Raw genomic sequence first — 142,026 nt, 5'->3', positions numbered from 1 at the left:
GAGTACATTGCGCTGTCTGGCTCACGTTAATACAATGAACAGGAACAGCGCTCAAAGGATGGATAGTTGGGTGTATGCATGGGGCTGGTGGGTCTCAGTGCCTCCCTCCAAAATGCATCTGCACCCATTGTCCCACTTCCATTCCTCAGCCAACTCTTTTACCCTCAGTGGGTGCTCTGCTATCTATTAACCCAAGCAGACACAAGCCTACTGCAGTGCAACCTTTGTTATTTTGTACATTCAAGCCACACACTGTCTGGGTCTGAAGCTTCATAAATGTGGCTTATGCAGAACACATCCACTCTGAAAATGAGCCCAGCTTCAGTTTTCCAAATATGCCCAAATTTACAGGAACTAACACAGCCCTTGGGCAAAAGAGAAAACCAACAGCTTGCAAAGACTTTGAGAAAGGGCTATGCAAGAAATCCATGTCCAGCGATCCCCAGCTAAGTTTGCTTTGATGGCTGCAGATGGCTCCAGGTATGCTCAGTGTCTAATTAGCTCTGAGAAGTAAGTTTTATACTGATTGCTAATTTGCAGACATGGAGCCCCATAAGAAAGATTTGCTGCTGAAGCACTGCAGTGCTCGCTGGTTGAAAGACCTCCTCTGAGAACTTTAAGAGAGTTTTTCTAAGAAAATGAGCCCACAATGTTGGGAAACTGAAAACATTAGTGGTCTGAAAGAGTGTCATTATTTTTGCTGTAAAAATGTACTGGGTAGTTTGGCATCTCTATCTGACATCTGCTCCTCATTGTCTTCTGCCAATGCAAACTCATCAAGTCAGAAGAGATGAAATATTCCCCTTTGCTCCCAAACCCACCTCTCCCCTGGCTGCAGCTGTCAGCAGCTCGGCCACCTTGGCTTCATTACTGAGCCATCCCCCGCCAGGCACTTCTGCTGCTGACAGCTATGCTCCAAGTCCCACTGAGCAAATTTAAGATGCGGCTTCCCTGCAGCTCTCCAAATCTCATTCCCTCCCAGCAGCATCACAAGGGACAAATCTCATAAGAAAAGCCATCGATATCATCTCAATTTTCAACCCAGTTTACGTCTTGCTCTTATGCAACTTGCTCTTATGGCAGCGCTCTTTTCTTTGGAGTATTCCTTCTCAAATAACCTGTGCTTGGTTGTGAAGATCAGCCATGAAAATGATCCTCTCTTCCCTTTTACTAGGGAAAAAGCAACGGGAAATAAACAAGATCAAACAGAGAAACTGAGAAACTGGAGGTTGAGAAAGATGGAGAGCAGAGGAAAGCAATCATGAAATAAGAGGCATCAGGGGTAAGACAAATGGGAAGGATAAAAGGCAAATGGTGCAATTTTAAGCACACTAAAGCCTTTCAGCTTTGGCCCAAGCCTACCTGGTTGCTTATCTTTGTTTAGCAATTGTTTTGTTGCCCACGCACGTGGTGATCCAAGAGGAAAAGGTGGGAGGGGAAGGTGGGTTCCCAGGAGATGTAGAAGAAATGTATGGAGAAATCCTAGAGTACCAAGGTTTGGAATTGCCTCAAAGAGCTTGAGGAGGCAAGCTCAGAAGGTTAATTGTGCTGAAGAAGAGATGTGTTTTCAACTCCAAAATAAACTGTCCTTAAGGCAAACTGGAGACACAGCGGATCAAAGCATCTGGATAGAACATTTGAAAATGTTGGCTGAGCGATGCCTAAATAAATGCATTGTAAAACCTTCTAGTTGCACGTATCTATGCACAAAGAGGGCCATAAAAACTCTGTTTTGCAGGAGCCAGGCTTGAGCTCAGAAGCTCGAGGAAGCTGCACATCATGTCTCTAGGCCCATCTGCACAGCACAGACACTTGCTGCTGGGTGTGAGAGCAAAATGCAGCTGCAAAGCAGCTGTGCAGGGCACCTGAGCTTTTGCATAGCACTGAGGACACACGTAGGGGTAAGAACTGCAGGTCAGCCCTATAGAAACCCCACTGATCCCAGCTATGTGGAGGAGCCCACAAGCCCACCCTGAGTGCAAGCATAGTCAAGATTCTTTTCCAGCACCTGGCCCTAGTCATCACCTAGGCAGTACACACAGATGAAGCTCACCCTGCCCATCCCAGAACTGAGCCAATCCCATCACCACTGTAGGTGGAACCTGTGTTCCTGGCTCTATTTCTACCAGCTCAGAGATAAAGGCCCTTTTTGGCTTTGCTCTTGCTGCAACTGGTCTATCTAGGATGGACTTCTGGAAAGTATTTTGCTGCATGGGTGTTGCTGGTTCTTCACATTGGTTGGACTCCTGGCTGTGTCTCCAGCTTGTATTGAGTGAGTAATGCCTTTAATTTCCTCTATATTTCATTCCTGTTATCTCTGATGTTGGCACCTGGATTTAAACATGGCTTTGATTGCTGAGCTGGACTTTCCTTGTCTTGGTTAAGTTTGTTTTGTGGGCTTTGTTCCCAGTTTGCTTAAAGTCTGTGCCTAAAAGTTGAGTGTGGTCTCGAGGGCAGGTCCAAACCCAGTCCCATCCAGCTGAGAAATCAGTGTGGCTGTGAGGGCATCCTTCAGGAGCTCTCTGGAGTCATTGTGTGACCGTGTATTTGTTCTGGAAGGAGGGAAGTGTTGGTTGAGATGCCTCTATCGAGGTCAGTTTAACTTTCTTGAGTGCCATGGTCATGTGTATAGGCAGCAGCAATGAAGTGCTGAGATATGTTTTAAGACCTGAGCTTTAGGGAGACAAGCTATTGAGCTCCTTTCTTGGCAGAGAGCTCTTCAGTTTCAGATTTTTCATGGCTACTTGCATCTGTCCTACTTTAGGCTTTTCCATGTTGTTATTCCCATTTATTCAGTACCACTTCAGAACTGCCTCTAAGAAGTGCAGCCTTCCCGCAAGTTTTGTAAGCAAACCAACAAGCTGTCTATTACTCAAAACTGGAATACATCCCAAACCTTTCACCACTCATCTCAGGGTATTGACAGCTCCAAGCGTTTTCTCTAAACTGTTGATGTTGTTGGTATGGTTGTGATATTTTCTCTTTAGTCTCAAACTGCCGTGTTTCATTTCTTTGTTTATATAAGCCTCACAGTGTTCATTAGGAAAGTCTGGGCTGGAAAAAAAGACGTCTCATGTATGGAGCAGCTTATGAGAAGGAAGGAAAATCAAATGTGTGGTTATGATAGAGTGCGTTTGCACTGTGTGTTGTACTGGTGGATGAGTCTGGAGTTGATGCTGGCTTAATGGGGTGCCCAGGGCTAGCAGTTTTCCATCCCTTTCAGTGCAGTCAGCAAAGGTGTCCACATCTTCAAGTTCCATCCCACCAACAGGTCTTGCTGTCAAAGCCAGTATGGAATTGATTATTCCCCTTCTGCTCCACTAGGACCGCTTGTGTCATCCTGCTTATCTATGGAGGGGTTAAGTTCCCTATTCAAGATGCTGATTTCACTACACCCCTCAGCCATAAACACCGCATGCTGCGGCACTGACAAATTGTTGGGTGCTATTGGCAGATGGAGAAATGCGTGTGCGGGCCAGGAGATCAATTCAGCCCTTTGCTGCTTGCCAGCAAGTGAGTTATCTCCATCTCAAGTGATTTTTATTTTGCTTCTTGATCATGTTTGTAAATGTGATCCCCCAATGACACAATGCATAAAGCCTTGGCGTGCAGCTCCATGTTGCTGAGATAAAGCTGGAAGGAGCTCCAAACTGCATAAAGTATTTTTAAAACATGAACTTAACATCTTCCTTCTTCTCTCCCTTTGGGCTTGTTTGGAAATGGGATGTTGCTTTGATTTGAATAAGAGCAGAGGGCAAACATGCCTTGTCCCTGGATGAGGGCTTGGTGGCAGCTTCTTCTCCCATTTCTGCTGCTTTCATGGACACTACCAAGGGAATCAGATCTCATTTATCTCCAGGTCTCCTGCTCTCTCTGTCAGATTTAGCCCATGAGAAGAGTTGCAAGGGTGATGGTTGTTGCTTTCCTATCTATAGGCTGCTGGAGTTCTTGTTTGTCTTACTGCTGTTTGCATTAGTTTGAGGTGATGGAATGTGAAGGAAGGTTTTAGTCTGGTCTTTACATATCTTTATTCAAGGATGTTTGTTTAAAGCCTATTTATGCCTTCTAGCAAATGCACATTGGAAGTACTATCTCAACCTGCTGAAGTAAGGCTTTGGCTGCAATGGGAGCTATAGTAAAAGCCTTCATTAATCTAGTTTTAATTGAGTACCTCACCTTGTGGCTGCCTTTGCTCAAGTGAGCAATTGTCTTAAACTTAGTGGAGCTTAGCAAAAACTCACATGAATTTGACCCATGATGGCCACTCAGCCAATTGGCTTGTGCACTGCTAGTGCTGCACCAACTGCTTTAGCAGCATGGAGAAGGGTTGGATGCTTCTGCTGCCCAGGCCCTGCCTTGCTGCATAGCAGGGGTAAGTGGCACCCATAGATGTAACTGACTCATTGAATATAACCACATGTGGGATCTGGTCTGAGATGTGCAGGAATGGAGGGCAGAGGGCATCCTGCCCTGCACCAAGAAGAAGGTCAGGATTGAGACTCCAGTAATCCCTCCCAGCCTTTCTCTGCATTCACATCCAGATAGGGCTGGGAGATAATCGCATCCACCATCCAACTGCTAGGATTTCCTCGGAGCATGAGAAACAGACTTTTTATGCCTCTGACCTTGATCTAAGTTAGTTTCCTTTTGAGCTGCTATTTAAAGGGGAGGGTGGTTGAAAGAGAGAAGGAAAGTTTGATTTCTTTAATGTTCATGGAAGCGAGCGATTGATAACACTTGCAAGAGGCAGGCAGGGAGCCAGAGGGATCCTGCACAAGGCAGCGCTGCCAGCACAGCGTGGCTGGCTGGGGATGCAAAGATCTGCTTGTTTACAAACCAGGCCACCCCTTGAGATGCTCTTGCCAATTGTTTCAGGCTGGAGGGAGTGCTGTGTGCTAAGATCCATGAGCTGAATAAATGCCCACCAGCTTCAGAGGCTGCAGGTAGATGGGCTTGGGGGAAGCAAGTATTAACTCCTTCCTCCTCGCTTGCTGCTCTTATGACAGCTTTGTTTCCTGGGAGGGGGAAGCTGAGATTTTTCTTTCTTTACAAGAAAAGAAATTCACAAAAATATTTGACATTGCAGCTTAGAAAATAGCTCTTATCACAACACTGGGAAACTATTGTTCTGATCTTTATAAATACACTCGTATTCCCCTTGACTTTTTCCCTCTCCCTCCCCACTCGTTATCTCCCCAGCTGTTTGCCCTTGGCTGCTTCCCACATGCTTCATGATGCAAGAGGAGATAAGCTGCCACAGGGAATTAAAATCAGGGGTGCTGTGTGTCCTGTACTCCCCATAATGCTTATAGGGCTGGAAATTCGCATGCATTTCATGTAAAGCCCTGTATGACATCCACTGCAAGACACAGAGATGGTCCAGTATGGAAGTGGTCAGATCACTATGGGGATGTCATGCCCTGCACTGAACAAAGCCTGAGAGCCTTCCTGGCACCTGGCCTCTATTGTGCTTGAAGGTTAGAGATGAACAGGAACCAGGAGCCCTCAGGCAGAGCAAGATTTCCAGTGGTGATAAGAAAGTTGAGTTTTGGGGGGGGGGGGTGGGTTTAGAGTTTGGTAAGGTGAAATCCACGATGTCTCTGTGGTGTTCTGAAGGACCATTTTGGACCACTCAGTAACTCTGGGACACTGACAAACCAGAAATCCCTTGCAATGCTATTTACAAACTTTGGCCCCAAAGATTTGAGTTTTGCTTTTCTGGCGACTTGCAGCATGACATTGGCTGTGTTCCCTCTCCTCGAAAAGGAAGCAAATAAGTCTAGCAATCTATCTTTAAATATATTTAGCATTTCAGATTCCCTTCTGTAAAGTGTAATAGCTGCCTGGGGTGGAAAGAGCCGTGCACAAAGCTGAGTAAACTCAGAGGGTGTCAATCACTGCAATGGGATGAGGTCTGTAAGAGCTGCTCTGTAGCTGACATAGGCTGCATAGAGAGATACTGGAGTCACTGGCTCTGGAGATGTTCAAGAACCATGGAGATGTGACACTGAGAAACATGACCAGTGGGCAGTACTGTTGGCAGGTGCATAGTCTAAACTAGATGATCTTAGAAGTCTTTTCCAACCTTAATAATTGTATGGCCTGGATCCTTGACTCTCAGTAGGGCACATCCACATGCTTCAAGCAGTGGATTGGTTATACTTAAGCACTGCTATGGCTTCTTGTGCTGGTAGAAAGCACCTGTAGGAACACTGATGGTAACCCATGCTTATCTTTACCCTTAGAGATCTGAAGAGCATGTAGTGATGTCTCGTGCCCTGCTACAGCATGGGAAGGTCACTGCAGAAGGCAGCCAGGCTACAGAGGTTAGGTGGTGGAGTTATCTCCCTGCACTCACAGAGCAAATGGGGAGGAGGAGGAGGAGATGTTTTATGGAGAGGGGAGGAGGGGAAGAGCTGACCCCGCTCATGCTGTCATGCTGGGTGCCTGCTCTGTGTTAAGTGAGCAGAGAAGCTGCTGTGCTTCTGCCCAGCTCACTCTCAGCACTCTGCCTTGCCTTAAAAGAAGCAGAGATCTAAATCCCTGGGTAACTTCAAAGCAGCTCAAGGGAGATTAGGCTCCTTCAGAGCCAGTGGATGAGAGAGAGGGAGGGGTTCTGGGGCTCAAATGCTGCTGAGAACCCTCAAACCCCCTCTCTTGTGAGTAAAGAGGACCTAGCCCTGCTGTGTTCTGATGCCTACAGCAGATCAGGCCCCCTGCATCACCCCTGTTCTCTGCTCCCAACTGCTGTCTCTGTCTTACCAGCTGCTTCCTGCTCCTCTTCATTAGCAGCTCTCAGCAGTGCAAAGGAATCAGACTTCGCCGCATGAGTTCATCTCCAAAAACTTTGTACTGATGCCAGTGGGTCAGTCGCTTTGCAAAATAGAAACTTCCCTTCGAGAAACACTATCCCTTTTGAGAAAAGGCCAACAAGCCAGAAAAACAAACTATCAAAAATGCTGCCTTCAGAAACGCTCCTAAACTCGAATCTGTTTCTGCTCTCGTTCTGTTGGGTGGCTGTGAGTGGAAGCAGAACTTCCCATGCTCCTGTCCATCTGCTGGTGACCCACGAAGCTGCTTCTGTTGGGTGATTTCACCTGGCTGCCACATATAAAGGCTGGGCAGAAGTTTTTGGTAGAGGTAAGGGCAAGTCTTGCACTGTTTCTGTCCCATTAGAGAAGTGCAGATGGTGTAAGTTATTGATCACATGTATCCATGACTTGCCGTATCCTGACTTTGGTCTGCAGAGGCTGGTAGATACCAGCAGACTGTCTACATGGACTTGTGGCCATCCCTAGTAGTCCCATGGACCAGGATGCTTCTGGGAAGGGAGCTGTGGGGCTGGTACGGGCACTGTCTGTTCCTGAGCACTACATGTCCTTAGATTAGAATAACAGAATCATTAATACTGGAAGAGACCTCTCAGATCACCAACCCATCCCACCATGCCCATTGACCACATCCTTCAGTGCCACATCCCAATGGTTCAGGGATGGGGACTCCACCTCCACCCTGAACAGCCTGTCCCAACATCTCACTGCTTCTGAGTAGAAACATCACTGAATGGATTGAAAGAGTTGTGACTTCAGCACTTCTTTTCTTGCTGTTACTTCTTCCTAGGAGGAGTAGCCTGACTAACGTTTCCTTTTAAAAGCATTCTGCACCTCCACGTCTTGAACAACCCCTCTCCAATCTTGGATTTTCTTTCAGAACATCGTTTCATTTCCCCACAAAATCCTTTCTCTGCTGGAAGGAATTTTTCAGGTTGAGCAGCAGCAAAGGCAGCTGAAATGTATTATTCCTGTAGTGGAATAAAGCTTTCTTAATCTCAGCATCTTTTTTTATTAAGCATGTCCACATGTAGTGCACTTCCAGAGCAATTCATGTCCAAGGCACAGCTGTGGAGGATACTGAGAAAGGTTTAATTGCTGGCACACTCCCTGTGCTCCTCTGCTTTGGAAGCTGGTAAGAAACCAGACAGACCAGTTGCATGTCCCTCTGCTTCAGTGGCAGTTGTACTCTGGTTCTTTGCTTACTTTTTGTTACAACCAACTTATGGAAAGCATCATTGGAGTCATTTGGATGCTAACTATGCCATATGTGGGACAATCTCATACTCATTTTTAGCCCTCTGAGATCTTGTGTCCAAGACCATGATGATGGAGGGGAAAACATTCCATCTGTGCTTTGGGTATGTGGTGGCTACTGCAACAAATGTGGTCACCTGGACCTGCTCACAACTCTACTGGTGTCTGCTGACATGCACAGGGATTAATGCCACATCAGGATGTGTTGGTGTGGTAATGTTGTTTTGAAGGGTGACTTCAAAAATGGGCCATGCTGGTCTGAGCATCTTCAGCTTTGAATACAGATGGGGACAACTTGGAGCAACATGCAGTCTTGCCAGTGTCTCACACAGCTGTTATGTCTCATTACTGCCTTTTCTCTTACCATCACCGAGTGGCATGTTTATGTATTTATCTTGTCAGATTCATCCTGAACTGGTTTTGATTGCTCTTATTCAGTCCTAGAGACTGTAGAGTGCAAACTGGTGCATTGAATTCTGCTTCTGATTTCTCCCCTTCAGAACTGAAGTGTTGGTCCCTTCTAACTCCTACAGTTCTGTGATTCACTAATTCCCATTTTTGCTCTCATTTCCACCTAGTTGCCCACATTAGCATATTCCCAGTTAAAAAAGAAAGTTAGCTTTGAGTGCTTGGCTCCTTCTAAGGCAAAGACTCGTCTCTATTGATAACTTTTGATGGCTGTAGGGGACTCTAAATAAACGGGGGTAAGACCCATTAGATCTAACCCTTGAGCTTCTGAAAATGATACCCTCAATGTGTTAAAGAATTGTGTTTTTCTTTGAGATGGATAAGCCTAATATAACGTAGTTATTCACTTGTGAATTTCAGGCTTGTAATGCAGTAATGAAATACAAAAAGGAACACGCAGATTTGATCCAGCAGGTCCATTTATTTATTTTTTTCCCCATAGGCAGATACGAAAATACAGCAATCTTGAAAGTACGTAGCACATGCTGCTGTTTGGAGCCCAAATTGACTTTGTGTCAACCCTTACCCCCTGTGCTCTTTAGGCTCTTAGGCTGATGTTGTATATCACAATCACACTTAAATCTATAGGATATCACCTCATTTGTCAGTTGCCACAAAGCATTTCTGCTGTCAACCAGGACAAAATCCATATTCAAGCTATGATCAAACCTTGGACACAGAGCGTGAGCAACAGCTCCAGTGAATATTGCTGTCAGTACATGGATTAGAGTCTTCTCTAAAGCACCTCCTGCCAAGGGTCTGATGTCATCTGTCTTCTCAGATCAGGAAAATGGTGTGAGCTCAATTTTTGTGATGAACAAATCCCATTCTATGAGAGCACTCAGGCTTGGTACCAAGAATTCAACTGATTGCTTTTTTTTCCTCTTCTTTCCTGCTTCCCCCACCCACCCTTATGAGGTAGATGTTGGCACTGACTGTGGTTATGGTGTATATGAGGAGATGCTGATTTATTGAATGATAACCTCTTGAAGGACAAGATTTAGAAAAGCAAAGATGGAGCCTGAAATTGAAGAGCTGACAACACTGAAATCTTCAGGGGGGAATAAAACAGCATCTGGTGGGTGACATTACTCCTCTTCAGTCATATTAGGCCCAACAGATGCATACCAGGATATGGTTGGACTGGGTGGCCTTAGTCACCTATTCCAACCTTAATGATTCTACAGTATGAGCTACAAGTGCTCCTGCTGCAGCTTAGGCTGCACCCCAGGCTTTGCTCTAGAAATGATACACCAGGACTATAAGTTTCTACTGCAAAACCTTACACTACTATCTTCAACCCATTTTGGACTCATAGCACAACTAAAAAGCCCTGTAGGAACAGGCATCATGGATTTGTTTTCCCTAGTGTTGATACCCCAAGTAGTTCTAGGCTTCTTGTTCAGCAGTAGCAACTCCAAGATCACACTGGAAGTCAGGGGCATTGCCAGGTACCAAAGCAAGTTACTGGATCAGTGCCTATAGGACATCTTCCTGCCACCTGGATGCCGTTCTGTGTAATCTCAATCTGGGGTCCCTGCCTACAGTAACAGTAGTTGCAGAAATGTACAACGAGTAGATGTGGGGAAGTGTGTTCATTGGAAAGGGGGGAAAGAAGGGTAGTTTTTAATAGGAGACTGAGTATTTTCTGCATACAGCTGAGTTTGGCAGGTGGTTTTACTTTATGGATTGAGATATTGCAGGAAACAAAGAATCATTGTCAGACAGCAGTTTGGGAATTTTACATCCAGAAATGGATGTATCTTCTCATGAGTTACATCAGAGGAATTTGGAGGTGGAATAAGACCCAGACAGCCTATTTCAGTCTGTCCATAAGTCATTTTCCCCCTCCTTCTGTAGGCACTGAACTGCCCTTCCAGCAGCTTTCCAATCTGCTGCTGCAAGAGAGGGTTGCTCCACTGATTTTGTGCAGTGTGAGGTCTGAGGAAGCACTTCACAAGAAGATGCAAAGTGACTTGGGATGATGCAATGTTATTTGTCATAATAACTACTAATCCCTTAAGAAAGCAGAGCAGTGTTTGGATTGGATGTACAAAAAGATTAAAATTTCAGCCTGTACTCGTGGTTAATTCTCCTGATTACAAGCTGTTCGTTAGCAGCTTGTAAGACTTTTTGACCTGCAGTATTTAAGAGACCAGAGGGTTGGCTTTGCCTTTAGCACACCCTTACCTAACTGAATACCCTCCCAACTGCTGGAGGGAATGCTCTCATCGGAAACAGCTAATCCTTCCCCAAACAAAGCCTTCTTCCTTCTTTTCTTCCTCCTTTTGGCCACTGCCATGCAATACGTCATATTGTGTTACATTATCATAACTCGTCAAGTTCTAACATGGCATAAAGCGGCTTTAATGTGGTGGAAGGAATGCAGCGCTATCTGAAGCCATCATCTGCAGTAATCCCCTTTTGTCTTTGCTTTCCAGAGCCTGTTTGGTGTGTTTTGCATAGAGTAGAATCAATCAAAGCTTCTTGTTGTGGTATCTATGTGGTATAATGTTACCTAAGCAAGAAGATGAACCTGTGTGAGATATCAAAGAGCAGGCCTCTTTCCCAGAAGTATTTTTGTTGGACCAACACCTCCTGCCTCTTGCCAGGGATGCAGCTTAAGCCATAATGCTGAGGCTTTTTGCTTTACGTAGACTTGAAATGTGTCAAATGTTGGTGGTGCCTCAATCCTCGCTGCGTTTCCATTGACTTTGATAACAGAAGTCCAATCCTTCACCAAAATGGGGATGGTCTGCAATGACTCGATCCAAGTCAGAGCTAGTTTTCAAACCACCGCAGTCTTTTAGGAGATGGAGAGTGGATTTAAACAAATACCTCTGAAGTCGCTTCTTTCAGACCAGTTTCTCCCATAAATATTTCCCGACTATCTACTTCTGCTTTAATTGCACAGGAATGCCAGTGACATCTTAACTTCCCAGTAAAGTGCACAGGGAGGGATGCCTTACGTAACTTCCCTGCCCGAGTTGCATAAAAATCAGTTCTGCCAAGAACGTGAGTGCATTTTGCACGCATGTGAAGCTTCAGATGGGTTTATATGGTTCTTGTTTCACTCGCTGGACCTGTTATCACATTTCATCCTTAAAAGTGGTTGAACTTTTCTTTATTTCTCCTTGGTGGTGGGGATGGTAACGGGAGAACAGTACATTCTATTCCATTTTATTTTTAGGTATAATATCAGAACATTTTAAGGCTTGGCCCCTGTGGATCATAAACTTCTGAGTGAAGCAGGTCTTGTTTCGGTGCTGTGTGCTGGTGCAGCACAAGAGGATTCTGGCAGATGGTAGCAAACATTACTTGAATGCAGATGATGACAAAGAGAGCTTGCTCTGGGCAAGACGTGATTTACCTCCTGCTCACTTCCAAACATCCCAAAGCTTTGCCAAATCCTCTATTTTGAAGAAAACTGGGATATCATATTTAAAGCTTTCAGGAGAGAAAAAGCTGCGTTTGAAAGAGGTAAACTAAGGTCAGCTGAAAAAGAAGGAAGAAATCCACTGGCTGCTGAGCTGTGTGCAATGTGTATGGACAGATCTGATGTTGCTGGCTGGGTATGGAGTATCTCTAGGAAGGGGCTTCTGTAAGATCAGTGCTCTGCTGCCCTGCAGCAATCCTACTGGGTGCGACAAAGTGTTCTCAAGGAATGCGTAATCCCTTGATGCATTTAGGGATGAAGCATTGAATCTGTGCTGTTGGAAGAACAGTCTGTGCTTTCTAGATGTAGGAAGGTTCTTTATTATTTTATAATTCCAGATTTTCCAACCATGTCTTACCCCTGATTCAAACTACCGTGTCAATGCTTCAAGCTACTGCTTCCAGGTCCTCTCTGCAGAGTGCTGTTGCTCTTTCCAATGGCAGGACTCCAGCTCTGGCAGGACACAAAGATCTCTCCCTTTAATCACGTTTATTCTCCAGACAAATGGGTCCAGTGCCTCCAGACTGGCACTGCCCAAAGGCAGCTAAGGGAGAATCTCTACAAAGCAGCCAGCTCTGAGTTCACCAGCTGCAGGGCTGGGCAGGATACACTTATTGTCTGAGCTCAGGCTAACTAAGAGAAGGCCACCTGCAGCAAAACCAGCTCCTGGGCCACAGTTCAATACAGAATGCAAACCAAATTCCACTAACATCAGTGTGGATGTTTCTTGGCAATCTGAAGTTGAATACTTCTAATTTATTATATATATATATACACACACACACACACACACACACACACATATATATATATATATATATATATATATAATCTTTTATTTTATTTTTATATATATATATATATATATAATCTTTTATTTTTTATATATATATATATATATAATCTTTTATTTTATTTTATTTTTTTCCTAATTCTCACTGAGTTAACATATCAGCCCAAGTCCCCAAGCTTGCAGGTCTCTTTAGGCTTCAGCTGCCCATCCAGCCTCAAACCCTCAGATCTCCTTTCAGCAGCAGCTTTCAGTGCACAGTGATGCATGTGAGCTGAATCCCATGGATGTGGGAGTGCATACACAGAACAGAGGTGTGCAGTACTTGGACGGTGTGGTCCAACAGCTGAAGTCATGCTTGCGGTATCACAAAAATGAGCGTCCAACTGTTTAAAGGGTTTCCAAGTCAAACACTCGAGTGAGTTTTGTTGCTTTTGAAATACAGCTGGCTGAAAACTCCTGACAGTGTGATCTATTAGGCTGTGGAATAGTTTCCCCAGGGAAGTGTTGGAAGGGCTATCATTTGAATCATTTAGTTCTGAGGGGAATATACCACAGGGAACAATCCCTCATTAGCTGAACTAATGGATCTTGCTGTTTCGAATTCTAGTGCTCCTACCAAAAAAAGAAAGAAACATAAAAATCCATCGACATCTTCTTGTTCTTCCATATGCTTGAGTTGGCAGGGCTGTGGGGCTGTTGGCTTCGTTTTCTAGCTTGTGTTTATAAGACATATCTATTTATCAAAGGGGGAGGGGGTGTTGTTCATGTGTCAGACAAAGTGAGTAGTGTCAAGAGCAATCTAAAGAAAACAGTCAGAAGGATAAATGAAACGCACATACATTATTTTTCTAAAAGCAAGGATGACATGTCGATGTTTCTTGAGAAGCCCCATCTCTGAACAAGCTTCAAGAAATGTGGCTGAGTCCAACTGAATGTCAAGTCCACCAGCCACTGGTTGATAGCAGCTCTCTGGGTTTGGCTGCTCCTTGTCCAGTACATCCCCACTGCTCTTTGGACTTGTGCCTGAGGTGACACAATTAGGTCCTGCGTTGCCCTCAGAGCAAGTGCAATGTGTCCTTTTGGTCCTCCGTCATTCCAGACTAGTCATTCTCATGTTCTGGATGCAAAAGCATCTCAGCTTTGGTCCTCTGGCAGCGGGTGTGGGAACTTTGGGCTGACTTTGGTAATTCTGAAGACAAGATAGCTGCTTCTTGCATGACGACAGCTTCCCTCTTGTGCTGTCTTCCAATGTAACCTTGGAGATGACAACCAAGCCTTTGAGATCACTTGTTTTAAGGTGTAAAATAGTAGTTCTAAAAGGTGATTCACTGTCTTGGCAGGCTGAATCACCACTGGCTTTGACCCATCAATGGAAAACATGGAATCTGCCTCCCCAAACCTCATTATTAATACCTACCAACAGCACTGTGGCTTAATTTCTCCTTTTAGGCTGTATGAATTATCCAAGATGTAGATGTTTTGGAAAGAACAGAGTCACTTACTGCTTCTTGTGACTGCAGTTGCCATCAAGTCATCGTGGCAGTCTGGCTTTTTGGAGGAGCAAAGGTTATACTGATGTAACTCCAGAGTTTGCAGTGGATTTGGTTAAGAGCTATACTTTGAGTGAAACAACCTTGGCTTCCCAGTGTTTTGAATGTTTTCAAGCAATGATGATTTTCCCTTTTGTGCTTTTTTTAACGTTATATTTTCCAAGAGGATGATCCCAAAGGTGGCCAGCTGAACAGAGGGAAAAAGAAGAGAGTCATAGAGATATTTTAAATGCGACAACAATTTTATGCCAAAAAGTGTCTTTTCCATATTTATAAGCTCCTGTCATCCCCTCTCCCTCCGCCTCCTCCTGCTTAAAAGGAAACTCCATTACAAAGGCAGGAAAGAACATCAAACAAACCCCGCTTGGCAGCCATGTCTATATGTGAAATTACTGTCAGAGTACAAAGGGAGACTCAAGATTTAGAAGGTAGCATGTGACAAGAGAATGCCGTCCTTCTCAATGTCTTTACCTTTTGTTGGTGAGAACTGGGAAGGGATTGTTGGCTCTTTTTTGTTTTTATTTTAAAAAAAAAAAAAAAAAGTCTTGCCAATTATAGAAATCCAAAGACTCAAATCACAGCAAAACCTTGTGGGTTGTTTTGCTTGCTGGAAGCCACAGCTTAGAAGGCAGCAATTGTAACTTCGGCAGCATTTGTGCACAGACGTGTTCATGTTTGGCTCTGCCCTTTGGGAACTGAGTGTGTGTTTGGGTTGCCCAAGAATGAAGCAGCCATTTGTATGGCCACACAACCACTCTGGTGGAAGCTGACTTTGAATGGTCTCAGCTCACCTTGGTTCTGACATAAAACTGTGTTTAGATGAAGCAGTCGTGCATGTTTTATGCATCACTTTTGCAACTGTTTAAGTCAATGTGTTTTGCTTCACTACTGAGGCAAGTTACGAGCTCATAGTTATCCCTGCTCAGTGAATGGGAAGAAATAGATGCATGAGCAGAGCTTTGGAGTGGGGGGGCTGTATCCTATGTCTTGAAGTAACCATTGGGTTGAAATCATCATTGGGAATCCAATGATAAGCAATCTGATCATGTTGAAATGGCAACCATTTTCCACCCTTCCAGCATGCACATGCTATAGGAGATCAGAGCAGACGTTATACTCCTATTCGTGGATGCGTAGGATGAGATTGCTCCCCCTAGCCTTGTCTGTCTGCTCCAATGTTCATATTCAGGTGTTGTGACAGTATCTGTTACTGAGGAAAACACCAAAGCACAGAGCTGGCACTCTAATTTGGGTGCCTATAATGGAAGGGAATACTTCCCCTGCTGCTCCCCTACTATGCAAGTCCCCAGTGAAAGCCAAGCTGAGACACGTTCCCAGCCCTGTGTTTTCCACTCAAGCATTTATAAAATACCTTAATTTGGCATCTGTTTTCTGCCCTACGTGTTGTATGATCCATGTTTTTGATGATCCTTTGGTCCCATGTCCAGAATTTCCTCTAAAAAGTTGCTTCCTACTTTAGTTTTTGAGGTGCAAGAATCTTGGGCTAGGAGATCTCCAGAGATCCCTTCCAATTCCTATGATTCTGTGATTGATTCTTAGAAATAGGAATTTGCCTTAAAAACAAGGCTTAATACAAGAGACATCTTTAATCATTCTGTCCTGAGAGCTATCAAACTCATTCGTAATTAAAAGTGAATTTAATTTCTCAAGGAAGAGAAGCTTTTTCTGTCTGCTGAAGCTGCTTGCACTACAAGGCCCTTCCTCCTCTCTTAAATGATGGAGTCATTGCTTGCTTGGTTTTCTTTCCATTTTTATTAATACAAACTGGATTGTGAGCTACAAGTGACACTTGTAAAGCTCAGGCCAGACATTCAGAAGCACTATACCAGCATCGTCGGGAAAAATAACACCTCTTCCTCCTCCTTTGAGAACAATAGAAGTGGGTCTTTCTCCTTTTCCCCTGTAGTAGCAGAGCCCTTCTGACAATCTGACCAGGCAGGCACGTGTGCGAGCCCAGCTTGCAGCTCATTTTCTCTCTGAAGCTTTCTTGAACGAGGTGCAAAAAGCAGCTGAAAGCAGAAGGGGGGGAGGGAGAAATCCCTCTTCTGAACATGCACGCACACACATGCACACACGATGGAGACACTGGTTAGCAACATAAACAAAAGGTGGGTGGTAACCCCCGAGCTTTTTTTTTTTTTTTTGACAGCCAGTGGTGGCAGTGATGAATTTGTGAAGTTATCTAATTTTCCACTGTTTTAATTAGAGGCCTGGGCTATGAGACCTAACAGCTGGGTTCTTTGTACTGCTTTCTGTTGCCTGACAGAGAAAAATTTCTACGGCATCTTCAGCCAAGCTTTCAGTCTGACCTGAGCAAATGAAACTTCTGGGACTCATAAACTGTGGTTTCTGGGCAGATTGCTTTTTGAACTGCTCCTTAGCTATCCTAACATGCAAAGAACACAAAGGCTTACCAAGCAAACTCCCTTTGTACTTTAAAGCCGATGGCAATGCTCATTAAAGGAGAGGGAGGAGAGAGCAGGAGAGGAGGGAGGAAACCTCCCTGGCATATTAGAGGACTTACCAAGTGTAAAGTTTGTTCTGATCAGACATGAGGCCAGTTGCAAAGCTGGAGCCCTCTGAAGACAATGGCTTTGGTTGCAAAGTATGATTGGTTGTGCGGCTTAATTTACAGCTTGGCTCTTGCCAAGTGATTTTTAAAGCTTTACATTAAGGCTGCATGTGCATCACAGTTCATCACCCCTTTCTCTCAAGGCACGCACTGTAACCGCTTTCCTTCACTGCAATCCAGAAGGAAAAATGTCAAGAGGAATTTTTAGACCTGAATTCAGCGAAGTCTGAAGTCCTTGCTTAAATCCCATTGGAGTCAAAGGAATTAAGCAAGGCTTTGACTTAAAGCACGTACTTAATTGCTTTGCTGAATCAGAGCCCATATTCTGATTCCTTCCTCAGGAGCACATCATCCACACAGAAATATGTTCTCGACCTATAAAGGGCCAATGTTCCTTTTTTCCCCACCTGCACAGCTGTGGCAAACTTCCTTGGAGCCGTTCTGCTGTTAGAGTTAAGGGACATAGTGATAATAAGTGTACCCTCGAGCCAGAGTGATTCCAGTAAACCAGAACATCATCTGATTCATGAGAAACTTCATAAAAACAGCTCTTTTTTTTTGCAAAGAAAATTGAGTAATGATCTATCACTCAAGCAGTTGTGAAAGGAGAGCCCTTTGCAGCACATAGGTGAAGAATGCTGCTTTTAATAGCCATGATTTCAGCCCTGGTTTGGGCAAAAGCATAAGGCATGTCCAAGTATTGCAGCAGATGAATTGTGCAGCCTGGTTTGTGATTTCAGACCTTTTGTCATCCATGCAGGGCTTGGACCACGATCTGCCAGCCCCACTTGCTTGTGCTATCCCCCCCAGCCACAGGAAGGGGCCAGAGGGAGCAAGTGGACAACTCTTCTGTTCTATGGACAAGGTCCAAAACACCCATTTTGGCTTGGGAACAAGGAGATATTTCAAGGGAGTTTCAAGCTTAAACATAACCTCTGAAAATGAAACACTAACCTTGTGATATTTTCAATCTCAGGAACTTAAGGCAGTCTCACATTTCTTGATGTCTTGAGTTCTGGTCACTTCTCCAGTTCAAGAGCTGATTCATTTTAAGAAGTGAGATAAGCCTCATTTTTTGTGACATTTTTTTTTCCTTATATTTTCCTACTACTTCTCTAATTCTTTTCACTTTTCTGTTTTCTTACTTCCCTGGTTGGGAAAAAGCGCTGTGATAGGGACCAAAGGTGGTAGTGAAGTTGGTCAAAGATTAATGGAAAGCAAAGATTTACTCTCAGCAAGAAATGTCAGTTCAAAATATTTACAGAAGCACAACTTTCTTTTTTCATTGAAGAAAATCCCATTTTCTTTTGTGATAGGATGCGGGGCTTGGTGGCGATAGGGTCATTGTGCTGTTTTTCCACCTAGCTTTGGATATTGTTGCATCAGATGGATTCAACTCTGCAGTGGAAAGGATGTGATACGACAGTGGGGCGTTTGGGGTCTGCTGATTCATTTCATGTGTGTGAAAAGAGTGAGAAGAGGCTACAGGGCTCATCTGCTGGAGGGAATCCCTGCTTTGTGCAATGTGAGACTCCCTGCATGCACTGACTCTGCTTTCTCTTCCTATGCAATAGGAGAAGGTAAGAGAAAGTCTGTTGTGACCTTCCTATGAATTCATAGGTGGATCCTTTCCTTGGGAAAGAGGAGATATGGACTTTTTCCACCATCCATGTCAGAAAGGTCTTAAATCAAAACTCCCACTTTCCTGGACAAGTGCTGGCTTTACTGGGCAAAAGTTCTTCTATTTTGCACTCCTATCCCTTTAGGTTTATCCTGTGATGTCCTTATGTGCTGGGTGTGATTTGGGCTCAGCTGTGCCCACCTGCTGCTTTAGGGTAGAAAATAGGGATTTTTGCCTACCCTGAGTATAATTAATGGTAGAGTGCTGAGTGCATATTAGCATAGGTTACTCTGTCGCCCCGTGTGGAAACATCTGTATTTTTCTCCAGGATGAAGTGATGGCTGATGTTAAGCAGTTTTCAAGTCCCAGGTGCTGAAAGCCCAACTAAGATGGGATTTGAGCCAAATTCAGGTTACATTCCAGTCTGTGATGAAAGGGAATTTCGAAACGTTTGAATTTCTTGCGGAGCAGAAATTCTATTTCCCAATCAGCTCTAAATAATCATTTTAAGATGGACTCTAAATTAAGATGGTTTTAATGTGTCATCTCGGTTTTAATTGCTTATAGTCCTGAATAAGTGTTATCAGACCATCAGAGTCTAAGGATGAAGCAAGACCTGAGTGGTGATTCAGATGAGCCTGCCTGCTGCCAAAGAGGAAGTCCTGGGATGGAGATGACTCTGTTGCTGGAGCAAAAGACAAGACAGTGAACTCTCTGTTTACAGTGTGCCACTAAAAGAATGGGATAATTGCAACTATCAGAAGTGAGGCGTCGTCTTAATGATTCTTTCACTTAAAAAGCACATATGTAGATGACAGTCAGTGGAGAGATGTCTTTGTGCCCTGTCTGTGCGCTGGCCCTGCTATCTCTTTCAAAGAGCTGGAGGCTTTGCATGTGGCAGAAAAGCCAAACTTCAGGGCAGGCTGTGCTCTGCTCTGTTAATGAGTCACGGCATCAGGCATGCACAGACCACAACAGGAATCGAGGGAGAGAGACCCACGGAAACAGAAAAGAATATCTTTCTGCTTTCTGTTATAGTAATAATCTCAGTCGACTGCTCTGGATGAGGAGGATGTGGAAGTTTTTGTACAACATCCTACATTTATCTGTAGGAGTGTGATCTTGGGGGTGACATGAAATAGAGAGTTTCTCATCCACTGTAGCAGGTGGTGAATGAAAAGAAGTACTTACCACCCTGTTCATATCAACCTACCTACTATCCCCAGTTCAGGTGGCTTTACCTTACCAGTATATAAGTAGTGACCTTTCTTTGGGGTCCAAGTGACCCACGTTCCTCAAGTCAGTTCAGGCTGCTCAACTCTGTGCTTTGGCATAAGAAAGCAAACCTCCCCTGAGCAGGACTTTATTATAGTTCCTCCCTCAATGCTACTGATGCTGAATTTCTGAGGAGGCCCAAAGAATGGGAGCCAGCACCAGCTGGGTTAGGTGTTCTCTGGGACCTTTGAAGATGCTTGGTTGGATTGCTTGTATAGAGCTCTGCTGCTTACTTGTATACATACAACATGTTGAGAAATCAAGATGCTTTAAGGGATAAGATGTTTTCATACATGGGTTTTGGCTGAATTCAGCTCTGTGCTGTGAGTAACTGAACAGGAGCTGTGCTCTTAATGCAGAATTTATTAGTAGTTTTGTTTCAAGGTCTTTGGTAATTACCATCATGTGACTGGGGTTGGTGGAGTTAAGAATGTTACACGTCCTGCTATCTGGTGTGGGAGTTCTCATGTACACAACCTAAAAATGTAGGGAAACCGCAGATTTATGAGATCATGCTTTTTAAGTATGCCCCTGTCCAAGAAATAGTGGTTTCTATATCACTAGCACTCTGCATTCTTACCGACGTTGAACTTGCTTTTGTGAAGTAGGCACTGATCCATGATATTAATTGCCATATTAGTGAAATATCTTTAGAGAGGACTGGAGATTTGCCATGTCACTTTCTTACTCCTTCTCTCTCCTTGACTCCTGGAGGGGAGGAAGGGAGCTGCTGCCTGGATGCTCGCCAGGCCAAGAGGATGGTTTGACGTGCTTTGGATAGCACGAAAACTCTCCTTATTAAAATATGCTAAATACACTTAAAATGGCTGGCTGAGTTCTTGTTCCCCATATCATCTAACATTACAGTCTTCCTCCCACATTAAAGAACAAACCTCTGATTTCTTAGGCCCCAAATGTGGCCGTGATGTGGTCTGATGTGTCACAAGGAACAGATCTCCGAGCAAATTGATCGCAGCTCCTCTGAGTATACAGCTGTACAGTTTGCAGCTGCTGAGGATCCTAGCTGAGGTATTTTGTATAGGAAACTTTGCTAGGAAAAATGATGTACACCTACCTATTAGTCACTAGCTCTGTTGGGCTAATCAAGGGCATCCCTACTCAGCTAGGGATCTGCAAAACGTGTTGGGAAAGGTGAGAGTTAAATTTTTGGATCACCAAAGCTGTAAAGTTTGTCTGTGCTTTGCAAAATCTGCTTAGCAAGTTTCTTCCTCTGCTTTTTTTGTTGTTGTTCTTCCTTTCGTTATTGTTATTATTGTTCTTTTCCCCAGAACAAGGCTTTAAAATGTGCAGCTTGGCAGTGAGGATGAGATAAAAGATGCAAAAACAGTTTCTGGCACCCAATGTACAATTTGTACTCAAGACACAAATTGCCTGTTGCAAAACTTCTTGGCAATCTTGATCGACCCTTACCAGTGGGCAAAGGGGTCTGCTTTAACAGCCTTGGTCCTTGACTACTCACATTTAATAGAGTAATTGAACACGGAAACCCATTTGTATTCATTAGTGTGATTAAGCAACTGAGTGAGTGGGACTTAAACACATGTTTAAAGTTACATGTGACTCTGGTGCTTTGTTATATTGAGCTTTGTGGGCCATGCATGCTCATGTGGGTGATGTGTACAGCTACTCTCTGTCCTCCCTTGACTTGCGTTATTAATCTGATGCACTTTCCCAGCACTTGCTGATTCATTCTTTTCCTGTTTCTTCCTTGGGCTTGCTGTGTGGAAAAGAAGAAGGGGGAAAATAAAACAGCAGCTCTAGCTCGCTGACTTTTAACATCTAGGAGATGATGGCTCCTGTGAAGGCTTAGGAAGCATTAAACATTGAGCTTCTGTGTCATGATAGCATGGCTTAGATGATGTTGCATTAAACAAACAGTAGAATCAGAAAGGATTTCAGTGATGTTGACCTAACATTAGAATGCTGTGAGTGGAGTTCAACAGCGTAAACTGTTGCCCCACTTCTGTCTTTCTGCTATCCCTGCTGTTACCCCCATCCTTTCCATGTTGCTGGCCCAAGTTTGATCTGAGACACAATTGGATGTTTTTGAAGCAAAGCCCCAACAGAAGTTGGGTGAGTTCTGGCTAAGTACGTATTTGTCCCCTGAGTTTTCAGTTTGGGCTTTTGATTCTGCAAAACCGCTCTCCAAAATCACCAAACCTCTGCAAATTCTATTCAGATATTCTGTTCAGGTTAATTCATGCCCCTAATGATTGTATTTCACCTGCTGCAACAAGCTCACTGCCATTTTCACTGGAGCTTTTCAATTCTCAAGAGATCTATGGCTTCTGCAATTCCCTACATGCATCAACCACATAAACATGGAAAGGAATATTGCTACCCACGTGTGGGCCTTTAGCAGAAAAGCTTGCATCACTCGCTAGAAGAAACCCAGAACTCTTTCCCTACCGTGTCCCAAGCCAAGATGCATTTTCTGCCTATAGGACACCTGTCAAAGAGGAACAGACTTTATATAAAATAAACAAAAATCATTTGGTGAGCAAGCTCAGGGAAGAGAAAAGAACCAGCCAAGTTCCGGATATCCTGGACAGCAGTTTCTGTGCTTCCTTCAGCTGTCTTGAAGAAAAATATCACCTCTTTCTAGCCAATTCTGGTTTTATTTTCAGCCTAAGGATCGTGCTAGGAGTAACTGGATAACATAGATGAAATTTTCTTTCTTGCCTAATGTAATCAAAGGCTTAGCGGACAAGGTAAATTATGGCATGAGCTATAATTAAATGTTCTAGGGCTCAAGGTATGTAACTGATCTGAATGTTAAGAGAAGGGCAGAAAAATGAGCTGAAACGTGTTGGATGCTCAGAAAGCATGATGGACCTGCACAGTGATTTCCCTTCCTTGGGGATGGAGTGGAACAAAAAGGTCTCATTCCAGCATCACTAAAGCATGGTGCATGACTTGCAGCACAGATATCCTTGCTTCTTCTAAGTTTGGGGTCTCTTTTAGTCTCTTTGACCCTGTCATGTCTCAAATTCAGATACAAAATGGGAGGGATTTATGTGATCAGTTGGGTATAATATGTCTCTATGTTTAGCTCCTACTTGCTTTTTCCTTCTTGACCTCAGTTGGACTTTTCCCCTGCCCTGTGCTCTCTAAAAACTGTACGTTTAAAAAACTAAGAAAAAAATCCCATATTTTGTGTTCCTCGTTCAGTAGCTCAGATTAAATCAAGCAAAGTAAGGGAAACAAAGACCAGAGTGGTTTAACCAAAGCTGACTCCGCTGCGTGTTTCACTTTGCTGTGAATTTCCTTCATGCAACTTGGGAACCTCTGGGCGTTTTATTTGGTGTAGTGTGAAATTACATTAAAGTTGGGAGGTGGAGGCCTTTCTGTCTTAAGGAGATACTGTGCGACTGTTTATCCACAAGCTAAGAAAATGTTTTTGCAGTTGGCTGATGTTCAGTCCCATGAATAATATTTTGCTCTCTGATTAGCACAAAATGATCCGTGCATGTCTAGGAACAGCTTTATGGTTATTCTGCTTGAGAGCAGGGCAGGTTTCTGAAATCCCTCCCTCTTGTCCTTTGGAATATCTGTGTTTGCCTTGGCATCCAGGCAACACAGAATGTAGGAACCTCACAGCTGAGGTTGGAAGAGCAGGGAAAAATTCACTTTGTCCTATGCGGATTGCGAGTGAAACGTGATCTGAACCAACTATCTCATTTCTTAGAATAACTGAAAACTATTTAATTACTCATGGCAGGGTGGAGCCATTCTGCAGTCTGGCTTTCTTGCAGTTGAGACCCATCAGTGTTCAGTTCAACACCCCCCTCCTCCCCTTCAATTAGAATGACTTTGTTGCATTTGAGCCACCTGAGCCCAATACTGATCCTATGTTGGTATGAACTGTTCAGCATAGTGGTATTCCTTGGTGGTTCTTCACCCCAGTGAATGTCTTGTGAGGTTAGTGCAGTAGGGCAAGATGGGGGGCTTCCTTGCACTCTGTTGTCTTATTCTTGTATAGGGAAGAAACTCAACTTTCCCAAATCAATATGGGATTGTGTAAAACTGGAGTTAATTAGATCTGTTCTGTGTTTTTCCAGTTTTATTCTTTTTTGATGAAGGGTAGAATATTTCCAACTATTGAAACAGTGGTTTCTTCCCATCTTTTTCTTTTTTTAATGAGGTCTTTACTGTGAAGCACACAAACGCTTCTATGCTATGCTGAAACATGGGCTTGCACCGGGGCTGAGATCATGTTATGCTTTGCTCGTGGCTTTTTAGCTGGCTCTAGAGGCTGAACAAAAACCACATGCTCAGCTTTGGGAAAGCTCTGTTTAGGATGAAAGTCAGTAAATGCATCCAGGAAAGTGGCATTGAAGGAAACTTCATGTTTAAGTTTTGTGGTGTTACAGTGCTTCTAGGATGCCTGTTGATAAACAAGTGTTTCTGTGCTCTGCTTACTTTACATATATATATATATATAGATATATATATATACTATACATGTGTAAATATACCACATATCTGAGGAAGGGGGAAAAAGAAATGGGAAAGAAAGGCATCAGAGGCAGTAACTTGGGAACTGATTTTAAAGGACCTGTTTGTCAGTGTTGTTTTGGGAATAAATGTATGTCAGGTGGAGGTGGTGAAGTTACATTGTGCTTTGTGACTGGATTTAGGTCTAACCAAGAAAATGATATTAAATAAAATTAAAAAGGGGGGTTTAAAATCCCTCTCATTGTGCTGAAGATGTGAAGTTTCCCAGCTGAAATTTCTCATTAGATTCTGGAGATGCTTACACACATGAAAGTAGGCTGTGCACCCTCATTAACAGCTGCCTGTAATGATGGGATCAGAACTAACATCACTCAAAAACCCTACTAAGGCTCCCCTATTCCACGATGCCCCTTTGTTTAAAATGGTTGTTTTTCTTATTACTTTTTTTTATTGTCATTATTATTATTTTGTAAGTAGAGGACAAACTTGGTCTTGGGAAAATATGTACTGAAACTTTGGCAAGGGCAGCCTCAGCTTTGCCCTGTGCTTCCTGCAGCTCCATGGGGAACCTGGCGTCCCAAACAATGGGCTCCAGCTCTCAGCCCCTGACCTTTCCATGTTTCGGCTGCAAATCTGTGTTACACACATGGCCTCAACTCCACTTTCAGAGCTCCAATTGTTTGAAACTGCTTAAAAAACTTCCTATGGAGCAAACGGATTAAAATGACCGCATCGTTTTTTCCCTCCCCTGAGCTGTTTGTTACCTGCAAAACAACTCTGTTAGTACAAATTGTAAAAGGAATTCCTACAATGGTGGGGTGCTTTGTTATTTCCTGCTCACACACCTGAATGTATTGCACTCTTTGCTAGATGGGGAAGAGCTGCTGATGCCATTGGTTTCTGCAGGGCTGTGCACATTAGCTATGGGATGTAGCTAGACTTGTATTTGCTTTGCTTTTGGTATCTGCTATTGCTTCACTCAGGACACATAGGGTTGTAGGAAATTAGGAGTAGGATAGCAGTGGTTCTGTTTGGTACCAACTTCTTATTTGAGACTGTACCTTCTATGGGAGCATCCTCACTGTGGCCTCTGGGAGAAGTGCTGCTGCCCCCAAGCAAAGCCATATTGGCTGCTCTGAATTATTAAGGCTGATAAAGATCTCTATGCTCATCAAACCCCAACCCATCCCACCATGCCCACTAACCACATCCCTCAGTGCCACATCTCCATGGTTCCTGAGCATCTCCCGGGATGGGGGCTGCCCCACCTCCCTGAGCAGCCTGTGCTAATGCCTGACCACTCTCAGAGGAGGAACCTGTCCTATTATCCAACCTGACCCTCCCCTGGTTCAACTTTGAGGCCATTATCTCTCATCTTTCCAAAGAAACAAAGTGGCAAATCTTGGTCAAACAAAGCAGTGCTCAGGAGCTGCTGTATTTGGTAATCCCTCCTCCCGCATCCCCAGCTCTGTGCTCAATGCAGGGATCCACTCACTGGGATGCCTGGTGGATCCCATCCTGCCCTGACAAAACAGCTCTCTTGATATATGCCTTCAGCAGTGGATTTTTTCCTTCTTTCTTTCCTTTTTTTTTTCTTTTAAAGAATACTGAGATTATCAGGGTTTGGATTAGCAAGCAATTTCCTGAGTTTCTCAACATCATAAATGAGGTCAAAAAGGTCTTTTTGAATGGAACCCATTAATCTCCTTGTTGTTAGCAAGGAAACGTTGAAAAGTGCAGGTGTTAACAGTCGCTGTGTTATTTTTGGGAGAATGTGAACTGAAACATTCACAGGAAGCATAGTATTCCCCTGCCAGCATCCTGGAGTATTATTTTAGGCAGCAGAACTAAGGGTTATGCGCAGGATTATGCTTTCATCACACCTTTAGGGCTAGAGCACTTCGTGTGCAAGAATTTTGCCTGGAGCATTACTTTTCTTTCTTGTTTATGAAAATTAACATAATCCCTGTGGACCCCATCCACCAGCAGTACTATGATGCAGGTAAAAGTGGGACAGAATTTGGTCTCAGAGTAGCCTCCCTTCTGCCATCTGAAGAGACTGTTGCAGCTTGCTCTGCAATATATTGGAGCAGAGGGGTATTATTCCTCCTCCTGGTCATTACAAGGCTTCTTTAGCAAAGCCTTTTCAACAATATTCAACTGAAAATGAGCCCATGTTGGAGCTTTCAGCTCGCGGTCCAATACTCAGCCTGACTGCTGATTTAGGACTAGATTATGGAGTGGGTGAGGTAAATGGGAAGGCACTGGGAACATGGAAGTGGCAGGGAGGGAGAATCAAAGAGGAGAGAAAAATATTCAAAAGAAGTTCAAATTAATGGCAAAGATAAGGGTTGCTGTTGGAGCCTGGTTTACCAAGAATTGATGCTGTAATGTTATACAGCAAAGAATTGCTGTGTGGCCTTGAGGTCTACTCTAGCAATGCCTACAGACTTCAGTTTGGATGATGGGATTTCTGTGTGGTTACCACATCTGTAAATATGCTGTTAAGTGACTATCAGTTATCATTGCCTCAATAATCACCAAGTTTTCCTTTAATTATGGGACTAAAGAGGTATATAACAGGACTCTATGGGGTTTTTCATTCTGACCAAGAAATGTCAGAAAAAGCTTGTTTTTTCCAAGTGTATTTATCAGACAGAGAACAAGGTGCAGCAGCAAGCTGCCAGTGTAATGATGGGCACTGTATAGCAATTCAAACTGAACATTTTCCCCAGACAATAGGCCGATAGGGACTAAATCTTTTTAACCCTCTCTTTACTTAGCATGTCAAATGCTACTTCCCAAGGTGATGGAGAATTAAGCTGAGCAAGCTGATGGGCCAATATCCTAACCCACCACCACTGTGTTCCTGATAGAGAAACTAGAGAGTGCTGGCCACTAAAAGGCAAAGGGAGGATAGCTTCCCAGCAACCAAAGTCATAAATACTCGCTTTCACCTTCAGCAGGATTAACAAAGATACTCCTGTCTCTTAAATGCACTAATTTAAAATAATGCGCTAACTCCCCAGCACATATATTTTTTTTCACCTGACATCTGTTCAAACATCTGCTCAGCAGGACAAGAATGAATCATATTACACTGATTATATTTGCTTAATTCTACCATGTAGCCTTTGATCCACATCAGGTTGACATGCCTAGCCAGATACCGCGAAAACCAAACTTCAATCTGTGTTATTGTGCTGAACAATTACAGTAAAATGCCCAGATCTTGATTGCTGGCTGTTATGGACACAGCAAGGAGAGAAGCCACGTCTTGTTTGCGGGCTGCTGTTTGCAAATAGGCTGCATCTGTTGGGGGAAATCTCTTTCATTTTGTTGCTTGAGTTTATCCTCATGAAGGGTAATCTATGGCAGGCTGTTGGGGTCCTCTGAAAGAAGAGATCTCCCCCATGAGGTGTGAGGCTTTGCCGTGCACCATTTCCTGGTGCTCCTCAACACTTGACATCTGTACCGGGCTCCCCTAGGGCTGCTCCTTCATCAGTTGTTCCAAAATCCTCGTTAAGACTTTGGAAGGGGAAATCTTCCTTTCCTCATTACATCATTCTGACAGGGATGCAGTAAGAAGAGGATCATAAGTAATTTGATTTTTTCCTGTGTGTACTGTAACCTTTGGCATCCAGTCTAAACGAGCTCTACACACATGCGTGACAACTCTCTTAGACCGCTATATAGGATTTCCAGTGTGTGCCCTTTCCAAAGTGCTGTTTGGAATAATCCCCTGGATATGTGACTCAGAAGGTTTCTTTTGATTAAAAAATAAAAGGAGGAAGAAAGAGGAATTAAAAATCACCTAAGCCAAATGATTCTATTCTATGGTTTTAATTAGGTGGTTGGGAGAGTACCAAAATCCAGTTACCGCACATTTGGAGGCGTCTCAGGCAGTCGTACAAATTACTTGGTTAAAACTAAAAGCTTCAGAAATCCCATGGATTATGTGGAGGCCCAACTAAATCTCCATGGGACGAGTCAGAAGAGGCAAAGCTGTTTTTATTTATATTTGTTGAAGTGCTCATTGTTGTAGAATACACAGAGCCGCAAGACGATAGCCTTTTCAGTAATTATTGTAATCTGTATACACATTTTTATTCCTGAGATGGCATCAAAACTTTCAGAGTCCTAGACAGTAAAAAGGATTGGAAAAGGAAGCTGGAAGGACCTAAACGAGATCTTCATCCAGCTCGTCTTGGTTGCTTCCTTCCAAGGTTTCCTGTGATGTGCTGAGATGTTCCCACACTGCTGTAGTTCATGGAAAAAAAGTTGTTCCTTAACTGAGAAACAATTAACCAAAGTGTGGGGTAGACTTAAATAAGGTATATTATAAACAGCCATTAGATGTTATTTTATTTATGTATTTATTTATTTTCGTGGCAAGTGCATCTAATCAGAATCTATGGAAAGGACTACTGTAAAATTAATCTGGTAAAGGGTAAATGTGTTTCTGGGATGCCCATACATGCAAAAACTTCTCCCAAATGTCTTTGGTTAGTCACAGCCTTGCTATCTTGGAAAGGGGGAAAGTATGTGCTGAATAGTTTCCAACTAGATTTAATTGGAATATCTCTTACTGATGTTCCTTCAAGGCTTGTGTCAGGGTCACCTAAAGTGGGTAGAGGAGCAGCTCTGTAGCATCAGCATGAGGCCAAGGTAAATAGTAATGAGTGTTCTCACTGCTTCTTGTTTCCAGCCACCATCTGTGGGGGAGGGATGGGCCTGATGCCCATCCAGGGCATTGTACAGCTTCTTCATCCTAGCTTGTTTGGGTGTCTTCTCAAGCCAAGCCCTCCTTCCTTTGTCCTGCTCCCCTCCTCCTTTCCTGGCATGTTTCACAAAACTAAAAGCCACTTATAGTGCCTGAGATGCCTCGTAAGTAAGCCAGGAGGTCTGTAGGAATTTACTGCAGCTCTGCTGCTACCTGCCAACCTCTCGTATTAAGATGTGGGTGTCCTTCAAAGGGATTTCTGGTTTATTTCAGGATTTGATTTTATTTTATTGTTAGAAGGGGCCTGTAACATAGATTTGTTTGAGTTGAAAGGGACCCTTAAATGCCATCTGATCCAACTCCTGCAATGAACAGGGACACCTACAGTTCTATCAGGTGCTCAGATGTCCAGCTTGTCCTTGAATGTTTCCACAGGTTGTCTTGTATCTCTGGCCAACCTGTTCTAATGCCTCATCTCATTTATCATAAAAAAAGCTCTTTCTTATCTCCAGTATCCCCAGTTTGTTTGCTTCCCAGTCTGTGCTGCTTCCTTGGGCATGGCCATGCTATGCCATCGTCTGCTTGCACATCAGAGCCTACCTCTGGGATTTATCATCTTATGAATACTGAGATTCCTATGCCAAAGCAGTCGTAACAACCACATAATATTTATCTTGGAAGGGACTTCTGGAGACCCTCTGGTGCCAGCCAAAAGCTGGCATCTTTGAAGCTACACAGTGTTGCTCAGGTCACTGTGATGTCCTGTAGTCATCATGCAGTAGAGCTTTCTGTAAGAGCAGCTTTTTTGGCTGAAGGACTGAGCGCTTTAAGCATCCCACAAGGCCAGATGGTTTCCTCTATTCCCCTGGAGTGAAGGCTCCAGGCTGGGCTGGAGGCAGCTCAGAAGCAGCAGGGTGGAAGGAAGCTTTCATTCCTGGTTCCAGAGAGTAACACTCATAACACCTTACCCTACTCAGAGAGAGGGGAAAAAAAATATTAAATATTAATGAAAAGCAAAGATCATTTGGCTGGTTAAATCATCCAAAATCAAAGCAGATGCAAAGGGGTGACAGTTTCTTGTTTGCCTGCTGGCCAATTCTCTTCCTCAGGATTTCAATTACAAACCTCAATGTCTGGAGGCGGCAGGAAAGGCTTAAATTGTTCCACGCAGGATTGCAGCTCGGATGGAAGAAAATGTATTTATTTTTCCTGACGAGGATGGGGTCACGGTGATTTCTCCTCACTGGGTTCCTCGCCATGAACGCACTACAGGGGGAAGTGTGGGCTCTTGTTGGGCTTCCAGAGAATTTACTTTGAAACTTTTTGCAATGCCTCTGAAAGCAAGAAAAATGTTCCCATTCATTAATGCTCTGCTGCAAGGGGGAGGGAGAGGAGAAGGAAAGTGCGTGGTCGACTAGAATCAATGCAGCATTGCTGGGATTAAAGTAGAGAGAAGGCAGGGGGAACTGTCATTTTTCATGGGGAGAGAAAAGAATTAAACTTTCACAGAAACGGCTTTGCCAGAGCTCAGTGCAGCCTTTTTATTATTGTAACTCTTGTGGGTTAAAAGTGATCTCCAAAGATTTATTCTAGTCTGTGGTTTTGGATTCCTAGCTGATAGCTGACCACCTCTGAAACACAAGAAAACCAGATCAAGCCTCAGCCCATGTGTAGAGCTTCAGCAAGATGGGGTACGTGGTGTCCTCATCTGTCGCTTTTCTCTGTCCTTTGAAATGTTTTCTATCCAGGCCTGACTACATTCCTGTCCTAATGGTGTAAATAACAATACTTCAGACAGGTCAGCCAAATTTTCGTTTATAAGAGGGAGTTCTCTGGTTGTTGTGACTGCTCCAGTTGTTGTCACGGTGTAGAGAAGCCACCAGTTTTTCATGTCTGAATAGGAGGGAGGAAAAAGTGATAGGTTCATAGATAGGATTTTGGCTGGTGCAGACAGGGATATGCCATAGTGTTCTCTACATCCACTCTTGCCACCAGATGTACCTGTCCCAGACCACACTTGGTTCAATATATCCAAGGCTCAGCCCATTGGCCTCAGGAGATGCTGAGAACTGTCAGCAGAAACACCCATTTTCTCAGCTTGCCTGGCAAAAGAAAATTCATTATCACGTCCTTCATAACCATAATTAAGCTGTGATGAAGAGGCACCACATGAAGCTGCCGGTGTTGGAATAATCAGCAGTTGATTAAATACCTTTATTAATTACCCATTTAACCTTCACGTAGGGGAAGAGGAAAGGTTCTGCATGCAGAAGTTTGATTTGCCCCACACAGGCTGAGCTTGGCATTCATTCTACCATCGGCAAAGGCCTCGTTTTGTATTCACACATACATATATGTATATATATGTGAAGAAACTTTCCTGTTTTTCTGGGCATTGACATTAGCAGGAAATGTATGACCACATGAATGTTTTACTTTTCCAGGTCTGCAAGCACTTAGGTGCTGATGCAGAGCCCTCACTTCACTCACTGTTCCCGTCCATTTTTACCCACGTTCAATATATGTGATATCATCAGAAAGTATCGAGGATGAAAGTGACACTTCTGGCAGCAAGACCTCCACCGAGCAGCTTCTTTGCCCTCGTTTTGCTTTCAGTAAGCCTATAAATTACAAGAGGAGTCAAAGCAGAAATTTCCAAGAAAAAAAGAATTAATCTCTCCTAATAAACATGCCATTATTCTGAGCCCTCGAAAGCACCGGGGCATCAAATAAGGCTTTGTATTTAAACTTGAAATGCAAATCATGGGGAGATGGAGCTCCAACACCCAATCCAAGGTCTTCTCTGTTGTATGGCCCCCATCCAGCTGAAACAATGTCAACGGTTTTTCCATTGGGTTGTGTCCTGCAAGGATGGATTCACTGAAAATAACAGGAATTTGTATGAGCACATCCACAGGAAGAATTTATTATCTGAAAGTGCTGGTTCATTGGCACAGGATGCTGGTGGAATCACAGTCCCTGGAAGTGTTCAGGAATAGGGTAAATGTGGCAGTGAGGGATGTGGTTAGTGGGCATGGGTTGGACTTGGTCAGCTGAGAGGACTTCCCCAACCTTAATGACTCTGTGATTCTATGTCTGCATGAGTTGTCCAGCTGGTTGAGTCAAAGCCCTGAGTTGTGCTGACATCTGGAGTGACTGACAGCTGTCATTCAAAGGCAATAACTTCATTTAGGACTGGAGAGGTGATGCTAAAGATAAAGGAAGTGTGAGCAGGTTGGTGAGGAGAGAAAGAAACAGACTTATTCAAGTCCATGGTCCCAGCACATTGGATAGGACAGGGCAATAGTGAAGAGATGAGGCTCCTCTCCAGGAAGAAGAAAGACAGGGTTGGAGTTTACACTTACTCTTGCATACATAACATATTTTGCAATGTGGAATAATGGGTTAGTGCCATCCACATGCTTCTCGTGGCTCTAATTTCAACCCCTGATGTCAGTGGGAAGCTTTCCACCAGGCTCAGAAAGGCAGGGAAAGGACCCTACAGCCGTGCTGTTGTCAGGGAGATGCTTGGTCCTGCCTTGACCTGGCATACAAACCTTGTGCTGGCCATGCTAATAGGAAGGCAAATACCCAAGGGTGTTCTTAATGCATCTGTCACCACCTCTCAATGTTCCTGTAAGGCACAGAAAGGGATGCTGCTCTCTAGAGTGCTCCCAAGGTTGTGTTGCTTAAGGGTGAGATAATCAAAACCCTTTACACGAGCCTAATTCTGCTCTGGGAGTAGTTCCAGTGTGTGGGAGAATCAACCTTAAGCACACGCTGCAATTTACTTTTTGCTTAAAAATCAACACTTTTTGTTTTCTTGGTTTTTTTTTTCTTTTGTTTTTAGTTGTGTTGTTGAGGTTTTTTTTGTAAGTTTGAACTGGGACGTTGCAAAAGCATAAAAGCTCTGAAATCAAAGGTTTCCTGTTCTAAATAATCTTGTATCCCTTAGGCATTGGAGGGGAAAATACAGCCAAGATTAGATTAAAAGATTTTGGGGGCTTTCTGTTATGTTTTGCTTTTTTGTTTTCCCTAAATATATATAATATATATACACATATATATATGTATACCTAAAAATAACCTGTCAGTGGGAGGTCAAAGTAGAAGTTTCTTTGCTGTTGTTTCAGAATATATTTATTACTGTTATTAGTCAGTTTGTCTTTCTGGCATAAATATGTACGTCTGTACCTCCACAGATGCTGCCATCTGTGCGTCCCTCTGTTTTCCCATCTGTAGGATAGAACCTGGATAGATTCTTGATTTGCAGTAAAAATACCTTACTATCCAATCCCTACAGCAACCTCCTGCCAAACACTTGTCCAAGACAAGTGCCACATGCAGTTAGAGGGACAATAGGCTGCACAAAGTGGGAGGGTATGGTCTCAGGTCACCATTTCCAAAGCCATCAGGATGTTTCTCCATAGTGATCATATCCTCAGCTCTCTTCCCTTTTGCCTACATTGGTTTGCAGTTTGAAGGGTCGTATAGCTGAGACTTGTGTCATCACAGAGTGATTAGGAAATCCCACAGCCAGGGATTTCCATTATCTTCTATGGATATATGGAAAATGAGCCCTGTTATATAGATATCTGTAGGTACAAGTGTCCTTAGATTTTTCTGGACATCCTCCAGAATGTTTTGGTAGGATTACGTTTCTGTTTTATTTCCAAAGTTTTATAGAATTGTAGATAATATGAAGTTAAATAAACTGGTCTCGCTCCTTTGGTCTGCAGTTATTTAATATGTGCCATTTCCACGAAAATCAAGAAAAAACACACAGAGTCAGAGTCTCATTTCATATTGAATTTGCTTGAAGCTAATTGAATTGCAGGGAATATCTAAGTAACTCTTGGAGAGAGTAACCTGAACGTTTTGGGGGATACATTTTCACTAGGTATAAAAACAGTACCCACTCATCAGAATTATTTACTCTTTTGAGTTTTCTTTTTCCCCCTTTTTCCCCCCTGTGTTCATATATATATTTAAAAGGAATGAAGTTTGAAGTAACTTTACCAAGTTTTTCTCCAGTGAAAATGAGAAAATATTAAGGATGTGTGCCAGTTTGTTGGGATGAATGGACTTTTGAGATTAAATCCAAAGGAAGAAATTCTTCTTGGTAAAATAAGCTGGCATCAATAGACCTGCAGCCAGCTACAAAGCACTGGGATCCTTTATGGCACAGCCGCAACGGGAAGCTGTTAAAAATGGTTAAATAGTTAGAATAATAATAATATCCCAGTAATACATGTGATATGGGAATACTGAAATACATAATGTGAAAATGGTACTGTAAAAAGTCCTGCACATTGCATACACATCCATACACACACATATGGTTTCATAATATATACTAGATTGCAAAGAACAAATGGAATTTAGGAATGATTTGGTTTACAGTTCCCTTAAGTAACATTATCTTGTTAAAGACATTAACCTCAGGCCTTTACTGTTATATATTTGCTTTTATTGTTTTCATCCTGGGGAGCAACCTGTAGGAGAGACGCTCAACAGGAAAAGAAGGTTCAAAGGGCATCAAAACATTGATTTTCAAGATGGCTGAACAGCTGTCTTGGGAGCACTGTGCAATTATGAAAAACAGACATCTCTGTTTAGCCTTCCTTAATATTAAAGATCTTCACATACCTTTCAAGCACTAATAACCAGGCAAAGGTTTAGCTTGGCATCATGAATTTGCTAGACAGGCATCAGTGTCCCCACTAGATGAAATATATCCTCCTGCATGCTATAGTGCATGGGCAAAAGGGTTGAACATGAGTCAAGCAGCCTTTTCCAAAGAGATTTCCTCCAATGCAACCGTAGCGATCTATGTGGGTTTTGTTATTTTTATTTACCCGTGGGGCTTTTATGCAGTGTTTGTTTGCTGTGGGTTTATGAGTTAAGTATGTACAAATCTTAGAATAAACTTCAGGAATAACATTTCTATTTATGTTGCTTGACAAGTCCATTTTAAAACCCCTCTGGAAGCCTCTGCATATGCTCTCCAGAATTGCTGCTATTCCTTAAAACAGGTGTTCTTCCTTGTGTTCTCTTTTCCTTGCTGAAGGCCAGGGAAGCTTTTTAAATGCATCTGGCAAACCATGCATTGGACAGGATGCTGTCTGGGGACAAACTGTAGAGCGTGATGATCTGTGTTGTTTCCAGAGCATTTGCCACAGCTTCTCACCTGTGCTTTAAATGAGTTGGGGATGGGATAATGTTGTAGTGTCTCAGATGTGCAAATGCCTCTGGTTTGACTCTGTGTGTGTGCATGTGTGATATCTGCTGCCTCCTCAGGTGCTTTCCAGGAGGCCATTGCCCAAAGCAATGTACTTTTCTTGCGAGTAAAAGAGAGGCTCATGTTGGTACAGGTTGCTCAGAGTGGTTGCAGGTGCCCCATCTCTGGATGTGCCCAAGACTAGACTGGACAGTGCCATGGACAGCCTGATCTACAGACTGATTTGGTGGCTGGGGTTGCTCATGGCACGGGGTTGGAACTGGATGATCTTTGAGGTCCTTTCCAACCCATCATTCTGCGATTCTCTTGGTGAGCTGGAGGTGATCTGTTGATCTGTCCTCTTGCAATGAAGGGTTCTGATTCCAGCAGGAGACTTTGGCTGTGGATTTCATTCGTGCGCTTCTCACATGATGACAAAATAGACCAGGCCATGAGAATGGGATATTCTGGGGGAAACCCTTCTGCCCCAAGGGAAAGAGAGAAGAAACAAGAAGTAATATGAATCATTATTTTTTGAGTAAGTGAATTTCTTTCACAAATAAAATACCTTTCTCTGGAGAGTAGTTGGTATGCAGGTGCCCCAGACCAATCACTTCTGAGCTCTTGCTTCAGGGTTTCCAGCCTGGGGCAGCTCTTCATGTCATCATCACTTTTTCAGAGGTCACATTAAGTACACAATGCCCATTTCTATTTATGATTGTCCTCTCTTAATGAAGGTAAAGATGTAACTAAGTGACATCCCTTCAGAAGTCCTTGGTACATGACTCACAGGGACAGGCAGGCTCTCCAAACCTCTACCAGCTCTTTTCAGGCTGCTTGCAAACTCAGGCATCACCCTTTTTAATCACACACACAGCTGAAGGGTTATTTTTCTCCCATGAACCACAGGAGATAGATTGAAAAACACATTTCTGTGCTCTGGAACGGAAAAGAGCAGCTGAGAAGATGGGCTGTCAAGTGGTGTTGCTGTTCCTGCCTGCACTGGTGTGTGTTCAGGTCTGTCTTCTCTGTCGGTCCCCAGGGATGTAATTAGTATTACAGGGCTGCATAGGTCTCTGCTCGTGGAGTTTCCTGGAGACCAGCAGCTATCCAAGTCATTTTCCTTGTACCTTTTCAATAGCTGAAGGCTGGGGAGTTCTGAGTTTTTTATTCCTTACTATCATAGCAATTTGCAACAGAGAGAAAGTGATCCGGTCCTGCATCAATCAGCTAAGGAAATAATTGATACTAATTCTGCTTCGGTTATGAATAAAGGTGTTTCCTAAAGAATAAATGAATAATCGTATAGTCAGCTGCCAACTCTTGTCTTTAACAGACTCATCCCCACTATCTAAGAATTGAAAAAGACTGAATTGCAATTGTGCCAATGAATTGTATTGTTTCCTTCTTCAAAAATGAAAGTATCAGCTTACAAGATTAGCCGGAATGTGAAGATCCAGGAATGTGTGTATCTGAAGGCAGGAAAGTCAAGTCCTCAGAATCCCCTTTTCCCCTACTTACGCACTTTGCTCCCCAGCATGTTTAGAACGGGACTGTACGGTTGCGTCGCTGGATTCTGACTGGTGGAAAACCGGCCATTTAAATTCCAGGAAATGTCTGATTTTTCAACTACAACTGGTTTCTAATTAGAGAAGAATCCAGCTGTCAGCCAGCAGAGGAATTATGAAATGCTAAAATCACTGGGGGCGATGGAGAACAATTAGCATTCTCAGCCCTGGCGTTGTTGTGCTCTCCAAACGCTGGGCTGCTTACCTTGCACACGCTCATGGTCTGTTCCACTGGGAGCTCCTCTGGGAGCTTCAGAGGACAAGAGAACAGTTTGTTGCTTAAACTCTTCTGGGGTCAGCGAGAAGTCATGGAGGCCCAGCGTTTCTTCCCATTGAAGTCAATAATCAAAGGGTTAGAGCCAAGTAAGTCAGGTGGTGCCTTTCTGTGCTGCTCCGTTGGCTTGGGTGAGGCTTGCAGCCACGGAGGGCCTGACACTGGCTGTGATAGGAATGGGGTTTTTTGAAACACAGCTCAAGGTTTCTCAGCAGCTTAGGCAGAGCTGCACGTTGTTGTCTGAAGAATGGAGAGGCAGAGCCAAGCTCAGCTGTGCTGGAATGGGGAACTGGAGGGGGAAGGTGAAGGTGGAGGTACAGAGCCAGGAGGTGGTGGCCAGGGCTGTGGCTGTGTTCTCCAGGACCTGATATGGACAAATCAGTCATAGCTGCTCATCCAGAGCATGCCCAGGTTTGTGGTCCCTTGGTAGGGCTGCCCAGATCAATGTGGACCACTTGCCCATAATGCTTGAAGTTGAGCTACAGTGGCTGCTCCCTTGTTAGCCTATAGAAACCAGTGAGAGGCACAAAGCTGTGTAACTCCATCCCCAGGCAGCCAGCCTGCCCAGCAGGGATCTGTAAGAGGCAGCTCAAGGAAAAGCTATTTTATTCCAGTCTGCATTTGTTATCTTCTTTTTCTCTCTTAGTTTGTACCTTGACAGCCTGGCTTTCCAAGAACCCTGAAAACAAAAGTTTGTATGAAAGTACTGATGCCTTTTGAACAGCTATTAATTTACAGTGTTCTTTGTATTAGCCCAGTGCTGAGTTCTATGTAAGGTTTTGGCACAGTGGTATTGTGCCCCAATGCCTAGAGTTAGGAGTCAGCCTTATGAGATACGAGATGCACACATCTCCCATCAGATTGAAAAGGTACTGGCAGGAAGACAGAGTAGCTTGGAAGAAGTTTCAATGTTATCTAAAAAGTCAAAAAAAATCAAGAATGTGTTATAATTGGAAGCAATCAGCAGAGATAATGCTGGGCTCCAGGAGATGGGAAAGAAGCAGCCAAAAGGTGACCTTGAGGGAGTGTGTCTGTATAAATACAGAAAGCACTGAGTGTTAGGAACAGCAGCGGTTGCCTGGGACAATGATGACTCCTTGGACAGGCTGGGAAAGGAGAGATAGACATGCGAGTTGTGCTCTGCTTCTCTCATTGCCCAAGTTGGACGTTAGTTACAGGAAAGCTCGAGCCAGCAAGTTGGATCTGAGCACCCCTGTCCAGATCCAAGTTTCATCCACTTGATTTTGTTCTTGTTTATATGGGAATGACTTGGCTAACGTCACTGCTTTTTGCAGTGTTGCAAAATCAGTGGATGTGGGCTCAGAGTTTGATCTGACCTGATCCATTGCAAGTCAATCTTACAGTGCCATGCTAGAAACTCAGAGCTGATGGTGCAGTCGTGTTCTCTCCTCCCAGAACTCCTGCTGGCAATGGGACCTCTGAGATGTTGTGGTTGCATGGCACCCAAGCATCCTCCTGTCTCTTAAAAATCTGCTGCAGGAATGAACATGCAAAGTGTATCCTACACGCACCTTGTGTCCTTGCTTTGCTATTCCCAAGACAGGAATGGGAATTCTTTTCCAACCTTGTGCAGGAAACAGTACAAAGGCCTCTGAGTAGAGCTGTTCTGATCCAGCCCTCCTAGAAAGTGCAGCATAAGCTGAGAACTTGGGATCTAAACCTGGATACAAATGCTGGCTCAGACCTAATGATACTAGGCCTATCTCTCTTCTGGGGATGAGATAAATATTTAAGAGTGCTTAGCTGTGTGTTTTTGTAAGGAGTATGTATAGTCTTGGATAAGAAGATGAGTCACTATTATGACATGGTGCCTGGCTGTTACTGGAACACAGTAAAGGAGCTATATTAAGACTATGCTAAGGAACAAGTTGAATAAGTATTTAAAGATGAAATGCCAGATTTCTTCACAAAGAGAAAATGTTAAGAGCTTTGTGACTTACTGTCTGCTTCCCAGCATGTACATGGAGTGTTCCACAGAAAAGTCAGATAAACCAAATGAGCAAAGAACAGGGCAGAAAGCATGTCCTACACGCAGCCAGGAAGCCAAATTACAGTTAATTTGCTCTTTAAATACCACTGACTAGATAGATAAGAGAGATGGGTACAAATTAAGAAGAACTGTGTGTGGACAAGGCCTGATACAGCTGAGCAGTGGGTCTCTTAGTGAAATGCCCACGTGCTGAGCACAGACTCAAGAGAAGGGGAAGTGAGTGGCTGTGAAACATCAGGCAAAGTCAGTGAGGTGGAGCAGGACCTGGAAAGGATGAGAATTTTTTTGACCCAAGTGGGTTGTGAGCATTAATTAATATGATAAAATACATAGAATAAAGAGAAGATGTAATAACACTCGGGCAAATTTATGTGAAGTGAGTGCATAGACTACTGTGTGTAGTTGGTGAACTTGCTGGTCTGGAGGACGATGAGACTTCCATCATCTATATCAGCCCATTGGGTTAGGACTGAGAGCAACCCTCTCTGCTCTGCTGTACCACAGAAGCATCATGTCTTGGTTTGATGTGTAGCTGCAGATATCACTGCAGGGAAGTTGGTCTAGATGACCTTTAAAAGTGCCTTCCAATTCAAATGACTGTATGTCTCTATGACTCTATGGATCTGTGATATGGTAATAAAGGTTGTCTCAGGTTATTGTTTGGTTTGGTGAGGGTGCAATGTATGGATATGGGATAAACTATGCTTTTCTTGGTGTCTGAGAGCTTCTGAAAAATCAGGCAATGAAGCAAAAACTTGGAAATGAAACAGCCCCCTCCCCTTCCAGCACAGCAGTCCCCATTCCTCCCTCTGGATTTCCGAACTTGGAACAGGGCTAAGAACAGGGAGATGACATTACACACAACCTGTCAGCACGCACTTACAAAGCCCAGGCAAACAAGGCAGCCTCTCTCATTACAGGTGGAAAAAAGTATTTTATTTTTTTTTAGCAAAGATTTCGGAAGAGTTACAACCATACACGGGGCGGAAGAGAGCGTTTCTCTTTGCGTGTTATCATCTGCAGTCCCAGTGTGCAATGTCAGATTATCAGCTGGGACTGAATGTTGGGTGGATGCATGGTTGGTGTTCTGCTGGAGTCTTCTTCAACTTCATTGAGGCAGACATGCTGAAATCCAAGATGCAAAGATATGAAGCTAGATGCTTGAATAGGTGCAGGCTGGCGTGCATCCACAGCTTCAGTGGAGCTAGGCTCTTGTATGAGGAATCTGCTTTATGGTATGCTGAAATGAATAATATTCCTCTGCCTTGCTATTAGATGAGGAAAAACTAAAATGGGGATCAAATTGTCATGATTTTGAATGGCTTTGAAGATTCTTCTCCCAGTCCACGGGGAATGTCATTACTCAGGATGGAGAAGGCCATGTCTTCTTCTACCTTGCTTTTGGAAAAGTCTGTGTTCATTTCACCAATTTCAGTCGTGCTACACAATAAAACAAGTCATCAAATTTACATCCCTATTACTGAATACCGGGGTATCTCCTAGGTTACCTCCCCACAGGCTTCTGGGCTGTAGGGATATCAGGCGGACCTGACAGCACAGCAGTCCAAGCCAGGGTTGTTGGAGGTCTTCCATTTGCAGTTGGACTCGAACTCTGGAGGTCCCTTCAATTCTGTGATTCAGTGATCTCTCTGCATTGCTTCAGAGCTCACCCTAAATCACTGCTGGATCACAGACTTTCCTGAGATGGTTTTGGGTGGTTGTTTTGAGAAACCTTTGTGAAACAAAAAAAAAAACAGGCAGAATGAAAGGAAATGACATAACTGATCTTGTCGCATTAGGTTGGTAATTAGCAAAGATACTGTGGATCTTCATGTTGTGGCAGAAGATGCGTAATTAATTTGCGGAACCCACCACCACAAGACACCATTGAAGCCAAAAGGCTTAATGGTTTCATGCCCTGTCTGTAGGATCATCTGCACGCAGTTGTGTTCAATTTGATTTCTTCGGGAGAAAAATCAAAACCGCAGCAGTTTGGAAGAAATCAAAGCCTACATATTTTGGTGCAGGACTGAAACATGAGCTAGGGAGTAGAAGGAAGACAGAGAGATTTGCAGCAGTTTATTCCATAACTTCCTGATTTGGGGTTTCTTCTTGGAAGTGAGATACCAGAGAACAGGGAAAACTGCTCCAATCTGGCTGAGAAATTATTTGGGTACGTTCAGACCTAAACTGTTCCTTGTTGCTCTGCTAACCTCCGGAGCAGAAACCATGGGCACTCGCTAATGCTTTTGCTTATCACAGCCTTCTTCCATCAACAAATGTGTGCCGTGCACTTCAACTTGAACTTGACCACAAGTCAACGGGAAGCCTTGATAGATAGACAGATAGCTTGTGCGTGTTCTTTGCGAGCCGGTTCCCTCCAACAGGTGTTTGCTGTGTCTGAGGTTACTTTGTTTATATAACCCTTGTTCCATTTGGAAGGATGAAAAATATCACTCTGTTTTATTGTAAACAGACTTCGGTTCTCTTAAACACTAAAAGGAAAGGTTACAAGATTAGTCAGAGCCTTCTCCCCACCACCACCACCACGCTTTGCTCTCAGCTCTGAACGATGAGGAGCCCCCACCCCATAAGGGTACAGTGTGGGGTGGACAAAGCCTCTTTGGGGCTTCAGCTCTGTGGGATGCTCCAAATCACAGCACTGCACTCTGTGGGAGGTCTTTGTATGCTGCATGAGCGCTGCCTATCAGTTTTCAAACATGAGCTTGGATGAGCGTCCGGGTTTTATCTTCCTTTTGCTGCCAACAATTCCCATTTTTACTTTCTTTTCTCTTTTCTTTTTTGTTTCTTTTTTCTTTTCTTTTTTTTTCCCTGAATTGTTTTACTTCTTGACAAGCAACCCTGAGTGAAAGCTTGGGGCCATCTTTCATGCTGACAGCAGCAGAGCTGGGGATCTTTGTTGGAGGGATGAGATACTGCCTTGCTGAGCAAGGGCTGAGCTCCATGCGTGTTTAAGGTGCATTTGGAGAAGATGCACTTTGCTGGGAAGCAGCAAAATCAGGCCCAAACTGAGAGGATTTACTGCAGTCCCACTGACCGTGACACAGTCAGAGCCTTTCTGCAGGAGGTGGGCAGAGTGAAACCTCTGGGCTCAGGTTTCCCCCAGAATGGCCCCAATGATGTGTATAAATGATCTCTGTGCTCGAGTCCTGGAGAAAGGGGCATGAGCATCTGACAGGGCCTTCTAACATAAGGCATGTGTGCATGAGCCGTGCTATGAATCATCGGGGCCTGGAACGGAGCTTTATTTAGGATGCAGAGTCAGAGAAAATTCCACCCTTGCCCTGGGAGTAGGAGAAAGCAGGTGTTTTTTTCCATAAACTGTCCTTAGCCCTAAAGTTAACGGCCATAAATTAAAGAGGGGAGGGGAATAGCAGATGTTACTATAGGAATCCTCACGCTGTGTCTGAAGTTGGAAGCTAAATATAGGTTTTCTGTTATTCCTTAATATCTTTTTTTCATCAAAATCCAAAGCAGCATCCATACCTTCTTCCTTTCTGGTGGGCAATTGTGTCTTCTGAGAAACACACCTTTCCCCTTTACTCTTATCTGACTTGATCAGCATCCTGCTGCCCTGCTCTACCACTGCCTTGTGCCTGTTGTAAGAGCCACATCACAGCCTTGTTGTAGAAACTACATTCTTGATGAGGTCTAATCTATCCCTTTCTCCCTAATATCACACAATTTCCCTTCTCCCAAGCCCTCTTCCCCTTGAACCCTGGTCCATCAGGGAGGATGAACAGAGCCCAGCAGGTAGCCAGGCACCATCCTGCTGTTGTTACCCACCTAAGGCTTCACATGCCACATGTCCCCAGTGGGATATACTCATGTATCACCTCCCCTCCCCAACCTGGCTGCAGAGCTCACTCCCATCCTGCATCCCTTCTCTTCCCCCTTCCCGTGGTTGGTTTACCTAATGGTCTGTATAAACACAGGAAATGGGGTTACTCGGTTATTTTCCAAAAAAATAATTAAAAAGAAAAATAAAAATGGGGCATGGCTGTTTTGTAAGAGGTGGCTTCATCAGGACAGGGCTAGTGGGAACATGGGGGGGACACAGCAGGGGGACACAGTGTGCCGTCCTTGGGGCTCTCTTTGGTATTGCTATGATGGGGTGGGAGGGAAACTGAGGCATGCCAGAGGGGCATTATGGAGTGGGCAGTACAGCTCCTTAGTGCCACCCTGCCCTCACCAGCTCCAACCACGGTGGCTCCCATTGCTCAGCAATGAGCCTTGCAGGTGTGCAATACAAAAAGCAGATGCCCAGAAGTTGGGTGATGGGGTCAGTGTGCCATCCTCTATGCACGCTGTCCTGCAACAGCAGCTGGTGATGCTGCTAAGCACAGGCACGTGCTCTCAGCTTTGCTATTCTGGGTGAATTGATTTTAATTGATTTCTTGCTGACTGGGACGGTGATACAGGACAGCATCCAGAGCCACCTTCAGCCCTTTGAGACCATATTTCCAGCTGGTAGTTCTGCTGCTTTCCCATGCACTGCAGCTTCCAGCTTCTCTAGAGCAGGAGGAAAGGAAGGGAGGAAGAAAGAAAGGAAAAAAAAAAGAGTTTAAAAAAAAAAAAAAGAAAGAGCCCTGGGGGCTAAATTGAAGCCATTAGTAGCCTCGAACTGATGACAGCGCAATAAATTACTAATTAACCTTCAGGGTGAGTTCAACACCTTGGGGATAAGTGCGAAAACATGGAGTAATAAGCCCTGACAAAGGCGGGGAGAGGCAGCTCCCACAGGGCTGGAGCACACAGGCTTCAATATAAGGGAATTCTGCTGACTGTGGGGTGGGCAGAGGGTAATAGGGCTGAGGTGTCATGGTTGGGGTTATATGGCCAGCCCTAGGGAAGTCTTTGGCCAGAGCTGAGTGGCCCAGACCTGGGTGGACCACCCCCAGTTGAGACCTTACAGTGATTTCAGCATAGAAATGTTTAATGTCGAATGCTGTGCAGTGGTGTGATTAGGGCTAACTGCCTCACTGGGAGAGACAATCGTGTATTGCAGAAGATTTTGCATGAATATATATCATTTTAATGTATAGGTTAGGTAATATGTCATTACATCCCTACATAATTCTATCATTTTAATTGGTGTTCTAAAAGATATATGCATGTGTTTGTATATGTGCGTATATAATTTCTTGCATTGCAAGAAGCAGGAGATTGTAATCACCCCAACCTGAGCCCAGTGCCTACAGGTTTTCTGTGGCTGTTGTTTGGATTTTGTTCTCCAACAAGAGGGGAAATGTGAGCCCGACCACCCATGGAGTGCTCTTGGGAATGTGGCAGCACAGGGCCAGGAGCAGTGATGGCTGGGGACACCAATGGGGCTTCCTCTGTACCGGGCAAGGATAAGAAGCCCAATGCAATGCACAGCAAAGGGCAGCTTTCCATATTAATAATAATGGCATTCAAGCTTTCAGCTCTTGCCTACCCTTAATAGAAGCCGCAGTCCACTCCAGCCTCTGCAACCAGCAGCTCCCATTCTCTTCTGCATTTCCCTACTGATGGTGAGGCGAGTATTTGTAAGGTTCATTCTTAGGCATCTTGCTGCTGATCAAGCAAGGGGCTTTGCCAGCAGCATTGCATCAAAGTCTTTTCAGTCGTAATGGTGTATGACATTTCTGAGACCAGATATGGCTCAGCTAATCATATTTTAATAGCCTTACCTTTTAGGAATGGAGTGGCTCGGAGTGTACAGAGTAATATTTTAATTTCTGAGCTCTGATGAGCATAATTTTGAGCAGGTATTCAGTTTCTGTATGTTATAAATCGTGCTCCCAGATGTTCAGTGCCAACGGGCTATGGAGAGCAACTGCACAAATATAATATTTAATACCAAATGTCAGTTTGGGTGTTCCACTCAATTTCCTGGAAAGATCTTTAAACTCGTCTTATTTAGCCTGAATACCCAATCAGTTCCATACTCCAGCTCGAGCTCTGTAATTCTGCATAACTCAGTTCTCTAATTTCTGAGATGCAAATGTAGAGCAGATGTAAAAGGGGAAGGGAGGAGGGATGTTCCAGTGCGCTCAGCAGTGTTGGTTATCAGTGCAGGTTGGATCTGTGTGAAAGCACAAATCTCTGGGGCTTTGCAGCCTAAGTAGGGCTGTTGGAAGGGACTTGGTCAAGCTCAAAGCTCATGCTCTGAGAAATCATCCTGCTGATGCAGCCAGTTCTTAGCGGGGATCACTGGTGGACCCATCCATCACCACTTGGATCACTGCTGGACCTATCCATCTCAGCTCTTAGAGCCGGGTAAAATTATTCAAGTGTTTTCCTGCTTTAAAAAGAAATACAATAAAAATCTGATTCTGGCTGCAGCCTCTGAAGCAGAACTGACCAAAGACCATATATAGTATCAAGCTAGGACAGCCTCAGACTTCCTTCCATCTTTTCAAGCCATCCGCCTTCCCACAGCACCATCCAAGTTGCATTAATCACAAGCTTCTTCAGGCAGATTAATCCACCCTCTCGCCACTTCCCTAATGTTTTTCAGCAAACACTGGATGCACACAGGGATACGATGCACCTCACAGCTCCGTGGTGATGGGATGCAAAGGAAACAGCAGCTATTTCTATCAGGTCAACCTCACGGTGTTTCCTGCTCCACAGAGCAGATCAGTCCCAGGTGGTCACTCTTAGGACAAAAATGCTCACTTTCTCCGTGCTCAGAGCTTGCTTGCCAAGAATAAAGACTGTCTGCTGAGTAACCCATCCTATTTCTTAGGTTTAAATGTCTCAGTCGTGAAAGCTGTTGTAGTCGTTCTATCATATGGGGTCTGCATGTCCTTCATGTCCTGGTATCATCACAAATGAAACCCCTCTTTTTTTTTTGTTTTGTTTTTTGTTTTTCGTTTTCATTTTCATAGGGAACCTACTCACGTATTCTACCACATGAAAGTAGGTTTGCCCTCATTTGTGGCCATGCTGATTACAAAGCCTGGAGATCTTCAATTATATTGGTTGACTCATTACAATTCTAACAGTGGTGTTATCTTCTTTGCCTTCTTCCATTACCCATTTTCATCCAGCAGGCGTATTTTGTCAAGGATTGAGGATGCCCCAGACCCACGATGTTCCTTTGTCCACAGCCCTTGTAGGATCCAGCAGCAGTGGCTATGTAAGCCAACCATGGCTCTTGAAGCAATCATGTCTAGCTGTGGGGAATTGCATATCCTTCTTCTCACTGCTGCTACCACCTATTGTAGCAAGTAACAAAGCAGTGCTGGCCCCAGTGGACTGAGGATTGCCACCATCCCGTGTTGGGTTTCTGATACTGAGGGACATCCTTGTTGCCTGGAGAGTGCCATGTGGGTATAATCAGTCTCAGGCAATTTATTTTTACTACCCCATGTAAACACTGCACTGAAATTGTCACTCTGATTTAGGAGGTGCCAGATTTTTTTGTTAGCCTTTCCACCCCCCTCACCCCTCCCTCCCTTTTCTTCTTTAACAAACTTTATCAACACCTTCCGCTCTGTCTCTGGAGCAGCACTTCTTGAACAGCTTTCACCAAGTATTTCCATGGTGAAGGGATGTGCTTATGAGGTCTGAGCTCTGCCTCTCCAAGCTGTCTAGGTGCTTACTTGGCGACCACAAGAAGGAGAGGACAGAATCGTTTTTCACCCATTTGGTGCACTGGAACTTGAAATATCATCTAATACAAGCCTCTCAGAGGGACATGATCACCCAAATACAGATGAAATCACTTAGAAAATTTGAAGCTGGCAGCCTCGTATGTTTTAATTACAGACTACAGTGATATCTGCTGAAAGCAATTACGTTCCAGCCCTTCCCACACACACAGGCAGTCCCAGCTGAGCTCCATGAAGGCTCACAAATATCAACTCTAATATTTTCAAAATATAAAAATAAAAGTTATGTTTTGTTCAGCCCTTGAAAATAAGGCAGAGGTTCACCATTCTGGACACAGCCTTGGTGCACATGCATGGTGCATGTAGGTAGATGAATGCTGGTGCATTGATTGAGCAGAACAGCCTTTTTTCCCCTTTTTAAATGGCCTCTTGTTCTTGCCATGAAAATGGCCGTCTCTGCTTCGTCAGTACTTCTCAAACTTGCCACGGCCAGAAAAGATACCTCTGTTTAGAACCAGAGAAATGATCCACTAAAAAGCTTAAAATGGAGGATATCCATTTCAGCGGCTGGAACTGGCCAACAAGCATGGCTTGCTGAAATGCGGTCGAGACGCTCAGATACAGTTCATGCTACTGATACCCCTTGCTCTCCAGTCAAAATTAGCCCAGATGAATGGGGCCTTTTGTAGTTAGGAAAGAAACAGTCAGAAATCACAATAATCTCTTTCTAGCCAGGCTTCTGTAGCAAGGGTTGAGTCAACGGCTCTGCCCGGTGCTGCAGAAGAAGGAAAACAGCAATTTCTCAGCGGTTTCCTTGGCATGTTGGAAACTGAAGGCGATCTTCTCTCCCACAGCCTATTGCACCTTGGGCCGGGCACTCCCATTGACTGCGTTCCAGCCATTCAGGCATCAATCACATCCTTCAGAGCCCAAAGTTGTGCCCAAGGTGCTCATTCCTGTCCCCATCCTATGGCTTGGGAGCCCATTGGCTTTACATGCATGAGTCCCCATCCAGAGACTTAGCTCTTGGTGAGGAGTTAGACTTCTTTCCTGTTATTCTAAAACTAAGTGCTTTGCGCATTTGGGGAGAATAATTAAATAATGGTCTGAGTGACAGTCTGTGGTCGGAGTTAATTTCTTCCAGTCCTCAAAGTGTCTAATTACACTTTCTTCAATGCTAACTGTACAGTTTGTTTCAAAACTGCAAAGATCTCTTGTTTTTAAAAAAAAGAAGAAGAAGAAGGAGGAGGAAAGTATCATTTCAGCCCTCTGAAGTGTCTGGGCCAAATGTCTTCTGACTTCAGCACAATTCGTGGGTATCTTATGGTTCATCTCTCCCTGAATGTCCTTGAAGGAATAAAAGCTATCTGGTGTAAATCCAGACCACTGCTTCTGTACCACTGCTTTTGTACTCCCAGCTTAAAGCTAATCTGTTTTTATCTTAGACCTGTGTTAACTGGAGACACAGCTGTTGTAATCTGGTCACATTTAGAGATGGTTTGAGCCTTCCTGAGCAACACAGCTCTCATACGGAGACTTCTCTCGGGAGAGGAAGAAATGCTATTTGAAGGTGTATTTCTACCTCTTTGCCACGGCCAATTGAGAAAAACAAACACACCCTGCTGCTGATTTTTCTGGTTCCAGTTTAAAAGGCATTAGGTGGGTGTCAGGGGAGATGAGGGGCAGAGTTTTGGGATGAGCCAGCTTTACTCAGTGCCCAAGGGATGAAAGCTGGGAGCAAGCCAGCAGCACAGTCCCACTCCTGACCATTGCTAGCCATCACATCAACCATGATTCAGACTGATTGTGGCAAGCTTTTATCCACTCTTGACTTTAGCCACACTTAATATGGTGATTTCATGATTACTAACTCTTTGTCCTACCAGCAGGCCATAGAATGGAAAAGTAACATGGTGAACTACAACAGCCTGGCTCATGGCACTGAACATGGCTTTGTTTTTGGAGCTGGCTTCATGTCACAGCTTGGGCTGATGCTGCTCATTAATTTGCTGCATTCATTGATCTCTCTGAGGGATGGACACCTCCAGTTTGAGCGGTGGCCTTTAGGAGTAGCATGGTATCCCCCAAGAGCGGGTGAGCTCAAGTTGTGATTTATTTTTCTTTCCTGGGGTTTGTGACTGAGAGAGGAAGTGAAGGTTTGTTCTTTCCAGAGATTTATTTCGTTACATCTGCAACAAGTCAAGGAGAGAACAGGGTAGAAAGGCTTTTGGTTTTGGGCTTGGAACAAAGCTCAGTACTCGAGATAAACAAATGGGGGGAAAGGAATTATCAAAGAAAGAGCTGGCCACAGGCTTTGTTATGAGCTTCACTGTAAGACAATGAGAAACTCTGGTAACTTAAAACAATGTGAGTGCGGACTGGACTCTGAAAGGAAGAGCAGATGAGCCCAGGTATCTTATAGAAGAAAATGTCTTGTCTTTCTGTCTACCTACCTGGCTTTCCAAGCTTCCAATGTTGCTCTTATACATGGGACAATGGACGTGGACAAGCCTCAGGTGAGGGGACTCTCAGCCATGAGCTCAGCCAAGCTGTGTAGCACACCTGCCTCTATGAAGTGCAGTAGTGATGTTTGCTGAGCATCAGCAAGCTCTGAGTGCAAGATAACATGAAGGTGCTGATGTGGCCAGTGTGTTTTACCTGCCATATATGATGTAGAAGCTGTATGTCCTGAGGAGCCCATATACCTACCAAAAAATATCTCTGTGTGTGAAAATTCCAAGTCATTTACCAAGAATGCTTTCAAATAAGAACACCTTATCCAAGTCTCTTTTTTAGCAAGCAGGTGATAGTAGTCCCTACCTGGTGCCAGTGTGGGAGCTGAATTGCTTCAGGTAGGCCAGCAGAGATGGGGAAAAATAAGAAATGAAGTGAGAGAGACAGCGTTTGTTAAAAGAACAGCGTTTATTACTCTGTGGGAGGGGGGAAATAATGGAGAAATGATGAAACCTCCATTTCCACAGTGCTGTGTTAACAACAATTAAAACAGCTCATACGAATAATCTGCATGCTAAGTGAATTTAAAGGAATTACTATGAAATGAATGCCAGGTTGCTTCCCTGCAGTCACCAAAACCCATTTCCCAAAAGGCTTACAGTTGTATGTCGGTCTCTGCACACATCCTTAGGACCTCGGTGTCCTCCTAGAGGAAGGTGATAGGCTTGATAACCCTTCCCAAAGTTCTGTTACCTGTGCTATCTGGGTGCTCCTTATCTCACTGATACTCTATCAGCCCTGCTCAGGGTGCGGCTGGAGAGATTGTCAAGTGGTACAATTAGCAGTAATTAGTCTAGTGGGAAACCTTGGGACAGAACAGGTTTGTGTCTCTTGCTTCTTTTGGAGAAGCCAGTAGGGTTGTGCAGCCTGGAAATCAGGATGAGTTTTGTGCTGCCAGTTCCCTTTTTATCATTGTACATGATGGGGCTGGGTTTGGGGTTATGGAAAACATGGGGATGGAGAAGGTGACCTCCACCCCGGAATGGCACAAACCTCCATGCAGCTGCTCACTGTGGTGTTACTGGGGCACTGCTCTTATTGAAACCAGAGTGGATGGCCCATGGCATTTGGACCACAAGGCATTTAGCTACAATCTGCTGCTCCCCACTGAGCTGCCAGCATGAGGAAATCCACATATGGTGGGAGCTGGCTCAGTCATCAGTGCACCCTACAGCCAGAAGAGCCTCCATAAGGTTGTAGTTTAGGTCATTTGGGGCACACATGGGCTGATTTGCTTCTCAGGGAGGACTGCCCCCATCACTTGCTCCACCTGCTGGCTTTGCCTCCACTCCTAAGCACTCACCCTTGAGGTGAGAGTTGTTCTTATCTCACCTATAGTGGGGCCAGGATGTCCTCCAATCACAGTTAAAACCCCATTGCATGACGTTCCCAAACGCACATCATGGCTGTGACAGTCTTTGGAGCTGCTGGCCAGAAACCTGTAAAGCAGAAGGGAAATTGTTTTGGTGGCAGAACAACAAATACTCAATAAAGCACAGCTTGTTTCTGTGCTTTTTTTTTTCCTGTGGTTCAGTGCTGACTTTTTGTCCCTTAATTCACAGCAGAAGTGAGGCTGAGTGTAGTAGAGATTGAGCATGAATCCTCTGTGTTTCACTAATGGGAACAATTACAGCAGTTTCTTCTTTTTCTTTTGCCAAGCTGTGATACAAAATAATTTGCCGGGTTCCTGTTTCTATGGAAACAATTAGTTTCATACTATTTTTATATTGCACATCAATGAAGTGATTAACTAAATGAAGGCCAACACTTCATAAATGTACTGTCTCACGCAATAACCATGCAGCTACCAAGTGCCACAGCTAAATGCTCTTGAAATGTAATGAAACCTACTCCGCAAAGCACTTAGGAGTGTGTGAATACTTATTGATCTGATATGGCACGTGGCTCGTGAGCCAAAAATACCAAAAATACCAAATGTGGGTGGTTAGGTGCCTGTTTTGGGGGGTTTCTTTTAGCAGAAAATCCCATTTTCTGGAAGGGTGCTTTGAGCCAGTCAAGGGGACCTGCTGTGTAATGCAGATGGGCTTCAGCTGCTGATGATGCTGAGAGCTGCCATCCCACAAGCAGAGAAAAGCCAAGGGTGGATAGCTTGCAGTCCCTGCTCTCGGTGTGATCACAGGGACGTGCCTGGTCCCCAGCCTTTCTCTGAGGACTCGATGCATATTTTCTCCTTAAAACAAAATATACAAAGAGTCTGCTCAGCACGGAGTGGAATTCAGGACTCTGCCCGCTCCCTCTCAAGCACATCTGGGAGCCTTTCCCTCGCAGAGCCGAGCAGCTGCACCACCAGGGAGGGTGGAGGGAGGAGGGAAGGATGCAAGCTCCCATGTAGGAAAGCAAAGCTTGGAATGGGAATTGTACTCATGGATGCTGCAGTGGGTGGTTTGGCTCCAGGGCTGTTGGATGGGGATGGGACTGCTAGGGATGGCACTAAGCCCCAGAGAGGCGCAGCCGGGGCTGGGATGGATGGGGCTGGCTTCCCGGAGCTCAGGCTTAGTGATTCAACCACTCGCTGAAAGGCTCAGTAGCAGTTGGGATAGTTTACTGCAATGAGTAGTTAGGGAAGAATTCACCACACAACCCACTCTATTGGACAGCGAACCCTTAACTTAATTGGGAAAAGCTTGGAGTCTTCATCTCCTGTGTTGAGATCAGCTCGTATAGGAAAGGAAATTACATTTTTCTCTTCATCCGGGAAAAAAATTTACACACAAATGTCTGTGCAAAAAGTCTTTTTGTAAGCCCATATTCCGCTTAACTGTTTAAGAAAATCAGCATTTTGCTTGGAACGCTCTCTCTTAATCAAAATGTCTCCTGGAGTGATGCAAGCACAGTCTCTCCTTGTTCCTGATGATAGTCAGGCCACATTCCGCGTCCCATCTGCAGCTGTTTCTTGGATGAAGGCGGTTATTTGGCCCTTCCAAACAAATACAAGCAGAAATTTCAGAGAAAAAATCCACCTGAAATCATCCTTTGACCCAGTCATAGAACCATAGGATGGCCTAGGTTGCAAAGAATCACAATGATCATCCAGTTTCAACCCCCCTGCTATGTGTGAGGTTGCCAGCCACCAGACCAGGCTGCCCAGAGCCACTTACAGCCCTTCTTTCACCTCTCTTCCATATGGCTTTTCTGTATGACTTTTATACTGGTGCTGAAAGCATTCTTCTTGCCCTGTGAAGGACCCAGAGATGCCCAGCAGGGCTGGTTGTCTCATTGCTCCTGCCTTGCTCCTCTTGGCCCAAATTGCACAATCAAGGCCCAAGGGTACAGAGCATGCATGGACCACCCTCATCCATAAGGCTTTGAAGCTGGGACCGTGCCTGTGCCTCATGCATGCTTGCATGCAAACAGTGCAGATGGGTGGTGAATCTGGAGAAGAGAACAGGCTCAAGCCTGCATTTAATGGTGAGTGTAAACATCCTCCTGAAATCCCTTTGCAGAGCCAGCCTTCACTGTTCCCCTGCTATTCTCCACTCCCCTTTTACCACCCAACCTCCTGACCTTGCAAAAATATGTCTCTAAAGGGTCAGAGCTTGAGCCTGGAGCAGATGCTGGAGTCTGGGATCAGGGGTGGGTGGCCTGAGGGCTGGACAGAGCAGCATTCCTGCTCAGGGGCTCTGGCTGAGATAAGGTAGCCCCATGCTGTGATTTACACCAATGAAGCAGAGTTTGAGTGAGGCCTGCTTGCTCCCTGGCAGATGAGGCAGGAAAAATCCTGCGGAATAAAGCCCTTTCAATCTGTCAGTAATGGTTTGCAGTAGAAAAAACATCTAATTATATATAGCTAAAAGCACCATGCTGGTCTGGACCACAAGACATCGCCCACATCGTCTCTAAGCCCAAATGCACTGAAACACACCAGTGACTGAGCTGATTTATTTCTGCTTTGGTTAAGCTTGGCCCAGATCCTACTGGTTTTGCAGTTTTTAACTGGATATCCATAGTCTTCCTCTCCTAAAACTGCTCTGACAGAGGCTGGATAACATATCTTCAAACGATCCTCTCTTCTGCCACATCTTGCTGTTGCCCCCATGCAGTGTGGATGAATCTGGGTTCAGATGACAGGCAAATTCAGATTTTAGGATTGTATTTTTGGGCTGCAATGCCTTAAATCCAATCCTTTTACCAATCTTATAAACCCCTGATTTACTACATCTACACAAAGGGTCTGGGGAGAGGAGCACCTGTGATAGGAGATCTATAGGGAGATTATCTCCATACCACAACCCAGCAAGTCCAGGGAGATAATCCCACTGCTAACACAAAGAGAAATTGGAGGTATTGGTAACAAAACATGGTTGGCACAGCTATGAATAAGGTTTTGGGCTGTGCACAACATGTCTATCATGTGCATATGCAGAATCACTCTGGCTTGGAGCCCATTGATGGCTCAAGATTCTCATCTAGGAAACACATTTCCACACTGTTGGGTGATTGTTGAGAAACAGGTTCAAGGAGAGAGAAATCCAGATTAGTCTGAGTTACAGCTACACTTTTAAGGTCACACTGAGAATGTGACACCAAAACCAGGACCGAATTCTTTTGATATATAAAGAAAACCTTCATCAGGCGCAGCAGATGACTTTGGAATTTGAGCACTTACTTCTTTTTTTCTCCCTGTATATTTTATTACTCAATTTCTGCTCCCATGAAGAACACCAAATTCTCTTCCTTCTTTCCAAGCAAGCCAAATAGAGGGAAAACTGTTAACCAGGTCCTCAGCCTCCCAGATTTTCTTCTGTTGCTGCAGTGCAGGACAGCAGACAGCCTTAAGCCTATCTAAGGGATTCCACTGAAACGAATCAGGTAACAAATCGAAAACATACAGTTTACACGGCAGCATGCAACAAAGAAATCTTCCCTTAGCAAAACAATAGGGCCATTGTATTCCCGTCTGAGCAGTCAGCAAACTCTGCCATCCGGGGCTGCAATGAATTAAAGGCTGTTCTGCAGCAGATACAATTGCTGCTCATTACACAGAAAAGCACGTTGTCTGGGCGTCTGCAGCATGCTAAGTGCATGTGTTCTTGTTCCTAGCATAGTAAAAACCTACTAAATGGTTGAGGAAAAGGCGATTAGCAGACTTGAGTGACTCAGCTCCGTGCTCATTTCTCCCGTTCTGTGGGATTCTCAGTAATGCAGTGTAGGAATGCTTATAGACAAAGCAGCCACTGAGCTGATGGCAGAGTCTGAGAGCCTGGCTGGATGGGCACAAGGGCACCAACAGCTCCCCTGCTGCCTGAACTGCCTGTATATGTGGCTGTTGGGCTTTCTCCTTGGAGGTTTTCAAGGCTCAGCTACACAAAGCCACAGAGGACTGATCTCACATGGGCCATGGACCAGCTTTGAGCATGAGGTTGCGTTGGAGCCATCTGAGGCCTCCCTGCAACCTGAGAGCATCTAGGGCAATAGATTATGCAGGACAGGGTATCAGCAAGCTGTCTTCCTTCTGCCATTGAATGCTTGTTGGCCTTGGGCAAGGTACTAAAGCTTTCCTTGAGTGTATCTCCAACTCTAGTTGGCCAGCATGCTCTGGCCTGAGTGTACTGTTCTCTGTTGGTGGCAGTGGGTGCTGGGGCATTTCTATTCGGGTCCCCAAAGCCTGCTGCTCCTTGGACACCAGAAAAGGTTAAAGCCAACCAGTTAGCAGTGATGTGCCCTCAACAGTAGTAAGGGATTATTGTGGGACCCGATGGTGTGAGTTAGGAAGTGAAATGGAAAGAGCAATAGCTAGAATGATTTGGATTTCTCCATCTCAGCTCTGAAGGAATGTGACAATGGGCCTAAATAATTCAGAGCCTTGGTTTCACTTGGGAAATTCCAACCAAATGCTCTCAATGCTTATGTTTTGTCTTCGGATGTGAATTGCTGCTGGGGTTCTCTATCACCAGAGCTCATCCTGGGCTCCTGTCTTGCCTCTCCAAACCTTAATGGAGATGGGAAAAGGGAGGTGAGACCTGTGAAAGCACTTTCTCCTGCATCCCCGTTCCCAGAGCACGCACATACCATGTGTCATGTTGAAACTGGATGCACCTGCTAGAGGAGCTGTGTGGGGGCAGGCATTATGAGCCAGTTATAAATCCTTGGGCTATCAACAGCCTTCAGTAAACATTTGGACAATCCTTCCTACCTCTCGCTCGTCCAAATATTTGCATCAAGTGGGGCTGCGAGCCGTTTCCTGACATGCTGCGTATCTAAGAATATCCCCGGATCGTGGGTCGGTTCCAACGCACCGTGATGGATCGTCTTATTGGTTGAAATAAATGGATGGGGAGAAAGAAGCAAAAATCTATCTGTCTCCCGATAATAAATCCAGGTCAGGATGGAGGGAAATGGCTTACGGTTGTGAATGGTGTTTTTAGAGGGCTTTTAGGATCTGATCTGAAGCACCCAAGGGTTAATGACGAGCAGCCCCAAGTGCTAGCAATGGGCACACTCCTCTTGGTAACTCTCTTGGAAGAGCAGTGGAGGATGCCCTGAAAGCTTCCTTCCTGCAGTGCTGAACACAGGGCTGGAAGCAGCCCGAGCCAACTTCGGATGTAAAACTGGAGCCTGCTCCAGCAGAGCCGGGTTTGGCAGCTCTTCCTGCAAAGCACAGCATCCCCCAGGTGAGCTGCAATGCATGGGGCTGATGGCTGCGTGCGAACTGCTCCATGCAGCGAGCTGCCAAACCAAAATACATGTGTATATATTCCCTTTTTTTCTTTTCTTTTCTTTTTTTTTAATGCAGGAAAGCAGCTTACACTCCACTTTAGTGGTTCGTAGGGTTTCCTGCACGCAAAACCTGTGTTTAAAACTACTGTGTTAAATAAGAGCACTGGGAGGATGGAGCACAATAATTTCAGCCTTCCACTCAGTGCTTAGTGGGAACTTCACGGCTAAATATACACTGCAATAAGCCAGTGGATTTTCTGATAGCACAGCAAAGGAAATGTTTGACCCTCGGCTTAATTGCAGGATAAAGCTGCTCAGGGTGTAATGTGGCTTTTCCACTGCAGCTTCATTTTTGCGCTACGCTTTCGTCCCCTCTCAATGAAACCAACAATGCAGCGATACATAAAAGCAATGCAACCGTCGTGCAAGCATCGAGTGCCATAAATGCAGTTATTCACAGTGACGTGAGCAAACCCCAAGTTGGGGAGGGAGGAAGGGGGGTGTTACTCATCCCCCATTTACCCCCACCCACCCCAAGGTGATTTTCTCCAGCATCCCCTCCCCACCTCCCATCTCTTCCATTTGGAAGCCCCCAGCTCTGCGCCCTCTGTGCACAGACTAAACAACATCTGCGAAGCCGCCTCTCTCCCTTCCAGCCCTCCCAGGGAAGGAGCTGCTCCCAGATGGACAGGAGAGAATCAGTGTCACCGAGGAGGGCTCTGGGGCTCGGTGGGGTGGAAGGGTTGGGGGGGATGCAGGGGAGCAGCGATGTGGCGGAAGCATAAAGCACCTGTTGGGAGGCTATTTAGGGATTAGCTGAGTGCTGACAGACAAATTGGCAAGATTAATAAGAGCAATCAAGGCTGTGTGGGCTCAAGTTGTGAGCTGACATTAATGTGACATCACTTTCATCTGCTTTTTGCCTCTCACCGCATCGCTGGTGCTGCGGCATCATTAGCGCTGCTCGGGAGCGGCGCGGTCGGATGCGGGGTTAGAGGAGGGTGTGCGTGTGAACACGTGTGCATATGTGTGTGCACATGTCTGCATGTGTGTGCCAAAGTGGGGGCAGCCCCATGTCCCCATCCTTCAGTGGGTCACCCCATGGGGTGAGCACCTGGGGGTGAGTGCTGGGGGTCGCCAACTCCCACACTGCTGCCCCCCACCTCTGCAGGGCCTACCTGGCTCTGACAGCAGTGGTGTTCTCCCCAAAGCCAAGTGCTGTGGTGTTGACTGTCCCTCTGCAGCACTGTTTAATGCTGATAGGTAAGAAAAGTGAAGGATTGCCCCCCAAAAGAAAGGATGCAAAAATACAGTATCACAGGGGGGAAAAAAAAAGCTCAGTCCAGGTGGGAGAACCAAGGAACCCCCTCAGCCTCATGCTGGAACCTCTTTCTGTGGGGAGGCAGATCGATGCCATCCAGATATTGTAAAGGAGAAAAAGCCATTTTAGGGCTCTCCTCTGCCCCAAGAAACATGGGGAAGAAATACCCTGCACAGCTCCAAAGTGATACTGCCATTGCATAGAGAAAACCTTGCACAGGATTGTCATGTTTTCCCCTTGTTTCCGTTCTTTCCTTAAATCCCTTCTAAGGTTTTGCTTGCCCCGAATTTCACCCACGTCCCCTTCAGACGGCAACTTGTTTACACGGCTTTTTTCTTTGTGCTTTCAGTCAATGAGGAATCATAACAGTAGTAAAACATTGGAGAGCACAAATCCTCTGGCTGGCCGTGCCGGAGAGCTCTGCTCCACAGACAGCTTTTGCCCACAAAAGGCAAATATTGGGAAGGAAGGCGATGCCAAAGCCGCCGCACGTTTGCTTGCAGAGCTGTCAGGGGGGGAGAAACCCTTTTGCTTGGACCCCAAACGCATCCCTCTGTGATGGGAGTGATCGATCAGCAGAGGAATGTCTGCAAAAATCGGGTTGTTTTCTTTAAACCTTCCCCAGAACACCAATGTAGGCAGAGATAGGAACAGCTGAGCGGGTTCCAGGAATGATTTTTCTGTTAACAGGAATCAAAGAGATCCTGAAAGGCTCTGAAACCAAAGAAAATCACAGCTCCCTCCTGAATGTAAAATCAAACAGCCCTCTGGATCTCCGCTTTTAAGCAATAGATGAATTGATTCCTGCTCACTTTGCATTTTCAAGGGCTGAAATTCTATATATATATTCTATATATACCTGTCTGTCTGTCTGTCTGTCTATCTATCTATCTATCTATCTACCTCAGTGTGTATTTTTTAATGTGACAAATTGTAAACGGTATTTTTCACTGCCGAATTAGAGGGCATTTTTGATGTGCATCTCAGGTTGTACCGAGCAACACCCGGCAAAGTAAAAAACCCAAACGTAACCAATCCCGTAGCTGAGGCTTTAGGGACGAGCACCCGTTTGCCTCCGGCGCATGAAAACACCTCTATGGGGTCGGAGAGAGCTCGGGGGGGTTGAGCTGAGCCCTTCCTTTCCCTTTCCAGGAGCAGTGGGATCGTTTTCGTTGTTTTGGGGGTAATTCTCGGATAGCTGCTCTGATACCTCGCCCTGCATCCCTACTCCCTCCCCAACCATGCAGGGAAAAACACCGCTCTGAAATCACGAGGTAAAAGGAGAGGGGTGGCACGGGGCTCCCCAAACATCCCATACGTCTTTGTGCTAAAAATAATGCGCACACACACGGGGTGGGGTAGGGGGGTGGGGGGGAGTCATATTTGCTTCTGATTAGGTTTAAAATACACAACGTAGACCAATCCGGCAGCAACATCCCGGGCGTTCAGTGGTCTGTTTGTAATCTCAGCCTTTTTCATTAACATAAACACTACTTCAACAAAAATATACACGGCCACCTACGGAGCCCGGCCGAGAGAATGAGGGGCCGACCGCGGGCAGAGAAGGCGAAGAGCGGGCGCGCAATTTGCGCGGAGCCGCCGGGCAGCAGCGGAACGGCAACGCCGGGGAAATGGGTGTGAAATGGGTGTGAAATCGGTGTGAAATGGCAGTTCTCGTTTGTGGCCCTACCCGAGTTTAAGGGGGGCGGTGAGGAGTAGGGGGTGCTCACACAGAGTCGGTTCCTCTCTCTAGGAAAAGACGGGCGAGGCAATAAAACACTAAACCGAAATTTCAACCTCCCGAAAGCGCACAGCGCTCCCCGAAAAACGAAACGTGGGGTTCGGGGTTTTTCTCTCCCTGTTGGAGGTGCGGAGGGATGCGGTGAACGGCACCTCCCGATGGGACGGGATGGGGCCGCGCAGCTCTGTCCCCGCTGCACTGCCTGCCTGAGAAACAGCACTGACTGCGCCCTGAGATGGGCTTTGCGGGGGGTTCATTTGCCTTTTCTCTTTCTTTCTTCCTCTCTTCTTCCTTCTTTCCTTCCTTTCTCTCTTCCTCTCTTTCTTTCTTGTCCTTCCTTTCTCTCTTGCTCTCTTTCTTGTCCTTCCTTCCTTCCTTCCTTCCTTCCTTCCTTCCTTCCTTCCTTCCTTCCTTCCTTCCTTCCTTCCTTCCTTCCTTCCTTCCTTCCTTCCTTCCTTCCTTCCTTCCTTCCTTCCTTCCTTCCTTCCTTCCTTCCTTCCTTCCTTCCTTCCTTCCTTCCTTCCTTCCTTCCTTCCTTCCTTCCTTCCTTCCTTCCTTCCCTCCCTCCTTCTTTCCCTCTTTCCCTCCTTCTTTCCCTCCTTTCCTCCTTCCTTCCCTCCTTCTCTTTCCTTCACTGTTTTCCCCTTCTCCTTTCTCCTCCCACCTTTCTTTTCTTCCTCTCTCCCTTTCCCCCTTTCTTCTTCTTTCCTCATTTTTTCCACCTCTTTTTTCTTTATTTCTTTCTTCCCTTCCCTTCACTCTCACTTATTTCTCATTCTCTTCATTTTTCTTCGGTTTTTTTCCCCTCATTTTTTCAGTTCCTATTCCCTTCTTCTTTCTTTCACTATTTCTCACTTTCTCATTCTCTTCCTTTCTGTTTTACATGTGATCATTCTCTCCCTTCTTTATTTCGTTTGTTTATGCACTGTTCTGCTTTCTAATATTCACTGTTTCTTTCACACTCTGATTTCTATCTTCTTTTTCTTTCCCTTTTTCCTTTCTTTTCCTTATCACTTTCTTGTCCTTTTCCTTCATCTTTCCTTTTTTTCTTTCTTTCCTTTTTTCTTCTCTTCTTTTTTTCCTTTTTCTTTTTCATTTTCTTCTTCTTTTCTTTCTTTTTCTCCCTTTTTCTTTCTCTTCTTACATTCCCATCTTTTCCTTTCCTTTCCTTTCCTTTCCTTTCCTTTCCTTTCCTTTCCTTTCCTTTCCTTTCCTTTCCTTTCCTTTCCTTTCCTTTCCTTTCCTTTCCTTTCCTTTCCTTTCCTTTCCTTTCCTTTCCTTTCCTTTCCTTTCCTTTCCTTTCCTTTCCTTTCCTTTCCTTTCCTTTCCTTTCCTTTCCTTTCCTTTCCTTCTTTTTTCCTCTTTGTTTTGCCCTTTCCTTCCTTTCTTCCTTCTTCCATCCTTCTGTCTTCCTTCCATTCATTCTTCCTTTCTTTCCTTCTTGCATTCATCCTTCCTTTTCTCTATATATTTCTTCTTTCATTCCCTCCTTTCTCCTTTCTTCTCCTCTTTGATTCCTTTCTCTCCTTTCTTTTTCTCACGTTTTCTTTATTTTTCTTTCTCTGACTTTCACTCTTCTTTCTATTTTTCTTCCTTTTCTTTTTCCTCCTCTCTTTCCCCCTCTTTCTATTTTCACGCCGTTCTTTTTTCCCCACCTTCCTCCTTCCCCTCTTGCTCTCTCCCCTCACTCCCAGCGCTACGTCCTTCTCCATTTCACATCTCCACATCCTCCTCTTCTCAGTGACCGAGCTCAGGGCAGCCCAGACCCGTCTCCCACCGACAGAACGAAATCTCCCCTTCCCAAAGTGCGGGAGCTCCGTATTTCCCTTCATCCCCACGGCTGCACACAGCCGGGATCCCCTGCCTGCCCGTAGGACCCCCCCGCCCACCGGAACGTTGCAGACGGAGCATTTCGATGCTCTTTACCATTCCCCGACGACTGCCCCGTCCCATATGCGTGGGGAGGGACACGGACGGCCCCGTCCCACTCGGAGCTGCGGGTGGGATCGTTCTCATAGAGAAAACGAACGATTCTGAGTGACGGTGGTGGAGGGAGATATTTCTATGCTGTCACGCAGCATCTTTGCTAGCAGACAGCCCCCAAATACGGTACGGGAACGGGCAGACGGTTCCACGCACACCGGTTTAAACGGGATTCTTTGCAAAACGGGTTTGTGATGGTTTTAGAACTGAGATTTAAGGGAGGGTCGGAGCGCGATGCCGAAGGTGTTCTGCAAAACGCGCTGCGACGTTTTAAGGTTCAGCAAGAGAGTCTGAAATCGGGAAGAACCGCATCATTTCCAGCTTCGTTATTCGAACTTGTAGCGAATTCTGAGCCGATATTTCTTCGCCCTCAGCTTTCTTCCCCTTTCCTCCCCCCATTCCCACACCCTCGCACCCCCTTTCTTAAGAAACCCGGGGGAAATGGTTGCGCCGTTCCCACGATGCTCGCAAAAATACGCCATGATTTTGCTGCAGAAACCACATAACTCCGGGGCACGATATAAACCCTTCCCACTTCGGGTCGGATATTTCATGCACTCACCCAACACCTTCCTCAGAACGCCGAGCAACCCTGCACTCTATTCCCTGCAATTCATTTTGGAAAGCACGTATGTGCATATATGTCTTCTTATATATATATATCGTTGATAATATTTAGCTTAGTGACCAACAAGTATAATTTTACTTCTCACACTTTTGGGGTTTGTTTTTTTTTCTAAGGAGGTAGGAAAAGCAATTAACCGATTTTTCGGTGTTTATATAAAACACACACATATATAATTCTGTGCTGGGAAATTGAAAGCAAAAGCGGGGCTCATAAACCCACAGTGTGGCCCCAGAGCTCTCGTTGTGGTGCGTTACGGAGCCGTCGGATCCCCCAGATAAGGAATAAGCCGTTAATTGAGAATTTTCTCATTAAGAATAATGCTGGAAAATAGTTTCTGCCGGGAGGGTTTCTATGGAAAACCTAACCCGCCTCTCTGCAAAGAGAGGAGAAGCGAACGGGGAGCCGCAGCTGTTTGCAACGGGGATTCTTTTAGTTGTTTATGAACGCCAGTCCTGAAACTCTTCTCTTTGGGCTCTGGAAGGGGAGGTTTGGAGCGGGGCTGAGATTTATTATAGAGGCAAAGTTAAGAACGCAGGAGGTTCCACTCGGATTCAGCCCCTCCGACCTTTCCCTGCCCGGCGCACCCCACGCGTGCTGTCCTTTGCACGGAGCTCTGCATCCTATGCTTGAAATGAAGTGGCTCCAGCGACCGTTTTATCCCCTAAAACCCAGAGGGATGCTCCGAGCTGCGGGGATGGATTTGCAGGTGGATCCCTGAGCAGAGCAGGACTTGACCGTACAGGCAGGGGGCAAAGGGACAAAGGGACTACTACCCCAGGGACCTTATCGCAATCCAAAAGCCACCGCTTTGGGTTTTCCCCTTGTACCCCGAGGGCCGGCACAGTGATCTCCCTGCCCTCAGCATCCTTCGCTGGGAGCCGCTATGTTCTCCGTCTCCCCAACGGGGAACGGAGGCGTCCCGGGTGGGTCGCTTTGCCGTGTTGTCCCCGCGGACCCCCGTGCACCTCTCGCCCCCCTCCGGGCCACCCTACACGACAGGTGACACCTCAGAAAGGGTTGGCAGCCCCGATACCCTTCACCCCCGCGGAGTGAGCGGCTGTTTTACAGACGGGGTTCAACGTGGATTTCATTTCACACCTCGATGCTGGGAAGCCCGGGGACATTTGGTGGTGGGGCTGTCCCCTCCTGTACCCTCAGGGCCGGGTGATGCTTCACAAAACACCTTTATCCCTCCGAGGATCCCAAACTGGGGAGGGCACCGTAGGGTCCTCCCGGGCTCCCTGCCATTTTCCCTATAGGAATCCTGAAGTCCACGTTGTCACCCGAGGCTGGCAGGGGACAGCAGCCCCATACCGTACCCTTTAGTGTTCGTTCCGTTGTGACTTCCCGCAGCTCCCAGTGCGGATTTATACAAAACCCCGAACCGACGATGCCCGGTGGTCTTCCCTCCGAAGGTTCTACGGGCGAATTTCAACGGGCATTTTAGTTTCGAGTTAGGGGGGGAAAAAAAAGAAGAAAACAAAACCCAACGAATGGAGATCAGTAATGCAGGGATCCAGGAGGGGCCGGGCGGATTGAAGACGCAGGGAAGCCCCTCGTTGTCCCCGTTTCGCTCCAGTGCACGTCGGGGAAATGGAGGTGATTTCCAGCCCTCCAAAGACTCGGAGGAGCGAAATGTTTTGCAGGCAGCGAAGTTCCCGTGTTAACTTTCACCCACCTCAATGTGAGGCTAAAAAACGCTGCGAATGGCGTTTATTTATGCGTGGCACAGAGCTCTGCGAAGGAGCTGGGAGAAGCTGGGTGCCTCAATCGGGGATTCAGCTTTTCTTATGCCCCGGTACCGGGAATACAGCCCGGAATATGCGCCGGGGCTCGGGCTGAGCTGAGGAAGCTCAGGAACCGAGATGGGGGTCCCCAATTACTCTTCCTTAAAGACACACATTCCCTCTCTTCTCCCCTCCTGAGCCCCAGTTCTGTTCCTATTAGGGTCGCTGGAGGGAAACCCAGTAGAGAAACCGTGTCGGAGAAAGCCCTGACTCCCCAAATCCATTTCAACCCGCATCTGCGCTTCGCCTTTAGGATCAATTGTTTTATCGGGGGCGGCCGAGAGCATTTCTTGGTGCGCTCCGGCTCTGCTCTATTGCTTCTCCCGATATTCCCACTCCCACAGCATCCCTCCTGGCAAAGCATCACAGCTCCCCGTCCCAGAACAGGGTTAGAAACACCCGCAGATATATATATAAGATCTCTGGTGTGTAATAGGCAGCGGCTGGGGCTGCTGGGCTCTGGGACACGGCCATGGAGAGCGGCTTTTTCCTGCTCTGCAACGTTTAACCGGAGGACGTCGTGGAAAATGTGGGGTTTTATTTTGTTTTGGTGGGGGGTTGTTTAAGGAGGGTGGGGGGGAAAAGAGGGACAAAGAGAGGGAAAACCTGTACGGTTCTCCTGTTTTATTCTCCCTTCTGACCAACGCCTGAACTTCTGCTTGGCACAACTCTGCAGTCCCCAATTTCGCTGTGTTCTGTCCCCAATATTCCTCCTGGATGCCCGTCTCTGCGTGCACATACGGACACGCGTGGGGCAAAGCTTTTCCCCAAGGCCGTGGGTTCTGGGGAGGCGCAGGGGGGGTTAGTTTTGCATTCAGGATCTGAGGGCGATTGGAGCAGGGGGGGGGGGGATTGGAACAGAGAGACACCTCGCTCGGTTCTAAGGGAGATCTCAGCACGTGGGCCGAATAAAGCCTAAAGCCTTTCGGCGGAACGCATCCCTCGGCCCTAAATAAACGTTTAGGGATCAATTCGCAACGGACCAGGGGCGGCGGGGACTGAGAGAGCAGCGCAGAGCGGGGGCAGTGAAGGGGGAGGTGGGGGGGGGGGGGGGGGGGGTCCGCGGGCGGCGTTAATGCGAAGCAGCGGATGGGGATGGAGGGGTGGGGGGGGAGGGGGATGTACGGTGGTCCCTCCCCTCTCTCTGGGTGGTCTGGGCGGCAGGAACACCCCGAGCAGCGCCCGCCGGTCCCACCTAGATCCATTTCCATCCTCGGGTTACACGCGGCCTGCTCGCGGGGTTGACTTCACTTAAGCAATTAGCGAGGAAAAATACCTTCGGCGCAGGAAAAGGAAGAAAGCTCGGATTTGTCTATTTTTACACAAAACACGGCCCGCTTTCAGGGAAGGGAGGGGGGGAAGGGACCGGGAGAGAAGCGGGGTCCGGCGGAACGGGGCAGAACGGGCCGGGATTAGAGGGGTTCATTGCTCCATTGCTCCCCATCATCCTTTTCTTTTTTTCAGTTCTTCTTCCTTTTTTTCCTGCTCGTCCCTACCCCCTCCATCCCCTCTTCCCCTTCGCTGGGGGCGGACCCGATGTAAACACCCAAACCGACAGCAAACAACAGCAAACAGCGAGCCCCGCTTATCCACCCGGCCCAGGCAGCTCTTCTTTCCCTTATCCATGACCCTAAGATTCTATTTCAGGGGAGAGCAATAAAGACTCGTAGTTCCCCCACCAGCCACCCCCATGTCCTGCACTCAACTCCCCGTTTCTCTGTGCCGTATAGAAAACCTTCCAGCTTTCCTCCTATTCCAACCGCGAGGCCTAATAAAGATCGGAGCCATCTATTTCCACGTCAGCGTCTTCGGGACGGGATAAAATCCATCTGAAACCGAACCTTCACGTCCCGGAGAAAACAACCTACACTCTGAGGGGGGGAAAAGGGAGCTTTGACGGGAGTGGAACGCTTTGATTTCAGCGCAGAGATGTATTTCCCGATGGCAGCGGTGCCCGGGATGGGGGGGAATAGTTGGGGGAGGGGGGGGGGAAGTTTGGTTCTGAAGGTGGGTTTTGCACCGACTCTTTGTGCCGCTTCCCGAGCTCCATCCCGAGTGTCTTTTTGGTGGCTGGGTGGGGAAGAATAGGGGATAATCGGTCTCAGAAAGGTGAAAAATACCCATTTGGTGGCTCGGGGTGTGTGTGTGTGTAGGGGGTGGGGGGAGGGATGGGGGATGGAATCGGCGATGCGCTGCTCCCGAGATAAATAGAAAGCAACGCTGAGCGGAGGGTTTATCTGCACTGTTCGAGCAGACAGGAGAGGGGTGACTTCCTAACAATGTCGTTTTGGGGTTAAGGTTTGTCCCCGTACCCTCCCTGTTCTGGGGGTTCTCCTATCCCCAAAGTTCCCCCTCCGTCCCCCTTTCTCAAGGGGATTCATTTTTTTCGCGGAGTGGGAGAAAACGATGGGAAGGGGAAGGAAGGGAGGGTTTAGAAAAGAGAAAAAGAGGGAAGGGAGGGAATAAAGAAAGGGGGAAAAAAGGCAGAAGAAAAGAAAGCCCCCGATGCGAAATCCCCGCCGGTACAGGCAGCTGGGACAGGCGCCCTGCAGGCTGCTCTCAACTGCTCGCCAATAACTCGGAGGGAGTTCGGAAACCCGATCGGTATCCGCTGCTCCTCTTTTTAAGAAGGCTTTCAATTATCATTTAAAATAAGAATAATAATAGCAATTAAATATATGTATGTATATATATATATATATATACTTTAAAAGCGAAGCTGAAAGAGGATGCTCTCTATAGCGATGGGGAAGATCCGCAGCCCTCCGGCTCGGCCTGCATCGACCGGAGGGGTGGGGGGGGTTAGGGGGGGAAGGTGGAAAAGGGGAAATTTCTTTCTATTCCCTGTTTTCTCTTTCCTTTCTCTCTTCCTTTCCCCGACCCCACAACGTTGGGCAGCCGCACATTGCCCCGCTCGCACCCTACAGCAGCCAAAGCCCGCATTGCTGCCGCCGTGCCCCCCCCCCTCCCATCCACCATCCTAACAGCCCCCATCAGGAGAGTGGATTTAAACGCGCAAGAAGGTGACAAAGCTTTAAAGCGACTTACCTCGAGCAAGCGACAGCCCTGCCGATGGGAAGATGCTCGAAAAGGGCTTTTTTTTTCTGGAGGGCTGGGAGGAAAGGGGGTGGGGGGGGGCGGTGAGGACTATTCCTTCCCGTTCTCCTTCCCGTTCTCCCCGCCTCCCTCCCCCCTAACCCGGTGTATGTGTGTGCGGCATCCGAGCACGGGGCCCTCGGCATTCAGCCGTTTGTGAAGCAAACAACCTACCCCATAAAGGAAAAAAAAATAACTAAAAATATAATAATAAGGGAAAAAAAAAAAAAAAAAGAAAAAGAAAGAAAGCGAAAGAACCCTAAAGAAACCTCGGAACAGGAGAAGGGACCGAAGCCCGTTCCCATCCCCGGACCGGCTGCGGAGGCAGAAAAGGGCATTTCGAGAGGCAGAGGGAGTTTTCGCCGATTTCTTTTTATTAAAGCACCCCCGAGCCCGTGTTTACATTGCTCAGTATAAACATCCTGCCCGGGCCCGCCGAGCTTAAAAGAGCGCACCAAGAGGGGGTTTAAGTGGGTGAAGCTCCGCGTTGCGCGGACACTGAAGCCGGGGCAGCGCCTCCTCTCCTCTGCGTGGCCGCGGATGTTCCGCGATGCCCTCGTGGGGCCCTCCCCACCCCGATGGTTTCCAACAGAAGCAGTGATGGAAGGAGGGGAGCGGGAGGGGGGAGCAGGAGGTGGGTGGGTACGGGGTCCCCACGCTCGGCCGTGGTCACGCATGGCCCCCCATTCCCCCCCCCCCCCCCCCCCCCTCCGTGGATGTGGGCAGGGATGCGGAGCGCTGCGTGGAAAGGGCTCTTTAAAAGCTGCAGAGCAGAAGGAGAGGGGCCGGGACAGGAGGGCCGAGGGGGCCGCCCGGGAGGGCGTGGGGGAGTCGCTCGGGGCGGGGAGTTCCTCTCCTCTCTTACGTCTGTCAAAGGAGCGGCGGACGCCGCGGAGAGAGATAAAGCAAAAGGCGAGAGAAGGGCCCGGGACAGACTCTACAGCCACCGAGATGGGAAGCAGCTCCCCGCAGAGCCGGCCCCGCTAGAGGTGGGGGGGCCCGGCGGGACGCGGACTGCCCCGGAGCACGGAACGGGACGGGAGGAGGCCGCCCTCTTTTCCTCGCGGCAGCCGAGAGCAGCTTTCCCCCCCTCGGCCCCCCCTTCTGCAGCCAGGCTCGGATTTAGGGATAAAGTGGGAGGAGGAGGAGGAGGAGAAGGAGGGAAAGGCGCGGGGGGGGGTGGGGGGGTTGCTGCCATTTGTTTATCCTCTGAGGGGTGAAGGCTCCCGGTGGAAACAAACCCCACCGGGGGCCGAGAGGAGGAGGAGGAGGAGAAGGAGGAGGGTCGGGGGGGATCGCGGCGAGCCCCCAGCAGCGCGGTGGCCTTTTGGGGGGGCGCTTAGGGGGGGGGCGGCGGAGGAGGGCCGGGGCTGGCCGCCGCGGAGCTGCCCGTAGATGACTGCAGAAGCGCAGCAGGCTCTGTCCTCTCAGCCCCCTCCTCCCGCGGTGCACAGCAGCTACGGCCCCATGTCCTCCGTGGCCGAGAAACAGCCGCAAAACTCGGCCATGGACGCCGCCTCCGCCGCTCCCTCCGGGCCGGGAGGCAACAGCGCTCCGGGCAGCGGCGGAGCCCCGGGCAGCGGCGGCCCTAAAGCGAAGAAAACCAACGCGGGGATCCGACGGCCGGAGAAACCGCCCTATTCCTACATCGCTCTCATCGTTATGGCCATCCAGAGCTCGCCCTCCAAGCGACTGACCCTCAGCGAGATCTACCAGTTCTTACAGAGCCGCTTCCCTTTCTTCCGCGGTTCTTACCAGGGCTGGAAAAACTCCGTTCGCCACAATCTCTCTCTCAACGAGTGCTTCATTAAGCTGCCCAAGGGGTTGGGCCGCCCGGGTAAGGGCCACTACTGGACCATCGACCCGGCCAGCGAGTTTATGTTCGAGGAGGGCTCGTTCCGCCGCCGGCCCCGAGGCTTCAGGAGGAAATGCCAAGCGCTGAAACCCATGTACAGCATGATGAACGGGCTCAGCTTCAACCACCTCCCCGACAGCTACAGCTTCCAGGGCTCGGCCGGAGGGCTCTCCTGCCCTCCCAATAGCCTCTCCCTCGAAGGTGGTTTGGGAATGATGAACGGCCACTTAGCCGGCAACGTGGACGGGATGGGCCTTGCGGGACACTCTGTGCCCCACCTGCCCTCCAACGGTGGGCACTCCTACATGGGCAGCTGCAGCGGCTCCTCGGCGGGGGATTATCCGCACCACGAGAGCTCCGTGCCCGCCTCCCCGCTGCTGCCCGGCGGAGGGGTGATGGAACCGCACTCGGTTTATTCCAGCTCGGCTTCTGCGTGGGCTCCCTCCGCCTCGGCCGCCTTAAACACGGGAGCTTCCTACATCAAACAGCAGCCTCTGTCTCCTTGCAACCCCGCTGCCAACCCGCTGTCCTCCAGCCTTTCCACGCATTCCCTCGATCAACCCTACCTGCATCAGAACAGCCACAACACCGCCGAGCTTCAAGGTGAGGAGCGGACGCGAGTGGGAGAACCCTGCGGGGATGGAAACGGGGGGGAATCCGCAGCCACCGGCTCTGAGGATTGATTTAACGTAGCTCCCCCCGAGGGGAAGCAGCGTCCTTTCACTCTATGCCGAAGGATGCGGCTGTTCGCACCGTCGGGGTTCGCTCCGTTTCTGCTGCGGGGCTGGGAACTGCCGCATCCCGAGTGGATGCTCCTTGTACCGGGCCCGGTGGGTGAGGGAAGAGGAGGCCGGGGATGGGTCCTGCGGGGTCAGAGCAAATAGGAGGTGGTGGAAGAACAAGGAAAGGGCATCAATAGAGGCGAGGCTACCGCAGCGAAGCGGGGGTTTCCTACGGGAGTGGCTGCCGCTCGTGTCCTTAACTATCCTCCCCCGTCCCTCCAGGCTCACGCCGCAGCAACCCGCTCCACTCAGGCTTGTATTTTCCAGGCCCTTTTCTCCTCCCTCAGCCTATACGGAAGTCGGTGGTGGGGTCTCCCCTCTCCCCACGGCTCCTCTGTGCTACTGTAAGGGGGGACAGCAGTGTCCGGGCCGCCGTCGGACCGCAGGGGCCGTGAGCCTGGGGAGGAACAAGGAGCTCGGAGCTGGGATTCGTCCTGTGGCCCGAGCTCACCTCGGGGCCCGGGGAGGCTCTGGGGATGCAGGGAGCTCTCCGCATCGTTCTGGGGCCGTGGAGGGGAAGGGTTTGGGGTCGCTGTGTTAGGCCCCCGGTTTTCAAGTAGAGAAAAATTACCGCAGAAACGGTGTAGAGTGGAGGGTGGTTGGGGAGAAGCACGAATGCAGGGCGGAAAGGCGCTGCCCAGCGCAGGGCCGAACAGGGCCGAGGGCAACGGAATGCAACCGGGACCCGCAGCCTCCATCTCGGCCCTACTCCGTCAATAAACCGGAGATGAGCGCATCAATTTCGCTGGGAAACGAAGCAAAAAATCATTCCTAAAGGAGCTCCCAGGCCCGGCCGAGTTGTCCCAGATCAACTCCCAAAAATGAACTGGGGTCCTCCTGAGGCCGGCGCAGATTTGCGCGGCTCCTCCTGAGATCAGTCCTGATTTTTTGGGGCCTTTTTCCCGTCCCGAAGTGGCTGCGGAAGCACCGGGGGGTTGGGGGGGGAGGAGGGGTTTCCATGGGCGGCTTCGGCCCCTCCGCTTGATCTGTCGGGTCGGGAGCAGCCGAATAACTCCGCTCTGCGCCCCGCGGGCATTGCGCGCAAGCGCAACGTGGAGAAATAAATACAAATAGAAATTAAAAACCAAACCAAAACGAAATGTCGTAAGGCCGAACGGGGTCGGAGCTGCGGGCTTTTCTCCGGCACCTGCCCGTATTTTCGAGGAGGGAAGGGAGTGTAACAAAACCTCGATTCGAGGGCGGCTGGGTGTTCCCCTCCCGACATCGCCTTTATGCTCAGCCTTTATTATTTCTTTGGCTAAATAGAATGATGATGGCTGACCGTTTTCTCTCCCCGTCCCGCAGGCATCCCGCGGTATCACTCCCAGTCTCCGAGCATGTGCGACAGAAAGGAATTTGTCTTCTCTTTCAACGCCATGGCCTCCTCCTCCATGCATTCAGCGGGCAGCGGCTCCTATTACCACCAACAAGTGACATACCAGGACATCAAGCCGTGCGTTATGTGAGACGGGGCGGAAAAGCCACCACCACCTCCCGGAGGCCGCCGAGGTCTGACCCGGTGAACGACCCCCCCCTCTCCCACCCAGGACCCTGTGGGAGGAGGAAAGAGGGATGGGGAGGGGGGACTCTGCAGACTGTGTTTGTCCCCATAGATGGGACCCCCGGGGAGCGGACCGCTGAGAGCGGCGGTGCCGTATATACGGGCGGCAGAGCATCGGCCGGCCCGGCCTCCACCATGTGTCTTTAATCAAAGACGCTCTCTGCCTTCTTCTGCTTCTTCTTCTTCTCTTGGGTCGGGGTAGGCTGGAAGAAAGGGAGGGTGGGGGGGAATAAAAGAAGTTCCCCCCCCAAACCCTCCGTTGCCCCTCATCTTGAAATCTCCGACTGCGAGTTTGGGTTGAAAGGTTTGCTACGTGAGGTTTGGGGGTTATATCCCTTAAAAAAGAAAAGAAATCGCAAACAAAGCTTTCTAAATCAGTTCTCTTCAATAGAATGCGTTGAGCGATATCATCGTCCCATCCCTTAGGGGCAGAGCCGGACTGTGAGCACCCCGAGCACACAGAGCGGCGCTGCTCCGGCCCTTCGCTCCCATCGAGCCCTCAAACCTGAAAACAATCTTTTTTTTTCATTATTTTTTGGGATCATATATATCTATTTTTTTAGCCATCGGTATCTTCTTTTTCTTTAATTTTTTTCCTTTTTTTTTTTTTTTTCCTTATTATTATTAATTTTTTTTTGCCTGCGTAAAGACTGCAGGACCGGACCCTATGCAGAGAGAATAAGGCACTTTGAATAGAGACAGCCACGCTCCTTCTGTTATTTATTCTACATTGTCGTCGTCGTTGTTGCTAATAATGGAGACACGAGGAGTCTCAGTTGATCAGTATTAAAGCGGTGGAGCTCTGTTGGCAATATTTGCCATATAGATGTTGGGGTTTTGTTTTTTAGTTAACCTCTTGTAAATGTTAAACCCAGCCCGGTCTCTGTGTAAAGACAATCCTCCATATGTTTTTATAGAAATATATATATAATGAAGGATTATCCCCCTCCCTTTCCCCATCTCTTATTGGGTTGGTTCTTTTGTTTCGCCCTGACTTTGTACAGTTCGGTGTCACCTATTTGAATTCCTTTCTGCACTGTATAAAAACTGTAATGATGCGGTTGGTTTTGTGTTCTATTTTATTTTATTATTATTATTATATATAATATTTTTTTTTCCACCCGGCCCTTTTGTGTATGTTTTGTCCCTAAAAAGGGGGGAAACAAAGAAAAAAAAAAGAGGGGAAAAAAAAAATCAAGCCGAAATAAAACATGTACGGCCTTTGTATGTGGGCTTCACGACTGTATGAGCAGCAAATAAACGAGCAATGCGGTGTGAGACGCGGAGTTCTATCTGAGGAGTCCGTGGGCTCCGCGTGTTTGGGGTGAAAACGTCCTGTTTTGGTGCAAGATTTAATGGTCTCCTATTGGTTTTGGCTCTCGGTGGGTCTCTTGGAGTTTCCATTTTGGTGGTGCGGAGCTGTTTGAAATGGGGGCGTGGAGCGGAGGAAAGCCCAGAGGTAATTTTCTTATTCATTGCCTGTATTAGAAAAAGCGAAAGGCGGCATCCGATGGCTCTGGGCTTTTTAGTGGAGTCACAGATCTCAGCTCTTCCTCCTCTCCTCCACTCAGTTGGACCCCACGGAACCCAGGGCAGCCGTTCTTCACCATATTAAACGTATAAAATCAAAGCAGGTAACCGCGGCCTGGCATTCGACTGAGGAACAAATCCATGTGCTGTGTTCGGGTTTATTTGTTAGAGGGTACATCCAACCCCAGACATTCTGCTTCAACCATCTCTGTAGGCCGATGTGCCCATATTCATGCATACTACCAATAGCATGCGTGTACAAGTAGATGTATACGAATTAATCTAGTTACTGAGTTGTGCACGTCTATCTTCATCCAGGCCAATTAGGTTACTAATTAGCTGAGCGTTGTGTAATGAGTTTAATTAAAAGCAAAGTTAGCTGGTAACACACACATATACACACACAAAAGCTTTCTAATTAAGGCAGGTGGGAAGGGCTTGATGAGAGTTACTGCAGGCCTCTCTCTGGGAAGCTTAATTAATTTGGGGGTGGTTTTTTCTTTCCAAGGATAGTTTATGGTTAAGCGAGCAGCTTGCAATGCCTATTGGGGTTCCCCTGTTTTTGTGCCTTTGTGGACTGATCCTTCTCTTCACTGTGTTGGCTGTCCATGCTGGATGTGAGCCACGCTGTTACCAACTCAGTGTGTGAGCTGAAGGCTGAGGTTTGACTCCTGATGCACATATCTGCACTAGGTGTGGCCGAGATAAAGGCTTGGGGGTTAGGAGTTCAGTCTCTGCCAAGTGGGTTCTCCCTTCCTTGAAATCTCACTATCGCTTCTAAGATTCTTTTTCATCCTTCAGATTCACTTTGGACTCGGGCACCTTATCGATCTGCTCACAGCTTGAGGTCTGCAGGGCTGGGAAGGGTAGGCAGACACCTCGTGATCTGCCCTTGCAGGGTTTGATATCTGGTCCCCAACAAAGGTCTGTGTGATTCATTTCCCTCCCTCCCATCGGTTCCCTTTACCCCACGCCACCAAACCTGGATAAACAGAACCATTGCATACCGTGAACGCCACATATTCCTCAAGCCAGTGAGCACAGCCTAAACAGGCAGCTCTCCATCTCCGACACCGACAGCAGGGAGGAGAGGGTGAAACCCTGCAGGCTCCTGCTCCCGGCTCTTGTTCTGCACAAGACAAACCTGCTTTTTTTCCCCCTTGTAGTCCCAGGGGATGGGAAAATTCTAGCTGTTATCCCAACCAGAGCCTTTGTACAAGCTCTGTGCTTGTGAGTAGGAGAGCTCTGCTGGGACGTGAGGAGGAATAAGCTTGTTTGGAAATGCTGTCGGAGCCCTCTAAGAGGACAGGAGGAATAAGTTTGCTCAGAAATACAGGACTCGCTAATATAACAACCTCCCCCTAGCCAGACCTGAGCTGTGTTCAGCTGATAAGGCTCCGTTCAGTAGTGGCAATTTGCTCACTGTTGTGCTGCACTTTTGGAGCACAACCAGAATCAGAGCCTGGTGTTTCTCACCAGATTTAGCTCAAGATGCACCAGTGGCTCAGGGGACCCAGAAGTCCCCAGATATACTGCAGCATGGCCATGCTATGCCATAGCGGAGCAAGACGCATTGGCAACCTCTCCACTTCACTCATCTCCAAGTGTTTCCTCCCAGCCTCTTAGGGCTGCCACGGAGCTGCATGTGCACATCTACCGCCCTATTGCTTGTATACATCTGGGTCCCCGTGTGACGATGAGGAAGGACCCGGGGGCGATGCGGGGCTCAGCTCGGGGGCGGCGGAGCTGAGTCGTTCCCTTGGAGGCAGCGCCATCTGGTGCTGCGCGCTGCGCAACGCGCTCCAAATGGAACGGGTTTTCCCCAGCAAACCCGGCTGCTTTGGGAGGTTTCTACCCCTTTATTTATTTCCTTCCTTCTTTTTCTTTCTTTCTATTTTCCTTTCTGGCATCTAGAACCCCATGAATATAGATACTCTTGGTACAATACAAGATGCTTCTGGGCAGGGGGGTTACCCAGACTAGCAGAAAATCAAGTACTTCATGAAACTTCACTGGTAGAAATAGATCCTCTGAATCTTATATGGGTATTTGGAAGGCTGGGTGCTGAGTTTGGTCCATATTTCTTGGCAGGGGAAGGCTCAAACTGGGCTCCTGATCTCTATGTTAAATCCAAGAAGCTTTGGACTTTGATGGATCTGAGTCACAGCCTTTGAAAAGGGGACTTTGACTTCTCTGGGATGAACACTGGCTTTTAGATAAGCCAGATTTCAACATTTCTTCACTTTCCATGCATTCTTAGAAGCAGAACTGCCGCCTGACATCAGGCTCTGAAGGAAGAGCGCCAGGGTGGTTCAAACAAGCTTGGCAATAGCACATTTGAGCCAAGGAATCTTTGGCAGTGGGAGTCACATTCAGGTACATAATAACTGATGCAGGTGACTGTATCTGGCTGAAGGAGATCCCTATGATGAGCAGGAGATGCACAGGGTGCCAGCAGCTCTGTAGTCATGAGCTGATGCTTTCCATTGACATAGTTATCAGATTGGCTCAGGAAGTGGAGAGGGAGGCAGCTCAGTTGTTTTCAATAGCTTCCATTGCCAGAATCCATCCTGCCCAGTAAGCAGTTAAAATCAGAAGATTATTAAAGAAAGATCACAAGGAATAAAGCTCATTAGTGATATTCTGGGATGCAGGGCTGTCTATTTGCACAGGCTTAAGAAAGGCTCTTTGAGACCAGTTCCCCCATTATTGGGGTAAACATCAAATCTCCTCTTCATAGACACCTGCAGGTTCACGTATCAGTTTCACATACTGCTATTGGCACACATATCAGAGCAAACTTCCATTCTAAAGATCAAATCTGCTTGATCACAGAATGAGATACATGGGAGCTGGCAGTGCTTCCACACTTCGATATCTCTTACACTGAACATAGTTATTTCTTTCTTTGAGGCAACAGGAGTTGAAAGACCTGGAACGGTACAGAAAGTGCAGTTCTGTGGCTCAGCTCAGCTTCAGGCTAATTACTGAAAAAATAAGCAAACACACCTGGAAAAGCAAGATGTCAGAGCCTGGAAAGTTTTGCAGGGACTTAAAAGTACCAAGAGTTCACTTGGAGTCAGACTTTGCTACAGCAATTGTGTTCCTGTATGGTAGAAAAGATACTGCAGATACACTACTGGGGTAATCACTTCCCTTCAGAGAGATGGAAACACCAACCTATGGAACCTGAGCAGCACAAGTGCCTGGAGATGCTCTGAAAACATGATATCCCCCTGGAAAATACTGCAAGTATTAAACACTTGTCTGCATGATTAGCTTCACTCTAACAGATGGCTCAAAAACACCAAGGAGTGGCTGCAATGGATACGTTAACACTGAGAAATGTAGAGGTTTTTGCAGCATGTCTTGAATGTTTCCCTTCCTTCCCTGCCCTTTTTCTTTCCCTCTCATCTCGCCGTCCTGAATGTTTGCTTTATTCCTTAAAAAACCCCCATGCTTTTAGCTCCTTGTGCTTCTGCATGGGATGGGTGGACTGCAATACACTGGCGTGATTTGCTAGACCTGGGAAGAAAGAAGCTGGGTGAAAACGAGGTGCCCACCCATTGCATTAAAAAGGCTGCTGTGCTACGTGGTTTTACTTACTTATTAGAAAAGCAAGCAGTTGATGGGTTTCTAACCTGTCTTTCCAGCTGTTTCCCAACTCTGCCTTCCTCCTTTTTCCATCTGTAAAACATGGATGTCACCGGGGCCACTGTAAAGATGGACCAGATAGGTCTGTATCCTGAAGTCATTTCTCCCAGTGACTTGAGTGAGATGCCCAGCCCAGAACAATGGCAGGATACACGGCCCTAAACATTGCTGCTGTGCTTTAAAAGATGAAAAGCAGTGACTTTTATGTACCCATGTAAGTGGAGGGGCAGAGAAATTTTTCATGATGTTTATAGCAGACATCACAGGCAACACACGTGAAAACATGGGAAATGGTGCACTTTTCTCATAGAGAGATAATCTTTAATAGATGGCAACGAGGAAACAGAGGCATTCATACACAAGCACCTACCTCACAGAGGGGTATGTTTGCCTGGCTGACATGGCCACAGTCACAGATGTTTCCTCCAGAGCCAGAATTGCTGCATGGGGTTGTTCCTTGTAAGGAACCGGAATGAGAGAAATCTCAGCACATGCTTTTCCTTCCCCTCCTCACCCCTTGAAGAGAAAAATGCAGTGACTGACTTTCAATGAAAGCACTCTGCTAAAAAACGTTTGTTTCTTCCTTTGCTGGAAGATAAAATTAAAAAGAAAAAAAAATAAATAAATAAAGATATGATTTGAAGCCAGTATTTAACCACCCCTTTTATTCTACCGGCCTCTGATGATAGATAATGAGCTAAATCATCTGTCCTTAAAGACTGCTTCCTGTGAGGGAACAAGGGACTGATGTGAATGGGTGCTGGAGGGCTGCATGGGGACCTGGCTGTGTCACATAGGAGCAGACTTTGCTTTCTTCCCACCCTGATGTTGAGAGATTTTTTTGTTCCCTTGTTCTCTCCATGGAAACAAATAATCTCTGACTCTTGTCACTTCGAGAAGACTACACAGCAACATGGCTTGTTTACTCACTGTTGTCTTTGGTGGATTGAAGCTGTGTGGCCTTGTCCGTGTTCCAGGAAATGCATGGACATAGCTGTCTGAAGGAAAACCCTCACGATTGTATAGTTTTCAGCGCTGAGTGGCAGTTAGCCACCTCATTTTTATTGTTAGCAGATCACAATGTTGCCTCGCTGCTCTGTGCCACACACCACGCTGTGACTAATATCATCCAACAAAAGAAAATCCCCTCCAAATCGACCACGTTCTCAAGCCTAACGGATCTGGTAGAGGCTCCATCCATCTGATGGCGTTTTCTCTTTGCATCTCCCCTGTAAATGACGATAGAAAAGGACAAACAGAGGGGGTAGAATCACTTTGGGAAGCTCATATAGCACCTAGGGTGGTCGCTGCCAGGCTCTGCACCCTCTCAGCTGCCATAGGATCTGGGCTGGGTTTGCTCACTGCAACCAGCCTCCGGAGCTGTTCAGCATCTTTCCCCACTGAACCCTTGAAGAGAGGGGGCACGCAATAACGACATCCTAACTTGTTTTGTGCCATGAAAGGAACTGGAAAGAATGCATCGAACCACATGACAAGTGAGGACATCGGGCTGCAGAGAGAATAGAAAGACCTCATTTTTAATTACTTTCTGAACAAAGTTGGCTCAGTAAAGTATTTCCCATTGTACTGCTGAACTTTTCTTCTCATCGCGCAGCAGTGAAACACAGGCTCCTCCGCTGCTGCTGCAAGTGGGCTGAAATCTGTCTGCGTTAGGGATCACTTCATTTCCTATTGAATGCAGACCATCCATTTATCAAAGGCGTTTCAGAGTTTTATGCAACATCCAGGCACTTCTTTCTCATCGTGAATGTTTTTAGCATGAGGGTCTTAAAATACGAAGATACCTCATCCTTCGTACAGAAAGAGAATGGGGGTTAAGCAGTTAAGATGTACATTCCCCCTGTTGCTCTGGATATTTACAGAGAACAGGGTTGAAGCATTGAGACTTTGGAAGTCCCAGACTAGTGCTTGAGTCACTGCAATAAAGAAGGGCTGTGTGCATTGGTAGGCACCTGAGATGAGACAACATATCCATGTCTATGTAGCCAAGTTCATCCTAGGTGCTAGCAGCAGGGCCACAACTATAACTGACAGAAAAAGAAGAATTATTACGTTAGTAAAGGTTCTCATCTTTAAAGCTTGTTAGTTCAGACAGTAAATCCCTTAGGGCATGGACTCTGTGGCTTGATCGTTAGTAAAATATCTTGCACAGTCTTGATCCGGGCCAAAGTAAAAAATAAGCAGGCTTCAGTTCCTCGAGTTTCATTATGAGATCAGAGCCCAAGGATTCACTGAAAAGTATTACATTTCAGAGCTCTGTGGATTGAGAGAAAAGTCAGAATTGACTCATGTACAACTGATGTCTTCCTGAGCGTGCAGAGAGCCTGAAACAATAGACCTAAGAGATGCAAACTGCCCCCATTCACTCTTCCTTCAAAATCTGCTGTGTCCCCAAGCAGGAACTTGGGCAGCCTGTAAGAATAAAATCCACATCATACAGCTGGAGATGCCAGAAAGTCATGTAGGCGTGCGCCTTCGGTAGTCTTGTATTACTTAATTAAACAGCAATTTAGCATCTTGCATTGAAATGTCACTTAGCTAAAGAAGACCAGCTTCTTAAACAGTGGTAAGAGCCTCATTCTTAGCACAGCTTCTCTTGCTTCAAGACAGAAATCACACCGACTTCAGCATGCACGAGGTCAAACTCCTATCAACCTTGTTAATATAAAACACATTTCCGAAAGCATGAGATACACTCGATTCCTTACAGGTAAGCTTATAGAACAGCTTTGCTGCAAGTTATACTGCTTTTTTTCCCCATTTTTCTTTGCAGAATCACTTACTGCTTTCAACTGTGGGAATCCTACAGCAACGCACAGATGAGATGAGACTCCCCTTGGTTTTTCATCTCCAAAGGAGAGACGTTATGTTCCTCAGTCACATCTACCAGCAGAAAACACTTGTGAAAGAAAGGAGGCCACCCTAAACAGTGGGAATGAGGGGAAGCCAAACCTTCTCATTTCTGAGGACTACTGCTTACCTTCATGTAAACTATAAACCTCTGCAGGTGCTCTGAACCTTGGTGAACTTTCTGTAGCTCCAGGCTCTTTTCAGGAGCTGCCTGTACTAATTTCTTCCTGCAGGTTGTTGCTCTTGCAGCAGACGATAGAAATGATCTTGCTCACAGCACAGTTACCACTGATTTGCTGATGCCTGAATGATCTTGCAATTTATTAACAACCTGGACCAAAAATGACTGCTTGACTTGGAAATTATCATTGCATTAACATTATTCCAGCCCATTCAAAATTCTAACAGTCCATTAGCTTAAGCTTATAGTAATTACTTTTCTTCTCAGAGCCAATCTACAATTACATGCCTAGTTAACACCTTTCCAGTAGTGTGGTTTGGAACTGCATTCAAAAAAGTGAGAGGCCAGAAGACAACTACAGAGTGCACACAGTGTGAAGAGGAAAGCAAAGACATCTAACATCCCCAACATATGAGCTTTTGCTATTAAAATACGGAGAAAACCATTATGATTTCTTCTGTTTCATTACTTTTGGAGGTACTGACACTGAGCTGTGTGGTGTGGATCCCAGCAAACAAAAAACTAATGACCAAGGTTAGCATAAAAGAATTGTTAGGAGTGCCTTCAGGTATGAATACAAAACACTTGTCACTTATACATTTCGTTTGACTTGCTTGCCTTATTTGAAAGCAAATAAACCCAACAATATTATTTTTCCCTAATAAAACCCTAAGTGGTGAACAGTGCTTATTCTCAGCTGTGTCAAAACTTTGGTTGTTAATAAGAGGAAATAAGGCAGAAGATGAATTTCCCATACATGTGACCAGGGAAGGCTAGTTCAATCTGTGATACACACAAAGATGACTGAAGTTGGCAGTGATGTATAATTATTTACTGCTTTTCTTTCCTCTGCTTTCTAAGCCAGTGATGTAACGAGTGTCTTTAAGTAGTAGTTTAACTCCTGACTCTTATCCATGAAGCACACAAATACTGAAACAAGATGCAGGGGCCTCTGTAGTGATTACATTTGATTTCAGACTAAGTGATACCAAAAATAATCTTGAGCTGGAGGAAAAGAGAGCATTTAAGAGCACAGCGCTATTCCTTCACAAACTTCTCCTCTGCTGACCTTACAAGAAGTTGGAGCAATGCTTTCCTTGAGACCATCTGCACAGAGCACATGATAACACTGAGATTTTGTTGAATGCTGTACAAAATGTCTGACCCCCGAGGCATAATAACATGCTTAAAATACACATAACGGTACCCTCTGGCTAAGAAAAAAAGTTTCCAAGTTTAAGAAATATCAATTTGGATGCTTACTTTGACTACGTGCCCAGCATCAATGGCAAAAGTGCTCCTGTTTAGAAAGGATGGTTCAGCCAAAATTTAACTTGTTTTTCAGGAATAGGGAACCGAAGAAAAAAATACGCATATATATAATAAAAGCCAACAGGTTTTGACCATAGTTTGGGCTGCTTTTTATTTCCACTACAATGATTAGCTATTAATGTAATTTCACAGAGGTAATGGAATTACACCACGTTATAAGAAACAAGACAATCAAGAAAAGCTTGTTTTATAACCATCCACATCCATGAAAAAGGCATCTGAAGTGTGTAGGGAGAAAGCTTATATCTACTTTCCTCTCCCAGACTGATGTTTATACACAGGGCTGAATCAAGAAATCAAACCTGAGATGGAAGCTACCTGCTTGTCCACCTGATCCTAATAGCTACGATGAACTCAATGGCTGAGGCAGTGTTTTTACAGCAGGTCTTTAAGAGCACAAGAATTGTCAAGCCCTCCTCCTCCGTTTTAATGAAAAATATACTGAAAATTCCCAAGAGGAAAACCCTCTTTCTTAGTAAACATAAGTGCAAACCCTAAGACAGATTTTTTGCAGCTGGCTTTAGATCTCACAAGTACAAATCTGCAGGTACAATCTGCAGATGACAGAATACAACCACCTCCCTCCATGTGGGGCTGCATGCAGCTACCAAAGGGCAAGTTTTTTGATCCAGGCCTAACAGATGTACAATGAAAAGCAAAATCACCCCGAGGCCAACGAAAAACAAATACACAGAGCGTGGTTACTTTGTGGATAACCATTTAGAGAAATGGTTCCTCTGTCATATATCTCGACAGATACACTTTGCACACACACCACTGCAGGAATGAGGCAGGCAAGTCATCTATGAGATGTACGCCTCATTCATTTGAATATATGGCTTTGCCTTCAGTTGTTTAGCCTGTGGAGATCACAGCATATACTAATAACCTTGAAAACTTAGGTCTGCCTCTTGCAAAACAATACAAACACGCCTGTTTGGTTTTTTCTTCCTCTTTCCTCTATTCATATTCATTTCTGCCTATTGATTTCTACTTGCTCTTTGTTTCTCTGATTCTTAGCCAGCTCAACTCGCAAAGTATTACCCCCGAGGCTCAAGCCTTTCAAAGAGGATACAGCACTCTCTGCGGCTGCTTTATCCTTGTAATCGAGAAAAGCCCTGTGCTGTGCTCCCTGCCAATTCACTCGTAAAGGAGCTGCATGGAATTCCCTTAAAGCACATTTCAGCTCGCTCACTCTTAGATTGGGAGGTATGTTCCCCACATACACAGTAGTAATCACGCCAGATCCCTCTAATCTGGGACTTAAAGAATCACTTTCAACATACTGTTGTCCTGTTTGAGCTGAGCCCATTGAAGCCTGCGGTCTTGTATTTCCAGCCACTGCCTTCTCATTTAACATCGCTGACTTGGTGGCATTTGCCAAGTCTGGTTGTTCATCTTGGAGGGTAACATCCTTGCCCGCCTGCTTCTCTTTGTACCGAAGACTCTTAAGGATGGGGATTTTTCCCAGCATCTCATAGCTGACCTAAAAATGGAGGAAGACAGACATAATTATGAGCTTTCCTCTTCTTCTTCCAGAAAAAGATGACCAATCAGGACACATTCGCACCATAAAAAGAGAGGAACTTCATTATATTGCTGCCATTCAGAGTGCCAGAGCATTCGAAACGTTACTAATTGTTGGCCGGATTCTGAAGTTGCTCCCTAAATACACACTGCGGGACAAAAATAAACATTAGTTACTCTTTAAGCAAGTACAATGTAGATCCAGCAGGAAAATCAAAACCAAACTCAGAGCTGGTCGATTCTGACATTTATTTATCAGGGCACTTTCAGATTTGCATTCTCATTGTTATCCCTTAAGGTCTGCTTTGACCGAGGCTCTGTGCTCCTGCTCTGGCAAAGCCTCACGTGCCTACAATTCATCCGACCATGAGGGGCTTTCATTCTGCAGACCTCCTTGCTTTCATTACCCCTGAAAACAGGATATCCCGTAGGTTGGGTCATACAATGGGGAGGGACCATGGTGTTAGCTTGCAGCTGGGGAGCGTGCCTTGCAGTGGGGCTCCTATGAGTGTGGGCCCAGCTGGAGGCACGTTCTCTGGTTGTGGAACATCACCACAACCCTCCCTCCTTCCATCTGACACCACACACCACCCGCAGCTACTCAGTGGATCCCACAGCAGTCTGCTGGGTTGGATCATAGAACTGAAGAGAGCCTGAACACTGTACTTTAAAACTGTGAGCCCTCTCTCCCTCCATCCAGCCCCAGTTCATAAGCAGCTTTTCTGGAAGGGCTCTTCCTCTCAACAGCTGAACCCTATCCATCTCAGGCATGAGATGCCCCAGGCTATGTTCAGCGACTGGCAGGAAACACAGTGGTTCCCTAGCTAATGTGGTCTAGCTCTTGGCTTGCAGACTGCAGTTGGAAGTAGCAATAATTCGTACTTGGCTGCTGGACAAGCAGAACATCCATCAACACAGGATCCAATTCTTAAATTTAGGGAGCAAAACAGAGCCTGGGGAAGAGATGCCTGAGCTAACAGAGACCCAAGCTAATAGCCCACACAGTGTGAGCAAGCCACTCTCACAGGATACTGCATCAAAGCTTAGGAGCCACAAACTCAACAGGCTGTCCTGGGTTGGCACTGGCATATCCAGGCTAGAATATACCTTCAGATCTCAGCTTAGAGCCCCTGAATTCCTGCTCCTACGATTCAGTCAGGCAGGTTTCCTGTTCTGTGAAGCAAACAAGCAAACTTTACTTCAAGCTGAAATGAAATAAAAATCCAAGCTTACGTGCAGCCCAGCCTAACTCCAGCCTTGTTAATCAAAGAGTAGAACAAATGTGGGCAGAGGCCACCTCTATTCTGCCACGGAGCAGACCCAGAGTCAAGGTGTTTGTGATCCCTGCAAACTGAGGAAGATGCAGTTGCAATACTATATATGGTTTGAGAGGGACTACAAACTACTGAAGCTCTGATCATCAAACAACACCATGAGTGGAATCCATCGCTACCTGAAATTCAGCCCTTTGCAGGGATACCACTATGAAGACTCTATGACACTGTTGCAACAAAGGCAGTTGACTTGGTACTCAATTTTATTTGCAATTAAAAACATAATCTGGAAAAGAAATAAAATGGCATTCTTGCAGCTGGACGCCATCAACTGACTTCCTCCTGCAACAGAAGAGTGACAGAACATTTACCTTTAGGCTAAGGTCTAGGAGAAACTTCCATCTGGATCAAAGCTCTCAAATACTTCCCTATTTTTTTGTTCCTTTTATGTCAAGGAAAGGCAGAAACTCAGAGCATCAGTTGAAGAAACCAATTCACCTCCCTTTTTAGGGTGCAAGGGGTGAGAAGCAAAAGGGCAAAGGGGACAGTGGGTGGCAAAGGAAGGGACAAAGCTTGTTCTGCTCTCTTACAAAATACCAAACAAAAGAACCCCTTTGTGGTAGTACAATGTGTTGCTAATTATGACCATGCAAAAAGTTTCTTTTGTCTTGTGAGATGTGGAGGACTGCGATGATTTATTTCCAAGAGGAGAGAGTCCAAAGATATTCCTCCACTCTTTCAAACAAGCTGCACGTTTCTTGGTGCTGTGCCGGCTGGTCACTACTCCTTAGCCTTGTTTAGCACTTCAGGCTAAGCCAGGTTGCAAAGGCCTTGGGTTCTGGCCCCAGTAAGTTATCTTAGTTCCAATTACATGGAACTGGGCAACCGCAGTGGCTGAAGCCTCTTTCCTTGCTCCCCCCCATCCCTCTACAGTCAGGGCCAAACCATTTATTGATGTTTGTAAACTTTGTATTGAGTGTTGGGAGTTAGTTAAACGATTGGCTTTGGCAGTGAAGCCAGCTGAAGAAGTTTCCTATTATCCCTTGACCACCAATTCCCAGGCCACTTCCAAACTTCAGCCTACTGGGGTTGGACAACAGAAGTGCTTGTGGGTCTGCAGTACAAACTCTGGAACTGACGTGATTCAGGTTAAAAATAACTCCAGCAAAGGCAATTAATCATTTAACAATCCTTCCTACTCCCTGCCATGGCTGAGAGAGCCTTGGGGAAAGAGGACAGCAGGGTAGATGAATTCTTCTGGCACACAATTACCAGGCTATGGGAAAGGAGCTGAGAAGGGAAATGTGGCCCCTCTCTGACAGAAACCTGAAGAAAACAGAGACTGGGATGCTGCCTGCCAATAAAAATCTCCCAGCATTTAACCCTGAGCATCCACTCTCGTGGCACCTGGTTTGGTCACAGAAGAATAGAGTGGCAAATGGACTTCTGTAATGTCCCTGGCTGGAACACTGGGGCTCTCTTCAACCTCTGTTATTCCAGAAGAGTAAATGCAGACACTTTCACTTCTTTGCTGGAAATAAAAAATAAAAGATGTGTTTTCCCTCTGACAGAATGAGTAATGCTGACCCCTGATACAGTGCAGGCCAAGCCAAACACCACTTTGATTTCCCTGGCAATAGAGGCGGCACAGTTCTGATGTACCTCAGATGGGGAAAGGACAACTATAGACCAGAGAGGGTGCTCAGTCTGTTGTTTGATTCTATTACACATAGCTACCCATCTTGGTACACTAGCTGATGTAGAAACACATGGCACAAAATGGATATAACCACAGAAGGCTGAGAACAAAACCAAACAATCTATAGTAGAGGAGATCCACGGGACCTTCCAAGTATTGAGGCTGGAAGGCCAGGGGCATTTGGAAGACTCATCTCTGCCCACTCTGAGGGTGGTCTGACCCTGGGCTCCAGAAATGCATAGAGACTAAATCTCATGCCATCTTCTTAATCAGTTGCTTGTTTCAAGGAGCACTCTATTCACAGGGGTTTAGAGCATGGACAAAGCCAAGAGAGCTAAGACGGGCCAACACAGTTGAACATTTTATCATTCATTTGCACAAAATGTCCAAATATGTGCACGCAATCCAAGGGCATATTTCTGGGAGCTGGCAGCCCATGAAGTCTGCTTGTGTCCCTCAGGAGAAACTTATGAAACCCACATTTGGAATTCATCAGCAAAAACCAATTCCATAGACTCTGCAGCAAGGGTTAGATTTGCAAAGGTGTTGAGAAGCCCAACCATGCATGGAAGCCCGCCCTGCTCATGTTTTCTCCTCCCCCCAAAAAATATAACACTGCCAAAACCAAACCAACAAAACAAGATTGGCCAAACTGACAGTAATTTTGTTCAGATGGCAGCAGCATCCCTGCTAAAGGTTTTGCCAGCTTGTGTGTGAAGTTTCTGAGCTCTGACAGAGCTTATTTTGCTTTCCAAGTATTCTATCACAGACCCAGATCAAGAGCTGTTTGTTGTCAGTGTCTCCCTGCTACTGCACACTAAGCATCAAATCCATGGATTCTCTCAGTTCTGGAGACATCATTTTGGAAACATCTTCTCCTACTTCTCAGTAAAGATGTGATTAAAGAAACAGAAGGAAATGCTTGCTGGAATGCAGTGATTTTTTCCACCAACTTCTCTCATTTCCCTCCTTCTGACCCCAACTATTTTAATTGGTCTATATAGCTTCGATTTAAAATAAGCACTGCACAAATAACTTCGTAATCGTGACAAACATAACCGACGGTGTCAGAGATAAAGATCACAGCTCCCCATACAAAACACTAAATGAGAAAGTAGTTCCACAGATTTAGAGTTCCCAGAAACAATGGGTCAGATTTTCAAGAAAGATGAAGCCAAATAACTCTCCACTGGCATCCAAATAAAAGTTTTCCAGAGTTCTCAGCTCTTAGCAGTTCTTACTGTCCTCTAAGAGCACTGAGTTCTCAAAACCCTCAATTCCAATGCAGAAAACATACCTGTATAAACGTTCCAGTACTGCCTTTGTATTCAGATGAGTATCTAGAGTATCCAGCACTTATTTTGGTAATGCTCCTTCGGTAATAGCATTGCAGCTCTTACACCTCCTTTGAAATCTTTAAAATAAGTAAGCATTTCTATGACAAAAATCACAGTATGTGGGGTTTTTTTTGCACCTGTTCTCATTCTTGACTCACTACTTTCTTCCTGCGTAGCATATAATGAGCAAAACCACTCAATGAGAACACTGAGCACAGAAATTAAGCCTGGAAATGTGCATTTTGTTTACCATGCAAGTACCCTTTTACCTCTTTGTGAGCAGAAAACAGAGCATACCTATTAATGGCTATTTATCCTAACAGCTTCAGAAAAGGACACACTTTGCAACAATGCTCAGCAGTAATCCCATGTTTGCAAACACCTTTAATTCAGTTCCTAAGTCATTGTCTTGGCTTCATCCAGTGAAGGATTCATTTGTTTTCGCAAGGTATTTTACACATCACCCTCTTAGGAGGGGTTTAACTACATCATGTTGACAAAACACCGTATTTAGAAGCAGGGTATTTATTTGCTCGCTATCTCTAGGTTCATTTAGTTTTGCTGATAGAAACAGGAATACAACAGCAAAGCCAGGATTTAAAGGAGAAAAGGATGTAGAGAAAAGGATGAGAAAATGAGGTAGAAGCATCCGGGAAAATCTGCTGGACAAACACTTAAATAGCCACTATCAGATCCTACATTTTTAACACCCTGACGCCTGGTTAGACCTCCCACCTCCAGGATTCTCTGTGAAAGAGTCGATCGTGGTTACCTCTACAACCACAAACAACATGTACACGCGTTGTTCAGTTCTCTGTTCAAGAATAACACTAGATTCTTTCTTCACACAGATAAGACATGCTGTTCTCATCCCAGAACAGAAACATTACAATTATCCTCACTCTAGTATTCTCCAGTATTTTTTTATCTAATCAACACCAGCTCTGAAGAGCAGCCAAAAGCTGTTTTGTGTTAAATTAGCACTCAGCATCTCTTTTTTTCCTTAAAGTTCACTCATGTAAAGTGCATTGTTCATAGTGAAAGCTGTATAAAATCCAGTGAGCTGTATTCTTTAGACACCACCACTAATTTTAGACACAACTCTGCCAAGCATCTCAACTCAACTCTCAAGCATCAGACAGAAGCCCAAAGGAGTTGCAACAAATATTTTGTAAGCTTTTGAGTAATATAGTGTAACACTGATCTTGACATTTTCTCTGCAAAGGGAAGAAGAAATGCTAAAGTAGCACTGAATTTGATACATTGCTTGGGGACTGACTTGACTTTCCACTAGCCAAAACTACACAAAGATTCAAGGGCTGATCCCCAGACCTTTAAAAAATGTCACTAGCAAAGGGATGGAGACAGGGGAAAATAAGAACATTAGCAAGGCCACTTACTGGGGCTGCTCCGACACCAAGAAAGACTGCAATCAAAAGTATGTTGGCAACTCCATCCGTGTTGGACGGAGCACAAGGGGTAGGCCTTCAAAACAATTACATTCAATAATATCCTAAAAAGTTAGGATTCAAAAATAATTCAGTGGAAAAAATGCATTGGTGTAGAGGAAGCTCACATTTGTTTATTTAATTGATTTTAACCTCAAGTTCTCAACCACAGTCAGGGTAAAATAGTCTCCCACCATAGGAGTAAAAATAGTCTTGGTTACAATTGTTCTTTGTAGATATGTCACCTTAACAAATTTAACTCTTTTTACTTTGTTAAAAGCTCACTAACCAAAAGGATTGCCCTGAAATCATTCACTAATATTTCCTGAGTGGTTAATGCAAAATAAGGGCATACTATTCATCATCTTACCCAATCAGGCGGGATTGGGTCTGTTCCCTGACCAGATGATTTCTGGAATGAAAATCTAATGACAAAGAAAATGTTTTCCCCGTCATAAATTTACAATAGAGTAATTTAGGAAATGCTTTTCTGAAACCATTTGTGAAACTGCTGAAGTTTCTGATAAACTCTGGGAAAAAAAGGAAAACAAAAACCACAACACAAAAATTATCAATAATCATTGATACATGATTTCAAATGGCATCAAGTCACTGCTCTTCCACCTGAAAATAAGCTCCAGACAAATTCATCTACCCTTTAGAAGATAACTCCAGACATTCATGGTGTAAACAGCACTGTACCAGCCACTGCAAGCCATGCTTATGTTTTACCACCAGAGCAACACTTGTAACAGTAACTTGCCTTATGCCAAAGTATTCCACGTGGCTTTGGTCGTTTGCAGTTAGTCTTGATAGTTCTCGTGGGTGTGAGTATATAATCAACGGTTAAATCGTGATCACCAAGGAGCTCTTCTGCTATGTCAACTACCTACAAGAAACAAGAGATTTGTTAAAAACAGATGCAATACAATTCCACATAATCCTGCTGTCTTGTAACATACAAAACTCTGTTAGTGACAGTGGAAGCAGAGCACAAGTGCTACATCAAAATAATTCCAAATCTCTCTTTCATATGCACCATTCAGAAGCCCACAGTTCCAATCTGTCATTTAGGAGTGGATATTTTAACTTACTTGGCAGTCGTGCACGATAGTAATCACAGGTGTGTCCTCCATCACTGCTCCCATTGACACCATCATTGCGTATTCCATGTCTGCATAACCTTCTCCTTTTCCAATTCTCCAGCCTAATGAACACCAAGCAAAAGGTGTGAGTAACCAAAACATCATAGTTTATAATTTTACTAAAGGCCAGAATAGTGGCCTGTATGCTCTAAACCACATCACTGTCTGTTGACTAAATGCTAGTGACATTGAATCTGTGTGACAAATCCCTGAACCCAAGAAGAAAAAGACAGAACTCAAGACCATAATTAACACCCAGTGAGATTTTGGGGTCCACAAGAAAGTAGACATAACCTACTGGTATTGTGAATCTCACAGCATCCTCCTGCAAAGCTTACAAAACTTTATCTTACCTTTTTCAGACACAGCCACTGATCCTACAACAACCAAGTCCACTCGTGCTTTCCCATCAAGACCTACAGGCACACTGTACTCTTTTATGCCCTGCAAGAAAAAGATAGTTTTAGGTTCACAGAGTGCAGACTTCCAGCCAGTGAGGCTGAAAGCAGGAGCATGTTGATAAATGCAAGTAACTACCCATGCTCCAAAGTGTTTCTTCCATGTATAGCCAAGTTGCAGATGGCTGGAAAGTTGTCCTCTAGGGAATCCTAGAATACATTTTCTACTATAGTGAGAAGCATTTTGGCATGCTTCAGGGAGAGTCAAGAGAGGTGAGCTCTTTTCTAAGCAAGGTTACTTATTTAAGATCAAAAGCTCGTGTCTGAAACCCTTGATTCAACATCTGTTTCTGAAAATGAAGGCAAATGAAACTTCCCACCCTACCACGACTAACTGGAAGTCATAACATGTAAATTCATGCCTACAAGCAGTCCCAGAGCACTACAAATTCTTAAACTAGCTCTCACATACAAGTCACAGGGTTAATTTAGACAGCCAGCTACAGCCTCAAGATGTTAAACTCTACCTGAAATGCATTACTGAAGCACGACCAAGTATAGATGCTCTCCATTTCACACTATATATGCTATATATTTTGCCAGACCCAAATCTTTAAAAGCGCATTCCAAATCTCCCAATACATTTCCTAAGATTGCATTCCTCAACAGCTTGCTGCGTGATCAACATTTAGAATGTGCTGCTGTCAAGCTATCCTTCAAAACAATTCCTTAACTAAAATACTAACAATGAGCAGAAAACTATAATGCTAACAAGTGAGAAGGAAAACCTTCATAAAATCATAGAACTGTTTGAGTTGGAAGGGACCTCAGTTGAACCTTACATGATCCTGTCATCCTTTTTTAACTCTCCTTGCTCCCTCAGTCCCTACAGGCTCTTCTCTAAATGAGAGACCCTAATAAAATTATATTTAGTCACAGAAATGAGAGACAGTGTTGTACTTTACTTTTCACACATGTAGTACGTAACATGAACCCTCCTCAGGCCAATTCAACCTTGTACTAAGTTAATCCTTACAGTAAAGAGCCAAACCTAAAACACCACAAAAGAAAAGTCCCTTTTAAAAGCTTTCCAGTGTTGAAGAACACTTAAGTAGTTAATGACTTTAATAGACCTTCCAACAAAGAAAGTTACTACTAATTACCACTCATTTACAACCCTCCATTGTACACAGGATTACCCTAGAACTGCTTTTAGCAGGAGATAAACTGCAGGCTATTGCGTTTTCACTTCAAATTAGGACACATGCAAAACAACACGGGTTTCTCTGCCAAATGACTTCAGCTGCACAGTACGACATTTCAACAGCAGAGGGCAGCAACACACCGCATTTTAAAGAACATCGTTTTGTACACATTACTTCTGTACTTCAGTACAAAACCAATCTCTCCTACTTATTAACTCTGAATATTTTAATCAACCAGATTAGGCGAACGCAAGAAAAACTAAAATGTTCCTTATAGATTTCTCTAGCTCAAAACTGCAAAATAGAAGTATTCACAAAATACAGACACCATTTTATTAACAAATTAACTAATGCATTCCAACTTCTAGTCGGACCATTGTAACACTCCTCCAGATGTTAGTTCAGACTTGGCCTATGTTCTGTTCCTACCTGAGATGTAGCACATATCCGCAGCACCTCCTTAGTTGCACCTGGAGGTGGAACAATCTTATTGAACAGCCCACTCCTCAGACGTGGTGTCGGAACCAATAAAGTCTTCCTTGCCTGTGGAACAAAAGGAGTTATTACCTTAATAAGAATTAAAAGGAGTTATTACCTTAATAAGAATTGGGTCCATTTTACACCCAGGAAACATTGTCACCATCCCATAAACTTCTGTGGTCAGTTGTCTTATTTGCTCTGAGCAGCTAAAGTTGGTGACTGTACAGTAACTAATGGTTACTAATGAAAAGCACTCACCAGCTCCGAAGCTTTCAAGGTAGGTGCTCCCCAGTGTTGAGGTTCACCACAAGAACTCCACAAAGGAGCAACCTCCAGAAAGAGATGCTACCTTAGTGGTGGTCAGCCCTTAAATGGGATCTAGGAGAGGTGGAGCCAAGCTCCACCCCCTTCCAGGAGGACAGCTGAATTACCTTTACCTGTGTTCCCACTCACTGCTTGTCTCAGATGAATACATAGTGAATACACAGATCTGATGCACATCTGTCCAATTGATCCTGTGATAAATCTAAGCCAATCTGAAGCCAGGCTAACCTGATGTGTTTTTAGGAATTAGAACACAAAGACGAGGAGACAGCTCCACAAAAACATGCTAATTTACCAACACGTGCACCTCGGTCACTTGTCAAAAAGGCAAAGATATGCATTAATGAGCAGCCTTGTGAAGCTTAGGATGGGTAAAACTGTAGGAAAACGGGGAGGAATGACCAAGAGGTGCTGCCAAGCACTGCACTGTTGCCCCACTCTCCTTCTCAGGGGCACAAAAGTGCTGTTACCTGCAGCGCAGCCAGCCGAACACCTTCCAAAGGTTTGTCTGGATCCACTTTGATCTCATTTGCTCTGTTGAACACATCGAGCTCTTTAATAGAGCAGCAAGCCTGATGAGAACCCTGTGTGAAGACAGGAATGAAAAGAGAATGTGTTCACTTACTTCCAGGGTTAGAAAGCGAGCGTTCTTCTGGGGAGCATCAGGATTTATTTTTACAGTATTGGCAGCTTTAAACTCCTCTAAACCCAGAAGCCTCGTCGCAGCATGAGGGGCACCCTGTTTTCATAAGATATCAGCACATCACCAAGGAGTTCAAATCAGAGAGGGGAAATTTTTTGCTCTTTCATCCCATACAGAGGCTGACTTTAAATCTAAGGGACGCGCTGCTAAGTTTGTGATACTCTCTATGAGAATAACAAATACCAGCAGAGGCTGCGTACTTAACTAATACATTGCAGGCTGCAGACAAAAAAGGGGGATGCTCCCTTTGTCTAACTTGACCCCCACTCATACCTGTCTCAAAGCTGGAGTGTAACTGTCATTGAATACAGATTTCTTTAAAGACAAGCCACAGGATATTTCTGGATGAACAACTTTCTGGACAAGGCTCTTTTAATAATATTAAACTCAGAAAATTAAGTTCTTAATCAAGTGAGGTGTCAGAACTTGCAAAGCATGGACTCTCCCCACTGAGTGTTCTTACCTCTGATGTCTTCTTGCTTAAGAGAGCAATAGAGGCTCCCTCCACCCACTTCAGCACCTATTCTAAGATGACTCTTCTCTACACCTTAATCAGTTTGGGGTTTTTTCCAATCTACTTAAATCTACTCTGCCCTTTCAGCAAAAGGGAAACTAATGCCCCAGTGTTGCTCATAGGCCAAAACACCCAGCTCACAGCCCCACAGTACTAGTTTAGTTACTCTTTCTTCAATATACAGCAGACACATGGGTGCACATCAGCATGCTCTGTCCACCCAAGAAAAACCCTAGAACACACACAACCTCAGTTAATAGTGTGATCTGAGTTGGAAGGGACCTTTATAGGTCACCTAGGTCAACTCCTCTGTAATGAACAAGGAGGCCTACAGCTACAGATGCCTCCAGGGATGGGGAATCCTGGTCTACCTGCTCCAGTGCTTCACTATCCCTATAGTAAAAAAGATTTCCCTATATACAGTCTAAAACCCAGCTCTTTTAGTCTGAAACTCTTTACCCTTGTGCCATCGCTACAGATCCTGTATTAAAGAATCCATCCCCTTCTTTCTTAAAGCCCCCCCCTTTAGATATAGAGCACTCGGGTATCCCCAGTGCACCACACAGAATCACAGAATGACCCAGGTTGGAAGGGACCTCAAGGATCATGTAGTTCCAACCCCCCTGCCTAGCAGGGCCACCAAACATACACCTTTACTAGATCAGGTTGCCCAGGAGACCCCATAGAGACCCCATAGATCCCCATAGAGACCCCATAAACCCTATAGATCCCCATAGAGGCCCCATAGACCCCACAGATCCCCATAGAGACCCCAAAGAGACCCATAGAGACCCCATAGATCAGGTTGCCCATGACCCTGTCCAACCTGGCCTTGAACACCTCCAAGGACGGGGCATCCACAACCTCCCTGGGCAGCCTGTTCCAGCGCCTAACCACTCTCCTAGTGAAGAACTTCCCCCTAACATCCAACCTAAATCTTCCCTCTTTCAACTTAAAACCATTTCCCCATGTCCTGCTATTGTCAGCCCTTTCCAAGAGTTTAAGGGAAGAGTAAGTTCCCTTCAGGTATGGAAAGGCTGCAATGAGGTCACCCCACAAACTTCTCTTCTCCAGGCTGAACAAACCCAACTCCCTCAGCCTGTCCTCATAGGGGAGGTGCTCCCTATCCCTGCTGACCACCCTCTTAGGCCTATCATAAAGGCATTAATCTCACCCAGCTAATGAGGTTTTATGGCTCTCTGCCCCCCTCTACCGTCACCCCACACGACTATGGCTGGATACAGCGGGCCTCACCTACCTTGAAATTAGGGATGCGGTGATGCACAGGCCGAGGGAACTCAGCCAGGCCGCTGGTCTCCAAGTAATCCCACACCTTCTGCCGTATGTCCCCTTTGGAGGCACCTGAAGGGGATCAAAGCGATCACATCAAGGCTGAACACCTCCATGGCCTCACGCCCCCTCCCTCAGGCCCGACGGTCGCCCCCAGTGACGTCATCAAAGCGAGCCGCCCCCTCGGCCCACTCTCTACTCACCCGCATCTTCCAACATGGCGGCTCTCTTCCCCTCCATCCCACTTCCGCTCCAGGCTACGGTGGCGTGGAGGGGACAAAAAGACTCAAAACGCGATGGCGAGGATTCAGGGCTTTGGGTGAGGCAGGGTTGGAAGGGAAAGAAGGAAACTCTTCCTACAGCAATAGACACTATGGTTTGCCCTCATCATATGGCCCTGAATCCTCCTCAGTCCCAAAGGGGGCTGAGGTCAGTCAGGTTAGGAATTGCTAACCCTAACCCTAAAAAACCCTTTGTAAAAAGCAAAAAGGTGCATGTAGAGCACCAACTGACAAGGAAACAAACAAATAAGCTGTTTTTAATGCGATAAGGTCTTGAGTTTGTGGCTGTATCGTTTAATATTGCCCATAGACAGCCTCTATGTGGGACCCCAGGTTGAGCTGCTCACACAAAGCACGCTTCTTGCCTGCGTTGAATGGGGAAGTAAGTGATTTATTGCCTCAATTTATGATTTACAGGATTAATGCATTCAACCATTGCTTTGTGATCAGGATGGGGCTTTCCCTTTCCTCCCAAGCCCCTTATAAGCCTTCAAAGAAAGGAGGTGGAGCCCAGGTTCTGCAATGGGGTGTGTATAGGAAGAGCCTTTTGCTCCCTCTGAGCTCTGCTGGACTGAGTGGGAACCCATCCAGGCACAACAGACCACCCGTGTGCAGCTGGACCCGAGCATTTGAAGCTCATTCCTCCCCTTCCTACTCACAGACAACTCTGATATTGTGGTGGGGAATGCAGGATTGGGCCTTTGGTGAGCAATTGGCAGCCTCATAGTTCTGCATTGAATTTACACTGCTGCCAGGGGAAGAGAAGGCTCGCAGAATGTTGTCTTCCTTCCTGGGAGCTCATACAGACCTCACACAGGTGCAATGCCACTCTCTCCCCATTGAAATGCCCAGTTTTGGAGGATGGTGTTTGCCATCCAGCTCTTCTCATGTCTATATGTGAGAGTCAACAACGTCTGCTTGCTCGTTGCCACCCAAAATCATTGTGCTGCGGCTCCCAGGATGGATGTGTTTCAGCTACATTCTCCTTCTTTGAGGAAGGTAAAGCAATGGTGCCATGGCAATTAATGCATTAGCAATCAAGAGGTGTTGAGCAGGGGGGTGTTGAGATCCTACCAGACCACCTACATCTCCCTCCATGCAAAATGTTCACTTCCTTACATGGTTTTATCTCCCAGTCAGACAGGCATGAGCTGGCTATACAGAATTCACGATACTTTGCCCTAGGCTGTGAAATGAGTTTGCAGACTGTCGATGTCTTTCTTACCAGTTCAATTCTCTGCTTTGATTCCACAGGTCTGAAACCCTGTGTGCTCCAAATTGCTTTTCCAGTGTGTCTTCTATTCAACTCGTTCTTCAGCCTTTCCCATTAGCATTGCACAGATGCCACTGGAAAGTCTCATTTAAGCAGGAATCAGACAGGGCCACCAACATCCCATGTAAAAGGAGCCAGGCTACTGGAAGGGACTGAATCATTTCTAATAACCATTTTACCATACCGAATAAAATGCTCCAGTGAAACAAGTCAAAAAAGGATCTGAGCATTTCATACAGAACACAAAATGCAGCTTTTGCTTGCAGAGCTCACAGTTTGTGAAACCACCTAGAAAAGAAAAGGGAGTGCCTGAGTAATGCAGGCCAGGAGTACAAACCCCAGGGTGCACTGTGGACAATGCAGAAAGAAACTCCTTGTGCTGTAGCCATCAGTGCCCTGTAGAGCAAGCTGACATGTAAGGGCAGCCACAAAAACAGACAAAATGCACCCAAAAATGAATGTTAATTTATATAGAGGGTAGTGCTTGATTTTCAATATTAAAAGTTAAAAATCCTTCCTTCCTTCCTTCCTTCCTTCCTTCCTTCCTTCCTTCCTTCCTTCCTTCCTTCCTTCCTTCCTTCCTTCCTTCCTTCCTTCCTTCCTTCCTTCCTTCCTTCCTTCCTTCCTTCCTTCCTTCCTTCCTTCCTTCCTTCCTTCCTTCCTTCCTTCCTTCCTTCCTTCCTTCCTTCCTTCCTTCCTTCCTTCCTTCCTTCCTTCCTTCCTTCCTTCCTTCCTTCCTTCCTTCCTTCCTTCCTTCCTTCCTTCCTTCCTTCCTTCCTTCCTTCCTTCCTTCCTTTTTTTCTTCTTCCCTTTTCCTTCATCCTTTTTTCCTCTCTCCTCTCAGTCGCTGCCCCACAAATCTCATCCTCCAGTCTCTATTTCACACTTCTTTGCTCTTTCTCCCTCTGCCCTCTCCCTCTTTGCCCTTGTCCCTCTATTTCTTCATTTCTCCCTCTCCTTCCTTTCCCTCTCCACCTTTCTCTCCTTCTCTTACCCTCCACCTCCTCTCTCGGTGCCGGAGCGCCGGTGCAAAGCCCTCTTTGCCCCCTGGAGGGCAGCACACGCCGCTCAGTGCTCCCACCGGGCAGGTGAGCACCGGGACCGGAGCGGGGATCGGCGGCACCGAGCAGCGGCACCGGGCATCTACCAGAGCGGGGAGCCGGGCTGGGAAAAGCCCCAGAGGATCGAAGATCTGAGAGCTGCGGCTCTCGGCTCCTAGAGAAAGAAAATCAAAGCTGCGAAAGGAAAGCGGCCGCCGCCCCGTCGGTGGTGGGGAAATACGGGCAAACGGCGTTCCCGAAGTTCCGGAGGAACGGGGAGAGAAAGCCGCCGTGCCCGGGAATGGGGAGCGTTTGCCCACGAGGATTCCTCTATCTTCATTCCTCCGTTTCGTACGCGTTATTTTTCAGATCGATGATTTCATTTTATTCGTTTTCCGCTTGAAGTTTTCGGGCTTTGTTTTGTAAGCTCTGTACGGTCCCCGCTGCAGCACGCAAAGTCATCTCGCTGCTTTTTGGTTGCTTTATTTTGCTCTATAGAAATTCGTCTCGGTAATGTTTTCAGCTGAGGAGAGGTAAGATTCAATGAGGGTTATTTCTCGAGGCGTCCCATGCCTTTAGGAAGGGACAGCTCTGGCAAACCTCAGGGGTAGCTTGGCTCAGTTTTATGCACTTAAAAAAATCCTGGCTTTAAATTTATACATATATACAGTTCTACAAATAAATCCGCTTAGAAAACAACGTGGCTTTGGTGATCTATTTGAAATACGATTTATTCGAAAGCAGGATGTGAAATCTGTTGTGAAAAAAATAAAATGGGGTGGGGGGGAATCGTTCTCGAATTATTCCAGAATAATAAAATTACGATAATATAAAGAAAGTCGTCTCGATGGCCGTAGATTTCCATTAAACACATCGACAGACCACGTAGAATTCACTCTTTATTTCCACCAGCGGTTCTCCCGGACTCTCGCACTGAATACGAACCCCCTCTTAGAACCTTTCCATTGATCTCCGTCAATATTCAATAGCGATTTGGAGGCGTCCGGAGAAACTTCGGCAACGATTCTACCCCCCTCTGTTTATTTGTTGCTGTACCTCCTCGCGGAGGAGCTGCCTTTTATGTTTTGGGTGTTTTGTTGGTGTTATTTTTTTTTCCTGCCTATAGCAGAAAAAGAAGAAGGGGAAAAAAAAAGAAGTAGAATCGTTTCATTTCCTATGAAGAAAATCGCCGGCAATTCCCGGCCCCGCCGGGTTCCCACGGCCGCAACCCGCTGCGGTCCGGGGCTGAGAGTAGAGAAAAAGGGCATTTCGACCACAAAATCTCGATCGGAATTTGGGTAAAATAGCTTTGTTGAAAGCCTGACGGTGCCCCACAAATTGCAAGGAGGGAAAGGAGAAATTACAGTGCGAGAAACCAAAAAATCGCGGCTTAGAAATCAGACGGGGAGCAGCCTGGCTGGGGAAAGAAGCCCCGCCGAGGTGACAGCTCATTCCTTATCTGCTCCCTTCGGGCTCGAATCGATTTTGCAGTAAGAATTGAGTGGTTTTTGTTTTGTGAAGTTTGAGGGAGGGTGTGGGGGGGGAGGAAATCACGGCTTCTCATTTAGATTTCCGTGCCGGTCAGAGCCGTTCACCCCTCCGGCAGCACAAAGCGCATCGCCGTGGCTCTCTCGAACACCCGACTTTACACATGACCACCTCGCGTCCCTAATTGTCCCTCTCTGATTGCCTCTAATGAAATCATTAGAGAAAGGCAGAGGGGCGGATTTCACAGCCACGAGAAAAAGCAAAGCACACACGCACACACAAAACTCCTCAATGGCCAGAGGGAAGAGGGGAAAAAAAGCCACCTAAGCGCATTGTCTGATGAAAGGAAAGGAGGAGAGGAGAGGAGAGGAGAGGAGAGGAGAGGAGAGGAGAGGAGAGGAGAGGAGAGGAGAGGAGAGGAGAGGAGAGGAGAGGAGAGGAGAGGAGAGGAGAGGAGAGGAGAGGAGAGGAGAGGAGAGGAGAGGAGAGGAGAAAGGAAGGGAAAGGAAAGGAAAACAGCTAGGCTATATTATTTGAAATAATTCTATTTGAAAACGGGGAAAACCTGAGCACGGAGCTGTGCACGGTCTGAACTGCGGCGCAGCTTCTGAGCCCGTAAGGAAAGACCTTGTGCCTTCACATCTCCAAATGGGCTTCAAAATCCGTTTTCTTTTTGTCAAGTGCCGGGGAACGGTTGGCTCTTTTGGGGCATAGACGGTGGGGAAAAAACCTATCTGTTGCTGGCTGTATAGGTTAAAGGTGGGAGAAGAGATGCAGATTGGGGGATATCTCGATTCAAGGTGGGACATGTATATATGTCGTTGGGTGTATCGATTAAAGCAGGGCGACACTGTGTGTGTGTGTGTGTACATATGTGTGTGTGTGTACATATGTGTGTGTGTGTGCATATGTGTGTGTGTCCGCGTGTGATGCTCGCATCGCCACCGCATCCCACCGCTTCAACTCCATTGGTAGGAGAGGCGTCGGCTAATCCTACTATTCGCTGGCGGAGACCGAGAGAGGCGGAGCGAGCGGGGAGTAAAAGCGGGCGGGCGGCGGGCAGCGGTTTGAACGGCGGCAGCGCGGCCGAGGAGCTCGGCGGCTCCGCGCACCCCTCGCCGCTGCCGGGAGCCGGCGGGGCGCCGCTGTGCGCCGGAAGATTTCGGCCGGTGCTTGTGACCAGGGGTTTCCGCAGGGCTGATATTTTATTTCCCCCCTCCTCCTTACCCCCCTCTCCCCCCCCCCGTCTTTTTTATTTTTTCCCCCTTATTTTTTTTTCCCTTTTCATTTTTCGCTACTTTTTAGTGATTGCTTTTTTAAGTTCTCTTTTCCTGCTAAGAGCAGACCCCTCCTTCCCCCTCCCCTCCCCTCCTCCTCCCCCTCCCTTCCACCTCCTCCCTCCCTCTAGGTGTGCCCATCAGAATCACAGTCATAACGAGGGAGGGAGCGACCCGCCTGCCCCCGGCTGCCCCAAGGATGCTGCTGCTGTGCCGCTGGGACTGAGATCGCAGCCGAGGCTCGCTCTGTCTCTGTCCCCTCTTCCTTCCCCGCAGAGGGTGAGGCCCTTCCTCTCGCGATCTTCCTCCTCCTCCTCTCCATGATGCAGGCTCGCTATTCCGTCTCGGACCCCAACGCTTTGGGAGTGGTGCCCTATTTAAGCGAGCAGAACTACTACCGGACGGCGGGGACGTACGGCGGCATGGGTAACCCCATGAGCGTCTATTCAGGCCATGCCGAGCAGTACGCGGCGGGCATGGGACGATCCTACGGCCCATACCACCCTCACCAACCCGCCGCCCCCAAGGACCTGGTGAAGCCGCCCTACAGCTACATCGCCCTCATCACTATGGCCATCCAGAACGCCCCCGACAAGAAGATCACGCTCAATGGGATTTACCAGTTCATCATGGACCGCTTCCCCTTCTACCGCGAGAACAAGCAGGGCTGGCAGAACAGCATCCGTCACAACCTGTCTCTCAACGAGTGCTTTGTCAAGGTGCCCCGCGACGACAAGAAGCCGGGCAAGGGCAGCTACTGGACCCTGGACCCCGATTCCTATAACATGTTCGAGAACGGCAGCTTCCTGCGGCGCCGGAGACGATTCAAGAAGAAGGACGTGTCCAAAGAGAAGGAGGAGGCCCGGGAGAGGCTGCTGAAGGAGCAGCCCAAACCCCCCGGGTTGTCCGGCTCCGACCTCCCCAAGGAAGCTTCCTCCTCGTCTTCTTCCTCCTCGGCCTCCGAGAAAAAAGTGGTGATCAAGAGCGAGACGGCGTCCCCGGAGCTGCCTGTGATCACTAAAGTGGAGACGCTGAGCCCGGGGAGCGGCGGGGGGCTCCGGGACAGCCCTCGCAGCGCCGCATCGCCTCCAGCCGCCTCCCCCGAAGGTTCTCTGCCCGAGCAGCACCCGGCCGGCAACGGGCTGCCGGGATTCAGCGTGGAGAACATCATGACCCTGCGGACATCCCCCGCGGGGGACCTGAGCCCGGTGAGTGCCTCCTCGGGCAGGACGGGGACCGGCATGCCGCTGGTTTACCCCACGTCGGGGCAGCCGTCGGGTTATAGCGCGGCGTGCAGCCAGGCGCTGGACACTAGTGGGAGCTACCACTGCAGCATGAGGGCCATGAGCCTCTACAGCGGCGAGAGGCCGGGCCACATGTGCGTGCCCCCCGCGGCGTTGGAGGAAGGCTTGGCAGAGCACCCCACCGGTGCCCCGTCTCCTCTCGGGGCCCTCAGCCTGCCGTCGGGGCAGGAGGGAGCGCTGGGGGCCGGGCACCCGCACGGCGGCACTGCGGCGGGGCAGCCCGCAGCCTCGTGGTACCTCAATCACGGAGCCGAGTTGAGCCACCTGCCCGGTCACACTTTTGGGTCGCAGCAGCAGACTTTCCCTAACGTGCGGGAAATGTTCACGTCGCATCGGTTGGGAATGGAGAACGAGCATCAGGTGAGCAGCAACTCCGCCTGTCAGATCCCCTACAGGTCCGCGCCTTCCCTATATCGCCACGCCGCCCCCTATTCCTACGACTGCACTAAATACTGAGTAGCTCCCCCCCTCTAAAACTCCCGATCCCTCTCTTAGAGCCATCCGCAAAAAAATAATAATTAAAAAAAAAAATTAAAAAAATTTAAAAAATATAAAATTAAAAAAAAGCAATAAAAAATCAAAAGGAAAAAAAAAAAATACCCAATAACTAAAAAAAAAAAGCAGCGATCAGGTGGAATAAAACCTCATCAAACACTCAGACAGAGGGGGGAAAAAAGAGTAATAAAACCATAGAATGAATGAAAAGTCTCTCCGTGTTGCTACAGGACATGGAGGTGCAGGTCCCATGTTGTGTGTCGTCCCCCCCCCCCCCCTCCATTATCCCCCCTCATCTCCCCATTTCGGGCCTCCTGAAATTCCAGTCAAGTAAATCCTACTTGAAAAGGGGATGTCACCGAAAAGAAATGGAAAGAAAAAAAGAATACTTAAATATATATATATATATATATATATTTGTGTGTGTGTCTATGTAAACAAAGTGGCAAATTTTATATGCTAAAGTATAGGGGGAGGGGGGGGGAGAGGGTCTTGGAAAAAGAAATAAGTTATGGACCAATATCACAACGACCATTTATACGATGTTTTTTTAAAAGAAGTATATAAATATATATAGATATAAATATATGTCCTGGGTATTTTTTGAAAGTTCTCTGTCGTGCTGTAAAAAATGTGTGGATTTCTAATCAGGCTGGATTGTTGTTTTGTCTCAGAGCCGTTAATATAATATTTAAAGTTGAGTTCACTGGATTATTTTTTGTCTCGCCCGATGATTTCTGACTTCCAAATTGATGATGAGTGAGTTCTTCTTCTTCTCCTTCCGTGTACAATTATGCCGTAGAGTTTCTTTCCTTTTAGAGCTGTTCTTTGAGCAAGACGAGGAAATAATTTATTATTATTATTATTATTTTGCTAGTGGGTTTTTGAAAGGAAAAAAAAAAAAGAACAACCAACCCCAAAGTATCTGATACTTTCTTTTTAATTATTATTATTATTATTATTATTTACGACGCGTGATGTGTTTTTTGTATAATAGATCTCACCTTGACCGTTCTTAAGGACTGTTTTGCTTTAATCTGCTTCCGAGTTCGTTTGTCTTTATGTGGTCTTCATTGTTGTACTTTACCTTAAAATAAACCCGTGCTGTTTTGTTCTGCTCCAAGTCTGGCGCTCTGTGTGTACGTCCTTTGCTTTACGCATCCATTTCCCTCCACCTTTCCTTCGTGCGGCGCTCGTTGTTTTTAAAACCGACTCGTTTTTCCTGCAGCCGAAAGGTTGATTCGGGTTTATTTCTTGGATAAAGGGTTTAATACAGGCGTGGGGCTGATGCTGGGCGGCCGCTCTATCCCAAATCTCTGCCTTCAGCCTCCAAAGGGGAGAAGGGAGCAAGGAGGGAGGGAAGGGGGGGGGGGGGGGGTTTCTGCGGTCGCCTTCCCTCTTGCCCTATTCTTGCAAGCTCTGCTTCAATGCGATGTCCGCACTGAGAGTTTTTCCATGCGAAAGCAAAACCCCATTTTAAAGGCGGCCCGAAGCTTGAGCTGGGATCTATCGCTTAAACCTCCGAGTCTCAAAGCAAAGCGGCAAGTCCATACGTAGGGCCCGTTTTATAGCTTTTTAATCCCCTCCCGCGTGGATATCTGCCCGCTTTCAGCCTCCCCTCCATCCCCCTGAGCTGCTGCGCTTGCTGACAGATGTTCCCCAAACCGAAGTGAACCTGTTAAAGCGACTTCCCCCCCCCCTTCCCACCATCCCAAAGCGCAGGGACACAGCAGAGCTAAGGCTGTAGGTGCCGGGTGAGCCTGGAGGAGGGAAAGTCTCCTCTTACTCAAGAGGTTTCCATGCCCGGCTTCTTCCCCCGCTGCCGGCACAGTGAAGGGGCTCCTCCGCTCAGCCCCGACGTGACCCGGGGGAACCTCCCGGCCTTTCCCCTTCCACAGCCTCATCCCCTCTGTCTCTATACCGGGGCTGAAGGAACCATTCCATTCTCGTTGGCCTTTAGAAATCGATGACATGAATTGCTTTTGATCGCTGACATTTGGCACGCGCTAGAAATCTGGCAAAAAACACTGAAACTCTCGGTTTAAGTGAGAAAAAAATGCCCGACACTCACTTGATCTGTATTTTAAGGAACATTCTTGTAAATCTCTTGCCATTTTTTTTTTCTTTCCTGGCTCTCAGAGAGTTATTTTCTTTCCTTCTTTTTCCTCCTCCTCCTCCCACCCATTTCCCCCCCCACCTTTTCTTTTTCTTTTTTCTTTTTTTTTTCCCCAGCAAAATCCAAAACGCTGTTTTAAGTATAAAAGGGGGTAAGAGCACTCATTGCCCCAATACCAACTCCTTTCTCGTAGGTTATATCCCTCTCCCAGGGCTGGGGAATTCCTGGCTGGTGCCTCTGCCACCCCTTCACTCTCTGCCCGCCTCCCCTTCGCTGGACACAGCAGGGCTGGGGGAGAGTTGGAGATGGGGTTATTTCTTCCGATATCGGCTGTACCCAGGGAGAGCTCGGGATAAATGTAATGAAGGGGCCGGTGCTCTGCTTGGTGGGTTTGAGCTGCTCCCAAAGCCTCTCTCCTGGCCGTTCTTCTGCTATCCGGGGATGGCCGGGTTTCAGCCTCTTGGCACAAAAAGAAAAGCCCTCTGTGAGGTGTTGAGAGCAGCGTGGGGCCGGGAGCTCTTCTCCTTCAGGATCAGGCCGTTCTCCCTTCCTAAATCCGGGAACTGCATCCGGGACAGGATGGTCTCTCAGCCTTCCCCCCCACCCCGGGATGCAGATCTACCTTGGCTGTATCCACCCCTCTGTCTCAAACGGGCTCAGACCTCATCGATACGTCCCACCCACTCTCCTTATCCGAGGAACACTTTTGGGGGTTCCTTTTGCAGGCGAGGTGAGAGCCGAGTGAGTGATGCAGGGGCATTTTCGAGCCGGATTTCGTAGCTGTGATGCAGGGTTCGATAACGCGATAGGCTTTTGTCGCGACAGGTGACGGTTGGGGCAGAGAGGGAGGAAGGGAGCCTGGAGGAAAAGCATAGGGCAGCTCCTTACAGACTGCCCCGTCCCCTCGAGCCGGCCCTGATGCGTCTACTCCCACACCAGATAATCCCCCACCGCGTCCCTTTTCCAGGCTCAACCCACCCTTCCAGCCCTTAGGACAACTTCTGCAGCTGAATGCCTTCCCCCCAACCCCCCTTAGTAGGTCAGAAGGGCCAAGCTCTGCCCCAGCGGGGCCGCCTGAAGCTGAAGGATGCACCGGGATGAGGCCCAGCGCGGTTCCGGGCAGCGGATGAAGCTGGTGGATGGGTTTTTCTTGCTACATTGCCATCAAACTATGGTTTTGCAAAACTCGTCTGAGAGCCCAGACAGCTCTGTGGTTCGGGAGGGGAAGGGCCGGCGGGTTCGCAGCTCGTTCCCGTACCGCTGCCGGGAATTTCACTGCGCTGTGCGCCCCAGGGAACGTATCCCTGGTGCTGCAGGACCCCTGTAAAACGTATTCCCCTTAGGAAAATCCCCGGCCGCTCCATAACCCCGGGCAGAGAGCTGTCTGCTCCCCTAGAGCCATCCTGCCCTTCCTAAAGCTCAGCAGCGTGCCGTGGGAAGGAGATTTTGGGGCAAGGCCGCTTGTTTTCCTGTAGTTTCGGAGAGGATTTTGCAGAAAATTAATACCAATCATTCAGGAGACGGTGGAGAAATAAATATTCTCCCTGTCCCTTTCCAGCGTAGAGCGATCATGCGATTACACAGCGCCGTGCACAGCGGCTCGAGGTGAGAGATGGACATTTCTAAGTGCTTCAGGGTCGTTCGCAGCGGTCAGTTGGGGATGAGGAAGCCCTTTCTGAAGCAGCTCCTCCAGGAGCTGGACGGGCCCGGATCCTGCGGTGGGGAGGGCTGCGGCGACAGAGGGGAGCGTTGATTTACATCCCCTCTCTGCAACGGGTTGGGTTACAGAAAGAGTGGGGAGCACTGATTTCTCCCCCGACCCCCCTCTCCCTCCCCCGGATCCCCCCGGGTTCGAGCGCTCCTCTCTGCTGCTTTAAAAGGGGACTGTCAGCTGGAGAGGAGGGGAAACACGTCCAGGAGTGCCTCCACCGGATCAGCATTTCTTACGTTCAGAGAAAGAGCTACAACAACAACAACAATAACAACAAAGACTACAACATCCCTCCCGGCTTCATCGCTCGTTCTCGTCCTCTTCCTTCCCCGGCCACCCCACTGTCCGTGCACATAACGCAGAGATGCTGCCGGCAAGAGACAGACACAAGGCAACGCACGGGTTGGGAAGAAGGAGCAGACAGAAAAGCCTCATCCCCGCCTCCAAGGATTTCCTACCGCAAAGAGGGGGAGAAGAGGGGGAAAGAAAAGGAGGAAGCAACAATTTTACTGGGGGAGGGAGCTCGGGGAAGCCCTTGTGTCCATCTCCTGCCACACAAGCGAGTATTTATTGTTTTAATAATCTACCCTTGGGGTATCCCAAGAGAGGGGTCTTCCCTAAGTGGGTCTGTGCGGGGGGGTCGTGCTGCCCCTTGAGTGCATCGAGAAGGTGAGAGAAGCCGGGCTCTGCCCCATCCCTCCCCAATGAAGATGCTACCGGGGGGGTGGGGCGGGAATGCTGATTCCCAACGTTCAGTCGAAGGGTTTTCCCCACTCCAATCCGTCCTGCTTTGATTTATTTGGGGTTTTATTGCATGGATGGCACTCCTGATGTTGCGCGATACCGGCGTTCCCGGCAAAGGTGGGGGGAACAGAGTGGGTTTGTCCCTCCCTACCCCGGCCTGGGATAAGTCAGTGAACGGGGACGGTCCCCATCCCCTCGTGAAGGAGCCACCTCCTTCTCCAGCCCTTCGTTTCTCAGGCTCGCTGTCCACCGCTTGCAGCGTCTCAGCCTCTGTCTCGGCTTCATAGCTCTTGAAAAATATAATAAATAAAAGGAAGGTGTCGTTAATCAATCATTTGAGACTCCATATGAAAGCTGCTGGCCTTTACTTCTGGATTAAACCCCTTCGTCCGCTCCATTTCTAGGGAAATTGTATAAACAGACGGGAAACCCGACGGGCTGAGAGATCCCGAGGGGAGGGCCGGAGGGAGGATCGGCTGAGTTCTTCTTTTACATCCTCGCCCACCATGGAAAAGTCCCACCACGGCCACCATGAGCGGGCGAAGAGCTGCGTGGAGGGGTTTATTTCTCTTTGAAGCCATTCCCAAGGAAGGGATGTTTCCCGATTCAGGTCTTGCTTCTCTCCTTAAACAACTAGGGAACGGGCATCTTTCAAGCTGCTTTTGCCAAGCATCTCCTGTTCACCTCTTGCTTCATTTCTACGGCCTTCTAACGGGGGAGACACCCTCACACCCCATTTCTATTGTATCCCTGTCCCTATTGTATCCCCATCCCCATTCCCATTCCCATCCTCATCCCCATTCCTCCCCGTCCGTCCCATCCTGTCCCATCCCCATCCCCATCCCCATCCCCATCCCCATCCCCATCCCCATCCCCATCCCCATCCCCATCCCCATCCCCATCCCCATCCCCATCCCGATCTCCCTCTTCCTCTTCCTTCCCCCGAAGAAACGGTGCTTTAATTAACTCAGGGGGCCTGGGGAGACAGCCGACACCTCCAACTGCGTCGGAATCCCTCAGGACCTAGGATTAAAGCTGTGACATCAGCAAATAATAATAATAATAATAATAATAATAATAATAATAATAATAATAATAGAGCCAACAACAGAAAACACAGACCCGAACCTGGACATTTATACAGAAAAAGAGCATCACAAATTCCTAATGTAAGCACCGGCCAGCTGTGTGCACTTGTAAAGTTGTTATAATCCCCCTCCTTGTTATAAACAGGAAAGTACATAATATAAAGCAACAGGCCCGCATTCACAAATACTGACCCTCCTCCCCTCCCGCCGAGTTTCCCCCCCACTCCCCTCCCCCTCCCCCGAGATCTCAGCAGCCATCGGGGGCTGCGGGACTCAGCCCTACACACCTGCCCCCCCCCCCCCCCCGCAAACAACGGCCATATAATCCTTTCCCCCTCCCCATCAGCAGCGCTGTTTTCTCCCCTCCTCGATCCCTTTTTCTCCCTTTTCCCCCCTTCCGTTTATTTCTCCCTTTATTTATTTTTCTGTTGTTTCTCGGCCCCGTTTTCCTCCGGGGATCCTCTCCTGCTCCTCCCCGAGCTCCAGCAGTGCACATCCTGCTCTGCTGTGTGTGCTTACAGCGTCAAAGGGTGGACGTGATATTTCAAACATCAGATCAGTGCGTTTATATATTGGGTGCCCGGAAATTTTTCCAAATAAACACAGCTTGATTCGACTTGGGTGGGCAGACTTATCAACAGACTAATTCTATAAACAAATGAAGGAATAACCCGGAGACCATTGGCTGGTACCAGCGAGACACGTGGAGAGAGCTCGGAGTTTTGTAGCAATGAAATTTTAATTAATGTGGGTGGGCTGAGAACACAAACGACTGTTTATCAGAGACAATTTATTTTCCAGTGCTAAGTCAACATATAATAGCAAACTTACAACAATTATTTAACTTTTTTCTTCCCCCCCCCCCCTTTTTTTTTTTCCTTTTTTTTTTTTTTTTTTTTTTTTAAGAGCTATGAAGCGGGGACAGAGGCAGAGCGAGCTCGTTCGGGCTGGGCTGGGATCTGAGCTCGCACAAACCTCTCCCCGGCGGACTCATCCCTCCTGGGGGGAAGAGCAAAAGCCCCGAGCCGGCCGGCCATGAGCCACCTCTACAGCCCCCACCTTTCCTCCATGGGCTCTCCGTCCATGCTGTACCTCCCTGCAGCACTGGGCTTTGCCCCCAGCGGCTCGATCACCCGGCAGGACCCCCCTCAGAAACCCCCCTACAGCTACATCGCCCTCATCGCTATGGCCATCAAAGAGGCTCCGGAGCAGAAGGTGACCCTCAGCGGTATCTACCAGTTCATCATGGACCGCTTCCCTTTTTACCACGACAACAAGCAGGGTTGGCAGAACAGCATCCGCCACAATCTATCCCTTAACGATTGCTTCGTCAAAGTGCCCCGGGAGAAGGGTCGGCCGGGAAAAGGCAGCTACTGGACCCTGGATCCGCGTTGCTTGGACATGTTCGAGAACGGCAACTACCGCAGGAGGAAGAGGAAGCCCAAAGCTTCGGGGCCGCAGGAGGTTCGCAGCGGCTCGGCCCCCTCCGACGGCGGCCGCCCCGACGAACCCAAGCGGGCCAAAGGGAATGGGACGGGGCAGAGCCCGGCGGGGGACTCGGCCGATGAGGGGGTTGCGAGGCCGGCAGGGGGGCGTGGGGGAGGGGATGCTGCCCCCCGGTGCCTGGATCGAGGTGGGGCCGCCTCTCCCAGACCCCCCGACGGCCCGGGGGGGCCGCCTGCCGCCGCTGCTGGGCACAAGAGGGGTCGGAGCTTCAGCATCGAGAGCATCCTAGCCCAGGGGCTGCGGCAGAACCCCCCCGGGGCCGTACCCAAGGCCCGGGAGAGCCCCGTCGGTTCGCTGGTGGCCAGCGGAGGCTTCGGGTCGGCCCTTAATGCCTCCCTCATGCTCGACTCCCAGGTGCACGGGAGGCTCTACCACATCGGCATCCCCTTCCTCTCCTGCTTCCCTTTCCATTTCTCCGAGGCGGTATTTAATTTCCAGTAGTTGCTCCCATAATGATATGTACCCCCCCCCCACCCCCCCCCCCGATTCTGCTCGCTGGGAGGGAGAGCCCGGACTCGGACCTCACCATGTGGGTAGGGACCTAAAAGAGATGCTAAAAGTTACTCAGGATTTCAGGGCATTCTCAAGGCACCTCTCGCTGCGAAGCTTTCTTTTACCATTGCCTCATTCTCTGCCAGACCGACCAAAAGGTAAACCGGATTTTTCTCACATCACAGAGAGGGACAGCGAGAGGGAGGGGGTGGGAGGAGGGAGAGGGGCGGCATGCTGGCCTCTAAGCCCCACTAGGTTCGCTCTGCAGCTTTAACCTTTGCATCCAGCAAGATCCTCAGCTCTGCTTTCTGCCAAATCCTTCCAGTCTTCAGTTTTCTTTAATTTTTCCTTCTGGAAACCAAACCTGTCCCTCTTCTTTCCTGGGAAAGAGGCTGAGATTTGTTTTGCTGTTCATATTTTGCCTGAGATTGGCCTAGTCCTCCAAGAAGTGGAACCAGAGCTGGAACAGGGGCAGACAAAGGAACTCAGGCTCATCCTGCACAGCCCTGCTTGCTTTGACTCAGCATTGTTCAAGCTGGTTCCCTGCCCATCACTGTCCTTCTTGAGTATTGCCACAGCGCTTCTGCCTCGCTGTTGTGACTGTGGAGAGGGGGATGGCTGAGCAAACATGTCTGGAACAAGAAGTGGTTTCCATGTGTTGCTGGGATCAGTTGCTTCTGACCAAAAAAGACTGAAGCGGGGCTGTTGAGGCTGATTTTGGCATTTTGAAGTGTTAACAACCTGGACAACAACCACGAGAAAATGAAACAGAGAACAAAAACAAAAGACTTCAGCTGTGTTTCTCAAAGTTTCGTATATATATTTTTTCTTAAAGAGACTCCTTAGAAGCAAGCAGGAATATTTCTTTCTATTTTTATTTTTATTTTTTCCCATAATAGAGGCTTTTTGTATATTAATGGATAAATGCCCTTTTGGAAGAAAAAATATCTATATTCTCATTATTATTATTTTTTTTTTCATTATGAAAATATATATCCAATAAAATATTTTGTCCAGGACTGTGGCTGTGCGTGGTCAAAGTTCCTTTGCCTTGTGCAGCAGTGGGCCGAGTAGTGGGGCTGGACCCCATGTCAGGCTCTGATGTGCTGCTGCCATCATCCCAATGCCAACATCCTGATGAGGTCATGAAGCATTGTAGAGCCAGGAGGTAAAAGGGGATAAAAGCAAAGAAACCCAAGGGAAACGATCAATTCATTGCAACTGAGATGATGTTTCCTGCAGTGATTTTGTACTCTTCCCTCCCTCTCCTACCTCTATCCCATCCCTTCTTGTTACAGAAGCCTCCCCTTAAATTAACCACCAGACTGTTGGAAATCTGGGGTCCTCTGAGCTGAGATTCAGCTTTCATAGAGGATGGCCACACTGTGCACCTCATCATCCTGCCCTCACCTTTGCACTGGGAGCTCAGGGGGCCCATTCAACGTGAAGCAAGAAACTCTTGGGTGGGAGAATGCAGAAAACCCCTGTGGAGTTTCCCAAAAGAAAGATGCTCACACCTGGATCCAGGGGCAGAAGCTGCTATGAGATTTACCAAGTCCTCCCATGAAAAAAAAAGACAATAAAAGGAGGAGATTCTATGTAGATTTGCAAGACAGACGTCCCTCACGTACTTCTTATTCCTGGCAATTCATGTTTAGTTATCGATGGAGTCCATTTCTTAAAGCTATGACACTGAATCAGGAAAGTGAAGTGTCACTGCCAACATGATGCCAATTGTGCCCCCACTGTAATATACAGGGCTGGGAAGATGCTGGGGGTTTATTATCTCAAGCCCTCTTGTACCTGCAGTGCCTCTCCTGTGTAATTAGAGATAGAGGAGCAGGATAAATAAATGGCAGCCATGCCATGAGGTGTGCAAGGCTTGGGGTTGACATTATGTTGTTTCAGTGGTTGGGTGGTAGCATCACCGTGGGCAGGAGAAGTGCTGGGTTGGTTCTTGCTCAGTGGTGAGCTGAGACTTCTGGCCACCCCTGTGCCCCACAAGCTTGCATGGTTTGGTCACAGTTTGGAGGTTGGGAGGTGAATCCTGCCTATAAGAACTGTCTCCTTCAAGCCCCAGAGTGAGCAGAGATGCTGTGTTACGGGTGCCCCATCCTTGGAGACACCCAAGTTCAGGCTGGACGTGGCTCTAAGTACTTGGTGGAGCTGTAGGTCTCCCCATTCACTGCAGGGGGGCTGGACCAGCTGGCCTTTAGGGGTCCCTTCCAACTCAAATCATTCTATGATCCAGATGCACAGAGGGAACCATCAGCTTCCATTGTGACCATTCAGCCACCTCCACCCCCGATGACCTTTAGTACAAAAAAAAAGTAAAATGTAAAGGAATAAGACCCAAATCAGACTGCAGCTTGATTTTGTTTTCAGTCAATCAGGAGAGAGTAAAATTAACATCTTCTGGACGAGGGTGACTCAAACTCAGATGAATTCAGCACCCCACACATGCTTCTGAGTGGCCACTTGGAATCAGTTGGGATCAGGCCATGGGGGTAATTTGCAGGGGATGGACACCAAGAGAAAGGCTCCTGTTGCCAGCAGGCAGAATGACTAACCACATAAGGCTTCAACGCGTCATCTGTTTATACACAGAAGAGCAGAAGCAATGGTACGCTATAAACAGCCGTGCTTTGGTGCTGAGATGTAAGGGTGTGCATCAATACAGCAGTACCTGGGATTTCTGTGGAGTGAGCATCCTTGGTTGCTCTGCATGCCACGCTCACCTTGGCGCTGCACAGTAAAAATGATGCATTATACAAAGACAGAGGGCTTGACAAGCTGCAAGTATTCAGTGCTTTCAGTGTCAATGGTTTCACACCTGTTCCATAACCAAAAAATAAAACCCAGCTGCCAAACACAGAGCTGCCACCCAGCGTTTAACTCATCCCTGGAATCTTCCCCTCCTGCTTTCCCAGCCTCTCGGGTTTGGCTATGAGCACAAGGCTGAAACAGTGAAGAAAAAGCAGAAAATAGCCTATGATGCAACACAAACAGCGCAGTGTGGGCGATGGATGTGCCTTTCTGTTCTGTTGGGGAGGATCGACCTCTCCCAGCTGAGTAAAGTTTTGTGTTGCCCATGTTAACCCATTGGAGCATGTGGTGCAGGAGGCTCACAGCCTCCAAGTGTGGGTTTCTCACAATGGGAATGGACAGTTCTGTGTAGCAGTCTATTAAGACACATTAGGAAGTTCGTTTCTCATAAGTGGGGCTTCCAGCCTGTAAACTCACTCTGTGTGGGCTCTCTTAAGTTGGTTCCATTGCATATATACATTTATATATATAAAATAAATATAGCATGTATACACATACAGAAACCATGCTGGAGACTCATCACTCAAAGCACATGGCCATTAGTGGCTGATATCAAGGTGCCATAACCCAAAGAGACTTGATGATCATTCCTATTTCTTTTTCTTTTTTTTTTCTTTCTTTTTTTTTTCTTTCCCAATCCCTTCTCCTTTCATCTTTTCCCAAGGAGAAAGAACCCCTTTCACACCCAAATAACCCCACAGCCCTCCTGCTAATTGTGCTTAAGCCCACTGTGGTGAGCTACTGACCCTAGAAACAAGGGGATGTGCTAAGTTGGTTCATAGCCCCCACACCCCAAAGCCCATCTCTCCTGGGAGATGGAATTTTGAACACTAAACAGATTGCATATTTGATTTTCAGTGCAAGACTACGAAGACAAGATCACAGAATGAGAGAAGTTACAGATGGAAAAGGTCTATGAGGTTATGCAATCCATCAGTCTGGACATTGCATAATTGCTCCCTGCAGTATATTTTTAGTGCTTTATCCAGACAAATCATTAAGTGCTTTAAAACGGGCCGGATTCCTCAAATGCGATGCGTGCTAAATCACAGCTGATTTCACAGTGTCTCATAAGACTTCAGAAGAAAGTTTTGTGTGGTCAAAGAGAAGAGAACCGACTCTTCCAAAAATAAATACTGATCTGATCCGATATTCCTTACAGGAATCTTTCCCAAACTGGATAAATTAGACCTCTTAAAACCCTCGTTTTCAGATTACGCCGAATAATACCTTATTACTTATTCAGATGTTCACCGATTCCAAAGTAGAACACAGTTAACGTTCATGTGAACGCCATTTGTTTAAAGCCAACTTCAAAAGCCAGTTCGGTAAAGCGTAAAGAATGTTTATTTAAAATATAGTTGCTAAATTTAGCATGAGCTCGGTTAGCCTAAATCTTAGCGACATTTTTAGAGAGCACATTGCAAATCAGGAATGCATGGAGAAATAAATAAACTTTCCCACATTTTTGGAAATCGAGTAAGAATTTGCAAGTTATTTCTTGCATGGGTAATTTCCGTGCATTGGAAAACGTTATGACTAATGCAGATTTCCTGCTAAAAATGGTTTATAAAACACAACGCTAATAATTTTCATTGTAATTTAACTTCAAGCCAGGCTCCCTCAAGGAGGAAAAAACGCTAACAGCAGTCAGCTTTTGTTATTAAAATTACACAGGGAATTAACGTGGATCACTATTTACTCAAGCTCTTTGCAAAGCACCAAAATCTCAGTGGAGCTGCAGTTGGCTATGAGCCATCTCAGTCCTCTGCAAAGGAAACTGTGTGCTTGAACAAGGGTCCCGTAATTAACAGAGTAAGAAACATAGAATCATTTGAGATGGAAGGGACCTATAAAGGTCATCAGATCCAATTGCCCTGCAATGAATGGGAACATCTACTCTGATCACATCCTGGTTGGTTTTGATGCCAACCTGCTCATCTTAAGCTTTTCCTTTCCTCTCTTCCAATATCTCCTTCCTGACTTTAGCCAACCCGAACCACCTACACTATGATGCAGATGCCCTAACTCAGCTTTTGTGTTTTGACTCAGCATCAAGTCCTACGTGCAGATCCATCCTCACAACCAACTAGGAGCTCCCTCAACTCTACAGGTGAAAGCTGCAGTGAGCCCTTAATTCTTCATTACCTACCTTCAACTGCTTGCTAAGTTGCTGTTTTCATTACAAAAGCAATATGTAATAATAGTTGTTAAAATAATTGTGTTTCTGTTTTTACATCTGTAAAGATTAAGTTAAACAGTATGAAGCCCATTAAACTATTTCATGTCATGCTGCCATAAATTTCCTCCATTCCCATTGCTACTATTATTCCAGAGTAAACTTTGAGATCAAGCTGCTGCCACAGAGAGTTATTTATAGGAGCTCATTCATCAATAAAAACTTCAAAAGAAATCTGTTACTCTTCTATTGGGAAGCCAAAGAAAACTAACATAAAGACAACCCTGTTAGGAAACAAAGCTAAAGAGACCACAAGACATTTAGTTGAGGAAAATCCTGATTTCTAACAAATACCGTGCAAGGAAGGGAAGAAAAACAAAACAAAACAAAGCAAAAAAGAGAAACAAAAAGGACTGTTGGCAACATGAATCCTTTTAAGTTGCTTTGCTCTCATTGGATGGTTAAAATAAACTGTTAAGCAGTTGTATTTGTGCTGGCTCAGCCCCCTTGTTAGGCTTCATGTGATGGATTTGTGATCTTGCAGTGCGTAAGGAGCTCTTCATCTCCTGTGAAATAGGGCCGTCCTTCCACTTGTCCTGGCTTCTCTACAGCAATCCATCAGCACGGCAGAAACCTATTGGTTGAGAAGCTGAGTGGGCAGTTGGTGACGTCTGCCTCCCTAGAGGTGGATACACAGAGCAGTGAGAGGTTAGATTTTGTCATCCTTGTTCTTCCTTATTGTGCTTTGTTCTGTGTGCTTAAGCCGTGCAGCATTGCCTTCAGCAATAGTGATAGAGGAAGTTGAGCAGAATGTTTAAGGTTATGCGCTTCCCTGTTCCAGCTCTGGTCCTCGCAGAACCACTCAGGGCTGTTTCAGAACTGTTTGAAGCCACATCAGATTTCAGCATTTTTCATTTCTGTCATAGCATTTTTCCCTGTTAGAAAAGAAATCCTTCTCCATTCTGTTCCTGCTTCACTCAGAGCTCCATGACCAAGATCCTGCTGGAGCTCTTTGTATAACATTGGCTCAATGATCAGCCAGATCCTTCCATGGTAACAGCTTCTTCAAACATCACAGCATAGAGACTGTGATTCTGCTTTGCAGATATCTCTTTGGAAATCTATATTTACTCACGGGACCCTAAAGAGGATACTTAGCATGGATTTAATCTCAACCAACACTACCCATCAGCCTGCTCAGCAACTGATCTAGAACTGTCTCAGTGAAAGCATTACCTTTGCTTTTTGACCAGTATACGCTTTGTTGCAAATTGAATGGAGGTTTCCAGTTTTACACTGGATATAATTCGCCATTCAAGAAGCTGGAGGGCCGTGTCAGTCATGCTGACATCCCAGTTATGACAGCGAGAACAGTTTTTATATGTTGCCGCAGCTTATGTTTGAATTGGTCTAAACCATGTGGACACAATGGTCATTAATAAACATGAAACGCCCCTGTATACAAACCAGATTTATTCCAATTTAACTGTACCTACTGTTAAATATAATTGCTTTGTTATGGAAAGGGCAGAGAGGAGCCTTTTATTGTTGTGTCTGGTTTCAGATTAGACTCTATGTAACCTCCAAGTAACAATAACAATTGTGGTCCACTTCTTATGGAGCATTTTTCATTGATTTCTCCTAAAGTGCTTTGCAGGGAAGGTCAGTAGAAAGCCCCACTGTAAACATGGGGAAATCTCCTGATTATTTGTTTTGGATAGCTGCAGAGGAAATGGCATATGCTTTCATGGAAAAAAAAGATCCTTTATTATTATTGTTATTATCCTTTATCTTGAAAGGGGGGATGGGGGAGGGAAGGGGGAAAAAAGCCTGGTGACTCTGATCCTACTCTAAATTATCCTAAAGTAAATTCCTGGCAAACCAAATTAAGCCAGATGACTCTGGATTTAATGGGAGCCAATAGCAGCAGGGGAAGCTAAAGCTTAAAACAGGCACCTAGGTGCTCTGCGCTACTTTACAGCATGATAGGTCTCTTGAAGCACTTGATTAAACAGTTCTCTTGTGGTTTATTACAGAGGTACCTCTGCCTTGAGCATCGGTAGGAAACAGTGGGTCAGATGTTAGCAAAACAGAGCTGGACCAAACTGTGGATGCAGTTTAGATAAAATAAAGAAAATAATTTTGTTTGGAGTGTAAAAAGCAATGACGTGGTAAAGCATTCGGAAATACCTCTGTGTGATAAGGTCTGTGTCTGAATAGAGAGCTCATGGCCAGAGCGAGACCTGAGCTGGACCCATGAAGTCCCATGGGCTGACTCCTTCCATATCCATATATGATTTCCATTGTTGGGCCTTAAAGAAACCCCTCTGCACCAAACCTTGCTTGTCTGTCTGGCTATAATGATGGCTAACAGCAACTCCATGCTCTTCCCCAGTTATTCATTAGGATTTCCGTGCTAGGATATGAGTACTGAGTCTCTGAAAGAGTCAGGCTGCTTCCACTCTCACACTTATGGATTCTTACTGCTGCTTTAAAAACGATCATCTTCCCTTCCAGTAATAAAATAAATCAACAGGGAAAAGATAGCTTTCAAACAACTAAACCCAAAGTTTCTCCTTGAGAGCATTTAGGTACAGAGGAAACATGAAGTACCAACTTTGACACACTTGACAAATACTGAAAGGGAGCTGGGGCTAAAAGGCTACTCCTTGAAGATTTTGGATCATTAAGAAACTACACGAATGGGTTGAAATCCCTGAAAGAAAACTTATCCCAACACTTACTTCATTGGACTGGTGCCAAGGTGCTGCATTTGCCTCCCAGACTCTCTCCCAGTAACGATATCTAAGGGAAAAATCCATCCCCACTTGTTTCCTAAGGTTGGGAAGGATCTGTGAGCTGATGGACTGGGGATTTCCGTGTGTGCATTTGCATGTGTGCGTTGTGCTCACAGCAGCATTTGTCATCCCATAAATCCAACCTCATGTTGCCTCAGCAAGGGTAAGACCAGCAGCTTGTTGTTGGCCCAAAGGATGGCTGTGGGGAACTGAGCTGGCCTGCAAAGGCCTTTCCCAGTCCTAATGTAGCATTGCATTGATTAAAAAGTACTGGGATGCGAAAGGATGGTCACAGTTGTATAGAGACCTGTATAAAACTCTCCAACGGTGTGAAATATGTGTGGCAAGGGTTGTACCTTCTGACATTGCCCTCTGCTCATTTGGGCTGTTTAACCTGGAGAAGGCTCTGGGGAGACCTAATAGTGGCCTTTCAGTATCTAAAAGGGGACAAAAGTTGCCCTAAGATATGATGGATGTCTATCCAGGGAAACATTCGGTGTCAGGTTGGACAGGACTTGGAGCACCTGGTGGAACTGTAGGTGTCTCTGTTCAATAGTGGGGAGCTGACTAGATGGCCTTTAAGGGCCTTTTCAACTCAAATGATTCTATGATTATATGACATGTTCTTGCCCTGGCATTAAAACTAAAGTCACCAAACCTTGTCCCCATGCCAACAATCAAATCGTGTGAGTCTCCTGGGTGGCCTGGCTCCTTTTCATCCAGCTTCAGGCATCCACAGCAGGCAGAGGAGCTGGACCCCAAGAGAACAGTCAGGAGGTGACCTTCTGCGCCACGGAAAGGTCACATGAGACCTACCAAGACCACACGTCTTCCTGCACATCCCCTTGCACAAAGGCTCCAGTGTCCCGACAGTCCAATGACAATTAGGTGACTCAGCTCCTCCAACACGGAGGTACAGCCCTGGCGGGGAGGACCACACTCAGGGAGAGGGCATGGGGAGGTTATTTGGGATGAGGGATGGAGGTGGTTTGGTGTGGGCGCTCCATGGGGAGGTCCACATGGAGGGCGGTGGGGCTGAGCTTTCCCATGGCACTTGCAAGTCATCACACGGGATACGGCTGCTTATGTCCTGACATCCAGGCTTTAAAACTCATTTCCAATTAGTTTACTAGAAATAGTCTCCACAGCCCCAGATATGAAATATTCCAGGCTGGCAAACTAACATCTTGAGCTTGCTGCAATCTGCAAGCTCTGAATTTCACAGCTGCGGTGAGACAGTATTTAAAATCTCAGAGACAGAAATGGCCCTCTGCAAAGCAGAAATTATAAGTTTTGGCCCCGTCTTTAACCTTTGGAGAGTTGCCCAGCTTCTGACAGCCTGTGATGATGTCTCTGTGGAGGAAATCCTACGTTGAAGAAAAGCATGTTCCTTTCTCCCAAAGTTATATCTTTTCTTTCATTCGGCCACCAGAAAGGACGCTCTGTTATCTTGACAGATCCTAAATATTTCCTCCTAATTTTAGGGGAGGCAGATCTGGGGACAAAAATTAAGGATTTTTTCTTTTCTTTTTTTTTTTTTCAGGAGCCTTATTTATGGCCGAGGATATGAGGGATTTGGATGGAAATAACAATTAAACTCGAGAAAAAATTCACACCACAGGTCACTGCAATCCCAACTTTTCCCCTTATGAACTCAAGCCGAGGAGGTTTTCTTCCCCTTTGTGATTTAGGCTTTGCTAAACTTCTCTGAAAATAGTTCATATATCACAGGGAAGAATTTCCATGGGGAGCGTAAATGCATCTGTGGAAAGAAGGGAAAATTTTTCCTTGTCTCTGGGAATGGATGAGAAAGAAAGACAGTTGACGCCAAATATTAATGATGAGTGGAGGAATCCATCCAAAGGAGTGATCTATGGAGGATACTAAAACTATCCTAAAGTCACAGACATATAAAAATCTGGTACAGAACAATGACTTTTCCACTAATATAGGCTTAGATTCAAGAAAATATTTAAGTCAATCCCTGTACAGGACGGCCCTTAAGTGAATTGTTCAGCCTTATTGATGTGTTTTTCAGCTCCATGGATATCAGTTGTAGTTAAGCATGCCTGGAATTAAGTCCATGCTTAAGAACTGTTTGGCAGGGAGATGTTTTCTTCTGTTGGGACCATGTAACACAGTTTTCATTTTCTTTGCCCTAGGAAAAGATTTCATTAAATTGAAAGTGTGTGTGGGGGAAACATTGAGGACACTCAGAGCTTGAAGATTTTGATTAGTAGAGAAGGAAACAAGTTACATCTAAAGGAAACAAAACACTTTATTCAAATATTGGTTGAGTCAGTCATTGATATATCTGCATAGATCTGCCGTGTACATGGATACACCTGGACACATACATACGTCCTCACTTACAACCTGATGGCGATGGATGATGATGGAGGGATGTCCTTGTGCCCTTTGTCTATACTGGTGATGGGGAAGAAGCAGTCAGCACATGTGAGAGGAGTTCTTAGCTCTGTCAAGGTTAATAGAAAGACAGCTCTTATGTTAGCACTTTGGTGCTTTGTATTGCATGAGATCCTGCCGTTGATGGGCTGGGGTGAGGTGTCAGCCACAAAGACTCATTTCTGCATGCTGCAACGTGATGCAAGAATTACAGAGCAGAACACACAAGCCTTCCTCAAACAGTTGGATTTGACATAGATGGGTGAATGGTTTAATTGGGTTATTAACACATCTCCATGCTGACATCAACAGCATTAAGCCCTGTGTAAATAGACTGGGGCCAAGCGCTCTGCCAAGGTGCTGGAGGCAGGGTGGGAACACTAAAGCAGTACAGAGACTATCTTACAGAATCATTAATGCTGGAAAAGGCCTCTCAGATCCCCAAGTCCAATCCCAATCCACCCCTACCATGCCAAATAACCAGGTCCTTCTGTGCCACATCTCCATGGAACACCTTCAGAGATGGTGACTCCCCCAAATCCCTGTGCCAACACTGATCACTCTGTCTGAGAGTAATTTATTTACTAACATCCATCCCGATCCTCCCCTGGTACATCAAATAGCCATTACTTCTCTAGATGATATCAAATGTCTTTTCCAACCTTGGTGATTTAATGGTTGTATGATTCTCTAATTCTCGCCTTATAGCCCTCACTAGTTTCACCCCCAGCAGGTTAGATTGGCTCTGCAATGATCACAGCACTGTCTGCTTCTATATCATCAGGGTTATCTTTCTGTTGGGGTTTCTCATGGCAGAAGCAAAGGGCTCTCTGTCTGGGTAGGGATTCTGGGCTGCTTTTGTGCCCATGTGCACAGCATTGTGCTAAGTTCCCATTCCCTCAGTGCACTTGCCCACCAGCCAGCAGAAACATGTAGGAGAAATACCCCCATCCCTCTGTGTGGGGATGAGGCCATCACCCTATAAACCCACACCCCACATCCCAAGGGATCAGGAGGGATTAGAGAGACGCTTCAAAGCGTTGCGTAATTGCACTTTCACTCAACGTACACGGCTTTGTTTGCTTAATTTTGAAAGAAATGTCATCCAGCCTCCAGGGACAGGCGAAAGGATCCCTCTCTTGGCGACAAGAGGTAACACAGAGTCCGCGCTGGGCTGCCTGGGTCCTGTCTGATCTGCTGCCTGCAAGAACGAGAGCAGATAAATCAGCTTCAGATCTGCCCCCCTTTGGTCCTTTGGATCTTTGGTCTTTGGGCTCCGGATGTCCCACCAGAAGCAGAAAGGACAGTGGCCACCTCTCCTCTTCCCTGCCTTCATGCTGTAGGACATAAAATGCTATAAAACTTTGCTTCCAGGAAAGCAGGACAGCAGAGAGGAAATCAGAGGTGGGCAATGAATTCCCCCAGCTGCTATCTCATAGCATACCAGCAGTGTCTGCGTTGGAAGATTTACTTCCTGGTGTAGCTGTAACCTCGCTCTGCACAGATAAGCTCTCCCATGGGCAGAGCACGATGGTGCAGTCATAAACTTTTATGTGAACACACCTCAGCGTTCATGCATAGCATGGTTCAGGTCATGGGACTCCCAGTTTTGCTTTCAGATGTGACAAGGTCTGCCATGGAAAACAGATTACTCACTATTGGAGAAGTTTTCAGTCTGTTCTTCAAAAGGTGTGGATTGTGCTGAGAATGGTGTTGGGGGGGGAAGCTTTTATTTTCACACAGTTCTCAGAGAGGAAAAGATATATGGACTGTCAAAGCGAGTTCTCCCCAAGCACAGAAACTTGCTTTCATTTAATCTTTTTCCTAAACAAATCAATCCTATCTTAAACTTTCCCTGTTTTTTTTTTCCCTCCACTCTTCAGCACTATGGGAAGGCTCTGACAGCAAGAAATCATCCCCTGACTTCCTTCCATTTCTGATAGGGCAGCTGCTAATGAGATACCAGCTCTGGGGATGTTCTCTTTTCCTACATCTAATCAATCTTCTCTCTGGTGAGTGGGTTTTGCAGAGAGAACGAGCTATTCACTGAGCAAAAATGAAACCTGCGCATCACAGAAGATAAATAATGGGAACTGGTTTATCTGGTTTGAAGGTATGTTCTGATTATCTTCTGCATCTGTTCCTGGTGAAGGGTAAACTGTTCTCTGTTGGTGCTCTGGGCTCTACCTGGAGTGCTTCTAACCTTTGCTGGGACTTAGAAGGTCAGAAATAGAAAGGGGGAAAACACCATAGAGAATACAAACAAACAAAAACAAAGGGGTGATTTGAAAGCTGAATCCTTTTGGTGCTATGCCAGTTAGAGGTGCTGGGTGAAGGTATGTGATGGAACACACTGTCTTGCTCATCCCTAGTCACACTGCTCCCAGTGAACCAGCTTTGCTTTTGGTGAGCTTCAGGTGAACTCAGAGCTTCTCTGTCTTTAGAAATGCTACTAAAACTTCTCATCTGATAAAGGTTTTCCTTGAGAACTGAAACAAAACTCGTAGGATCAAGTCACAGCTTTCAGCTCTTGCCACATTCGCTCCTGAAGATGCTGAATTTTCAGGTCTGTTGGTGCATTAGTTGTCTGTCTGCCTGGAGCATCCCTTCCAACCATGGATCCCAGAGTAGGGTTCAGGACCTCAGGAAGATGAGTGGCCTCTAAACTCAGGCTTTCAAAGCCCATAGGAGTCTCAGCCTCTGAGGTGGGATCGAATTATGCCCAAAAGTGTGCTTTTTAGTGAAAGAGTTTGAGAAACTGCTACAAGAAAATCAGAGTTCATTTTTTCTGGTTTCTCTCTTCCAGTATATTCTTTTGCATTTCCCTTTCTCTCTTCCCATATACTTATTCCCTGTTTTCTCAGCCCTGTTCCTAATAAATTAGATTATCATTCTCTATGGACTCCATCATCCTTCAGAGAGCTGCAGCAGAAGCTGAGATGCGGTCCAAATCAGAGGCTTGTGATCTTTTTAAAGCAAAAGGGAAGGGGAAATTCATTTGGTTCTCATTCTTTAGAAGACTCTTGTTTTAAAAAGTCATGGGGTTATATGATATTGTCCCAATTTCTCCCATTTACATGGGAACGGCAGCAGACCAAGCATTGCTCTGAGCGCCAGCAAAAACTTTCTTAATGTTTCAAGTTATGACCAGAAAGGAAAAAATAAAGAGCCCTTTCCCCTCCTTGTTTTTCTGGCCAGCTCTTGTTCACATCATTTGGGAAAAGCAAAGCAGGCAACTGGAAAACACCACTCCGCAGTTGCTACCACACAGCATCTGATGTCGGGGTTGGATGCTTTCCTTGCCCACATCCTAGGATCCCTATGTGGTATGTAGAGCTGCTTCCCAGTGCTGTGTAGAAGGCATGGGGCTGGCCAGCCATGACCCATTGGATGTGTGGGTCAATGAATGGACACTGTTCTCAGGTCAGTGGACTTGGTGATTTGGGTAGCTAAGCTCCCACATAACGCATTGGCTATGGAGTGGCAGCAGCTTTGTCAAATAGCTGGGATGCTTTGATCCCATCTGATAAGGTGAGAGCCTGTCCAAAAGCAACAGACAAAGCATGCTGCCAGGTCCGTGATCTCATCCGTCCAACCAGCAACAGAGCAAAGAAGGGAAAAGTGAACACAACAAGTGGGAGAGATCCAGGAGACAGAGTGAATAAACCCTCAGTAACACAGGAGTCACCGACAGCAACAACAAACCACAGAAAACCCAAACTTACCGTTATGCAAGTGCTGATTCTGCTCTCATTTATATCAATGGGAATCTGACAAGAGGTTTAGATGGCAGGAGGATTAGGTCAGGATGAAAATATTTTGGATCTGAACTTTTCACCTTGCAAGAACCTGTTCACACTCTAAGGGATTTCTGCATTATGCAGACACAACACTCATGATACGCTGAAGGGTTGGGTTATGGTGAATAAAGTGATGAACGTGCTAAATAACAGGGACAGCAAACAACTCAGGGAGACTACGGTCTATCTTTCTTTATTTCTCTCTCTATCTCGCTTTTTTCTTTTTTCTTTTTCCTTAACCAAAATTTAATATTGCAAGCCAAAAATTAAGATTTTGCAGTCATGTGTCTTCGATCTACAGTCTCAACCTGCTTCTTCTTGCAGCAATGCCTTAATCCCAGGTTTATTATTGGAGGGGAAAATGGAGGTTGAGGAGATGGAAGATCCCCACCAAGATCTGACAGGAGATGGGCAGCAGAGTTCAGAAACAAAGGCTGAAAATTTGATTTATCTGAAGGACAAAAGCATCTGCTTTTCCTCCCATGAGAAACATGATGGGGAGTTGCACTAGATGACCTTTAATGGTCCCTTCCAACTCAAATCATTCTATGACTTGATGATTATATGAAACAGCACCAAGTATTAAAGAAACCGAAGTTCCTGAGACCTTTACTTATCTAATTAATCTTGCCCAAGCTCATAATCCATAAGGGTTCCATTTAGCATAAGCTTTGTGCCATTCCTCCGTGGCATAATTTTGCATCTCCAGTAGAGGTGCTTATTTTACTTATTAAAATGGTTGCTATACTGTACATGGAGGCAGAAAATTGATGTTTTTTATATGAGACAGAAAACAGCAGGAGGAGAAGGGTAGAAAGCCCGTACAGAAATTGTTTCTGAGACACCAGGAAAACAAGAAACAGGTTACTTGAGTGAAGCAGGGACTTGAAGAGGACACAATGTGAGCATACCGAATTTTCTAAGCAGTGAGGAGGGGAATGATGCATTTCCTGCAAAGAAAACAAAAACAAACAAGAAGTCACACTGAGATTCAAGCAAGAGGAATCAAAAAGGAACCATGAAGAAAATAAATAGCAGCAAATTCCTGGCGGAGCCGGGGATGGGGAGGGAAAGACAGCTGAGTCCAATCAGCCTGGCCCAGGCTCTTACACTCCTCCTGTCACAGGCTGCTACTTGATGTCTCTTATCATCCACATCGGCCCCATCAAGACGAGCCGTGTTCTTAATGAGCTGATACACGAGACAATGATAGCTGCAGCTTAAAGCCAATATTGTATCATTGGAAGCACCATTTTTCAAAATGAACAAATGGTCTCTGAAGCTGGTGGTGACTCAGGGTAATGAATGAGATGTCTGGAGGTGGTTTTTTCTAGGTGCTAGTGTAGGAATGGCATATTTTTAAATGAGCTGTAATGGGACTGGGGGTATAACTGCAGATCATGTACAGATGGATTGACCTGCTGTCCTTGCTGGTTTCCATGGAATCATAGGATTGTTCAGTTTGGAAGAGATCTCTGGGATCCCCAAGCTCAACCCAATCCATCCCACCATACCCACTGACCTTGTTTGTTTGTGCCACATCTCCATGTTCTTTGAATACCTCCAGAGATGGTGACTCTACCAGTTCCCTGTGCACAACCATGCCTTGCCTTGGGATGAGAATCAATGGCAGACATCAAGTCTGGGATGAATATCATGGATGGGGATATGTCCCTGTCTAGATGCTCACTTGAAAAGCTGTAGGATGAAAGGAATGCTGGGAGGGGTTGGGGAATGCATGGCTCAGCTTATTGATCTGCTATCTGAAGTCATACATTAGCCTTCCAGTGAGCCAGGTTTTATCCTTCTAAGCAGAAATACTTTATCTGTTTTGGATGGACTCACTCTGGACAATGGCAATTTTCCTAAATTGGATGTTCCTGGAGAAAATTTGCAGCTTAACACTTCTGGAGCCCTTGTTTCTGAGCCCATGGACACAGGAACTTCTCCCACATTCTCTTCAGGCAATAGGGGTGAAGAATACTGGAGTGGTGAGTATTTATTTGAGCACTTCATGAAGCTTTGTTCACCTGAATCTGCAAACAGAGTGAACAAACCTTAGGTGATTTTCACGTCAGGTGAAAGTAGTCCCCCAAGCCCAATTTTGGAAAGACCTCCAAATATCCAGGGGAGAGACTTTTTGGAGGCACAAGGTATAAAGCAGGTGCCAGCCTCCTCATGCTTTTGCAAGTCTCCCTGTGCAAACTGAAAGCCTTCTACCACGCAGTCATGATGCAACACTTGCTCGAGAGGCACAGCCTCGTGGACACAGCTCATTTCCTTCCAATCCACAAAGTTATTGTAGCACTGGGTTTGAACAACGTTAGGAAAATGGTACAAAGGATACAACAAAAGCTGCCGTTATCCTGAAGGGAATTTGCTGTAATGATATTCAGACCGATATAATCAACAGAATCTCTGAGCTGTTCAAATTTCAGCCAACACTGGCAATTAAGAAATCATACCAAGAAATGTAACTTAACTCCTTATTAGCACTTGGATCACTATCAGGAACACTACAGAGAAAAAAAAGAAATAAAATCCAAGAGCATTTTCAAATTAGCAGCCTTGAGGGCAATATAACATAAGTCCAGCCAAAGTAGATTGAATAGGAATAGCTAATTTAGTTCTGGGAAACTTAAGAATCCCTCATCTCCTCATCAGCAGTAACTTGCTTGTTAAAGGAAGACAAATGAAAATGTTAATCAGCAGAGATGCGCACTGGGGGATTGCTTGGAAGGAATTGCCTCTACCCGTCAGTCCTGTGGAGGTCGTGTATGTGTAACCCCCACCGAGTCACCAACACACCAAGCTGCAGAAAATGGGCTTTAAAAAACCCATTTGGCAGGGAGGATTTGCCCTGAATCATGACCAGAGCTCACAGGATTGGTGGTTGTCTGAGAACAGTTTTCATTCTGTGTTTTTGATCCAGCTATTGGTAAGGACTGGGGGAGACATCCTATGTAGGGTTTGACACTGGCTCCTTGGATGGGTTTTGCCATGTCCTTGGCATGTTGTGCATTTTGGGGAAGGGAGGCAACAACTTCAGGCACGCGGCCAGATAAGCATGTTTAAGGAATTGCTAGACATTTAAAGTCTTGTTAGTATTTCTTTTTAACAGAAGAAACAGCTCTGGCTAGTTATATGGACTGTAGATTTAAAAATAGCTGGGTTCCTTCCTGTCTGAGGTAGAGAAAGATATAAGCTTGATTTATTGGCTGTCCAGTAGACTTTATATTCAATTTCCTCTTGTCACATTCCTATCAAGTAACTGCATGAGTCTAACAGAGACAGGCTGAGCCTTTATAGAATAAATACATTCATTTACATGATGAATACCTATATTCACATGAATAAAAGTCCCTCTTCAAACATTCCAACAAATAAACACTGGTTAAATATTGTTAGCAGGAATAAAGATGAAGAAATGCCATTGCATACGTTTGAATTCTGTTGCAGTTTACGAGTATGCTTTCCTTGGCACCATAGTGAGGATGCACTGAAATGAATGTGCTGCCACATCAGTGTAATGAGCTGTGCTGGACCTCTGCTGGGCTGAGTGTAAAAGGGAATTTCCCACATGGGATGCTTCCCCTGAAAGCGGAGGCTCATCTCATATTCAGACATCTCTATTCAGGCCATTGAGCAGAGGCAAACCCAAGAAACTCCCTTTTAGATTTCCATGGGATCCAGTAGCTTTGCTTGCCAGGAAATGGTCCTGTAATCAGAATAATTCATACCAGCTTTTTAAACTCCCCAAAATGTCAAGTGTCAGGGTTCATTGCAGAAAACACCACTGACACCAAATGGGATTCCCTTCTCTTAACTCATTCCCATGGAAAATAAAAAGGACCATAAACCTTGTATTACATACACAAATTGCTATTACCTTCATTGTATGTAAGGGAAAGACCTTCCAAAAGTGACCTTTTGAAAACTAAGGCTCATGAACTCACTCGTGTTTGTGGAATTGTTGACATGAAGTGTTTGCAGGAAGATGGATGCAAATGTCTCCAGGGAAAAAAATAGGAACCCAACCAAGGAAAAGCACTGCAGAAAACTGCGCTGCAAACAAGAATACTAAGGAGTGAGAAGGAAAGAAATGCATTTAAGATTATGAAGAAATGTGTAGACATGGTACTTGGGGACATAGTTCAGTGGGTGATATTGGCAGTAGGTGGATGGCTGGACTAGATAATCCTAGAGGTCTTTTCCAACCTTAATAATGTTATGATTCAATGGAAAAGAGCTTAATTAATGTCTGATGCCTGGTGGTACAATGAGTGCAATCAGTGTGGTGGCACCCAAGCTGAGCTCAGGATGCAGCCCTGCACAAGGCTCCTTGCAGTGGTCAGCTCATGGCACCAACATGCATCCAGCTTGAATTGCAATGGTGTAGTCAAAAAGTACTTTCCTCTTGTTGTATTAAATACAAACAAAGCTTTCTCTTAGGTTGCATATTCTCCTGTACAAGTATGTTATTTTAATTTCCCCCAAGAGCTAAAAAAAAGGATTTATTTTCTGATTTGCTATACATAATGTGGGCCGGCAGTATTAGTGTAAGTGTTTTCTATTCATGGTTTTCTGAAACTTTCTATTAGGAGTCTTTGAAATCCAACACCCTTCTTTTTATCATATATTACTTCCTCCCCTGGAACTATTCCTTCTCTGTGTGGTGATCCCATTAGGCTTTTAACTTTCATACTATTAAAAAAAAAAGTGATAAAAATGTATTGATTTTTGAACACTATCCAAAACAGTCAACTTCAAAAACAACACACAGGCATACACACAAGTTTTTGTGAATGGAGAATAGGAACTCGATTTGCTAGGAAGGGGAGTAGCTTTTTCATCAGCATTGCTATGCTTTACGGACTATCTATTGACTTTGGGTATAGCCAGTACCACTGACACTTGCAACAGCATTTAAAGCATAATCTACAAGTGACACGAGTGATCTGTTGGTGTGGTGATACCTGCATAATTATTTCTAGAAGTGATCAAGGAGTACAGGAGATGTGTGGTTCTGGCTATCAGCTTAAAGGGTGGCATCAAGGAGGAAAATACAGATTTGGAAGGATTATAGCTACTGTACACAACCAGCTCCTCACCCCGACTCCTTTGCATCTCAAAGGACTGGGTCAAGTGTTTGGGATGTGAATGGAGACTTCCAGGCAATAGGGATGAAGGTGAGCAAAGGCAGAGGATTTAAGATGCCTCATCTGAGTTATCCTATCATATATTTATTATTGGAGCACACGGCTTTATGGTTTGAAGGTCATTCTATGCATCCGAAATAAGAGTAGCAGAGGACATGTGTTGTCCTGGGCTGAAAAACCTTGTAAAAGTGGTGACCCCAGGAAGACTCAAGGAATGTCTAAGTCCTATCTTAACCCATTACATCACCTGGTTTATGAATGTCAAAATTGCCTTTTCATCTCATGGAGCATCTCTGGTCAGTGCTGGTGTTCAGCAGTTACCATGGGACACCAAACACAGCCAACAGGTTACACCCATCTAGCTCGGTCCTTATGTACCCATATTATTTTATTTAATGTTGCATGACTACTCAATATGCACCAAGCAAGACTTCTTGGCCAGGTAAATTCATTCCTTGCATCTGGTCCTTGGCTGGAACTGCACCCACACACTGCATGTTGATTTAACACTCATCTTTCACGCATGTGACCTCTGCACCTGCAACAAAAAATCATGCAAACTATTTCAGGGACAATTCTGAGAAAAACCAAACTCAGGAACCTTAGATGTGATTTCATTACAGTGAAAAAGAACTGTTGGTGGCTGACATAATTTGGGGTGTTTGATCTAGATTTTGAGCAATGAAACAGCCAAGCTTAGAGAAGTAGTTGCAGCTTTTGTCCTAACAAATGTGAAGTGTTGTTCTCCGCCAGCTTGGTGCCAGTCTTCTTCCATTAAAATAATTCAAACATTTCTTAACTCCTGTTTTCCTGGTGCCATAAAAGAAAATATGCATTTGATAGGTTGAAAATCAATGGTAAGATTTCAGATTGTTGTTGAGAAAGCCGGGAAAGATAAAATTATAGGTAGTTTTAATTACAAAAGGAATTTCATAACCAAAATGCAGACACGTATCGCACATAGCTGTGATCCAGTCCAGAGCAATAATTATGACAAATCCTTCTACAACCCCACTAAAAAGTCTTTTATGAAGTAGTAGGAAGTTAATTCACATTCTGGACAACGGTTCAATAAAATGGTTTCCAGCTCCTCTGACATATGGAATTCCACATGGGCTGCAATCAGATGTTCCCCAAATCACACTTTTTCCTTGCTTAACTCCTTGGCAGTTTAACATAAACAAACACTGAATTCATTAAATTGCATTTTTTAAGCTTTCTAATTAACTGAAACAGCTGAAGTTTAAATCTTCAAACGTACGTTAAAGGCTTAATTTTCAAGACATAAACCACTGTAAGACCTGCAGATTATTAACATTTGAGGTGTTCAGCAGAGTACCTTGCCTTGTGCCGTTCCTTATGGTTCTGCAAAATGTAGACTTCAGGAATTTTAACATAAAGTAATTAACAAAGCGAAAAGCACACCGTTTTTATAATGAAAAACATTACTGGCTTGACTTGGAAACAAGAACCTTTTTCTTATGAGCTCCACAGTTATTTCTCTCCATTCTTATGTTACTGTCTTCTTTTTCAGTTGAATGTCATGAAGCTCTACCAACACCTTGTCCTTAGGTTCTGTTTGTCAGGAAGTAGGCATGCCTGTTCTCTTGCACATATTCTGGTTGCAGCCTTGACCTCAGAGAAGAGAGTAAGATTCTTTAATCCATTTAAGTCTCTTCATCTTCTCTATTACATGAAAAAATTGCTTCTGGAAGAATCTAGGGTTTAATCCTTCTGTATTCTTTGATATATTTTGTTTTAGAGGAAGAATAGGGTAGGTTGTGGGACTGGTAGCATAGAATCATCCCTTGGACCATTTTATTCCTTAAATGGAACCAACCATGGCAACAGCATTGCATTAAGTAGGGGCACACGTAGCATCTGTTTGACCTGAGGACCAAGCAGGAATGGCATCACGGCAAAGATGCATATCAGAGCTAATGGAGGGGTGAAAGCCTTAAAAATCCTTCTTGTTCCACCAAGAATTAATATAGTGGAGCCCATTTGGAAGAAAACTACAAATGGAAGAAGTTGTGATGATCCTCTCCCACTCTGAGTGACACTGAACAAGGCCACAGTGGGTCTTAGTTTGCTCACACAAAGTTGTCTACATCTCTCAAATGAGATAATGGATGTGACCCGGGCACCAGGTGCTTCATCCTGCCAGCGGGTTTACGTGCAAAGTGTGAAGAGAAGAGGAAATGATGGGAAGTGAAGTGCCATCAGCAAAACTTTCATGTGGGTTTTGTTCCCAGGAAACCACTTCCTCTGTTTGTATGGCTGGATCAGAGATGGGACTGCACAGGGGCTCTGGCTCTCAGCTAATTTAGACAAGCCAGAAAAGCCATGGCACCCAACAAAAATTAAATGAGGCATTACTTTCCTTGTTTGTTTATAGCGATTCTGCTGTCATAGAGCTTTTGTTTCATGGGAATTTTCCTCCCCTTGTATTTCCTTTCTTTCTGTCTTTTTTTTTTTTTTCACTTCTATCAAAACTGACGACAGGAATAAATTCTCATGAACAGGGAACTGACACAGGGGTTTGCACCAGGGAAGATCCTGGTAGCAGCAGTTTTTACCAAAACTTGAAAAAGTGGAGTAATTCCTTAGTGAGCACCAACCTCAGTGTTCATGTATCTGTTGAGGATGGGGGATCAGCTGAAGTCAAGTAGTATCTCTCTGACTCTCCAAACCTCCAAGGACACTGACAACAGAGAGGCTCTATTTGGTATAATATGATTATCACCACTCAGCTTGCTCAGAACAGCACATCCTCCTAATACACCCCTCTTGAACAAGCACACACTATGGGAAATTTTGACTATCACTACATTGTGATGACACAAGTACCACAAAAGCCAAAGGGAAAAAAGTGTATTTTGGGCTTTATTTCCTATGTGTAGGCAAAGACACAGTGAAGACTATAAGCATATGGTTAACTCTGAGCTTGGGAGTGGTTTCATTCAAGTGCAAAGGGTTTTAGCTGGTTAAACTTTTGCATCTGCCTATAGGCTTTGCTAAGTCAGCACTTTGTGCCATTTGGAGTTGATGATCCTTATGGGCTCCTTCCAACTTGAGGTATTCCATGATTCTGTCATTGAGAGGCAGTGATTTCTGTGTACAACAGAGTAGCAAAATGGAGGCTGGGGTGGGCTGGTTCCAAGCACTGATCACTGTTTGGTGAGAAGCTGATTAACATTAGTACATTTCCATTGCAGAGAAACCTTGAGTGAAATAGCTCCGTCATCCCCCAGCATTTGTGGAGGGCTGGGAGCTGCTGGTTTCCTGTGCTGACAGAGCACCCAGCCCTGGGCTGGTGGCATAGCTCAGCACAAAAAGTGTTGGGAGTGGGAAAGGAGGTTGTGGTGACATGGTACCACCTGCCAGCTTGCAAAAAGGAAAACTAAGCCAAGTTGAGTCCCAGAGATGAAGGCTGAGCAAAGTTAGTCACCCATAACAGGAGCATCCCAGATAAACATATCCATGTTTTTTCTTCCTCTGTTTGTTAGCAGTATGCTGACCGGATGGGCAGACTGGTATAACCTCCCCAGAGCTCACCATGTTCAGGATTTGGCTTGAGGTTAGAAGTAAGACCCTAAATCAAGCAGCATTCATTGGGAAAATCTGTGCTAGGGAGGATGTAGGGACACTGTGAGAGCAGCTACAGCCCTTTTCAGCCAAGAGGGAAGGAAGAACCAGGAACAACTGTGAAAGGAACAACCAGGACCTGAGGCTGCATCAAGCTGCTTGACTTTATGTTCTGTCCTGTGCCCCCCTTCCTCCTCCTGTTCTTCTCCATGGGGATACATCTTAGTGAGAGACCAGACAATAACTGCCAGTAGCTCTTTCTACCAGATTTAAGTTCTAGTTATTGTTCAGGTTTATTGACAGTTCAATTACTATGTCCCTGAGCTCCATTTGAACAAATTAAATTACAAACTGCTTCTCCAGGTGTTTTGCTGAGCAACCTGATTGCAGACAAATAGGCAAGGTAGAGCAGGTTGTGTTCCTCCATTGGAAGAATAATTGCACTGAAGGGTGGAATATTTTATTTCCCTGAAAATATGCTGATGTAGTGTTTAAAAGTAGAACACTTGCTATAGTAAAGCTCAGATCAAAGCATTTGCTGGTGAGATCAGAGTGGCCTTGCAAACCAGGGTTAAGTGTGTCAGAAGGCCTCCAGCATTGCCATCCCACCCCACTGACACAACTGTTTCCGTTGTTCCTTCACTGCTATGTGGAAGAAGTGCTCCTCTTTCTTGGGACAGCTAAATTTGGCTTTTCTCCACTTCTGGGAAGCTCTGAGCTGGCTCTGATGTCTGCAGCAGGAAAAGTATCACAGGAAGCCCATGGGCTGTTTTCTGAGCATCCAATGGGACCTGAATGAGACAGACTAATTCCATAGAAAAACTTTAAAATCTCTGCTTGCTATAAGGTGAAAACAGAATTTCACTCAACTCTCTGCTTGTGTTATGTATGTAGGGTGGAAGTGCCCTGGGTGAGGCTGTTCTGGTGAGGGCTGGTGGTTTGTTAAGAAGAACAGATCCAGCATAATTACACAAATTGGCCCTGACTTCTGGCTCCATCCCATCTCCTGTTACATCAGAGAGGTTTGGACTGGGACCAGCATCACAGGCTGAGGTCCCTTCGTGCAAGGTGAGGATGGGATTTGTTCTGTGAGTGTGTGCCATCTGTAGGCCGTCAGGTGTTTCGATGAGAAAATGAATGATGGGAGTTTTTGCCACCCAAAACTACATATTGATTCAAATCAGAGGAAAGCCAAGATCATTTCCATGATATAATTAATCATTTATTGATAATAATTTTCATTCCAAGAGGCACAAGGTGCTTTAGAAGATGCAGTTAGAAAAGCGTTAGCCAAAGCTCTCAGTATCATGCTTGACTCACCTTTACCTGGCCAGGTCTTTCTCTTCTTTGTTATGAACCTGTAGTTTGTTGTATAGGAAGCAAATGAATATCTATTTTACACTGGTAGGCTTGGCCCAAACCCATCCAAATCACCAAAAACACCAGAGACCACTTTCTAAAGGGAGATCTGCAACTCAGCCTCCAGGTATAATGCACATTCTGTGTACTGAAGCTCTACTTGCTTCAAATTATTGATGGATGCTTTTGTTTTCTTATGTGTCAGTTCAAACAAACATCCCAAGGAATTTTGCACAGAAGAAAAGTGAGGGAGGACTGAAAGTGAGAGGGTGGAGAAAATAATTAGGTTGGAAAGCAAAATCAGTCAGTCCTTTTCTACAGGACTTTTAGCAGCAGACCCTCAAAATCTCTTCTAAAAAGAAAACGAAACCACCAGTGAGCCCCAAAGAATAGATAGGAAATGCCTGCAGCTTTGAATGTGAATGTGAAGCATTCTGGGGAGAGGATGACTTCTTTGGCTCGTGTATAGACTCTGAAAAGCATGTGGGGTGTCCCAACAATTCCTACCTTCATTAAGAAACCATATGCCTTGCTGCAGCAGTTTTGTGAAACCACGAATAAAATGTAATGGGTTCAGCATTTTCATATCATTCTAATTTTCTGAACTGATATTTGAGATAAAAGACAAAGCCTGCCTTGGTTTCAGTTCAGAGGACGTTCTGTACTATGGCTTCACTTTTCTGAAATACTGATCAAAGCGGAGCTGTGAAATCTTACTATCCCATTGCTAACTGCACTGTTGACTTTGTGCATACTTCCAAAATCCCTGCTTCCCCTTAGACCTTTTGACCACCTTATTAAAAAAAAAAAAAGAAGGATATTTGCATTTGGTGCCGTTCAGTACTTTCTTGCTAGAAACAGTTTTACTAGGGAGCTGAAACATGATTTTCCTGTCCTATAATTAAAAGAATAAACCTTTTCTATGGTACCTCCAAGCTTGCCCTGTTCTGAAACACGTGTGATATCGTTTTGCCTACTGTGAGGGATGCAGTTCATTAACCTTGGAGGCACCCACCCCCCATCAAAGAAAGAAGGAAAATGACTTGCAAGTTTTCCCCCCAGATTCTCCGATTATATTAATCCCAGAAGATCTGAACTTCATTTTCTTTCCATCTGGGACAGGAATCCAGCAGGGAGAAGTTCAGGGTACCCAAATGTTTCCATAACTGTCTCAAATAACTTTATGCATTTCAGCTCGGCAGCTGTGTAACCAAGCGTGGGGCTCCCTGTCAGGTCCAACTCATTCCCTTTCCCTTTTCCATCCCCATCTGCTTTCCCATCCCCACCCTCACCCCCATCCCCATCCCCACCCCTTGGCTCCCCTGGGGGCTGAAGTCTGATGGGACCCCTCATCCATTCCATAGTGTCAATTGGATGGCGATGCTTCAAGTTACATTTTTCCCCAAAGCTTTCTCCCTCTATAATTTAACTTTTAAATAAAGAAAGAACAGAGATGTGATGGCGGTGGAGTGGCACTGAGTCAGGCATCCTGAAGAAGTGTTCATCTATGAATGTGACTCTCAGGCCACTTCCCGGCAGGGAAGGGACCAGCAGGACCAGTAAAACAGAGGGTGGTTTGAGGTGAGGCTAAAAGGATCCTGCTGCTCTTGGGATGGTTTGTGCTGCGGCCAAGGGGATTGCAGACCTAAAAGAATCTGTAATTTTCATTTCAGCAAACATGGCACCCTGGGGACACCCACGTGGATGGGGGTGATTCAGGAGCCCATGTGCATCAGAGCTGGGCAGCACCCATAAGCTGTGTAGGGCCTAATGTTGAGATATGGCATCACACATGGTGGTACCCACAGCTGGGCACCCAGAGGCCAACACTGCTCTGCATGTTTCTGCGGTCTCTGAACACCAGCCTTGAAGTCAGCCTTCCCTTCTGAAGGAAAAAATAGTAGTTTTGACATTCCAAGAAATCCCAGAAGGAAAAATACTGAAAATTAAATGGGTTGGTCTCCGTCCAACTCACTTACTCATGGGAGATAAATGATTTCGTATGCTAATGACCATTCCCTCAAATCTTTGACATTTTCTTACAATGTACTTAAGTACAGTTTGTTTTCCTTTCTGTCTCCACAACAATTACAAAGATTTATATTTTATTGCTCCGGTTCAGTGTGCCAGGACTACACTTCCTTTCCTTTTTAAAGGCGCAGCGATATTGTCTGGTGTGGCGCGCAATGGAGCTTTCTGAATAGCTAAAATGAAAATAAACAAGGCTGAACTTATCTTCTGGAAGAGGGCAGACACTTTCGCTAGGCACAGCAAAGCCAATAAAGGCTTCTGGCTCTTTTCTCCTCGACAGATCAGTACACACAGAATCAGCAGCAGTTCATAAGCAAGACAACTCTGTCACCTTTTGTGATAGCATAAAATTAATTCCCTCCTCTAATGTGATTAAGAACAGCTAAAACCTAACCACCTTTAAAGGCGCTTCTGGTGGTAAGGGCTAATTTCTTCGACCTACCGTTTGGCAAAGGGATGCGTGTGCTTTGCAGAGGTGCAAGCTGAGGGAAGAATTAGGTCCCCCTGTATGCAGGGCACGTTAGCACAAATGAGGATTGTTTTCTCTGACACCTTTCCCTGCCTCCCAGCCCTCAGCATGATTCAGATCCCCATTGGGAAAGAACAGCAGAACAGCTCCAGTTGGCTTTGCCAACCAGGATGCCGGTGCTAAATTCACATTGCTGGGTGAAGTCTGCAGGGAACAGAGCTGATGTCATCGTGTTTCAGGCTGGAAACCAGATAGCCCTGGGATGCAATGGCACTTTGCCCATGGTTGGCTCTTCCCATCACCCTGCCTCCACCAAATCTGATCAGCTCACCATCATGGGAGGGGCTGAGCCCTGCAATGCCCCCTCCTTGCCACTAACCAGCCCTCTGATGTGTTCTTCTTTTTTTATGCCTCTTGAATCCCCATATAGCCCCACCAGTGGGGTGCTCAGAGCCACCCTGCTCACTCCACTGCCCAGTGTTGACCGTGGGAGCGATGCAATTCAGCTGCAACTCAAATCTGGCGAGGGACGGCGGCGTGTGCGTGTGAATTGGCTCCGCCGCGTGGCTCCAGCCAAAAAAAGGGCTTCTGGCGGTGACCTCACGGCAGGTTGGATCCAGTCTTGTTTGTACAGACAGAGGGAGAATCCACTGATTGTGGCTTTCTTGGGAGTCGTTTGCAGCCCATGAGTAATGTGGACCACAAGATGAAAAAAAATAAAAAGGAGGCTTAAAAAGGAAAGGAGAAAAGAAGACATTATAATCAGTGTTTTCCACTATGTGCTATGAGCATCTTAAACAGCTCTGTTGCCAGAAGGCTCTGTTGAAATAATCTCTAGCTGTTTGGAAGAGTCTTGCATAAACGGGTGTCCAGAAACACCTCTCTTTTACAGTCCTAACTCATCCGTGTGGGTTTCATCAGGACAGTGATGACAATCAGCAGTGTCTGCAGCCCATGACACGCTTTCCCCTCTCATTTAAACAGCTGAAAGCAGTGCATGAGCACAGGCAACAGCTGGGAAACTTCCACAGCTAGCTGCTTTTCTTCCTGAATTCAGAGTTATCCCTTAGCCTAAATATATGCCATTTAGGTGAATGGATGTGTATTGGACATCATACTGCATGTGTATTGGACATCGTACTGGATGTGTATTAGACATTGTACTGAAAAAAAGATTTTCTTTGCGACTTTGTTTTTGATTGTAATTGATTTTGATTGCACTCAGACCCAAAAATCCAGATTTGGATTCCCAGTCCTATCCATCGGCTTCCTGCGTGACCTTGAGAAAGTTTCCCCGCGCTTCCGTTTGTCACTCAATAAGTTGGAAAAAGGAAATCATAGGGCAAGATATCCTTTTGAGGGATGCAAAAGGCAGCTTTTTGTATTTATTTAGTTTTTGCCAGAATTCAAATCAGAAAAATTGCTGATCACTTCCATGGCTGATGAAAGAGGAGAGGGATGCCATGAAGAATGCTGTCAAAACTCAATACTTTCCAGAGGTAATGAAGATATTTGAAGATATTTTGGTTTTCTCAGCTTGTCAGTCTTCCCTGCTGTTTGCCAGTGGTACCTTCCAGCTATTCCCTGTGCAGTGCCCAGTGCAGCAGATTTATTCCAGCACCATCTGAAACGTGCAGCCCTAAAAATGATGTTTTATTTCAAAGCATCTTCCCCATCTGAGTATATGTCTGAGTAAATTCCACAGTGCTGCTGCTGACTGACAAACTATCTTCAGCTCACTCCCAGGACTCCTTTGAACTGTTTTTAGGACAAGGGATTCCCATGGCTGGATTTGCTCCCAGGTGGACAGCACTGTGGACAGAATCCCCCCAACTCCATGGACTTGACCTGGATGGTGCTGGAAGGTTTGGTGGCTGCTGCTCTCATTCCCCATCCTCCCCCTGGTGGGAGCACGGCCAGGCCACCCATGTGAGCAGCGCTGCCATTTAAAAGAACAATAAAGGTTGAGCTCCTAATCCCAAAGGGAAAACCTACACTTGGAAGAGCTTTCCTAAAAATAGGGATTATGAAAGTGCATCCATTTCTATTGTGTTGATGAAACATTGTGTTAACTGAACTTAATCAAATGCACATTATTTGCCTTTGTGGATGAAATTCTCTGGCCTGTGTTGCTCAGGTCAAACCAGATGATCTAATGGTCCCGTTGGCCTTAAAATTATCTTAAACAATGAAACATGGGTTTCATTAATGTAGCTAGACATTTAGAAGTGTGAAATATGAGCTGTGCATATTCTAGTAATATATCTTTCAGATTTCTGTGGCATTTGTCCATCTTTTTGCAAGACTGCAGTCTGTGGAGCAAAGTAATGCCCAAATCTCTCCTTTGGAAATGAACTCCTCTGGAGCCAGCTGTGCTTGTTGCAGGGCAGATCTGGGTATTCTCCTGCAGACCATTTGCCATACAAAAGCAAGACTCGGTGGGACACCGTTCTCCATTTCCCCACAAAACTCCCACTGCTTGTGATATGCATTGCATCAAAAAAAACCCCAAGTCATCTTCTATTGCAAGGCTCTAAGTTTCTTGTCTCTCTGCATTGACCAGCTTTGACTTCAAGACCAGATGACTCCTTGAATTCCAATCCCAATGTGTCTGCTTGCTTCTAACAAAGCACTGCTGGCTTCTCCTGCATCCATACCCTCTACAGAACAAGTGAAGGGAAGGAGAAAAGGTGGCTGCAGCTTGGCACATGTAGGGTTAAGCAAGAAGTCGTTCAGCAGTGAGTGCCACCAGCAACAGATGGCAGCAGGGGACGTCACCTCGGGACTGCAAGCAGCCACATCCGCATGAATCAGGCTGCTTTGTCCAGCTCCATCCTCTCCTGACATCCCCTCTTAATGCCTGTGGATGCTCACAGCCACTGTAGAAGCATTCCAGCATCCCAGAGTAGTGCAATTTGTGTGAAAGACCGAGGGAAAAACAAAAAGGCTGCAGAAGGATCTCATTGCAGGAATCCACCCCCTGCCCAGGCTGTGATTACAGACAATACCTTCCGTATTTCTCAAAGGGGAATGATATATCCTTCCCAAGTGAAGTCCATGGCGGCTGTCCTGCTTGTGGCCACGCTGGGTATGCAATGATGTCATTTCAGAGAAGGACTCAAGGATTAACTTCAGTTTGAGGGGGGGTTCAGTTGTTTTGGTGCTTTTTAAACTTTGCCTTCATTTCTTTTTTTTTTATAATTGCATTCAGTATTCACCCAGAGGTATTTCCAAACCCCATCCTACACGCTGCTCCCTCCCATTGCTCCCCTCTCTCCCCCAGTCCCAGTTGTCCCATTGGCACCGAGCATTGGATCCTTACTGGGAAATGGGCAGGTCATGAGGTTTACTGTCAGCCACAGAGACCTCTTTGGCCACTGCGTGAATCACCCTGGGGAGAGTCTCATTTTCTGTACCACCTCCCGAAATGTCAGGGAAAAATAAAACCCACTGTGTGACTGCAATGAGGCATATTCTGGTCCTGTTTATTTTGTAGGCAAACAGCCACTACCAGCAAGGAGCATTCGCTATAGGTTCCAAAAATCTCCTTTACCAAGGATATTGTATGTGGAGGAGAACTGCCAAATTCTCCAGGCTGGAATGTCTGTTTTCCAGGGAATGGGCTTTTTTGGCAAGTCTTGGGCAATGTGGATTCAGATGGCAACCAAATCTGAAAGCAATAGAAAGTCCCCAGATGCGTGGGATGGTTGTCATTGCTGCACTAGGAGGAATCAGATGCAAAGCAAATCTCAAATTTGTGCTCCCCCCCCACTCATTAATGTTATCCTGAAGTCAGAACTGTCCCCACCTTGGCCCCATGCCCAAAGCTCCTTTTGGCTTATCACTCATCCAAGGCAGTCAATCAACGCCGGGAGTTTCCATCTCCGAGGATGGGCTGCAGGAAGCCCAAATCTGTCACTTCTTTCCTCTGCCTCATTAGATCCTGTGTTTCACAGGATGCTGAAATCAAGGCACCGTGTGCTTGTGGACAGATAAGTCAGTCCAGACCACCACATAATGGAAATCAAACACAGGCGCCTAGCTGTGGGTCTTATGTGTTTGCATGCTCCATTCTTCATCAGGCAAGTGCAATAATTCAGATGGTGTTTAAGAAAATCACCAATTAACTCCTTTAAAGGCCTCTTGAGTGCAAGACTTTTGTCACGAATGCAGCTTGCCGTGGTCTGATGAACAGGACAAGCTTTGGATTGGGACAGCTGGATCAGGCATTTCCCATCTCACCAAAGAAGCCTGCAGAGTTTGATTGAGACATTTTTGCAGCTGAGAGCCCAGATTTTAAAGATAGGACTCGATATTTGCTACCAAAACCCACCTGCAACTTTCAAACAAGAGCTGGCCTGATTTTCATGTTGTACAACTTCGGGTATATTTAGCTGACGTTGGTACGTACCCTTGAAGCTGAGGTTTGTTTGGGTGGACTCAACTTCATCAGCTGAACCCAAATTAAATGATTTCGTTGTACCAGGTCTGAATAAAACTTCAGACCCATTTCTGGGTTCTGGGTTCGTGGCAGATAAGGGATATATAAGAAAACACTAAGAATAGGGCAAATGGGTAACATTTTCTCCTTGAATCCTCTGATAGCCTCCAAAATTATTAGTTTTGTGTGTTCAGCCTCCTTCTGTTGGCCTGACCTTGGCAGTAGTTGGGGCTCTCTACTCTCCTCTCCATGATTTCAGAGACGTTGCTCCGTGTGCTGCTATCAGGAGCAGAGATCTCCACTGCGGTCTCTCCATGAGCTCATCGGCACATTTGCACTTATGTTACTGGATTACTTAAACACGGTAAGTTAATCAGCAAAGTGTCAGTTCTCACACAGGGGAATGACAATTGCAACAGTAATTTTACAGGTATTTTACATCGTCAAGAAGCCAAGTTACTTTTAAAGCAACGACATCAAGGGAATATTTGTCTAAAAAATTTTAACTGAAGGAGCTGCCCGTTTGGACACTTTATGTTTCCTTTTAACTCCAGATCAATTTCTTTTTGCTCTTTCAGGCTGTTTTCTGTGCGAGCTGTTGCTGTGTAACTCCTTTTCCTCTTCCCCATAAATGCTGGGTACCTTATAGACCAATAAGCCACAATTGGGAATGCATTCAGAGACCATTAGTACAGGAAGCCGGGTCAAATCCAAAAAAACCATGAACCAGTAAGTTTGAAAACACCGTATGAATGGTCTTTTCATAGCTTTGCTTTCAGGTGGAGTTTGTTTTTGGATTAAAGGAGTTTATTCAGGTATTCACAAATATCCAAGCTCTCTGAACTGGCTGGAATGTGGAAACCTCCAAGTCATAATCAATTGCCTTAAAAGGGATTGGCATGTTCTAACCAGGGAATAGAGGGATGAAAGAGTCATAATTAGGTGCCACGCCTTCAAAATGGGATGAAAGACCAAAAACATCCTCAAAGGCACAAGAAAAAATGAAAATCTCAGATCACCTCTTTCTTTATTCGTGATCAAGACTTTCTAAAAGTGCCCATTTCAGATGTTTTGTGTGTACTGAAATCTCACATCGGTTTTTTCCCCCCTTTTGCATGTTTGGCTGGGGAATTAAAAGAAAGAGGAAAGCACAAGCAAGATGTGACAGAGCCTTGTTCTCTTCCATCTCGGGGGGCTGCAATAACAGGGAATGCTGCATCCTGAAGAGTAGAAAATACCCAAGATGGGTGTTGATGTTTGAGCTGTGGTGCCATTCCAGCCATTCTGAAGGTAACGGCTTTAAGGTTCAGGTTTGATATTAGGAAAAATTTCTTCTCTGAAAGAATGGTGATGCATTGGAACAGGCTGCCCAGGGAGGTGGGGGTCACCATCCCTGGAGGTGTTCAGGAACATGGAGATGAGGCACTGACAGATGCAGTCATGGTAGGAATGGGTTGGGGTTAGGCTTGGTGACCTTAGCAGTCTTTTCCAACCTTTGTGATTCTATGATTTCTAGCACAAACCTCATCTTTCTTTCTTCAGGGTTAACCCAGGCCGTGTGGGGAGACACAATTTACAACAGAGCTGCTAACCATTGTCTCCACAAAGCAGCTGAAAATGGGGGTTTAGAATATGTTTGCATGGCTCTGAGCTAAAGACAGAGAAGTCTGATCTTGCAGTGCTATTTGGGATCAGCTTATTGCAAACTTCAGCTGCTTCATGCTGTTGTTAATTGGAGGCTATTGTTTCCCAGCTCAGTGTTAAAAGAAACTGAAGGTTATTGGGAACTGGCAAGTTTTCTGGAAATAAGTGAAACCTCCTTCCTTTCTCATTCTGAGCACAGACTGCATGGCACAGCTATACGCATGCATTATAAACAGAAAATATACAAGAGGAAAATCTGCATTTTATACATCTTGAAGCACTTGAATCTCTGGGTTCTTTGGACATAAACATTCAGTGTGGCTTTAGACATCCTTCACAATAAAATCCATTCCCAATCTCATAATACAACAGCAGATATTTGACACTTATAGGTACCTTGACTACCATTTTTCACCCCCCACTTTTGAGGTCCTGGCCACCTCACATAGATTCTGCTGAACCTTGTTCTCTCAAAGCACTTGCATAAACAGTGCCCTTTTCCCTCCTGCAGGTGCACAGCCACACATAGAAGAGCTTCTGGATTAAAGAAATTGGCTTCAAATGTGGACTGGCACTGGCAAGTGAGCAATATTTGGAAGGATGTTCTTGTTGAAATTAATACAACAGAACAAAACTTGTGCTTTCTTGTGCAAAAGTTTTGTTCTATAAAACGCTGACCCAAAGTCCATTTGAAACCACTGATAGTTACTATCATGTCAACTGTTTTTTGGGGGCATCTGGCTAACAGTTTCTGATGGAGCAATTTTCCATCTGCACTGGAATATTGTCTGAATTATATATTACACAGTAATTGGGGAGAAGCTTACAACTTACAAAAAGGTGAGATGAGGAGCGCTCCCTTCCTAATTTATTTTCAATAATGGCAAGTCATTTTAATTTAATGCCATAGAATGTCTCAGTTTTGATTTTCTT

At 46.0% G+C, this 142,026-nt stretch overlaps 5 protein-coding genes across 20 annotated transcripts; 3 read left to right on the top strand and 2 right to left on the bottom strand.

The window, feature by feature from the left end:
* Window positions 1–49,623: 49,623 nt before the first annotated feature.
* Window positions 49,624–67,145, bottom strand: LOC146760587 (uncharacterized). The gene is made up of 5 exons (XM_085550610.1): window positions 66,924–67,145; window positions 66,738–66,837; window positions 66,421–66,484; window positions 50,538–50,673; window positions 49,624–49,880 (listed from the first exon to the last, which is right to left on the bottom strand). Exons 1-5 carry the CDS (start codon window positions 67,143–67,145, stop codon window positions 49,830–49,832), a joined length of 573 nt encoding a protein of 190 aa, XP_085406736.1. The 3' UTR covers window positions 49,624–49,829.
* A 170-nt stretch (window positions 67,146–67,315) lies between these two features.
* On the top strand, window positions 67,316–71,944 carry FOXF1 (forkhead box F1). Its single transcript, XM_015874157.3, has 2 exons — window positions 67,316–68,926; window positions 70,411–71,944. Exons 1-2 carry the CDS (start codon window positions 67,864–67,866, stop codon window positions 70,569–70,571), a joined length of 1,224 nt encoding a protein of 407 aa, XP_015729643.2. The 5' UTR covers window positions 67,316–67,863; the 3' UTR covers window positions 70,572–71,944.
* On the bottom strand, window positions 71,732–93,824 carry MTHFSD (methenyltetrahydrofolate synthetase domain containing). Of its 12 annotated transcripts, XR_014947828.1 has the most exons (11): window positions 93,782–93,824; window positions 93,547–93,650; window positions 91,542–91,655; window positions 90,697–90,810; window positions 89,018–89,108; window positions 88,614–88,726; window positions 88,283–88,408; window positions 81,521–81,720; window positions 76,781–77,079; window positions 75,838–76,366; window positions 71,732–75,128 (listed from the first exon to the last, which is right to left on the bottom strand). XR_014947828.1 is itself a non-coding variant. In XM_085551893.1 (10 exons), the coding sequence occupies exons 1-9, from the start codon at window positions 93,816–93,818 to the stop codon at window positions 76,261–76,263; spliced, it is 1,005 nt and encodes a 334-aa protein (XP_085408019.1). In that variant the 5' UTR covers window positions 93,819–93,824; the 3' UTR covers window positions 71,732–76,026; window positions 76,221–76,260. The 12 variants fall into 12 exon arrangements, 9 of the variants coding, with proteins under 9 accessions (XP_085408019.1, XP_085408020.1, XP_085408021.1 ...); XR_004308656.2 differs by having other exon boundaries at window positions 71,732–76,366; XR_014947829.1 differs by lacking the exon at window positions 91,542–91,655 and adding an exon at window positions 91,697–91,810 and having other exon boundaries at window positions 71,732–76,366; window positions 93,782–93,813.
* Window positions 93,825–98,698: 4,874 nt separating this feature from the next.
* Window positions 98,699–117,840, top strand: FOXC2 (forkhead box C2). Of its 5 annotated transcripts, XM_085551888.1 has the most exons (3): window positions 98,699–100,601; window positions 105,712–105,917; window positions 107,302–107,432. In XM_085551888.1, the coding sequence occupies exons 1-2, from the start codon at window positions 99,258–99,260 to the stop codon at window positions 105,880–105,882; spliced, it is 1,515 nt and encodes a 504-aa protein (XP_085408014.1). In that variant the 5' UTR covers window positions 98,699–99,257; the 3' UTR covers window positions 105,883–105,917; window positions 107,302–107,432. The 5 variants fall into 5 exon arrangements, with proteins under 5 accessions (XP_085408014.1, XP_085408017.1, XP_085408016.1 ...); XM_085551891.1 differs by lacking the exons at window positions 105,712–105,917; window positions 107,302–107,432 and adding an exon at window positions 117,740–117,840; XM_085551890.1 differs by lacking the exon at window positions 105,712–105,917 and having other exon boundaries at window positions 107,302–109,412.
* FOXL1 (forkhead box L1) lies at window positions 107,431–109,412 on the top strand. Its single transcript, XM_015874097.3, has one exon. It carries the CDS (start codon window positions 107,431–107,433, stop codon window positions 108,340–108,342), a length of 912 nt encoding a protein of 303 aa, XP_015729583.2. The 3' UTR covers window positions 108,343–109,412.
* Window positions 117,841–142,026: the final 24,186 nt, after the last annotated feature.

The sequence above is a fragment of the Coturnix japonica genome, chromosome 6 (genome assembly GCF_054131305.1).
Source record: "Coturnix japonica strain WE chromosome 6, WE-NBRP24, whole genome shotgun sequence".
Taxonomy (NCBI): domain Eukaryota; kingdom Metazoa; phylum Chordata; class Aves; order Galliformes; family Phasianidae; genus Coturnix; species Coturnix japonica.
This window is presented reverse-complemented; position numbering and strand designations above follow the sequence as displayed.

Excerpts from the sequence above, each read along its gene's own strand:
- LOC146760587 (XM_085550610.1), bottom strand. The coding sequence starts at position 67,145 with ATGCGTGACCACGGCCGAGCGTGGGGACCCCGTACCCACCCACCTCCT. Across the intron at positions 66,485-66,737 it reads GTCCCTTCTCCTGTTCCGAG|CCCTCCAGAAAAAAAAAGCC; the intron begins GTTTCTTTAGGG and ends CTTTCCTCCCAG. Across the intron at positions 49,881-50,537 it reads GAACAACTCTCACCTCAAGG|GAGGACACCGAGGTCCTAAG; the intron begins GTGAGTGCTTAG and ends ACCTTCCTCTAG.
- FOXF1 (XM_015874157.3), top strand. The coding sequence starts at position 67,864 with ATGACTGCAGAAGCGCAGCAGGCTCTGTCCTCTCAGCCCCCTCCTCCC. Across the intron at positions 68,927-70,410 it reads CAACACCGCCGAGCTTCAAG|GCATCCCGCGGTATCACTCC; the intron begins GTGAGGAGCGGA and ends CCCGTCCCGCAG.
- MTHFSD (XM_015874158.3), bottom strand. Across the intron at positions 90,811-91,696 it reads CTCGCTTTCTAACCCTGGAA|GCAAGGAAGACTTTATTGGT; the intron begins GTAAGTGAACAC and ends TTTGTTCCACAG. Across the intron at positions 89,109-90,696 it reads GGATATGTGCTACATCTCAG|GGCATAAAAGAGTACAGTGT; the intron begins GTAGGAACAGAA and ends TTTTTCTTGCAG.
- FOXC2 (XM_085551888.1), top strand. The coding sequence starts at position 99,258 with ATGATGCAGGCTCGCTATTCCGTCTCGGACCCCAACGCTTTGGGAGTG. Across the intron at positions 100,602-105,711 it reads GAATGGAGAACGAGCATCAG|GGAAATTGTATAAACAGACG; the intron begins GTGAGCAGCAAC and ends CTCCATTTCTAG.
- FOXL1 (XM_015874097.3), top strand. The coding sequence starts at position 107,431 with ATGAGCCACCTCTACAGCCCCCACCTTTCCTCCATGGGCTCTCCGTCC.